The sequence below is a fragment of the Dromaius novaehollandiae genome, chromosome 1 (genome assembly GCF_036370855.1).
Source record: "Dromaius novaehollandiae isolate bDroNov1 chromosome 1, bDroNov1.hap1, whole genome shotgun sequence".
Taxonomy (NCBI): Eukaryota; Metazoa; Chordata; class Aves; order Casuariiformes; family Dromaiidae; genus Dromaius; species Dromaius novaehollandiae.
The window spans coordinates 45,685,648-45,807,543 of NC_088098.1; the positions used below are offsets into that span (position 1 = coordinate 45,685,648).

Below are 121,896 nucleotides of genomic sequence, written 5' to 3' on the forward strand. Positions count from 1 at the left end.
AGCATTTAAATTGAATCAAATTGTTTGAGTCAATGGCAAAATCCCTTGGAGTTCAGAGCTTGATCGGAGCCCTTGTATGTTAAGAACTACACAGATGAAGGCAAGCTGCTGTTTTTAAACAGTTTTCTTTATGCTTATGCTATACTATGTATTATAATATTTATGCCATGCAGGTCTACTTATAAAAGAAAGTTAAGCTGCCTTGGAACATGAACCTGTTCAGAAGATACCTAATGCAAAGAATGTAAGAGGACCTCAAGGTATTGTTGAATTTGTGGGAAAGCCATAGTTACCAGTGAAAGTTATAACAGCAGCTATGTATCTTAAATAGCAAAGATAATGGATAGGGAAAGAGAGATGGACAAGGTAAAGTGAGCTAGCTCACTGCCTATGGTTGGATAACCTAATGCTATAGACCCTCCTTGTAAATCATTGGCTGATGAACATCTTTCTCTAATCTAAGCATTAGCAATGTCTTTTCTTTCAGGTCACTACAGTTTAAGGCCAAAAGAATGTGGCGTCACCTACTCTGACGTGTGTATATGTCACAAACCATTAAACGTCATACTGTTACTGCCGTATTGAGTCCAGCAAAAAATCTTTGCCTCCAGAAGACACGCAGTTGTGATCTAAGACATTACAAGTTTGGGATTGTGCTTGCAAAGGTCTATCACTTGTAGAAAAGTCAGCACAGAAGTGGCAACCTTTGGTTCTTGTTACCCTTTTTCCTAATAGAGGAAAGGAGCCATTAGGGGTGCCTCCATTAAAACATACTTACGCTTTTCAGCTAAGTCACCTCTCAATCTTCCATTAGTTCATTAAGCAAAATTAAAATAAAATAAAACAGAAGAAAGAAGTCAGACTAAGCTCTCCAAATCCCCTGCTATCCAGCTCAGCTATCTGGTCCATGAAGATTTTTCCTTTTGCTATGGCTATATGCATCATTATTTTATACAAAATGAAAACACCTTCCATTCCTCATGGTTCTTTGCTATTCAGCCAAGATTCACACAAGTGTTTTTTGTGACAGGATTTTCTTAGGACCTCATTTCTGAGTCCCTTTCAATTAAGATTGCCTTACTTCCTTCGGAGTTATGGCTTTCAAATCTGTTTAGTAGGAGTAATCTGCATTCTTTTTTTTCCCCCAATATAAACTTTGCATTTAGCTCCATTAAAAATGTTTTTAATTTGAAAAGGTTACCAAAGAATCCACATATGTCTATTCTGTCTTCAGAATTATCTGCCCAGGGTGGTACAGGACCATCATTTGCAAGGCTGAGACCTGGGTTCTGGGAATTTTGCAGCTCCCACCCAGAAACCCCCTTTCTCTCCTTGCACAAATTTCTGAACTCTTTTCTTCCCCTCTTCCCCTGGAGGCACAAGCTGCTGAACTCCTCTTGCTTTTCATGCCCCAAGGAATCACGGTGCTGCTCTGTCTCACTCAAAGATCCATGCCACTGTCACAGGAGGTGGGAGAGGGGGGCTCCATGGCTGCTGCCACAGTGCTCTTCCTTTGCCTCCCTTCACCTCCCTCCCTCCCTTCCTCAGCAGCCATCCCACCTGCCATCCATGATGCCACCTTCACAGGGGCAGCAGCAATATCTCAAGCTGGTTTTACAGGCTGGCAGGTCATGACAGAGCACTCAGCATCTCCTTTGCAGGCAGTGGGTTGCATCATGTGGTAGCAGCTCGTTCAGTCAGGCTTACTTAGCACTGTTTTAATCTTCATGTCTTCTCATGCGTGCTTGCAGACAGCACCCAGAAGTAGAGGGATGGTTGTACATCTTGTGGGAAGGAAGGCCTGCTCACCTCACACAAACCCAGGGAACCCCCACTCAGTACACTAGTGTTATCCCCTTTCTCCTTGAAGCACAAACTCCAGGCATCTTTAGGCCTATCAACTCAATGGAGTTGCTACCTTGTACAGCTCCTGGTGAGTGCTGGGAGGTGCTGGGGAACTATTGGTTTCTCTTACTGCAAGTAGCTGGCCCATTGTGTCAGGCAGCAGCTCCAGGGACAGTTTGCTCTGCAAGACGTCAGCAGGAATGAGAACTGCTCACCCTCTGCAAAGCAGTTGGTAGTTTGTTGTATCATGCTTCTCCACGAGACACTGTCTCCCAGTGAGTTCCTACAATCTGCAACCGTTTGCCTAAAATAATATAGCAGTATGGTACTACACATAGAAAGTAGCTGTCTAGTGTGCTGCCACATGTCCCTCGCCTTTGAACATGGTTTCTAGATGACCAGCGCATAGCGTTTGACCTTTTGCCTGTTGACGAGCAGCTTAGCTGAAACGTGTCCACTTGGTGATATATTATCTTTGCCATTAAATTTTGATGGTTTGAAAGCCACTTAACATGCACGTTTAACAATATCACAGAGTATTATTTTTAAAATCTAACACCTTGCAAAAATCTACTTCTGTGACAATACACACCATTATCCACCAGGTCTACGATTTCATTAACGACTAAAGGTTTGCTGGATAATATCTCCTTTCTAAAAAGTTGACTACCCCTACCCTTAGTTAGTTGTCACTTAATTCATTACTAACTGAATTCTGTATCAGATTTTTATATTATTTCTCCTGGGATCGATGGCAGGTTAACAGGCTTGTAGATATAGCATCTAACTCTCTGTAGTGCTTGAATATTAACACTGTGCTGATGTTCTGGTATTCCCAGATTCATGAAAATGGACTGTAAATGAACCAAAGATGTCTTTGGTGGCTTCTTAAGGACATTCAAGTCCAAATTATTTTAACAGCCCATTTCAAGAGTATTTACCACTATAAATGTTATTTAATATTTTCACTTGTTAACAGAAAGAGCATCACCATCCTCATCTGATAAAAGTACATCAATCTACTGCTCTGCAAATGCAGAGAACAATAATGATCGATTTACTTAACTTTTTTAATTCTACCCATTGTGTTGTGTCTACTTAGCTGTGGTCCTATAGCATTACTAGGGTTTATTTTGCTCATAATAAACTTCGGCTTCCTCAGACTGTTTTCAGCTGCACTGTCTATGGATCTATGTCTGTGATATCTTCAGTGCAACCCAGTTTCATTTTGGCCTCATTGCTAATATGTATAGAGACACGATTTTATATGTTGCGTATTCCCCCATTCTCCATTTGTCTCATACGTTTCTATTTTCTTTCATTTCTAATTGCATTTCACTTTTCTACTGAAATGAATAAGGTTATGGCTAAAATTGGCCTTTTTTGGTAGCAAAATTGGAGGAGGAAAGATATTTGAGGGCAATCTCATAAATTCTTTTTAAGTATAGTTATTCTTATTTTTCTTCTATTTTTTTCCTCCCAGACAAATTTGCTCATCGTTTTCCTGTTTGGGGATATTCAGTTCTTCTGAAGTGCTGGCTGGAACTATGCTTTTGCCCATATTAAATGGTCAGCTTTGGCAACCACCAGATTCCAATCCAGTGATTAACTTGTCTTTACTCATCATAATGAGGTCCAGAATGGATTTACCTCATGCTGAGTGCAATACCTTTTGTGTTAGGAATTGTGCAGTGTTGAGAAACTCTACTAATGCTTTATTATGGGCAGCGTAGCACTGTTAGTAATGTTTCACAATATAAAATTTCCAATTAAAAGGTATTTTTTATGCTAAGTTACTCCATCTTGTCTCTGTTTAAGACTACCTTCACCTTCCTGTGAGATGCAGACCATCCTTTTTATAAATGGTGTCAAAGGCTGTATCTCATATTCTTGCTCCTGAGGGACAGCAAACACAGATGTCTATGTTTATGCTAGGAGTCCAAGCATTCCTTATGGTCAATGGAGATCTAGTATATAGAGTTATGGAGCCTATGGAGTGATTCGATCACTTTAACAGACACCAGGGTAGGATCTGGTTAATTTGGGACTTCAGCCAGTTGGTCATACAAGGGCATCTGCTGCTGTCTGAGGTGCCTTAGACTGTCCACATGGGGCACAGTCACATGGGGCTGGGCAGCAGGACACAGGACCATAAGAAGACCTGTTCTGTCCTGAAGTAGGGGTACGAAACATCTAAGCAGTCTAGAATGACACTCAATACCTACATTTAGACACCTGAACTGGTGTCTTGGATCTCCAATCTACAAGACAGCCAGTCTCTTAGACTGACTCTTGTGGGAAGTCAGACACCTAGCTCACACATAGGTACCTAAAAATCTGTGTCCTAATCTGGACTGTAATTCTACCTTATGTTTCTTTTTTTGTGTCCTTTCCTGAACTCTTTAGATCCTATTCTCAATCTGGAGTTACTGAGGATTATTAAATTACAAAACAAGCAAATAATACTGCTTCCCAAATTCCTTTAAGCTGCTAATATTTTCCCAGCAGGTGCAGGTAAGTATAATTCAAGATCTAAGTACTGAGAGATTAAAGTTATATAAAATCTATTTTTCTGAAGGACTTCTGAGGACCTGCCATTCATGATATTTAGACTTATTCCTACTCAGATTCTGTAGAGGACAAAGACTTCACATTTGAGAGATGATTAAATGATGACACTGAAGACTTGTTTAAGTTTCCTTACGGTTAGAGGTGCCCTAGTATGACCAGTATGTTTGGAGTGTATGTATATATCCCAGCATGGCCCCCAGCTATTTCTGTAGAAAAAAACAGATCTCTTTTAATCCTCTGTTATTTGTGCCGGCTCCCTGAGGAGGTCTCAGATACCCAAGCACCTCTCTAATGATGCTAAATGCCTATATGTGAGCAGCTGAATTGAACCCTAAGACACTAAAAATATGTAGCTTGTTTGCCCAGCACATGGGCTGCGTTGCATACTGATGCGAGATACTATCTGGAACTTGCGCTCCCTTTCTAGATTATTTCTTAACATTTCTTTGTTTGAGATAAAATATGTATTAGCTATATTTTGAAAGATTATTTGATTTGTTTTGTTATGGACACTTCAACAGAAATACCAATGGTCCATCATTATATAGTTATCAAACATCATTGTGTAGCTGTTGAACCTAGCAGTACTGAATCACCTCTTGCCCTGCTCCTGCTGTCATGCATGCATGATCCTCCAGTCATGTATGATAGGCATCATTTGTCCCAAGTTAATCTACTGAAATTGTATCTATTGGTATTTATTGATCAATCATTTATATCACATTAGCACATTGTGTAAAGTATATTATTTTAAAAAAAAAGCTTTCTTTTTTTTTTGTTTTTTCACTATTAGCCTGTGAAACATTGCATCCCTGACTAGCCTGGATTTCTAAAAATTTATATGAGAAATTTGAAAGCCAGTCCAGATGAGCTTAGACATGGCTCTCCATCAATATATTACCATTTAATTGAATTGGCCATGTCCTAGTCTACATTTGAATATATTATCTTACTAGTAATAGGAGCTAAAAGAGAATATCTATGATATGTCTTAAATTCTTTAAATGCAAATGCACAAAATGTCACCAAAATACCAGATTGTTATTTTAACACTCATGAGAAAAATTGGAGAAGAGAGAAAAGAATAAAGTATTATTTTCAAGAAGATTAGAAAATTACGATTAGATTAGAAAATACTATAATATCCTCACTCTGTGTAAACTGTCTGAACTGTATTTGCTCCAGAAAATCTCCACAGACTTATTTTAGCTAAGTATTCAGCCGTATGTCTGCAAAGAAATGTCACAGAGATAGTGCCAAGCAAAATGACAGGTACAAGCCTGGAGATAAATAGTCATGATCATTCCCACCAAAGTATTTTCCATTTACTTACTATGTCTGAAAAAATATAATAAAAAAGCCAAAACAGGCAATTAAAATTTAGAAGACAGTTTTATACTTCCATTTTTTCATCACCTGAGTCCTCGCTGGGTTGTTCCCTTTGGTTTTAGTCACACAAAGCTTTTAAATAGATTTCGTGTACACTAACATAGATATTAGAAAGGATAGAAACAACTTAAGAGAGAAACTCAAGGTTTGCATCACAGGCTTTCATGGACTTATTTTTTATTTATACAAGAGTGCTGGAGGTCTAGTTTGCTCTCCATCCGACCCAAGAAGACACAAGCTGCACCAACACTTCTCTCACCCTGTTGATGGAGGAGAATACACCACTTTCTAAGCATTCTTATTCATCTCCCATAGATTTTAGAGCTCTGCCTACTGAGTGGGACTCTTTTCTTTACCTCTGCATTTTTCAGACTTCAGGAAACACTTGGCAGATGTATCGTCATGGTAACCATGTGTATATATATTTGTATACATGTGTGTCTGTGTGCTAACTGATCCACTGATTTTGCCCTAAAACTGGAATCTCTAAAACAGCCCTAAAACAGCTATCTCTTTAACCACCCAATAATCTCTTTCAAGCCTTCTAATTTTTTAATGTTACTTTTGTATATATAGATATATTACAGAAAAAAAAAACAGAATAGCATTTTCAAAGACACTACCTCTTTTTGGAATAGCAGCATGCCTGCTGCAATTAACCTACAGAGAATTTCTTTCCTCCTCTCTTCAAAGGCTGGGTTGCAATTTCCCATGTAATCTATGTATGGAAAGTAATACATTACAACAAATATTGCAGCTCCCCCAAACTCTCCATCAGATCAGAACTCCATATTGTCAGCTGTTGTTCAAACTTAGAAAAAGACAGACTTTACCATGAAGGGCCGAATCTATAACAAGGCATTACAACTGTCCAAAGAAAAAAAAACAAGAAAGAATTCAGATTAGCAGGAAGGTAGCAACATTGTCAATATTTGGAAAGATCCATGCAAAATATTAACACTACCAAATTTAAAATTATTATATATAATCAAATGGATGGCATGTCTCCCTTTTGGCTCTACGTACACTAGTAAATCAGATAGTGCCCCAGGCACTGGGACTTGATTGCTGATACCTTTAATTTGCTAGAATGGGCTCTTGCATGATTCTAGCCTAAACTGAACAATTTCTAGTCACGGTTTGGGATTTATCATTTTCATAGACAGTTTAAATGAAGCCATTCTGTTGGGGGTGGGGGGCAGGATAGTTTTATAGTAGAGATGTGGCCAGGCCATGCTAGTTGGTTCAGTGCTAAAAGATGGCACTATTTCATTTAATAGTGCAGATGCAGCTTCGGACTCTGGAATACAACCATCCAAAAAACGGGCATTCAGCTCCTTAGGTCTCTTGACCTTGGATGATCCACAACTTGATTTTTACCAGATTACAATTTCATTATTTTCATCATTCTCTCAAAATCTCTGTGGTTTTTTTGTATGTGACATGTGTATGTCACTCTCACTTTAAATAAAAGTTTTGATGAAAATGCATAAATTATTGTTAATTTGCAGAACAGAAAAAAATTACGTTCCAGGAATAAGATATGATTCCAAGTTTTAGCACAGTAATAATTTTTAAATGGAAAAGCTGGTTTCTCATAGAAATGCTGACACAAATTTAGCTACAGCAGTACCAATGAGTAATACTGTAATTTAGGTCATGTTGATATACCATAGATAACCATAATAATATCACTAAACCAAAATGGATCACCAATTGCTGTATAGCAAAATTTGCTGCTCCTCTTCCTATCTCATGAAAGCAGACTGAGACCTTCTTGTGTTTTGAGCTGGCTCTCATACATTTATAATAGCTTTGCTGGTGAATGAAAGGGTTTTAAAGCACTTTTTAGCAGTTAAATCTTTGCATTTGCCATGGAACTTTCAACACAGGAGTAACTGAATGTTATGAGGGTTTTTCTGAGGTACACAAATGATGAAGAATGAGCAAAGCCAGTACCAAGCACATGTAAGCCTCAATCCTCATGTCCCTCACATCCAGATGCGTCAAAGAAGATATATGTTCCTCAGACTGCTGACTTCTCTAGATTCTTTACAGGGCACTGGGGAACAGGCTGGTGGTGGCCAGTGATGTTTTGACTAAGAGCATGGTGGAGGGAAGAAGGTGCTTGCTTTACCAATAGGTGCAATATCTTTCTCCTCCTGAAAGCCCTCGTTAATGTCTTGTCCCACATTCACATCCCAGAATGTTTTTAGAGAAGGTATATGTTTCCAGAGTCTTGGAAAACAGGATTTAGGCTCCTAATTCAGTCAGGTGATGCTGAAAATTTTACTGTGTGCCCCTTAGCCAAGTAAAGGTCACCTTGTCTATGTCTGAACTGCCTCTTAAGGTAGCAGCTGAGCTTGTCCTCAGGAAAGCACCCCTTACCTGAGGTCTCCACACATGCAGCCTCCCCCTTGTTGGCCCAGCAGCTGTATTTAAACTCAGCCCCCAGGCTGAGCTGTGCTGTGGGTGTGCTGAGCCTGGTTTTGTACCTTCCTAGTCCTGGCATTATCTTGTTGACTTGACTTCTGAGTCTGTGCTCAAACCCGTCTCCTCCATATGGACCTGTCACTGAACTAACTGTTGGCCAGCTCTGACTGCAATCATCAAAGCTGCCCTGCTCTTTGTGATCGGGTGTTGCAGGACTGTGCACCTTGCTGATGAGCTTGCTGGCCTGCCTTGCGTGACCGTTGGCTCCTGGCTCGACTGTGCTTGAACAGCAGCTCACGCTTGCTGCTCCCTGACAACCAGCTTGGGCAAAGGGCAAAGGGCAAAGGTCTGAGTTAAATGCAGCTCCTGAGTCAGCAGGTGGAAGATGTCTAGGTACATGGTACTTCTGGTGTACTCAGGGCCCTGATATGAGTATGTTTGTGTCCTACCACGTGTGTTCTCCTAGGAGACTCCCATACCAGCCCAGGAGCTGTCTGTGAGATAGCAGAGTGACTAGAGAGCAGGCAAGACGCAGTGTGCTATTGTTATGGCTACCAAAGGCACTCAGTGTGGTAGACAAAGCCCCTTTGTCACGCCTTCTTCCCACCTAATCTTTGCGTTTTATCTTCAGTAGAAAGCGGTGTAGCTCTTTTAGCTAATAACGTTCTGGTTGTTTTTCTTCTCTCTCACCTGAACTGGAAGGGAGAAGAAAGGGCTGAGCAGACATCTCAGCTTCCTCCACTGCACTGCAGGTCTTTGGTAAGATAGGACATGGCCTCTCTCTTTTCTATTCATACTCTCTTTTTCTTGTTTTAGCTCTGCAGAGTAATCTAAAGTCATTGTGCAATTGTATTTTTCCACAGTGCAAGCACAATCCCACTACTTAAAATGTGGGGAACACAACAGCCCTGTGAGTCAGAATTTCTGACAATGAAATTCAAAGGAAATGTTACCATTTAGCTGCAATTCTTTCCTTTGACAGCAGCAAGGAGCCCATCTACCTCCTTCTTCCATAACTTAATCCTATTGACTATCTCTGTTCAACAGGAATTCACAGAGTCTTGAGTAATTCCCTGTAACCTGTACATGCAGTTGTTCCTACTAGATATTAAAAATCATTGTCATTACTTTAAAGAGCTTGGTGCTGGAAATGAGCAGTAAGGAGGAGAAGATAAAAATATACCCCAAAAGTTAATATATTTTTTTTTAATTTTGGTGATGGCATTATGAAATATTAAGTTGTCTGAGGTTTGGAATCTTTAAGATGCTCTCCATTAGCCAAAACTTCAAAGGCGCTGCTTTGTTTCAAGACTTCATTGCGACATATTCACTTTCTCCTTACACATTAGGAGGATGTGCATGGACAAACCTCTGAAAGATTATTCTCAGAAGTGAATAATTCAGTTGTCTAGAGTTCTTAACACAGCCAAGCAATATATAGAATTATTCTGTCTTTCATGTCAAGATAGGCTTATTTTATGAATTTTTAAATTACATTTTCTGCACTCTGGATTTTGGCTTATAATCTCTTGATTACTGTAAAGATTAAATACCTTGAAATTAAAAGATTAAAGGATTCATCAACAGAATACTATTTGACTAGCTTAATTGGTTCTGAGCCATCTGGTTAAAAGGGCTCTTTCTAACATGTATTTAGTAGCAGACACATGGCCCCTATTTTTCATGCTTTTATTAATGGAGTTTGAACACTTTCAAATTGTTGGTGTGTGGAGAGGCACTAACTTATTTTGTCTCTATTATTCATTTGGAAGCAATAATCCAACTTGCCCTAACTTGAATTTTGCAAAAAAACAGTGGCAAAAACCTTAATTTCCCTCAAATATAATATATATTTGAATGTATTAGTTGAAAATGAATAAAAGATGTAAATATGATATACAATAAATGATATACCTTAATGCTGTTGAATCAATAACTCAAAAATATGGAAAAAGGTACTAAAGTTTTCCTTGATTTCATGTTACATATGAAAATAGAAAGTTTACTAAATTTTAAAAATTTATACAGAAAAGAGAAGTACATGCCTTCTACCGTCCATTCTGCCAAATGGTAGGAACAATGAAAAGTACCAATTCCAAAGTGTATTTGTGGAACTAGGCAAAATACCATACCTTTTATCACCAGAAATAATAATTTGCCTGTATGCAGTCTTCTCTTCTTCAGGACTTGAGCCAAAGACAGTAACTGAGACAATGCTTTGGATCAGACTGTTCTGGATGGCGGTTTCTCTGTTTGCTTGTTTAAAAGCTGCTTTTCATATTTAAACAATGGGCAGCATCCATTGTTTATTTTCCCTTCAACTTTGAATGCAAATCTGTAGCTTCCAGCTCATCTAACTCAAGTCATTGGAATTATTCATGTGCCTTAATGGGTGCTGACTCAAGTCCTACAATGTTATTTTGCTAAAATTTCACCGCCTGCAGTTCTGCGTTGCTTGCCGCAGCCCTGGGTGTCGAGTCAGAGGTCTGAATGTGTTTGCTTTTCCTTCACTCAGCAGATTCTCCCTGGGATTAGTTCATTTCTTAATTTTATTCTCTTATAGCATGTTAAAATCTGAAAAGATGCATACATAAACATAAAAAAGTGGTAAAAGAATGCCACTTTTCATAGTTTTGCCCCATTCCATTCTTTCTTCAGCACATGAACGTTAATTTAATCCCAGTTTAAGCAGCTGCTGACAGAGCATTAAAATTTGTCTTCTAGATATGTTGTATTAAGACATCAACATAGAGGTGATCTCCCAAGCCTTCAAGGAGCGTGATGTGCACAGTGAGGAAGAGGACAGCCTGACCAAAGAGAGTTTTGAAGAAACTCATGCCACATCTTCGCTGTGTCTCAGAGGAAAGCGTGGAGTTGAATAGGAAGGAAGCAGCCCTCTAGGGCACTTATGGTATGGGAAGAGGCCTGAACTACTGGAGCTGTGGCAGGACGGGAGACAACAGGCTGGTTTGTGTCACTTTAAATGTATCCACTGATGACTTGGTGTGTTTGTGTTGAGTTTAATTCAAACACTAAATCAGTTTTTGCCACTTTTCCGGGAATGCACAAATCTTCTTATTCTATTACAGTTGGAGCTGCTGGAGGATAGGGATTCACTGCTTCTGTGCTATCAGTGTGATGTTTTATGCTAAAATTTATCAGGTATTTTTGTTTCCACAATTTCATTTTGAAGCGTTCCTTAATATTGGCCACCTCACAGTCCAGGTTTGCTCTTGTACAAGCTCAGCATTAACATGTTCTGTAATTTGTCTCTCATTATTGAATTACTTCTAAGTAAATTAGAGCCAACAAAACCACTTTGTTCTCATTAAAAAAAATTGAGGAGAAAAAAAAATCCCACCTAGGAATAGCTTGGTGATGACTGTGGAAAATATGGCCACTTTTTAAACAAAATGACAGAGATTTCAGTCAATCCCTGCAGTAAAACTGACTTCAGTGCAGTGCGTACATTCACAGAGAATGGGCAAAAAACATCCATGTGCAATGCAAGAGTATTTGACTGTGGATACATAAAAACATGACTGAGTTCACTCTGATTTAAAAAATCACTCTGATTGATTAAAAAAAAACAAAGCACAGCAGAATAACTGTGAATTCATGTAGCCTCTTTTCATAAAGCGTCATGAACTTCTTTTTTCTTTCTGGTTTCACAGTTAATGAACAGTAACTTTGTTACTATGCCTCAGTGACACTAGATGGCACTTCAGTGTAGTGGTGGGATCAGAAAGTCTTTTGTAATCTTTTCCAGTTTTGTGTGTGATATTATAGATGCATGAAATTAATGCTATTCGCAAACAGAAACTTAGTTCTTCAGCTTTCTGCTAATTAGTGTGTCCTAATCTGAATTAGATAATACTACACATTTTTAAAAAAGTAACAAACAGAGATGGAAAGAGATTATAACATCATGGTTCACCAGTAGGTCAGAAAAGTCGGATTATGGCCCAGAGAGCTCTTGCCAGATGCCATTTGGAAGAACTGAGCAGCAGTCTAAGGAGGGAACTGAGGAGGATTTATAGGCCTGGAAATCAGAGTAAAATAGTCTGTGTAGTATCTGGATTAGACTCTAGTGAACTAAGAGGTGATCGTTTCCTGAGAATCAAACCAGCAATGATGTTGTTTATGCAACAGCAATCAAGTTTATGATCTCTGTACATGACCTGGTGCACTTTAAGCGAAACCAGCCACCTCCCTTCTGGCCTTGAAAGCCAAGAATATATGAAGAGTCTAATGTATTTGGAGCTTTTGTAGACAAGCTTTGAAAAACAGCGTTCTTCAGGAATATTTGTTTTTTCTAACAAAAATTCTGTACATACTTTTTGAGAAGCCTAAATCTGAGAGGTGTCATTAATGAAAAAAAAAATGAGATGGACCCTAGAAAAGAAAAAGGATAAGTTTACAGTATTGCATTCAAACTAAACTAGGCATTATAAAGGTTAAAAAGCATTATTAATTCAAAACATCATTTTCATTTCCAACTTTAATCAATTCAGTGATAAAATTGAAAGGGACTATTTTCTTTAGTTAAAAACCTCTTACAGGGACTTTAATTAACACTGTAATAAAATTTATGAATGGAGGAAAAATGACACATTTAGATATCACAAAATAACATAAAATGTTGACCTTAATTCTGAAAAGCTCTTTAAATGGGAGAAAGTGAAGTCCAAACTTTCTCTTGGACATATTCCTAAGGAGGGTGACAAATCACAGGCATCGTTAACTAAAGGTGGCAGAAAAGACATTTTTGCCTCTAATTTTATTACTCTGACTTCTTTATCACAAAAAGGATGGAATTAAAATAATTGTTATGAGCAAACCTGTCTTCATAAGCAAAGGCAAGCAATGGCTATTATTTTAGAGTGGATTTTTTATAGTAACTTTGTATTCAGTGGAAGAAATAAGAAGCTTCTGTAAGTCAGTTAAATTCTTCTGATGTTCTAGCAGCTGAGGATATGTCTCTATGCCTTTTTCTTCTCATATCTCTTGTTTCAACCAGCTTAAATTTGCAAATTATATGGATAAGCCTCATCATAGGATCCCTATGGATGCCCATTCCCACGTCCATAGTTTTGTAGCGTTCCCAAGAGATGGTCGCACTCTTTGCCCGTAGTGACTCCTCAGTGGCCCAGGGCTGCAGGAAGGGCAGAGATGCCTTAGGCTGCATCAGGGAGACAAGGGTTTTATTCTTTTATGGGTTTGATTCAAATCCTACAGGTCATTTTACGGTTGTTTATGCTTTTCATACTTTATGGAGGAATTGGGGATGCACTGTTGGGCCTAAAGGCTTCCTACTCAGCCCTCTTTCTTATTGCTTTCTGCCCAACTGTTTACAGGTTTTTTGCATTTGTTCTTTTTTTTTCTTTTTTTTCTTTTTTTTTTTAGTGGAAGCACCATCTGTTCTGTATTTATATGAAAACCAGTTTTAAAAGTATTGGGCTTCCCACTGCTTTGAAGTCTCTGCAGATGCTGTGTCTGAAATACTCTATGTGCGGGCTGGACTCACTTAGGAGAGGGTCCAGTCAGTTAGACATTGCAGGTATGGCTTCACAATTTATAGAAAACCAAGAGTGTTTTTACACTTTTGTCATGAGGTTGTTCTGGTCTCATGTTATAGGATTTCTTTATACAATTTTATTGTACAGGCCTGGGAATCAGGAAAGTCCCATTATGTTTGCAGCCCTTACTTATTAACAGGGAATGTATTTTGTGAGGAGCAGGTTGTGTTGAAACACAAAGGGCAGGCATGTTTTGTATGTGACATACCATGGGTATTACATGGACAGAGGAGGACCAGGCTAGGACATTTTCTTCTGGACTTGATGTTGATTCTGGTTTGAAAGAAAAGCCTTATTCTGCAGAGATTCTAAAGCCATGGAGGGCATGTACATATGATCATACAGATTTTTTTGTGATAAGCAATTTGTATTATTTGTTATAAAAAGCTCTTCTTATAAAAGTTGTACCTGTAAGTTTGAGTTATGTACATATAAACTATGTGGAGTTTCTCTGGCAAAGAAAATTCCTCTCCTCTCTATTGGGTGCAGTGCATAGCTTTCTGCATGACCTCTCCCTGTGAATACTATCAGATATCCAACCAAGAATGAAAGGAAAAAAAAGTTCTAACTGCTGATTTTGGTTTTGTTTTTTTTTTCCCTCCAATGACAAATGGATGTCATGTACTGTTATTTTTATTTAAAAATAATACCCCCAACATGAGAAAAACAGAAGAAAAATCAGATGTAAACAGGGGGAACTCATTGATGACATATATAAAAAACATATCAAACAAGGGTGCAATGACACTCTTTCAGTATTTTATGGCTATAGTGATTTGCTATCATTTCCAACTATTTAGTGCCTAAAAAAATGACAACTATAAAGAAAATATATTTCTTTTATTAAAAACAAAAACTATGACTGTTAAGCATGGCGATGTTATTTTTCTGTTTTGCAAGGGAAGAGAACTTTCACACAACTTGTTCTTATTTTAACCATTGCTACGTAAAGATATTCATTTTTCTGGACTTAATCATAATTAAAGTTCTGACACACTATATTATGCTATCAAAACAGAAAATAAAGACAAACACTTTGGAGTTTGCCTGTATTACAGTATTCTTTAATATAAATGACATACAAGTTTTACAAATTAGAGAGATTGACTTTGGAGAATTAAGAGGCTGCAGAAGACTATTTTAGTGTGACATTTGAACTGAGCATATGTTTGACTTTGTAGGTTGACAGTAGAAATGTGCAGCCTACCTTTGATGTACTTACTACCCACTGGTATGGGTTGAAGAATCCCAATTTGCAGAGGGCTTTCAAATCATTCGGAGAAGATACTTCTATGAATGATGTCCCAGCAACTTTCAGCTAGGCTTTGGAGTCATTTCACCTCATATTTCACTATAGCTATGATTTTGCTTATAACCTAAATCCCACAAATTCTTCAGATGGGGAACCTGCATATCTCTACTTGGCAATTAGAAACATAGTTTAAATACTGAGAGCAGTAAGGAATGCAGACCAATGTACATTGCACAACAAGTGAACAGTGAACTGCTGTTATTTTTGGTTTAGGTATATACATGGATTGGTACTGATGGCTAAACCCTAATACCTTACTCTGCAATGCAGTCTCACCGAAATCAGTGAAACTGTTCTTGTGACTAAGGTGAGAGGGATTTGTCCTAGAGAGATTTAGTTAGTGAGATCCAGACATAGGTTAAATGTTTTGTACTGCAAACTATTCTTTATTTTGTTCAATAGGATTATGCTAACCTAACCCTGAATAGCATTGCTTAAGAAGAATGGCAAACTTAAAAGAAGTATGTGTACAATATGACTTTATTTTAATTTTTCCCAAAATAATGACATTAGCAACAACTTTATTTGCCTCTGCTAAATAGATACATTCAGAATTAGCTTAGTGTTATAGTGGATATTTTAAACCTCCAGGGCTTGAAGTAAGTTTAAAGGGGCTAACTCTCCCCAAGAATAAAAAATAGGTTGAGAGTCATCTTTTTTCCTCTACCATTTTTCTTGTGTGGCTATAAAAATACCCTCAATTGTTATATTTTTTTTTTAATATATATTGTAGCTTGACAAATATTTACCCCGAATCTCATATACAGTGGAATCTGAGAACCTGTAGCATTTAGCAAACTGATAAATACCACAGAAAGCATGCTGGAAAAGAAGGCTGAAATAAGTCAGATTAAAGCACAATCAGCAATTCTTTTTGGTGGTATGCTTGATCTTGTACATCTGTAATGATTCATTTCTTTTACATCAGTGGATCATCTCCACTTTACAGTGAAGTTTCTGGGATTTGGCTTTAATTGTTAGCAACAATTTTTAAACAGGCCTATTACAACAGGTACTTTAGCTGAAATACAACTGAACCCCATCTTTAGAAATCTATTTGTAATTTCCAATCTGTATCGCAGAGCGTTCATGGATACATCGGAAAGCAGAAGGCTGGATTTCCCAGTATTGCACAGGGTTGCTAAAAAGACTCACACCGGAGTAGGTAGCCTTTTTGGTGTTGTAGCCAAGAGGGCAAAAGTCGTTGATACCAACTGAAGCAATTTTGTTGTTATGAAGATAGACTACCTGAAATGTATAGAAGTATGTAAGTGAGTAATAAACAGGTTAAAGGACATAATCATTTGACATCAAATAGTTGGTAAGTATTGTACAATATGTAGAGTAACAACATGTCAGTTTTCTCAAACCTATGCTTCATTCTGCTTATTTTTTGAACTATGAAGATTATACTCAATTTGAAATAATTTATAGAGAAAAATTTATAGAGAAAAGGAGAAATTGTGCAAGAGAATTCAGTAATATTATTAACCATACTATTTGATCATATTGTAACTGAAACAAGAGTCATAGAGGTGAAAATATTAATATAGTGCGTGATTCAGAAGCATGTGCAATATATAAAGGATCTATTTGTTGCTAATTGGTTTCTCTCAAACACTAATGCTTTCATTCTCATAAATGCAACTGTATAGGACTCAGAGCCAAAACAACCACTAATGAGAATTTAAATTAGCTGATGGATATTACTTTGCTACAAAGTCACCATTTCTGATGAATTTTCCCAAGCTACATGCAAGTGGTGATTTATATTTGGAGTCTTCATTCTTTGGGAGCTTTCTTTCCAATAAAATCTTACTCCCAGTGAAGTCAGATTGTAATTGATTCCAAGACGACTATATTTCCAGCTATTCAGTCATACCGACTTTAAAAACATTGCTGGTGTGAAACACATATTGCTTCTCTTTGCCCCCCTCAAGGCATAATTTTGTGGGATACCAAGGGGAAGGTTCTTGGGAAAGGTTGAAAAATGACACTGAGTAGACCTAAAACAATTGCAAGTGTAGAAGCATTCTTAGAAAGAAGGATCCTGAGCGAAGAGGGTATAAAAACGCACAAATAATTTCACATTTGTTGTACACAGAGATATAAATGCACACCTACAGATCTATATACCTCCATGCCTTCCCACATAAATCAGCATGGAATAGGAGTCCTCCTGTTATTTTCAACTTTTCAGTGCATATTCAGTGGTTTATAAAACTGGCATCAGGTTGCCTTTTGCACAATTACTGTGTATTTTGTTCAAAATCAAATAGCCATAGAAATATCATTCAGAATCTTTCAAATGTTGCCCTATGAGGCAGTCTGACAAACCTTACCTGGATATATTTGTGCTCACCCAGCCCACCAGGTACTCTGGGAAGTTCATTGTTATTCAAATGAAGCTCTCTCAGATGAGGTACATTGTTAAGAGAGCCATTTTCAACTGAAGAAATACTGTTGAAACTAAGACCCAGTCTGAAAAAAAAACAAAAAAACAAAAATGATGTTAAAGCAGATAATCATCTTTCATAGGCTAATTGCTTCTATACACTACTGCTGTACTATAGACTTGGCTAATTTGCAGAATTATTCATGAGATTTAGAGTTACTACGGAGAACTAGTTTAGATAAGTATATTTAGATAAGTTTGACATCTGATGTGAACTATCATAATTACCATGACGTCATTCAATTTGTGCTCATAGCACTTCACTTCATACTTTTATATTTCAGTGACTAATGTCACTGTAAGATGTAATATGTACCTCAGTAGGTACCAGTCTTTCTTTAAAAGCTGAATAAAAGTTTCTTGCGTGACAGGAGGAATGCTGGCTGTAACTTTCTTTGTCAAACTACACAACCCAGGGTCACCAGAACCGTTATTTTTAAATCTTCACCACAGGTTTCTAAGATATCGATACAGTTATAGCCATTTTACAGACTGGAAGCTAGAACTGAGTCATACATGACGATCTGCTCCGCAGCACACAGGAGTGGGACATGCACACATTTCTCCCAGGTTCCAGAGCTTTAACCAGACAATCATTCTTCCTGCTTTATGCATGCACATTCTGGGCTTATTGGAACAATTTATGTCCAACTTGTAAAATTTGGTCCTACTTGTGTATTTCTGTGCTGATACTATTTAGATTTGCAGTCACCAAACTATTGAATCTTTTCAAGACTAACTCATAACATGTTACAATATTCTGTGTTGTAGTGAGGAACTCAGTAGTTATACTGCAGGAGGTGTCAGCAGAAGTGTTGTCCTTGGAGAAACTATTTCTACAAAGGCTAAACCTACTTCATCTAGTTTGCTTTATCTTTTTTCTTTAAGCAATCATTTTTAATTTCCAGGAAAAAAAATGCTCTGAGATTTATTAATTAATGAATCAAATAAAGAATTTGATAAAGGTAATCAGAATCTTGATGATAACAAAACTTGCTATGGATTAATACTTTTAGAGAAAGCCTGATTCACAATAATCTACTACCTGCAAATCTTTGTGGCATGTGCCAGTATCAGAAGCCATAATCTGGACCTAGTATAAAATCACAGAGCTAAAAACTCCTGTTTGGTCTTTATGGCATAGATGTTTCCAGAAATAATGTCATTCAAGAATGGAAACACGTTTTATTTATTTCTTTTAAAAAAATAAACAGTCAAAGAAATATCTTTGATAACTAGTACTATATAACACAAAGTCATAATCATACTTAGTTAAACATTGAAATGTTGTTAAACTATTGAGAGCTAAATGAGAGCTTAATAAGATCTCCCACTGACATCAGTAGGGATTTACTTCACTCAGAAATGCAGTTTGCATTATCTCATATCCTTACTAAAAATTTGGTCATGGAACATTTTTCATGACTCTCATTTAAAAGTTATTAGAAGAAAATCCTTCTGAGTACAGTCCATCAAGATTTAGTAAAGTTTGGGGGATTTGATCCTACATGCACAATTTGGTCTGGAGACCTACAGAATTTCTACAGAGGACTTGTGTGCTCATAGTGGATGTTTTCAGAAGGATCAGGAATAAACATTTTGGCAGACAGTTGTATAAATTCTTGGTGGACATATATGAGAATATATTTTCACTAGATATTCAGGTCTATAAGCAGATGCGTCACACCTAAGGAGAAGAGCATGAGAAAAGCAGGTTTGGCTTTGCTATTGGTCTGTTGAGACAAAAGTAACCACCTTGCACATCATAAGGATGGACAAGATCTAACTCTGGAATAGCTCATGCAAGAAAAAAGTCTTATAGGGAAAGAGTAAGAACTGGAAGAGCCTGAATAAAAATGGATTTAACTCTCACAAGCAGTGAAATTATGTATAATTATGTCTCATCTAAATGTGTTACAAGAGAACCCAAAAGAACTCTCAATTACTTGGGGCTATGTTTACAAATGAAATAAGAAAAGATTAGTGTGTAAAATACAGTCTGATTAAGAGTGCTAGGAAAGAATATGGTCTCCAGCTACCTTCTTTTCCTCATGAGAGTAGAAAGGGAGGAAGCTGGAAAATGACTCTTGTATATTATATATATATTTATTATGTATATACAAAAACATGTATGTATATTATATATACATGCACTTTATCATATGCACTTTAACAAACTTCATGCAGCTGAACATCATCATTATACAGCACTTGATGCAACTTCTGCTGTATGTAGCTGGATCTTTCAAGTAAACTTTAATAAACTTTAGCAGACTCTAGACTTTAGTAACATCAGTTGTGTAATGTGTATACCCTCCCGGGGAGCTCCTTCTTGCATTAAACCAGTAGAGTCTTTGTTCAGTTTACATTCATGGGATTTTTCTTTTTTTCCACTGCAGCACTATGTGAAGACTTTTGAAGGACTTAGGGGTAATTTTACGAGGAAAACAAACAAACAAAAAAAGGACAAATATTGCTGGTCTACTAGAAGGCAAGAACTCGAAAGCCAATAAATAAACTGCAGATATACACTGAGTTATCGTGTGGAGCAGTTTACAGTTCCAAAGACACGGACAGTCAATAAACTGACCTGTTCCTCAAAGGCTGACTGTGCTTTAGCTGCTACACTGTTGGGCAGTGATGGCACACTCCAGAAGGGTGCTCTGATCCCATACTGGTGTTCCTGAAGTCTTAGGTGAATAAATAAAAACTATTTTTTGGATAGTTTGTTTCTGTGGGACTGGTGAAGCAGTAAGGTAAAGCATACTGACCCGTAAATTTATCCCATATGCTGTTCTGGAGAATGACTCCTGTTGCTCCTTACTTTCTTCATCTATCTGTTCTGTTACTTCTAACACACTCTTTTTCCAACAAATCTTCACTCTGCCTTATTTTTCAGCTTTGCAAAAGAGGATTTCCAAGTATATTTAGGTTGCCTGATTGAGCATGGGCCATTTAAAAGTTGGTGCCCTCTCTGAGCAGCTCCACACATCCACACCACGATCAACACTATCTTGTTCCTCAGTTCAGTACAGCCACAATGGGAGCAGCCCAAGTTTAAGTATTTTTAATAACCTATCAGCACTTGGTACATGCAACTTTATGTTTTAAGAAGGAATTCCAACAATGTCATCCATGTGGTGGTGTCTGTATTTTTTTCCAAGGATTAATGTGAAACAACAGCAAAATTCGCTTATCACCAGGACAACTGACCTACACACAGTCCAGGAAATGGTATTCTCTATCTAAGTAACTAGAATCTCATTTTAGTTTTGGAAGGTTTCTTTATCATTTCTGTGGAGAATGTTACATTTTATACTAAGCTGCTATTGTTAACAATTCCTGCTTCATAGTCCCCTAGTCTGTAATTACAGGATGAAAATCCATGAAAATCCAGGAGCAGACCCTTTTTTTGAGCAAGGATGAATCTGCGATCAAATCCGAACATCAGGCATTTATTGAAATGCTTTACTTTACAAGCTCTAGAAAGCTTTTCTAAGGCTGATCACTTGGAACTGCCACGTTCAAAATGTGCAAATTTATATAAATTATACGTATATCATACTGAATGAATAAATGTATTTCATTGCCCTAAATTTTAGCCCAACCTACTATAAACAGTAGTAAATTTAACTCCTGTTGGCCGATAATATTTCACTGATTTCTCTTCTCTGCCTTCATTATGACAATCAGAATGATTAAGATGAAGATCCAGGGATCTGAATAAGACAATCTTTCAGATCAATTAAGATTCCATTTTCATAGAAATATTGTAAAGTATCGTAGTACTAAAATGCCATTTATTACAGTCTCATATGATTGTTTTAGCATGTTATTTAATGTGAACTAATTCATGAATAATGCTGTATGTCTATGACTGTTTTTCAGTAATTCTTACATTTCCCTACAGTTAGAGAAGCTTATTCAACAAAATATTTACAGATTACTAAGGTACAATCACCCTCAAGGTGCAATCACACCTTTTCACATATATCGTATGATTCTTCTTTGTCACATTATTGGACTCATTGTACGCTTGCCTTTTCTGAGAAACAGAGGAAATACTGTTAAGAGCAGTTCTGGTCCGTTAGTGGTTTTTTTTCCCCCATAAGCAATGCAATGTCCCATAAAAACTGCATAAACAATCCATGGAAATACAATGAAAAAATATAACGTATTTGATCAAATTATAATTTCTTTATAAAATATTCTTAAAAAACAAAGACATCTTTGTTGCAGACATACATCACTCATAATTGAAGATAGTTGTAAAGTGTGGTTAGATAAAAAGATGTGCTTCACTTTGCTAAGTCAGCAAGCAAGTCGTCAGAAACTTTTCCTGCTAACTTCTACTGCTTTAAAGGTGATCATGATCATGAAGCCTAGAATATTTTCTAATTGTATGGGTAGTAGTTATGGTTTCAGCTAATATTTGTATGAGATAAAAAAACCCAAATCCTTACTTGGCCAAGTTGCTGAGTCCAGACAGACTGTCAGCATCAATTTTGTTGATTTTGTTGCCATCAAGGTGAAGTTCAGTAAGGGATGGGGGAAGCCCTGAAAGAGAACATCATCAAATTACTTTTGGTAAAACTGGATTTTTATTATTTTTTTAGTGATCTTGACTGGTGTTATACTGAGACTCTTTTACAGTAACAGAAAGATTTTTACCAGGCACAGCCAAGACCATTTCCATGAATTACTAAACACTGAAAGAGATAGCAATTGTTTAATTTGTATGTTGAAAATTATTTCATTTAAACAAAGAACTTTCACAATCAGGGAAACCTGAAAACAACGATTTTTCAAGTAACGATTTATTTGAAATGAAATACAATATGGTTTCTAAGGTCATCATGCAACAAAATTCTTAAAAAATAGATAAATGAAATTCTTCACAGATATTAATTTCAGTCTTCATGATTATATAAATGGGACATATATAATAGTGTAAGAGAAAGAGCCTTCATTTTATCCAGGTTATCCACATGCTTAAATCTACAAACATTTGGTTCCTATATATGTAAAAAATAACACTAGCAGCACTTGAGGTTATAAAGCTGAGGGGAAATAATTTTAACCTTATCTTAGGTAGAGCACCCACTAGTCTGAGAATTTATCAGGAAAAAAAATGGAGCAAAATATTTTCATTGTCTGAGGTCCCCCAAAAGAACAGCCAAAACAGGAAATGTGGGAAGAAAGAAATAACAACTAATATAAACTTTCAAAAAGGTACTGCTATTTTAAAACAATCTGCTGGCTGAAGCATGAATAAATTAACTATAATTTCCTCTAGGTCGGAAACATTTTGTATTTCTTTCCTTTTGAATAGGTTATATTGAAGATGTTTTTATTTTGTAGTAATTTAAAATGAAGTACTTTTTTAAAAAGCAAATGTTTTTGCTTTGTGCGGGAATGGTCTTTTGGCTCAAGCCCACTACATGGGTTTATATCTGTAAAATGCTGTTCAGGTTAGCGAAGCAGGGCTGGAGGGCAAAAAGATTCTTTCACTTTATATTTCAGCAGTGAGACAAAAAAAGCAAAATGACATAAAAAGGCTTACCTTTGAAAATGCACCTCTTGTGGAGCTTCTAATAATGGAAAAATGACATCTGCCAAGCCAATAAAAGCCAACAGAAAAAAACCCCTCCCTTTTACTAGCAGTCCAATTATGAATACTTTAGGGACTGATGCAAAAGGCTTCAATTACTTCTTTATTTTTAAGTTACTCCGGCTGACTAGAAGTTACTATATTTTACACGCACAAATCTCTCAAATATTAATTGAAATTCTTACCTTTGGGGATGCTAGTAATGTTGGTATCTGCAATACGGATATAGGAGAGCTTCTTCATCCCCTGAAAAGCTCCATTTTCAATGCCTGAACTCTTGAGAGGATTGGTGCCTAGTTCTGCCAACAAAACATGTTTGTGAGCTGGGCTGCAGCATATACATCTATATCTGTTAAACTTCAGGTGCCTACCAAGTTAAAGCTAATTTGGAGGTATAACTTATTGGAGCATTTCTTGGCTTTTCACATAAAATCACTCTATGTGAACTAAGAACAACATCTGGAAAACTCTGCAGTACATTAGGTTGATTTAGTTATAATTTCTCATGTGCATACCTAGAACAATCACTTGATTCAATCCATTAAAGACAACTTTCCTCAGTTTGGAGATCTCGTTCTCATGAGCACGTATCTCCTGAAGAGACTTTGGCATGTTTTCTGGAAGTTCCTTCAGGTTGTTCTTTGACAGGTAAAGTCTTTCCAGCTTCTTCAGAGGAGCAAAAGCTGCTGGGTTTATTTTGCTGATTTTGTTGTTAACGAGGATCAATGCCTGTGGAGTAATAACGAAGGAGATCTATAAGATGACCACTAGGAAAATTATTTTAAGAATGAAGCATTTAAAAAAAATAGTGTATCTAGTGTATAAAATCTTTTTGATGACCAACCAAGTGAGATGAAGAAAATGCAACGCAGTACTAAAATAAATACATTGAGGGCTTCTCAAACAGCAAAAGATAAACAAGACCTGCAAAACAACTATGGGTGGTATCTCGTTGCTGAGGTACATGCAGCTTCTGTTAACACCCTGAGAATCATAATCTGTATCCAAGATGAAGTACAATCCTTTCACTTGAAAGCTGTGAAGAACAAGTCATTCACATAAAATTAGTAACATTATCACTTTTATTTGCATGTTTGCTTTTTTTTTTTTCTGGGGGGGAGAAGAAGGGAAGTAATTGTTTCTTTTACTCTGAGGATATTTTTATACTTTATCCACTATCAAACAAACATACTATTTAGTTTTTCCTGAGCAGAGAATTCTGTAACTGAATACAGCGAAGGTACCGCCTATCTTTATATATATATATATATATAAGCACCACTATCCTGTTAGTCTTATAGATTGCACTTGTTAGATTTCTGTCTGCTTGTTGATATCTGCTTTTGCAGAGATACAACCTTTTTTTTTCTTAAAGTAATTTAGTAAGAAAGAGTTGCTTACTGTAGTAGCAATTTGAAAATTGAAGCCTCATACTGTAAGTCCTGCAGTTAGAGATCATGGACCATATTCATTCTGCTTAATATGCAGGAGCCTAATTTAGTTCTGTCAACTATTATGATATCTAGACTCAAGGTAGCCCTCTACACAGGCAGGGAGGAGAGGCTTCCATGGCAGCTCCCTTAGGTACCTGAAATAGGTGGTCTGCATATGCCTCTAATAGTACTCTAATTTTGTGGTACTGCTAACTCTCTTATTGTTTAACCAGCTATGACATAAAAAGAGAGAAGAAAGTCCCATTAATGTCAAAAAAAGAAATGTGTCTAGTGGAAGAGATTTCATATATGGCAATGATTCTTTTCATTCCAGCTGCTTTCTGTCTACTTATCTATCAGATTTACAGCGTTAGATGTTTGTGCAATGAATGACATAGAAGGGATGTATAGATATAGATAGCATTACTTATTTTTTTTTACTAGAGATATTAATAAATAGTAATAAATAGCTTTGGTCACTAAATTCGTCATGTTGCTTACAGAAACACGGGAAAGCATTTGCTGCTATATCACAAGTATATATTACATGTATTACAGTTAATATTCTGTGTATTTTAATATACTCTTAATATTTTTGTAGTTAAACTTTTGTCTGTTTCCTGGTGGATAAAATGAGCATTTCACACTTTCAGCAATCAGTTAAGCATTAAAAAAGTGCCAAGAAGTTTGTCAGTGTCTGTGACAGCACCTCTCTGTCACAAAAATTGAAAGAGAAGTGAGAAGATAGTTTAAAATTGCATTTGATGCTTTTTCCCCCCAGTGGACTCCTTTTGCAGCGCATCCTGAGCAAAGCAAACAGCATTTTGGCTGTAGGTCATTTCACAAGAGTACACGTAAAGCTGTGCATATCTGGTTTTAATTTTGCATGCTAGCTAGCAACACTGCGTTTGTGAGAGGAGGTAGAAAAGGTCACTCACAGTTCAGCAGAATATTTCACTCACAGTAAGCCTCTCCCAAAATAAGTATATTGGCCAGTGGAAGCTATGGCTACAGTTCTCTTTTATTTGAATCAGAATTATAACACGTGCCATGAGGACACATCAACTGTGGTTTCCTAAGAGTGACTGCTGCCAGAATTTGGAAGTAGATCTATCTTCCAGCCTTAGTATAATATAGCTACCTGCACAACACTGGGACAGTTATGATGAAGGATACAGCTTAAATCTTGAAAATTAGTGCCCTTCATTATTTTTTCATAAATATGATAACTACATGTGTTACTGCTAATTATTTATTTTTTGTTGATATTTTCATGGATTTTTTTCATAGATATCCAAGTCAACATTCCTTTGGGACCTATAATGTAAATATTCCATGACTAGTTGATGTTAACAGAATTGCTAAGGCTCCTTCAGAGCAGAACTGCTAGTCCTGACCAGAACCAGAAATTATCTAGGATTAATCTGTTCTGCTTTGCTATGTTTTTTCTTGAATATGTCTGTGTTATCTCGGGGAAATACATAAAACTTCTGCTTTATTCAGACATTCAGAAAATTGTTCTCACTTACAAATGATGGTATCTACCAAAGGTATGTTTAAAAGTAGTGATTTCAGGGTGGCAATGTATGTATGGTGGTGTAAGGTGGGAATGTATTACAAGCCTGTAGTTTTCAACATTTTTTGTACCCAGACATCATTTCTCACTTTAACCCCTGCTGTGTAAGTCCCTCCTCTTGCTGTTTTAAGCCTGCATTATTTTTCACCCTGTTGGGTAGCTGTAAAGAAAAAAAAAATACTACACAAGAGAAATTTTACTGTCTCCCAGAGCAACAGCAAATGATGAGGATAACACAGCAGCATAGCACCTGGCAAGCCATACCCACGTGTTCCTCTTCCACTTCACAATAACTCCATTATATACAAGACTTAGAGAAAGAAATTATTAGCCTTGGAGTGCTCTTGTTTACTTTTCTCTGAATGTGTCCCTTATGGTTTGCTTGTAACAAAAGTTAAAATCAAAATAAAATAGAATAAAATAAAAAACTCAGGGGAATTTAGAGGTCAGTGAAAACAGAAACTAGAGGAGAAAAACCTAGGGAAAACATCTGCAGGCAGTGCTATTGAGGAAGGGATGTTAGGCAAAAACATGCCATATGGACTAAGCAGCCTGAATAAAGCACAAATGGCATGAGAGGGCATTATATTTATCTTGTTAAAGGATAACTGTGTACGCAAACTTTGTGCAGAGCAAGAAATTCTAGGAGCGAAAATTTAGGGTCAATATCAAAGTGCTGAAAGTGCTTGAGCCTTGGGCCACAGCTGCCACTTATAGTGCTGCTAGTATAGAGCTATTTCGCAGATGAAAGAAATATGACGGCTTAGGGCAATACTTGAATGGAGTCACAGGAATTGATGCTTCTTTCAAAAATCCACCGTCTTCCATGTTTCCATTCATTTTTGGAGTGGAAAAAACATACTTCTTTTAAAATAAATTTTCAAAAACAAGAAAAAAAGGTTGAGGTATATCACCAATTCTCAGTAAAAAACACTGAGCATACCAATACACAGCTTTCAGGATGACTTGATATGGGTGCTGACATATTTAACAAGAGGCAAGAAAAAAGGCAAGAAAGAAGGAGAAAATAAAGAGGATCAAATAAATATGATATCAAAGACACCATTTAATCAGGACCAGAGGGTTCATAGCAAGTTTCCATGGATAAGAGAAAAAATAGCTTCCATCCCCATTTTCCTGGGATAAAGCCTTTTCCCTTGTCCCCGTGACTTCATATGTGTTATGAAGTTTTCTCTGTAAACATTGACCCTGTTATGTTTATTATTATATATTGCACTGTGGTAATACCCACAGACCATGCTGTCATGAATACTAATTTAAGTGGTGCTGAGAGAGGAAAGAAAAAGGCCAAACTTTGCTCCAAAGCTGGCTTAGTTCTTTCTGAAACACCTCTGATATTAGTGTAGTAAGAAAAACAAAAATCACTGTATGACAGGAATAGATGCTGGCTCAGTTGAAGTCAGTGGGAATTTGGCCGTTTACCTCCCTCTGGCCTGGTTTCTGCCTCAAATATTTATTCCCGGAAACAAAAAGGAGGATTCACAATTCAGAAAGGTCTTGGAACACTTGTTGGCATGCTCTTGTCAAAATACACACTGACAAATTGCACAGGGAGTGTATGGCAATCAGGTAGGAACTAGTGTTCTTCTCGACGGTCCCAAAGCTTATGACTTTTGCCACGGCTGGGGGGAATAAAGCCCAGTCTTCTGAAGTAGCATGATTGTGTAAGGACCTCAGGCGATTGTGCTGTGGGGTTGCTACCCTTAAGTCTGTCCTTCTTAGTTTAGGAGAATGGTTTGAAGACAGAGTCTTGCCAAAATTAGAAGCAAACTGTAAAATGATCAGCAAATTGTTACCTGCCATAATATATCTGGTTTGCCAGCTGGAGATGGTATTCTTACTTAACATCAAATCTCTAATGATGCGTGCGACCTTTCAGGTTTACACTGAAAAGTCAATCTACTGACCTAGTGAAATTTCTTTAATTTCCTAGGTTATTTATTACATTATTACCTGTTATTTTCTCATAGGGCTGTCAGGAACAATAATGCCTTAAGAATTGTAAGCTCAAGAGTCAGACATCCAAATAAAAGTAATAGGAATAAATTTTTTTCTTTTTGTTTGCCTTATGGTTTTGGTGATTAAATCATACTCATATTCCGGACATACAGTCAAGCTTTTCTTCAAACTGTTAGGACTGGATACATACTTGGGAGGAAAAAAAACCCAAAACATAAAACAGAACTTGACTTTCTTGTCTAATTGTATTATAGAAGGAGATAGGGCTTTACAAACCAAGCACTCATTTGAAATGTCATTTAGAAAACCACAAACATTGGCAAACCTGAAGGAGCCAACAGCCTCTGAATACAAGGAGGTCTCTGAACAGAATTCCAGATGTTAGGTGTCCTAAAGGGCTCATGATCTACAGAGTTAAAGCAGGAAAAGGAAAAAGGTAGAAAAGGCCATGAAAAACATGAAGGTAATGTGGTTCTTTTTCTTTGCTCCTTAAATTCTTTGGTGGAGTTTAATGAAGTGGATGCAGCTAAGATGGAGAAAAAGGGATGACATAAAAAGAAAAAGGGAAAAATGACAAAACTGTGTGGATGGAGATGGAAAGGCATTGAAACAACAGCCTGTCAATATAGAGGAAAGGAGACTGTGGAAAGCAGTTTGATCACATCCTCAGTGCCTTCTTGGATAATCTCTCTAAGCCAAAGAACCTGCTGTGGATCTAGTTTTTACAAAGTTGGAGCTCTCACTGATAAGTATTGTGTAACATGAGTTGCACAGATGACCAGGGAACAGCTGAATCTTGTGAGAATCCCCAGTCTTCTACATTTTCTTACTCTAATAAAAAATAATCCTAATGCTCTGGCATTCCAAAGAACCTTTCAACCCTGTTCCTGTCTACCGAGGCAAGCATTTTTCTCATCTATTTTATCATAATTTACTTGTGTACTTTGTTTTACTGTTGCATTCTATAGAATCTCCCTTTTTCTTCATCTTTAATTTAGTATTCTGACTCCAAAATTTTGGGGGCCTCTTGATGTTTTATTTTACCATTTTCCTCACAGTAAAAGATCTTGTGCCCTCCACACATTAAAAATGTTTTGCATGCATGTTCCATGTTACATATTACTTGCTTCGGTTGTTAAGTACAATGCAAAGGAGAGTCTGAGGAAATGGTGTCTCTCTAGGGGAGTGCTGTATGTCAAAAAGATTAACCCCATTTTTGCTCAGAACATCTGTCAGAAACCTACAGATGCACCAGTTAGAAAAAAAAAAAAAGTATCTCACACCTGTTAAGACTATATGCTATTGATGATAACGGGAATAGGACTCAGAGGTAGAAACAGGACAAAAATTTCTGCCTTTGGCTTTTTACATAAGGCGAGTAGCTGCTGAGCCTTCATTCTGTGATTTGCAGAGCAGCATGTTTATTCAACTTCTCTGTTGATTCTGCCTGGGAAAAGGGAACTGAAGCTGTAATGAGTCATCAGAAGACTGTGTACTTTCACTCATATTTTTTTGATCTGTTAGGAGGTTTTCTGTCTCCCTGGAAGATGTTCTTAAACTTCTCCTCAGTTATTGTGGGCTCTTGTCCTTCCACAGGGAGCCTTCTTTTGCTAAAAAAGTGAGGGCATGCAATATCTTTAACCAAATACATTATTTTTCCCCCTGATATTACTACAACTTGTGTTTTCACTTATTTACTCATACATTTAGTCATACATACATTCCCTTAGAGGCAATATGGTCATAACATTAAGTCCCAAGTTCAAATTTTCTCTCTTTTGTGCAAGTCTTTTCTTTCAGCATAACTATAACTGGGGTTTGCACTGATGTATGCAGAACCATGGCTTTGCATACCTCTGCCAGCTTAAATTAATCAATGTTCCACTTGATTTTGGGCCAATAACGCATTCATCTTCTTTTGCGGTACTAACACTGTGCCGTTGAAAAATTCCTGTTAGAAAAGGGTTCTGTTACTATTCTGTTGTTTGTGCTGTTCTTACAGTGATCTAATACACAGTAGTTTCTTTTACCTCTTTTTCCAAGTGCCAGGCATTATGCTGGTTTGTTTTGGCTTTGCCACAGAGCATGCAACTCTGTGTGCTGTTTCTGTAAACTCCCACTTCAGTCTGCATGAGGGCTTACTCCTGTAACATTTTGGATTCTTTATAATGTCCACGGGGTCAAAGCACTGTACTCTCTCCAGAAGTTTCAGTTTGCCTGGAAAATTCTGACAGCTTTATAAAGGATTTTTTTCTGTCTTTTCCAGTTGCATCTTTTTAACTGTTTTGACACAGATCTAAATCATGACTATGTCTTCTACATAGCATCAGATAATTTTCCGAAACTGCAAAACTCAGTCTGCAGCCCTAAAAAAAGACTTTCTCCAATTTTTTCCCTGTCCTTCTGAGTGCTCTGATAAAAGGTATAGCTGATGTTTCATTTTTAAATGCTGTGAAGTCTCACCGGGTTTTACAGTAAAACTTTCATAGGTTAGCTACTTTTTCCTGGATTAATTGAAAACTATTAAAATATCAAGTGCACCAGAACCATTGACTCTGGAATATACAGCTTTCTGGGTGCCATCCTTCTGCAGGCATCTGCTATTTGCAGATACATATTCTCTTAGTTGCTTTTTTTTTTCTGATTGTTTGTCACATTTCCACAGCTGCAAATTTTAACTGGTCTTTTTTCTCCTCAGTAAAATTTTCTGCTTTACACAGGGTATCTTTGTAGATATTAATTCCTCTTTCTCGTCTATTTCCATGTCTTGTACACTCAGAGCTTAAGCAGCTATATTTGTACAGAAAGAAAAGCCATTGACAAAGGTATAGGTAGACCCTTTCTTTTCTCCTTGCTTTACCTAGACTTCAGCATAAGTTGAAGTTACGTTCAACCCAACTTGTTCATGAAAGTCTCCTCTAAAACTAGTACACCTATGGTAGGTGATGCTTATAGGAGTGAGGATTAGATTCAGAAGGAATAAACTGAATTTAATCTCCATTTTTTTCAAGACCTGTGGAAACTGGGATTTAGGGAATTTTTCCCTTCAGTATTTAGTGGTCACTTCACGCAAGAGGTGAACTGCATGTGTTAAAGGTCTTAGATCTCGGAACAATAATAGCTACAATTTGTGTAGATCTTTCTGTTTTAGTAAAGTCTAAGAAGCCTAGACACTTTTGAACATCATGCTGCCGAGCTAACCCAAGCCATATTTATCAGGGAATATGATTAAAAGATGTATCTGTTTTATATATATATATATATATATATATAAACATATTATATATAATTTTTTATAACAGAAGTGACAATAGAGCTCTATCAGCAAGAAAGCTTTTGAGATATACTTATCTAGAAGCACTATTCCCTTTTCACTATAACTCTGAATAATATTTAATTTCAAGGGGGAATAGGAATCATTCCCAGATATTACACAAGGAGAAGAATGATGCCTGCTGGGAGTAAAGGTGCATAGTTACATAAGTGCACTATGTAAGTAAATTATTATTTTGGGGAGGAGATAACAAGCTTCTTCCTCTCTCTTGAGTAAATCCAGGAAAACTGCATTGTTTTAAAGGTCATTTGTTAATACTTACATTACAGCTGTCACTCTTCTGTATGATTTCCACTGGTCCTTAAACGTGTACTGAGTACTTTGGGGATTAAAAGGAAGAAAGAATCTTCTCCCTGAAGAGTCACCTGTTTAATGTACTATTAAATTATGTCTGCTGTAATAGGAGAAATAAAAAGTTCCATGGAATTAACCTCCATGGTACGACATAGTTTACAACTGCTTCAGGCACAGGATGAGGTACAGCAGAAACCTGCATGGCATGCCAAGCAGGCAGAAGTCACTGGGGCCAGCGCTTTCCATCTGCAGTACCATGCTCTGACTCATTTCATGAGGTGTCATGAAGGACTGCTAAAGACTAACTTCACTGACAAGGACTTGCTCTTTTTTGCACCCAGAATGTGATCTTCACTGAAAACACAGGACTTCCCTGAAGGTGGAAGAAAGCAAAAATAAGCAGGCAGGAATTAGGGTGTCAAATCTGGGTTTATTAGCTAAGCAGAGGAATTGAAAAACCAACTCTGGGACATAAGTCACCTCATTCTAGTACAAATTGCTGATTGCAAATGTTATCCACATAACTAGTTCAGGTGTAGACACCTACTTCAGCTAAAATAAGATGACACAAATCCCATCATGTTTTACTCATGCAGCTCCCTCCACTGTGGATATATTGGCATTGTGAACCCTAGAAATGGTTTTAAATTTTTTTTCTTGATGTTGTATTAGGACAGAGATTTAAGAAGAAACTTGAAAGATATTGAAGAGAGAAATGTTTACAGGATATTTCTTGCAAGTACGAGTGACAGCATGGGAGCTATCATGTAGTTTGCTGTTTGAAAATGTGCTTGTTTGGGTGACGGCATCGGCATCATGTACTGATCAAGAGTGGGAGTTGGCTTCTTGGTAGTGAACGGAAACAACAGAATTGAAATAGGCTGTGAAGTGCCAGGAAAGTGAAGGCAAATAGTTCATATTTGTTATAATCAAAAAGGATTGGATGGAATAATACACAGAATAAATTGAGTTGATGAAAGGCTAGAAAAATAATCTTTACGGCAGCATTCTGAAATACATCGCAGTTGGGGTATTACTTTCAAAGGCAGAGAAGTAATACCCTTTTTTTGATCTGGAAAGAAAGACATTTCTACAAAAAGGAGGCAAGTCTATGAGGTAAGAATTTTAAGATGTTGATTAAAGCATAAAAACAAGGGAGGAGGACCTCAGACAGAGAAATAAAAATTTGGAAGCAGAGGAAGGCAGTTCTTTGATGGAAACTTGAAAAATAAGGGAAGAGCCAGGAAACAACAAAAAAAACCCAGTCATACAAACCAGGGATGGAAAATACTTAGCAAAGAGGAAAACAGACAGTAGAGTTGGGAGATACTAGCAGGTAAAGGAGGATGAGGATGGAGTTTTGCTGGGAGGGAGTTGGCAAAAATAGTTTCATTGTAGTGCCAAGGACAGACAGTGGTTTGAAAAGATGCTTAAGATAAAATTAGTAAAGAAGATCTGCTGACAAATGTGGTAAATACAGTGCTCAATAAGGAAGTGAAATGGGAAGGGATATGGTAGTGAGTGAGTGACGTGGCAGGGTTGAGAAGGATTTGCTTTTTAAATAGAAATGACCAAGTCACTGTGCCAAAGGAAGTGAGAACATAAGTAGGCAAATAGGTGAAAGAAATTGCAATGGAGATCAGGAGACAGGGTGGAACCACTGGCACAAGGGGATGAAAACAGATGAGAAACTTCTGTGATGCAAGAAAAGGAAAAGAGAGTTTTGCTGGAGAGGAATGGGAAAGGAAATAAACAGGCTGGGCTGGTAGAGAGTAATCACAGAGTATTCTGTCAAAAACAATGAGTATCAGACCAAACCCACTTTTTGTCCCCAATTTTGTAACAAATGCCAGTTTACTTTTACACTTACATGAAGATTCTTCAAGTTCTTGAAATCCCCTTCCTTAATTTCAGTGATTTTGTTGTTCTGTAAGTCCAGCAGAGTTGTGTCGGGGGGAAGGTCCCTTGGCACCTTATCCAGACCTAGAGACGGTGAAAAGTATAAACAATTGGCTTTGAAAGAAACTTTGAATAGGGGCTCAGTACTTCTCTTAGTAGCATTTTACTTTCCAGTAAACCACCATTTCTAGAACTCATTTCCTAAGAAGCTTATGAAGACTTATCTGAAAGTATTTCCGTCTCTAGACAGTCAAAGGGAGTTTAATTTTGCTATGTCAAAACAAAATTAATTTATTCACATTTCCATTCCACCCTTTTCTGGGAATATATCTGAGTTATAGCTTGAAGCAAAGGATCCAATTTGGCAAAATTATTTCTAATGCATTTAAACCCATTAAACTAAAAATTGCTTTCAGAAAGAGGTATGGTATTTATTCATTTCATTGTGCATTAGCTTTTGTGAACAGAAAGCAATTCCTACTCTTTAAAAGATAATAGGCTTTTTTTGAAAGAAGGATGATGCTTAATTATAATCATTTCCAGAAAAGATACTATTTGCTTGACAGTAACTGAATAACTTGCAGTAAAGTCCACCTTAAAAAAAAACAAACCCCCCACTTTTCTTTCAGCTGAAACGATGTCCAAGTTTTCTGGAGAACAAATCTCTTGGTTTCACTGCAACTGCCAAAAGAACATCAGACAGTTTAAATTAAAGACTCTCTTTGGGACTATTTTCTGAATAGCTGATATGTAAGTCCGATGAAGTCATGGAAATGAAATTATTTAGTGTTAAATAACACTCATTTTACCCAGCTTTCCTTTCATACTGTGACTTGGAATAGAGCAAATCTTTTTTAGTCATTGTGATTTACCACAAAATTAAAATGACCCATTTCTTTCCTAACCAGCCTGTCTTTTTTTTTTTTTTCTTTTTTTTTTAACAAAATGTGAAACACTAGATGAATGGCTGGTAGAAAGAATTAATAGATATTAATAAAGTCTCTATATATGCATCTAATAGAAGTGGAGCTATCTCAATATAATAGCCTTTTTACCAATAAAGCTTTTAACAAATATTTCTGAAGATATAATTAAGCTCTCTTCAGAAAGATCTTTCTGAAAGATTGGTTTCTCAGTGTATCCCCAATATGATGATAGACTGCATGATGTTGTTCTCAAATGGATAATTCTCTTTTTCTTTTTAAATCTGCATATTTTAAATTAAAGGTCAGCATTGCAAACACACTAAAATATGTTTAAGATTCATCACAAATCTAAGTGCAATCTGGAATGTGAATTTCTCTGAAAAAAAATCAATATTAAGCAAAGAAAAGTATTTTAAAATCTTTTTTAGAATACATATACATAAATATCTGCAGAGAAAAAATGGTTGGTTCTTATCTGGGTGAATCATGGCAAATCATTAAAGGAATTATCTGTTTGGTACCATATTGAATTCAATTTTGTAATAGTCATTGATGGATCAAGACATTTTGGTTTACTAATTGCTTACATTTCAAGTACTGCATGTCAAACATTGATTCATTTGGGACCGTACCGGAACGAAAAAGCTGAGAAACTCATGTATCCATCAAGGTGATGTCATTCAGATAGAGTGTACCTGAGGCCTCCTGCTCTCTAACTGCTTCCTCTAATCTCTGAATGAAGGATGCATAGAGCAGCCACTTGCATCCTAACTCAGGACTGACGCATTCTTGATTCAGTGTTCATGAGATGTGAGCTAAAACCTCATGGAGGAGAAGGGTCACCACTACAAAAACAAGAGGTATCATGCAATGCTACCTGTGTTCTTTCCCCATACAGGCTTGAAAAATAACTGCAGCTATACCACTGCCTGATGCCTTGAGTCAATACTGAATTTTTAAATGGTGATCATTACAGCTCTCTTACTCCATTCCCCCCAAATCTGAAAACAATATACCTCAAAGTTAATGATTTTTGGGGCCAACTTTTCCTTCTAACCTGCATAAAGGACACTATTCTATAGCTACTCTTACAAAATTCTGCCATAAATCCTGGCGAGGCCCCAGAGCTGTACACTGGAGGTTTTTACTACAATTAGTGACTCACTGAGAATTCATTATAGATTCAGCCAGGATTTATCTGCATGCAGAAGAGGAGTCCAATCTATATTTAGGAACCTGGTCTGAATCCTCCAAAGTGTTCAGCATCTGGCAGATCCCACTGGTTTCCACGACTCCTGTTGGGTGCTTAGCAAATCCTGCTGGTCTGTTGATATGTTGAATTAGCGTGTTGGTATGGGTGTCTCCGTGAGCACATGCTCACCCTCATTACTGGTTGGACCTTGGGAAGTGCAGCAGCCTCACCCCCTCAGGCTACTTCCTCACCTAACAAACTGATTTTTAGTTGTCTAAATGAGGGTGCAAGAGGCCTAAAATCTTGGAAAGCACTTGCTTCTTTTAATCTTAATTGCTAACTGATACTATTACTCTCTATAGAACAGATTTTGCTGTCCTAGCATTACCAAAGTTTGGTTGCCAAATTTTAAAGCATTGAAGACACTCTTTCAAATTTGTTTTCTTGCCTGTAAGTTCTCTAATGTTAGTAAAACAAGTTTTAAAATATATGGATCTGACAATTAGCAAAACTAAGTATAATGAAGATGAACTTGGCTGATTTTTAATCACATCAACATCCAGAAGTTTTAAACAGAATCGCCCTGTCTGGCATGAGTTAGTAACAGCATATACTATATATAAAATGACAAGAGTCAAAGCTTACATCTAATCTTATTCTTCTTACTGATATTCTGTGTGTGAATGCACCGATTAAAGTTCTTAATATTACTAAAATAATTACTCCACATTTAGATGGAGATTTCATTTTTACTGAATGCAGTGGGAAAACTCTCATTACTTTCAAAAGTATAGGACCAAAGCATTAGTGCACCAAATATAAAAAAATGTGATACCATATAATTTCCATGTTGGTTGTCTTTGGACAGTGTCTGTTCTCAGCAGACAGCAATGATATCACCAATGAGTAATTCTTTCCTCAAAAGTCCTATGTGTTTAAAATCATAATTTTGCTATAGGAGGTTTTTAAGCAACTTTTATAGCATATTTCACATATATTTCACATATTTCACATATAATACAAAATTGGTTTAATTATCTGCATTCAGAGTAATATTATCATGTTCTAGTTGGCAGTACATTTTATAATAAAAATACTGGTATCTGTAATTTAAGTGCTTATGGCAAAAATGGGGTACATTAAAGCTATACAGCTGTAATATTATTGAATGCTCTTGGAACATGCTTTGTAAGAATACTTGGGTTGTCACTGAAGGGATGATTTGATAGACACTGAACTTCAAATCAAATTTCAAACTGTATGTTTCGAGCTTCGCATGTCAGTGCGTAAAAGCTCAAGCTTTATCTGAAAATGAGGTAGAACTGAGAACTCAGAGCAACTAAATTAAACTTTCCTAAGTGTTTCATGTTCTAAAGATATAACACATAGATACAATAAACAGATATCCATTTGTGAAAAATGATTTATAAAAGCCTAATGAATCCCAGAAAAACAGAAGGATGTATAATTACATCTTCCTGTTAAAAAAGGCTATAGAAATGATATTTGACTTTTTCCTTGACTTGTCTGAGTTTTGAATATGTGAAGAACAAACCACCATGCATAGCTTAGAGGAAAAGATGCACTTCTGGTGCTGAAGAGAGTGCAATTTTCATTAAGCAGTTTAATAACTGTCATACATCCACCAGCTGAAAGCTAAATCAACTAGGGCCTCTCCACTGGAGGAAAACTTTGCAGATGGGCGGATCCAGACACTGCCTTGTAAAATCAGCAGCTAAACAATTCAGGACTAGATTGTGTTTGAGGTGTGGACTGGATCCAAGTGTTTCACCACTTGTCACAACTCAGTTGCCTCCAGGAGCTGTGCTTGAGATTGCAGGTCCTGGTCTCTAGAGCCAGTTGCATCTAGACCGCATGCAGCAGCAGTGCGTGGTGCAAACCTGGCCCTGTGCTTGAGTTTCCCTGCCTGGAGGGCAAACCTTTGAATCTTTCTGATCAATGTAGGGCAGTACACAGGCAGTGTAGATGAATGGGGGATTTTGTACTATCTTGACAGCATAACTGAATTTGAACTTAGCCTAGCAAATTGTAATCCTACTAGCAACTGAAATGGCTGTTGACTCCAGGACTAGAATTATCAGTACCCATGAGGATTTTTTGACTCCTCTGGCTTCAATACTGAGGTTTTTAGAGGGGAACTGCGGGCTGTCCTGACTACCTCTTTCATAGAAACTTAAGTGATGACCATAGACTTCCGAAGCCATGTGTACACACTGTATGTCCACCTGCAAATGCCTTCCAGTTAAATTTATGTAATAACAACTGAAAGGGAAACCAGTGTGGGAGAATACCAATTGAGTCACTGCTTAATAGTTTTAAGAACAGTTTTCACAAGTATTCCCGCTGTTGGCAGTGACTTTATATATTAAAGTTTGCTTCCCAAAAAGCCATACAACAATCTCTCACGGCAGTTTAATTTTTCATGTGAACTACCAGTGCTATATAGTTTGGTATTCAGTTCCCTGGAAATGTTTCAAGCCTCTGGTTCTGAAGACTAACTTAGAACTGACTGAAGATTTAGATTCTTCTGTCTTTCCCACTGTACATTACATTAAAAATACATATGGTTTTATTTATGTTGATTGAATAAGAGCAGATCAGTTATTATTTAAGCTCGTAAATATATATTTTCTTAAATCTACTTGTAAACATAATAAGCAGAAATGGTATGGCCCCATCCTTCCAAAATGCTTGCTTATACTGAAATTAAGAACCTAAAGATTCTGGAAATGTAAGAGATTTAACAAGTCTGCGATTCCATAGCCATAAAGGCTACTGCCATTTATGCTAAGGCATTTCTTCAGGAAAAATCATGACTTTCTGCTATAAACTAAACTGCCATTAATTCCTGCAGCACGGGTTGGATTAGTATTATTCTGTGTAGATTGCTACAAGTAGGAATTGTCTTAAGTTCTATATTACCAACCTGTAGCACTGTGTTCCCACCAGCATACATGTATGTGCGCAAATATGCAAGCATATGAGAATACATAAAGAACAGACAATACCACGGAACTACAAGAAAAAAAAAGTGTGCAGGTAACCTTGAAATACTTCCTCTTATTAGGATCAATTGTACTTGTATTATCCACAACAGAAGTTTTCCCAGCTTATTTTTATACTATTCATTTCACCACCAATTTTGGAAATAACAAAGATAATCAAATGTATAAGAGAGGTGTCCGGCAGAGCTGTATCATCAATGGATTTCTTCCACACAGAGAACTAGGATCCATGCTCACTTTTGGAGGCACTGTGAAGGGCATTGGGCCTTTTGTGGTCTCAGGTCATCTTGAACACCTTCCCTGAGGGGGGAGGCTAACAGGACTAGGAATCCTTCCTTTGTAGGAGGATGGAAAAGAAGCTAGGCTCGCAGAAATCCAGCTCATCTTTGTGGGATCGTACCTATGTGGGACATAGGTTCATCTCATGGTTTCCTAAGTGATTTAGACTTCTGCAATTACATTGTCTGGCTGTTTATCTTTGATTGCCTCTTCACCTGGAGAGGACAGAAGCCTGGTGGGTCTGTAGGTTTTATGAGATCAGAAATTAGGCAGAAAAGAGCCAAACTAATAGTGCTTTGAGGAAAAGGCTGGTATAATTCAGCTCTTACCCATTTCATGAGAAAAGAGCAGTCAGCAACCAGCCAGTTCCTTTGTAGTGCTGCACCAGCCCGAATAGCACATACGGCCATTTACCCAGCCAAACAGGTGTAGGAGATGTAGCAAGGATTTGGGAATATTGTGAGGACTAAAGGAGATTAGGGGTTTTGGCATACAAGCCAGGACTCATTACTTTTGTAGCTCAGGGAATAACCTGTTCAGCTACAGAAGCCGTAATCAAGCGGTTATGGACTAGTTTAACCCACAAACTGAGAAGCGTGGCTTTTGAGCCCTCCTCAGTATGAAGGGGCTTCAGTTCATGGTTCCCATTTCTCAGAAGTGAGAGCCTCAAATTAGTCTGCAACTTGGCGTGGGGCCACTTCTCTGTTGAAGCCATACGACTGTGCAGAGAAGGAATGTGAGATTTATGGGGCCAGGGAGAGAGACTAAGCAAATGGGAGTCTGAGTCTGTAGCCCAGAGATGAGGACACTTGCCTGGGAACTGTGTTCTTGCAACACTGAGGCCCTACAGTCAAAATAACAAATATATGAACAGTGCCAATTATAAACAACTTTAACAATGCAGAAGGGCTTGTGGTTTGTTTGCTTGTTTTTCTCCACCTACCCATTTTACAACAAGTGGAAATGGGTATTCAGGGGAATAAACCTTCCCTCCTCTAGCTTGAGAGAAGGGGCCAAAAAGCAGAAAGAGATCTGAACATTGTAGCTCAGATACATGTGTCATTACACAGCAATGCTCACGATTATTATCGCAGGGGCCGTAAAATGGGGCTCTTTTCAAGTCTCCTTCAGTTTCCACAAACAGCCGCTGCCAGCTGAGGAATTTGGGCTGAGCTACATACAATTCCCAACTGCGGTCCGCAGCGCCTGCTCTACTGATGGAGGCGGCCTCTCCGGCAGCTGCCGGCGTTTCCTGTGCACATCGCGGTGCGCTCGTCCCCTGTGTGACGCCAAGCCACGTCCCGGCAGCAGTGGGGAGGTGCAGGAAGCCTCGTCCAGCAAGCCAGGCTGCAGCCCTCCCATAGCAGGGCCGTAAGGGGAATCTGGGACCAGGAGGGTGGACAGCAAGATTATGGGGTCGTGAGACTGAGTCGTGGAAAATAACAGGACACAAGGGCTGCTTCGACTTGGAAGGGTCCGCCGAAGGCTTTCCGGGCTATATACTTCAGTATTTACTGGAAATTTTTCTCTATCATGTGGAATTTGCAGATAGCAGTAATTTCATTATTTGCATCCTACCATGGATAAAATAAGAAACAACTGTCCTTCTTTACTGGGAAGTATCCACAGCCTCCTTCTCTCTCCCATTTTCAAAGTAAAAGTCTGTTCTCTACTTTCCCCTTGCTTGCTATGAAATCATTGGTATTAATGGACTTAAAAAAAAAAAAAAAAGCCTGAGAAACTTGAGAATTATTTGTCTCAGGTGATTTTTTCTGAGAGATAAAAAGCTGAAGTGTCTATGGGAATTCCAGAGAGCCTTAGCATATACCTTCTTAGAGGTGACTCTCAACCATTTTTCAGACTTTTTTTCAAATGTATAAGACTCGTGGTCTATTAAGATCCATTTTTGAGGGTTTTTTTATTCACAGTTTTTTATTTTTATATATCTCTGACCCTTCCCATAGGAAAGAAGGAGAAAATCAACTCCAGCCCCTGCTGAAATGGCCTCTTACAAAGTTAGACCTACTGATATGTTACTACGTTGTGTTTGTTCAAACATTGACAACATTGCTTCCCTGAACAGAGCAGGAAGCAGGAAAATGGAAACAAAACCACACATCATACTCAAACACACAATTCTCCGTTATGATAGCACTAACAGTTACAAAGGCTCTAGCAAAAGTTTTAAAATGAATGCTTTGCTCTAAGTGCTCTCTTCCATATCCACCCACTCTGGGTAGTGAACACATATTTCGAAGTGTAATGGATATTGCAAACTACATATGTTATGAATTACTTTTCAGCGTTAGTCACGTTGCTGGTACAGATAAGTTCAACCTCACAGCTCCAAAACCTAATACAAAAGAGTAATGATATGTTCTTTAAATTAAAAATCAAGCAGTGTCTATTTCTGTTTTCCTTCTAACTGAGTCATAATTTCAAAGGTCTGGAAGATTTATGCCTTATCAAGAAGCACGGAGGTATTTCAGAAGAGGAGAAAAATATTCTGAAAGCATTATGAGTCTTCAGGGTTTAAGGCATTAAGTAAAAATTCAAATATCGTGAGATTTCTGCTATAACTGCTAGAGTTGCCAACATATTCCCACTGTCATGGTTGCTGGCATATAAAACATCCCATCAGAGAACAACAACAGTCCTGGGTGATTCATGCAGTCTGCCAGCACCATGTGCATTGTGGCTTTAATCACTGTTCATGCAATGCAGATGTCACATCTACAACTACTCATGCATTAAAGTGAAATATTTATTTCTTACAAGTATTTACAGTAGTCAGAAGAGAGCATTTCAACGTCTGGGGGAAAGTGAGCATTATCTAACAAATTAAATTTTGAATGATCCTTTTGGGTAATACAATCTGATGTCTGCCTAGCTTTTAAGCAGCAGGTAATGGATAACAATCTAAGGATATCACTCTAAATCTTTACTTTGGGATTTAGAAGAATTAGCACTAGCACAGCAGAGTAGCCATAAAGAATAGTTGAAGGGATCTTCCCTGCTTTCCAATAAATTTCCGATTCTGATACCATGGTCATTGCACAGCCCTAGTTTTATGACCTGGGGGGCGGTGGCATGTTCCTAGTTATTTTGGGTGTTTCTAAGCATAGCTTGACCATTTTTCATACAGGATGTTTTAGGATTGCTCTCAGCCTACAATCATGCAAGTAAACAGTGGAAGAGAGCCACTGTGATTGTGTCTGGATATAGTTAATAACATTTAAATACATGCTGAGAGAGAACTTCCTAACTGAATCAGGGAGTTTGTGGAGCTGCTAGTTTCCTTTTTCTACTAGCTGATACTATATATAACCCTGGGTCTCCTAGATATTATTATGGCTGTGTTACTTATTTACTTTTAGTAGCCATTTAGTGATGGACCTTCTGCAGGTCACCTATCACTGTAACAGCCTTCTCCTCAAGTCCACAGGATGTATAAGCTCTCTTCTCTGGGGTATGAGAATAAAGAAGAGAAAATAAATAATATCGTCAAATAAAATTATTTTTAGCTAACCCTGAAAACAGTAAGATTTTCTTGCATTTCTCATCTTAAATTCTTTCTTCCTTTTTCCCTTCTATCTTCTTTTTTGTTTTTTTAACCATTTGTGTTACTGTTTCCCTTGAAAAAGCAAGATTTTCCCGTTCATGTTCACCCCATTCTTTCGTTTCTCTGAAATTTTCCTGTCATATCTGTATTCCTGCGCATCTTTCTTTGACTTTTTCCTCTCTCATTGTTATTTTCTTATCTACCTTGCTGCCTTTTGCTGTTTTTATGGACTCTACAAACAGTAATATCACCCTTCCTTTCCTATCCTTACTTCCCAGTAGTAAAAAGTATGATCCTCCTGTTTTGAAGGTGTAGAAATGAAAGCTGAAAGCATAGTTGAACTTCTTTAAAGAACTGGCATCTCAGTTGAATGGCAATATCTTTTTCTTCCCATCCTGTTTGGCTCTCTCACTTTTATCTTTGCTCCTACACCTCTCGGGCAGAGATATTCAGCAAAGAATCTGTTCTTTCAGAGAGCAGTAATGACACCAATACAAACACCGTTCTTCCATGTCACCCTAAAATATGAATTCATTGAGAGACTGTCTAATATCTGAGGCCTGAACTGGAGCAATAGAGGGAAAAAAACACTTGCAGGAAAATGAATATCTGGACGTAGTGATTAGCTTAAATGTTTGTGGCTATGTCCCTAATGAAAAGGATCATGCACTTCGACATAGAAATGGAGGTCATGCTGGACTTTCACATTTTAGGACAGGTGGTGCAGCTGAAGCTCTTTCTGGGATGACCTAGCGCATTTCTATCCTGACTGATACAGAAGCAGGCTGTAACCCCAGTCTTACTTGCACATCTTAAATGCTGTGGCGTTTCCATAAATAATCTATACATTTGCTGTTTTTGTCATGAAATCCCTAAATTTGTCACGTAGTTAGGTGTGCAGAAGAGGTTTCTGGTTTTGATTGCTTGTAGAATATTTTATGTTTATTCCATTATTTTTCAGACTGAAATGAAAACTGAAAGCATCCTCTATGGCAACTCAAAGCAATCCAGATAGATCCCAGGTAGCAAACACAAGGTTGGTATGGGTATGCTTTTACCTAAGAGCATGCACACAGAATGCACACTGAGTCCTTAAATGCTGTTTTTCTCCTTTTTCATTCCTAAATACCCTCTAAGAAGATTGCAGTAGAGTTGCCTGTACAGTGAATGTAACCCTGCTGACAATAAATAGTCTCAATTTGTACAGTCCTGTTAGAAGCAGTCAATCGCATGGGTTAAAAACTACAACTCAAAAAAAGGAGGTGCAGGCATGGTCCTTTGTGTTAATGTCCCTTTGTGTTCAAGTTCAGTTTCCATCTCTTTCCTCACTGAGAAGCTAATGAGTAAGGTCTGCTCCATCTATTTTGCTTTCATAGTGTAAAGAACAATAATGCTCTGACGGAATGAACCCTTAAATACAATAAGAGTTCTAGCATTTGATAATACCGTTTGTGAGGCCAGGCATGTAAAGCAGAAGAAATAACTTTCAAAAAAAAAAAAAAAGTGCAATGCACTGTAAAGAATATATTCTTAAACTTGAACTTTAAAAACAAAAGATAAAAATATATTGAGAAAAATACTCTTTTTTTTCCCATATAACCTGATTATCCTTTCTTCCCACTTCCTTTTAATCACATGATGGATTAAGCAGAAAACAGACCAGTGAGTCCAAAGTTGATAGGAAGATGCAAGATGGGTCAGAAAGGACACTCTCTATTCTGGGTTAAAGAAAGGTGTTTTGAAGACCTGCTTAAATCTAGGATCTTTCTTAAATACCACAGTAACTAGGGTCTATATGAGCAGTATATCCTCGAGTGACTGAAGGCTGGCATTGGCAGTTCCTTGCTGCAATCGTCAATGGCTTCAAGCAAGACTTAAATTCTCATCCCAGTTTGCAGTGGGCTCTCAGAGTACACTGGGAAGGAATCTTTGGACTCCTTAGCTCTTCCTAAGACTTGGCCTGGAGTCATTAGCAGATGAGCACCACAGACTTCATGTTGAGAAAACATAAATAGTTTCTAAATAGTTTATAGGTGTTACTAAGTATTACACCCTAAAAAGATGTTAAGAGCATAATAGACGTATTACAAATGGTTATGACATTAGTAGAAGATGTCAGCAGTGATTATTTAATTTGTTTTAAACACTTTAATCACCTGTTATGTACTATAATGACCTATAATAGTTGATTCACCTTTTACTAGCTATCTATTCATCATTTATTTATGTAGTGGGAAATTTTAGAAATGAACCCTTGTTATAGTATGAACCAGAAAACAGTCACTTCTTGTGCCACTTAGCAGTCAGGATTTCCATTCTGTCAGTAGACTTTCTTAAATGCCATTTCTTAGTCTGAAACAAACAAAAAAATCTAAAAAAACAGGAAACACACAGAGGTGGTAACCTTACCACAGTGTAAGCACCTAATAAGGTATTTAGAGCAGACTAATATTCGCCCAGAATCATGTCTGTGAGTTGGAACTGGAATATCAACAATTCAGGCTGTAAAACTGATGCCAATACAACAAGGCCTGTCTTTTACTGTTACACCGGAGAAAGCTAATGAGAATTTGTAAATATAAAACAGTCTACTCCCAGGCCAGTATTTTTTTTCTTGACAACTTATCAAGAGGGTTTTTTTTTATGATTTAAGGAATTCTTGAATAATTTGGGGGATATACTGAGTGTAGAGCTTTAATTCATGCTTTGTTTAACTTCCAGGTCATTGCAAAAATTTTGTCTAAGCAGAATACGTACTAAAATTTTAACAATCCATGGTAAATTTACTGTAAAATGATGCTGGTAATTTGAGTTGCCTTTTTCATGCTATAACTGTATCCCACATACCTTCATTCATCTAAAAGTTAGTTGTGTAGTTTCCAGTGGTCATAAAGACCTGTCTAGTCAGTGGAAATCCCCAAAGTGTGGTTGATCCTATCTGTCACTGATAGCCGCCTTCAACAGGATGAACTGACCCAGGAGGTGGCTTCCTAACCCTCCCCATGACTGTGGAAGGAGCTGAGATGACTTTCAGACAGATAACTTTACCTGAGATCCATTCTGTCTCCGATACAAATTCCTCATAATTCACCTCCTGTTTCTCATAAAGCACACAGAAATGCCTGGATGGAAACAGGCCATCCAACACGGATGGACCTGTCTGGCAGCTCTCTTAAAAACAGTCATACACTCACATAGATATTCCAGTCTGATTTCCAAGATATCAGAGAGTATTACAGTTCACACAGTCATCATGTAGTAAGCCTAACAACTTGTGTTTGACCAGAGCATAAGTTATGTTTGGTTAAAGACTGTTGTCCAGAAAGGCACTTAGTCTCAATGTGAATAAAAATGTGAATAATAATAATAATAATAATATCTCATGATATTATGATGCTAAGGCTTATCTCAGTCTAAGTGGTAACATACTTTCCCAGATTTTATGGTTCCACTTTTATTGATAATATTTTATTAAATGTCCCAATTCCTGGAGTCAGGGGATTGCATGACATTCTCAGCTTTTATTAAACAAAATAAGAAAAAATCTCTAGTCCTTGTTAAAAGGAAAAATGCACAAAACATGCAATAACTTATCCTCCAGGCATGGCAAGTAGAATGTAAATTAACAAAACTTTTTTAATTTTAAGATTGTATTCGATAATGGCAGGTCATATGAGTATCCATGCTTTCTCTTATTACCTGTTTAGAAACCCATCAGATTTTGATCAATACATTTAACTTGAAACACTGTTTTTGAAAGAAAGGTAAATATTCAGACAGAGTGACAGAGATTTTTAAAGCTAAGTACACAATAGTAAGTAATGCTATCTGTTTTCTTGAACTCATAAATGACTGACATTGACCAGCAATGAGGTACATATTATTTTTCTTTAAAAAGATCTTTTGTTGACAAGCGAAGTTCAAATCAAGGTATGTCCCAAAGGAATTTAATTTCCTGTATACAAAGAGATGAGGTTCCTAAACTGAGTCATGATCAGAAAATGTTTTTTCAGATGTTTCTGGGAGATTTTATGCAAGGAGATAAATTATGTTTCATGAAGAGAGATAAATTAGCTGTTGTCACATTACCATGGTTCAAGTGTTGAAGGGCCTTCAGTTAATACAGTTTAGACACTGTATGTTTTCAGATAAAGTGCCTCATGTTACTCGATCCCTGGAATAATGCTTTATACATCTGTGAGCTTTTCACCCACTGATCTCAAAGTGCTTTTCAAACACACACTCCAGCACCCATGCTGAGCTTTCATACACCCTTCTTTATTTTACAGCTGGAGAAACTCTGCATTTCTGAGCTGTCAGTAAAATTCCAACTTGAGCTGTAATATGGCTTGAACCTTAATTACTGACATGCATCTCTTGTGCACCTTTTGGAGACCACAAAATCCCCATGGTGTTGATGGTGAGAGGCCTGGAGGGACCCCCATCATGTCCTCTGCAGTCTCTAAGCACAGGCTTTTTCCTGCAGTCTGCAGAATACTAACGCTGCTCTCTTCGTAGGGGGCTGACAGATTCATCGAAGAAAAGTGAGGTAATATAAAGCGCTAGCCAACACCTCTGAATACACTTATGGAGTATTCTGAACCTGCTGAAAGGCTATATAATCGCACACATGTCCTCCTGCCTACCAGAGACCTCTGGGAGGAACCTCTTCTTGCAACTCCCTTTGGGAGGCTGAGACTTCAAGTGGAACAATTAATCCTTCCTCATTCTTTTATGAGGCACATTTGGCTGGCCAGCTGACTGGATGTCTTCTCTGTATTTATTATTTTGATACAGGAAGAGCTGCCTCTGACCAGCTATATTAGCTACCTCCTGTATCTGTAGTGCATGTTAATTAGGAAGATGTTTGTGATCTCTGCGGGAAGGCTGATTATATCATAGTAATGCCACATACCAAGGCATGATTAAAAAATGAACCAATGGCTCCCATTTGGCAACATGAGGCAGATTCAGAAAATGCAGCACTTCTATAAAGATACTACACTGGCCTTCTTTGATGAGATCTTTGGGCCTGTTACACAAAGGTAATAAATCTTATATGAGGTAGGCAGATTGGACCCTGCTCTTGATCTGTCAGTAACCACAACTCTAAGAGAATTCTTCTTCAGAGTGTGAGAAGACAGCCCTCTCCTTCCTGCTAATTCAGCTTTTGGCTTGGAGGCAAAATAAATTAATTCAAAGGCATGTGCTGAGGAAGATGTGACTGAAGCTTAAAAATACAGGAATGCAGAAATTCAGCTGACATGAGTGTAACTGGACCACCAGGCACTTCTCCCTGTTTTTATTGAATTTGGACTTTAAAAAAAATATTTCCATTCAGTGCTCATGGGATGTGGCAGCTGGACAAAAGAAGGGTAACAATAAAAAAGACAAAGCTGATCTCTGGACCCCTGGATTTGCTAGTTCTGTTCACATAACTTTGAGTCCAACAGTGGGCTCGTTCCTTACACAGCAATAGCTAACAAATAGTAAATGCCTCTTTGGGCACAAAATGAAGCATGCAATAAAGGGGAGACCTCACCACAATTAATCAGGGTTAGGGGTCACCTCAGCCAAGTTCCAGAAGTTCAGATGGTGAGAGAGGACCTATATAATGCCAGAGGTCAATGGCAAGCTTGGTTTAGCAGCTTTCTGAAGCTCTGCCAGCTCAGGGTCTCCAGATGAATGGAGGCTGTGGCTGCCCCATGCCTCCCACAGCCTACGCTACCCACAGCCAGCGTGCTCTGACCTGCTGCAGTCCGCTGGGGCACATGACTGCAAAGGGCCCTCCTTCCATGACAGATACGGTGTGGAACAGAGGATCCAGACTTCAACCTTCCTTGTGGGCAGGGATTTAACACAGTAAGTTCCTGATATATCCCTGGGAGGGTTCTGTTATTGCTTGCAAGCGTTTCTTCAATGAGTGCCCACAGGACTAGATGATTAAATCAGATAATTTGGGGGGAGGGAGGTGGCTAATCTGGTTGGGTAGAAAATGCCTAGAGCTTAAGGGAAACCCAGGCCAAAAGTGATGATTTGCATGGAGGTGGAATTCTCACTGTGGGGTTTCATGGCTTCTGTGTGCATATTGCATTTCTGATCTCCGCGCCTTGAGCGTCCCTTCATCTGACAGCCAAAGAACGTGCTGTGTTGTCCTGGCGGGACCTTCACGGTTTCAAACACAGTTTGGAGCTCTTAGATCCGACTCGAGCTTTCCTCAAGTCAGAGGGTTAATTTGATACTGAATGAGTTTGAGTCACAAAGAATGAATTAGAGGCCGGAGAAACGGAGAGCTGAGGGCAGATTCCCCTGTGAGCATGCAGATATCTGCCCTGGCACACACAGCTATCCTGCCTCTGCTCTCTGGGGGTGGCCATCTGCCCTGGGTCCTGAAGAGCCTCGCATTTGGGTGACAGCCCATAAGGGGCTGTAATAGGCACATGTGACAAGGATGAATTAAATTAATGCTAAGATTGGAGAAATATAAATAATTATTACTTCCTTGAGGTCTGCCAAGGAAATATTACTGATTTTTCAGGGCTATCTATTTTAACCCTAGGAAGATCTCTCTTCCTTGGTGCCCAGAGGCTGGATGTTATCAGGCCAGCCACTTCAAAAGCACAGGCTTCTCATTCCCATATCTGCACTGTGTGGGCTTAAGCCAAGCTGAAAATGTATTTCTTTCTTATCACCCCTCTTGAAATTATCTGGGAAACACAGAACTGGGGCTTTAATCACTTTATATCTGAGTCTCCTTGACAGTATGGAAATTTATTAACCCAGGAGCAATTGTATGTAGTGGATTGTGGCGCAACCCTTTGGAAACCATGTGTGTGTGAAGAAGAACCCAATGAACATGGGAGCAAATACAGCAACAAAGGGCCCTTGTGTGAATATCTCTACTTTTTTACTGAGTGAAAGCTCCTTACATTCTGCAGAATTAAAGCAAACTGGGGGCAGATGCCCAAAATAATTTAAATTCCATGAAGGTTAGCCAGCGTTACAAAAATAAAAGCCCAAGTTCTTCATGGCATGTGTGGCGACTTCCTGGCCAGCCTGTAATTGCTACTATCTGGTATCTAAATGGTAAAAAAAAAATTATCTTTGAACTGGGCTGGTACTGTGAAAGCTTTGTGAATTCATGGCTAGGTTAGTCTGTGCTCATTTGTGCAACTTGGCTTGCATTGTTCACTGGGTCTTTGCCAAACATATCTGTTGTGTAATTATATTGCTTACTTTAATAAGTTCACAGAAGTTTCTAGGGATGAAACTAATGTTTCCCCCTCCTTTCCGTAATTATAAAATACCCACCACAATGAGACCCAAATCCTAATAGGCGTACTTGAGCCATGATTTACAGTAATTACCAAAAGAAATGCTATAACATAGGAACACAGAAACACCCAGTACTATATTGAAACAGCTAAGAGAAGACTTTTTTAAAAAATATACTCTATAAAATTGTAAGAGCAGTTCTTTGTCTGTCCTGTGAATAAACTGACTAATTTTCTTGTGAGTAAAGAACATCTTTAATTGATTTTCTGCACTACACTACAGACTTAGGAAGACTGAACTGACCGGCTTAAACCAAAAAGCAGTCTCACTGAAGTCAGCTTCATTACTTGAGATTCCTGCATAAGAAAGTCAGAACACAATAACGTGGGCATGGCTTCATGTCCTCAGTCTGACTGTATAGAGATGACTGAGGAAGGGGAGTTTGGGAGAAAGATTCTCATGGTTTAAGCTTGAACAGTGTCTAAGAAAGATTTTTTATAAAGAGTTCCAAAAATGTTTTCATTGCTTTGGAATGTTTCCAGACTGTTTCCTCCAAAGAACTAGTCCCAGCGTATGTGATTCAGGGTTGGTTATTCCATGCTCATGCAATCCTATGGAAATAGGACAGTTTCTATGTTGAGGTACTAGTCAGTATGATTGAGGGTGTTGGAATCTGGACCATACAATTTAGAACTTTTTAAAATGTTTCCAACCCCACATCTAACCTCGTTGAATTTATTTAATATGCATTTGAGGGAACAGCCTTGAAAAGTGATCTTCCCTGCAAGAGAAGTTTGTGGTCTTTCAAAGAATGAATAAAATATATCTATATAAAATATACATGAAAGATCAAACATTCCGTGGTCACAACAAATATCCAGCTTGTCAGGGCTTTATGGCCTACTTCATATAGTTCATTCTAGCTAGCTGTAGCCTTAACATATTTCTTTGAGAAGAACCTAGTTACAGTGTGGCAGTGCTTAGCAGCCCAGCCATCCTAGCTGCAAACCCTCAGCTAGAAAGTAAATATATATACTATGAAGGTACTTTGCGGCTTACCTAGGTCAGAGCACTGCACCACGCGAAGGTGACACTGGCAGCGGAAGGGGCATATTGGTCCAAATCCACTTATGGAAGGATCCTCTGTTGGAGGCATATCAGCAGACCCTTCATCCTCCAGCATAAAGTCAAACAAGCCCTTTTGGTGGAACGGCTTGGCCAAGCATGCTGGCAGCAGTAGGACGAAGAGGAGAGCCAGCCTCATGGCTTAGTTCATTGACTCCGAGCAGGACCTAGGAATCAAAGCAGGAGATTTAAACCAAAAGTAGCAGTTTTCCATAGCTGCACAGTTCCTGCTGAAGGAGGTCCAGCATATCCACCAATTGCATAACTGTTCCTTTCAGTAAATGAAAACTGAATTTTGAAAATAGGACAGTTATGTGATAGGAGTCTGGTAACTGCTTGTCAATAAGCTTTTTTTTACAGAGCAGTTTAAAGGCAATTGTAAACACATCTGTTTGCATATTTAGAGTAATATTTATTAGGAACAGGCAGCACTGTCAACTTTGTTATGCAAAACAGTCAACACAATAAGCCACATTTTCCATTCGTCTGTTTTCTGCCAATGTAACAGTCTATTTGATTTCATTAGCATTTGTTTCACAGCAATGAGTTTGTTCCCTGGGGATGAACCTGAGGTTCCCAAATTCACTGTAATGCATTATTCCATGTCTTAAGAAATCTTTTTTTAAAATGCCAGCTTGCTGTGTGTTTTAAATTATAGCCTAGTAAAACTGGTTGGGAAATAGAGTAAGATCTCGTGGTGGGGTGGAGAGAGAGAGTTAGCTTTAGCTTTAGAGTTGGCTCTTTAGCTGTTTAAATGAGCTATATTTCTTTCTCAGTTTAAATAGCATAATAAAATTGAATACAGTGTTGTGTTATATTGATGTTCTTGGCTTTCTTTCCAGATTTTTGGCTAGGGTATCTGATGTTATAACAAGGTACCTTGAAAATCCTCTGCTTTGCACTGCATAAGCATTTGAATTCATGCTTGTAGTATTGTCAGCATACTTTATACTGGTACTTCAGGGCCTCATCCTGCAAGCTTTCATGCTCAGAGGCAACTTTACACAAGCGTGTATTGCCACTGATTTTAACAAGGAAATCTGTTTGAATATGTGTTTTCAGGACTGAGGCCTAAATGCATTTCAATACCTTGTACATTGTACTACCTATGTTGTTGCATGCTGCAGAGAAACTACACAATAGCTGTTTTCAGGTTTTGTATCAAGGCTGTATAGATCAGCTAATTTTCTGAAAATTATTTTCTTTTGCTATTTGCATTATATGAGGAAGCTTTTTTTTTTGCAGCACTTCATGGGACTAAAAAATAGTACCCCCACCACTATCCAAAAAACCTGCCTTCAAGTCACCTACTGACAGAAAGACAGACTTGTCCTTTGGTTAGGAGCCTTTTCTTAAAATGGATAGCATAGTGTTAAATACAGGTGTTGCTCTTTGTAAAGAAAGCAAAAATGTTCACTTGCCTCTTCAGGTCAATAACTGGGTCACTGAAATTCACTTCTGAAATGAATCATCAGGGTACTAAAGCTGGCATTTTTCTTACCTAACAGAAGTTACCTAAAGGTTAGGGTTGTGGTATAACATTTCTCAGCTCCATTTTGACTAATGGAGAGATAAAACAACCTGTGTGAGAGGAAGAGGAGGATGAGTGTCTCCCTCTCTCCACTGACAGAAGGAAGCTACTAGGTGGGACTAGATGCCATAGACAACTGATGTTCAGTGAGCGTGGTATACTGGGGCCTCTCTTTCTAGAATACCATATCCAGGTATTATAAAGAGATGGGTTAGTAGAAAAAAGCTAAATAAATACAAATCACAGGCCTGGAATTAGATGCAGTCTATATTGTGCCTGGGTTCAATTTCCTTTATAAATTTGTACTTACAGATTCCAATAATGCAACCCTGCTAAACATCTGAGTCTCACTCTTGAGTGGATGATAAGGTTACTGTCTAAAATATGCTCGTGTTTTAAAATCATCGCTAACATTTCTGTCTTCCACCTAATAGGAAAACAGGTATTTAACATCTTTAGATGTCCTAGTGACTTCAAAGTGAGTTCACATGAAGTCAGATATTATTAAATTGCCTCCATGAGAAACATAGCCTATTTCTCAGTTAGACCTGAAGGCATTTTCTGCTGTGGGAACGTGCTGTGATATTACCCACGATGTGCACTGAGGGGATTTGCAGGCCCCAAAGGCAATGAGACGGTCACAGTGTTTTAGCACATTCGCTACTGTTGGCAGAGCTCGTGTCGTGTAGCGGGGAGAGGGTAGAGTGTCACTGTGTGGGCCACCCTCCCGCACTGCCTCCCGCCCCCGGCCCCCAGCCAGCATCAGGGTTGTGTTCTTCCCCAGCAACACCCCCACTCCACGTCCAGCGTGCACGCGGAAAAGTGAGGACGGTACAGCAAAGTGGTGTTAGTACACAGTGGTGAGTTCTCATTCCCATTTAATCTAATTCAAAAGCTTAGCACAATCATTGCTTTGTGTGCATGATTGTAAAATAACAATGCAGTTTATTAATACTTTGGAACAGGAAGACAAGCTTGTTAAATCATCACCATTCATTGTAATAAATTGCTTTGTGAGAAAGATCAATATAATACTAACAGAATACAAATCATATTTCAGTGCCCATTAACATCAATAAGCACTGGGAATGCTGCACCCTAAAGCTGGCATGGTACTGGCAGGCAGTACTCTTTAAAGAGCTGCTCCAGCTCTTTTTTACATATGGTTATATTTTTTAAAACCTGCTTATATTTCTGTTAACGTCACTGCTGAAGCACCATCCACTCCAAGAATGTACATTCAGGATCTTTTCCTGCAGCTGAATTACTACCCCAAAAAACTATTTAAAGGCACTTTGGAAGTGTCTTCACACTTTACTTCTTGTTCATATTAATACTAATGACTTCACTTATCTCAGTTAAACACTGCAGTAGGCCTTTTCCTTCATTTGTCACTTTGCCAAAACTGTAATAAATTCATATGAGAGAGAACTACAGGACAACAAAGGATTCCAAAGATCTAATGTGAGGACATAGGGAAGAATATAACAGATAAAAACTACGTATCAATCAGGGAATAGGAATAGATATGTGTGTGCTTATCTTTATTAATATACGTATTCCTACTTCATGCACACACATGTCTTCCTATTGTTTGTATTTGTAAATGAATGTAAACAGTGAGATAAAAAATATATACAGAACAGTACTAGTAAGAAATGTTTGCATTTCACTCAGAAAAAAATAGGGAGGGAAAAAATTATCTGAATTCTTAAATGCCTGCGACACAATATTTATGTCTGCAGGACATAACTGTTTAAATTTGCTTTAATTATATGTTTACAATGAGGAGGACTTTTCCACAAACAGAGGAAACTATACCATTGACTTGGCCACATTTCAATTCAAAATAGCATTGCAAATATGCTTCATCAGTTCACGTCACCACTATATTGGTGGTCTTCTTGTCAGTTTGCCTTAATATTAAGTTTTAAATATTAGTTCGTGCACTGTCAGAAATCTCTCATAATGCCACAAAAGGCAAATTGAACGATATGTACAGTTTCCAAAAATCCCCCACATTATATGTTTTACCCATTTTGTGTAATAAAGTCTAGCTGCAGAAATGTAGGATCTGAGAGTTTAAAGAGATTAAAACTCTATTGACAGAAGTTTCAGCTCCAGAAATTTCCTTTTCTACCATTTAGTTCGCAGGCACCTTCTTTAAATGTAAGTCCCTTGTTTGTATACTGTAGCATAGCACTTTCTAACATTACAAAGGCATACATTCAGTCTGCTTAACTATCGACTGCTCATTTTTCTCTCTGAAATTGTAATTATACTCATAAACATTTGGAATATATATGAAGAAGTCTGAATGAAAATTTTCACAGAGTGTACTTTACAACCAGAAATGTAAGAATTCACATGTTTTTTACACTCACTACATCACACACTCTAAACGCTGGATTGCACACAGAGAATATACTGCTGCAAAAGTTTACAGTAAGGAAAAAGAAAGGACTATAGCAGTGCTTATACAAATCAAAACAAAAGACAGAACAGTCAAACAAACAGTAGGAAACGTGCACAGCCCTTGAGAACGCATTCTCATGTTCTCAAGAAACAAAAATGCTGGATAACAACATTTAACATTGCTAAACATTTAGTAGGATTTTTCTTGCATCTCTCAAAATTCAACTAGTTCTTGCCGTAGACTTGCCTGAAGTTTTATTAGTCTGCAGCACAGTTCAGGAGAATTACTGAAAACCATACCTTTTAATCCAGGGATTTGCAACAGGAGCTCTCAAAGCTGAGATGTAATTAAACTAAATATTCAACCCAGGCAAAAGGCTTTGCAGGTGTGGAAAGGAGGAGGGGGTAGGTTCAGCTCAGTGACTGTCACTTGGTGGAAAACCCTCCTGCTTCTATTCCATAGCACAGTTAAAAAATAAGGTTTCTCTCAATGAACACAATCCAGGCTGACACCCACATTAGATCATATGGTAATGATATGTCTCCTGTATTGTAGCCAGAAACTTTATCAGCTCTTTTGCTTTCTTTTCCTCTTTTCTTTTTTTCATTTGCTTTATTTCTTTTTCATCTGTTTAGGATCCCAAACTACTTGTACACCATATGACAGATGCTCAGATGTAATTCATCTCACTTATTTTATTTATGTCCTTAAAATATATATTTAGTAAAGTTTTCTTGGTCTTAACTATGTTTTTTTTTCTGACTCATTACCAAGAAAAAAAAAGTCTGGCTGTTTCTCTTGTTTATAATATTTGTAATTCAAGAACATGATATAAAATTAATCTTAGAGTTAGTCAAAGTGGAGATTAACATCAGAAAAAAGGGGTAGCTTTAGGTAAAACTATTTTTACAGATATCAACCTGCCTTTGCTTATGCTATAATCATTGTCTAAGCCAAGTAGTATAACCTATAATATACTACTATTATCCTGTATAATAATAAACTTTTTTATGTATTTCTTCAAACTACGGCATGTTTTCGATATATATATATAAATCATGTTTTTATTAGTAGAATTACTCTAACATTTGTGGTTAGGACTGCTTTATATAAACTTTTCCTTTTTTTACTGCATTCTCACCAGGGCAGCAACACAGAGGGGAAATTAGTTTTAACTCATTTTTTTCTAGATACAGTGGGGCTTTTATAAAGCATACATGGAATAACTTATCTGGCTCATTGTTTATATTTATATTTTATTTTAGTAATCTCTGTTTTGAGGCAAATAACAATAGAAGCTAAAATGCAGTTTCTCTATTCCTGCACAATTTTAAAAGCCCAGCAAGCTCAAAGGAGATGAAATACAATAATTACTATTTATTTAGTAACCCAAACACAGTGTGAACATGTGTAGCTTCCCTGTGCTGTTAGATGTCCTGTCTAAATACTGGAGGCTTGTGTCTCTGTGTTTTGACTTGTACCCTTTTATTTCTGCCCCTAGGCTAGGACCAGGTGCAAATCTGAAATTAAAGCCTGTAAAATATGAAAGGTTGTTGAAAAGAAGTCTGAATTTTTAGAAACACAATAAACTCTGGAAATTTTAGCTATTCTCTTCATTTGATTTTAAGAAGAGCCATTATAATTTCTTTTCTTTGGTGGAAGCAAACATGGCGGAATAATTGACTGGTAGTTCTGGTCAGTGTAGCACAAATGTAATCAGAGATTTTCTATTACAGCTTTTTTATATATTTCACCGTAAAAGTAAGGATCATTTATTCCTCCCTAGTCCTTCAGCTAACTTCTTTCCTTTTCCTCTCCACTAGACTCAAGACTGCTAATGATTTTTGTTATGACATTTTTCTACATATGATTAGTTGTGTTCCAGGCTTTCATGCTTACAACAAAGCCTTATCTTTGTCCAGAAGTGTCGCCATGAGGCTTGCTGAAATCTTGGCTGCATCTTAGTAATGTCAGTTATTTGAACCTTGGTCACCAGCTGCATCTGCTGTTTAAAAAACATTTCAAAGAAAGATTTTGATGAGGAACAGGTCAGGGTAAACTTGTTGTCAGTTTGGTTCACAAAATATATTCCTATCCTTTCCCAGCAAAATCCTAGCGCATTTGTTCTGATACCTGTTAAGGAGTTAAGAGGTGTTATAATTTAATAGTTGAATCATCTCTTTATTTGGAAACAAGGAAGGGAATGGACAGCTATATCTCCTTCTTTTCTGTCTTTGGGATTATGGAGACTCAAAATACCTGCAAAAAATAAATATCAAGGTGGGATCAGGTGGATGATGAACTGAGGGGCTACAGGCCTTCCTGAAGAGGAACTGGTGCAGGTAGAGGGAGACTTTTCCTCCTTTTTTCTTAAAAATAGCCATCCCAAGAAGGTCAGAGGGGAAAAGATGTTGCTCCTTTTAAGAAAACACTAATGCTGGACTCCTCTCTCTATCAAAATGGATGGATGGGGGTATATTAGATGTCCATGCAAAGTGGAATATGTGGAGGACTAAGGAACAGGGGAGAGGGGACTTGGGAGAATGAATAGCAGTGTAATACCCTAAGTGTGTGTGCACACTATTTTTTGGGTCATTCGTACACTCAAATGGGAATGTGGGATCCTTTCTGGTACAAGTAATCCCTTACCTCCATTCTTTTGTAACTTAGAAGATGAACACTTTTACAAAAAGAAAAGTCACTATGTCATTTTAATGTCAATGACTATGATTGATATCCTTCCCAATCTGATCTACTTTAACTACAGCTTAGTCAATACAAAACATCATGATTAGATTAATTGCTTTCTGTAAGATTTCATTAGTCCATCCTGACAAACCTGTAGGGCTACATGCTGCTCCAATTACTGCTTCCCAAAAAGTTACAGGCAACTGCGCATTAATGTTATTTATATAATGGTATTTTTATTATATTTTGATGGATAGCATCTGCTTTCTTTGCTAATAGCTTACTTTGTGGACCTTCCAAAGGGCAGTGGCAGGAGAGAAGAGGGGAAGCCTGCGTGCTCGTCTCATGTTGGCTGCGGTGTCCAGGTCCGGTGGCAGTTTTTGCAGGAAGGAGAAAAGCAGCTGCCTCATGAGGAACAGGATGTGCTTGGGGGAACAGCTTCTAACGTGCGGGGATGGCAGTCAGGGGAGAGGCACAGCCAGCAGGTGCCTGGTGCTGCAGGCACGGGTTGCAAGGTTCCTCAGAAAAACAAGGAGCAGATAGATAATCCGCTCTCAAGAATGAAAGACTGGTTTGGGGCAGCCTGGGAAAGAAGTGCCGTGTTCATTGCAATCTGGAAAGTTACTGGAATAACACCAAGGCAGGAGGAAAAGATCTGTCCTGCAAGGACAATGTGGCCCAGAAATTCATGTTCTTTCTCGCTCAAAGTTTCCTCTCCTGAAAAAATCTGTTGTCTTGGGCTGTGTTCTCAAATACCCCAACTTTGACAAGCAAAGCCCCTAGAGTGTTTTTGTGGTGCTTGTGGTAAGGAAGAGGGCAGGCAGATCTGCCTCAAAGTCCTCATTAGTCCTCATTAGCTAGGTAAGTGCCCCTCTCCAGCAGGAAGGAATGAAAGAAGATCCCATGATTAGCTGCCTCTCAGGGGTCCTCTCCACCGCTACTGTTGCTATATCTGATGCCTGGGCTTCACCAGCTCCTGAGGACAACAGTGTTCCCCATGCTTTCTAATATAACACTGGCTGTCTCTCCTGCTCTTTCTACACTATATGTAATGATTTCTTCCAAGCACCTGCAGGAAACTGTTCCTTACCATAGCAATGGAGTTCCTATACTAGAAATGTGGGTAAATATTGACCCAAGCTTGGTAAATATTGACCCAGACAAATACTGACCCAGGCATAGTCTGACAAGGTAGCTAAAGAGACAGAAATCTAGTTACAGGATATTTTCAGTATTAAAGTTTCCTTCAGTGCTCTGTGACCTTAAAAATGATAGTCCTGAACTTCTTGACCTTTCTACAGATCAAAAGGAGCAATATATCAGATTTTGGATGTGTGCTGTCAAAAGCATTATTTTTCCACAAGTGTGGAAGCATGTCTTCCATAACGATTTAAACAAAACAGAACCAAACTTCCCTCAAATTAGGTGAGAGAGCTCTCTCTTTGGGGGAATAGTCTCTCCCATCATTGTCTGTATTCTCTTCCCTGTTTTCCCCATGCCACAAGGCCATGTACTTTGTAGGTCACCCCTCACAGCGTCATCTCCCTGCCGACTTCTGAAGAGAGCCTGTGGGATGTGCAGGTCACTGTAGGAAACAAATTCAACCTGTCCGCAGGCCCTTAGCTGAAATTTCCCTCATATGATGACGTCCTTCACCTTAGGCTCTTTGGAAGGGGCAGTCTGTTCCTGTACTCAGTGCCGGCATTCATTTCCACTGCCCTTAGCACTTTCTCCTGAATCAAATTGTTTTGTCCAGCTGCATCAAGCAGCTGAAGGAGATAACCACATGTTGATGTAATCTTACTATTCGCTATGATTTCAAATGCTCTGAATTTAACTTCCATGCCTGAGGAGGAAGTCTGTCCTAACTACTCCTCAGACTTTCATAGTGTAGACTATAGAGGCACATACCAAGATCACTATCATCTGCCTCAAAAATACAGTGAATAGGTAAAGCTAGATCTTTTATGAGTCTTCGCAGTTACCAGCCATCCTAGAAGGACAGAGTGACAGATAAATAGCAGTAATCATGGAACCAAAGACCCCAGAACCTCATCTTGACTAAATAATGGTGAAGAAAACATATGCAAAAGCATTCACTTCTATGTGCACTGATATGCCTTTGTATCGGTACTCAGGTACTCCATGTGCTGTGTTTCAGCTGGCACTACATATTGTTCCTGCCTAACAGCTGTCTGACTGTGAGCAGTCTGCTGCCCTTAGGAAAATTTCTATACATGAAAAAAATAGCATGCTGGCAGATTCCCCTCACCGAAGGGCCTGTGGGAACCCAAGGCTACAACTCCCTATGGAAGAGAGAATCTTGAGAACACCTTCCCGGAGAAGAGAGCCACTCTGGCAGTGGGGGCCAAGAGGAAAAAAGAAAAAAAGGAGGGGTGACTGGAGAATAGAGAGGATTAAGATAAGAGGAGATGAAATTTCAAGTAAGCAGCTGTTTTCATGAAATTTTGACCTTTCTTTTTCTTTTCCAATATCTTGTGTTGGAGTCCAACCGTTTTCAAGGTTCAGATGAAAAATCCAAACCTTAGTTCTCATTTTGATGGCCCTTAGATCATTCTCTGGACAACTCTCACCATCCCAGCTGGATTACGCAATGCCCTAGAAAAGGATCACAGTAGTTCATGCAGTTGTTGGAACTATATGCCTTGCATGTCCTCTGTTAGTCAGGGGTTATGAACCCGCATGCGAAATGAGACACATCCTGTACAGCCTTGTGCCATTTAGGAACCTATTCCCAGATTATGAAAAACATGTGAATGGCCAGGTCATATCCTTCATTTCCAATTTAGTCATCACAGAGAGCTCTTTCAGAGGGAAAAAATGACTGCATTACTGAGGAAAGTCCTCAGAAATAAAGAGTGCAAGACCAAAAAGAGGACATTTATGGTAGGATTTGTGTCTGTGTGTCTATATTAAAATGCTCATTTTTGTATGTCGGCAATCTGCTGAGGAAATAAAAAAATTCTCACTTCAGCTCTGCTAAGAAGCATATGATACAGTGACTTTAAAGATATAAGCAGTGGCATCATAAAACTTACTGCTTTTGTTTGGATTGTTTGACCTCATTTTAGTGCAGAACTGTTAAGAATCTTAAAGCAGATACTGATGAGTACATGAGCTCCAAGTCTGTTCAAACAGTGTGTGTCCTGTAGGGGTTCAAATGAAAACGATTATCTCTTAATAATTCTTGAACCTTTCAAGTACGTAGCTGTATCTGAGACAATTTAAAGACATACTAAAGAAAAAGACAATGTGGGAACAGAATCCTGACAACACCAAGGTTATCTAGCATTCAAGGGAGAGAGGTGATCATGACAACTTCATACAAATTATTCTAATTCTACCTTGTTTTAAGACACGGGAAACTAGAACACAAATCTCTTCAAGAAAGGTGAAATAAAAGCTGGTAAAACAGGAAAGCGTAGGAGGGCTTTCGATACATTTTCACACTGGTATGTCTCAGAATTGAAAAAGACTTTTTAAATCTCTTCCTCTCAGTGTAGAATCATATTTCTTCCATTTCCAAGATCACTTGGAATTAGGGTCACCAAACATAAAATAATTCCAGGTAAACTCAGAGAATTACAAAGATATAGTCCAGGTACCAGGTTTCAAAATGTCCCTTGCATTTCTTTAAGCGCACAGAGAGATATCGACTTTACCTCACCATTAACTTATGACTTGAACACAAGAATGGATAGACCAGACACTTTTTTGGGACTGTTTTTCTATTTTAAGTAGCTTCTACTTTTACTCATATAAATAAGCCCTTCAAAGGATTGTCCTGACCTAGTAATTGCACTGATGTTCCTCAACAGCAATTTTCCATAGTTAACCTGAACAAAGACCATACTGATGTAATGGAGAAAGGATTTTTCTAAACAAAATAGAGTTTAATTCTACCTATAATAACTTTTAATGTGATTGCACTTCCTCGGGTTATTGAATTACAGTGGAAGATTTACCTTACTAGTAATCATAAAAGTAGAAGACTACTCTTTTTCTACATTATTCTTTGTTTTATTTCCTTCTCTACAACATGTTTTTCAGTTACTTCTCTTTTCCGTGCTGTGTTCCTGGAGCAACCTACTCTCCCAAGATTGGCTACATTTTAATTCACATATAGCTTCTGTATCATTTGAAGAAAAATAAAACTTTACTTTTACTACAAGTATGCTTGATTTGTATTTATTTCACCGGTTATTTTTTGTAGATCTGTGTATGTGATAGATTTATGAACATGTTGGGACACACCCTCATGGCTATAAATCACATCATTGTATTGAAATTGCAGCATTTGGGGATTTCATTTCATTTCAAAATCTGGCCACTGAATCTCTTGACTCATCTTAATCTATCGTAATATAACAGGAACAAACATTCCTTAGAGATCCAAGTCAACATTTGGAAAAGTGACAAACACTTATCCACAATCTCTCTAATATATGTGATTTTTAAGGAGACTTTCAAAGCACACTTCTTGAAAGTTGGGTATTCCATAAGGTACTGGAAAATGGATACCCCCAAAAAACAGACACCTAATGCCTGATAACTTTTGATAGTCTCAGTGTACTGAATTTTTTGAATTTACCCACTAAATTTAAGGATGGAGTCATTTTCCCTCACATGTAAAAATGAAATAGGATGTTTTAAAATGAATTTATCAGCTTCTTAGTTTTTCTTTTCTTTTCTTTCTTTTTTTTTTTTTTTTTTGTGAGATGGAAAGCTTGCATCTGAAGAAGCCACATATATGCTTGCAAGCAAAAATCTGTTCAAGAACTGTTCCTCATTTATAAAACCAAAACCACTTCAAATTGGATCTTGTGACTTGGAGAATTTGGAGCAGTCATTTGACATATTGTTGAAGTTCTTCCACTGTGTTCCTGAACTCTGTGTCTCCTCCAAATTGTTTGAATTGGCTATTTAGGAGGAAGTACCTTTCCTTTAGTCACAATTAGGAAATTCAGCTCTCCGAGAAGCAGTTAACACAGTATGTAACCCGTTCACAGTCTGCAAAACAGTTACAGCCATTTTCATGTCAATTTAAAATGAGAAACATTTGGCAAAAGAGGAGATGGAATCGAGTCATGAAAACGAACAATTATTTTTAAAATGATAGGAGAGAAGGGGAAAAAAACAGTCCTTAAAAGTATGTCCAAGAAAATTCTAATAATTTAGGGGGTTCTGTAGAATCTTTCAAATCTCACAAAAGCTCCACGTTGGTGACTTTATTATTTTTTCATGTATTCAAGTATGGCTATGGTTTAGGTTATATTTTATCCTAAAGGACAATTTAGTCTGAAGTGTCTACCTAATATTCATAATCTATTTGTCAAATGCACGTCCAGGATAAAAATCTATACGGTTTACAAAGGGTCCACTTTTCCCAAACATACTGCATTCTCTCAGCTCCAACAGAATAAACCTCTGGATACTGGATCACAGCAGGCATGCAGGGGGTAAATTCTCAATTAGGATTAAGATTACTTTAATAAATATTTATTTTCTTCCATGGTCTTGAAGTGCTAAACATTAGAGGCCTGAAGTCACTGGGACTGCTTTATACCCTTAAACTCATGGACATGCCTAAGTGGAGGCTGAATGGGGGCTGCGCTCCATGCATTTTGCCGCTGATGGCCCTGCAGAAAGTCCCATGGACGTTGCCAGGCTCTGGGCCATCTCTGCACGCATGGAGGTGGTGTTGCCCCTAAGAGGGTGACTGGCCGCCTTTCTTACTGTGATTAGTTCCCCAGTCCATCACCAGGACACTCAGGGTAGTGCACTACTGGAGTGAGAGGCTGAGTGGCCAGATCAGTCTGATGAGTTCAAGTACCCAACTATGAAAAGTGTAGCTCTGGTAGGGTATCTCTGTTTCCTCCCTTGCCATCACTTTACTTAGGGCCATTCCTCCTTTTTTTCTGAAGACTCATCTTCACAAACTTTATGTGCCAGCCATTTTATGTGAAATTTAATGCAGAGTTATGGAGTTCCCACCATCTATTGAAATCCTCCCCTCTCAGTCTCTCCGTGACCTTTGAGTCCTCTCAGATTTTCTGTACGTTGAGTCAGGTTGGTGGTATTTTCCAAAGCAAGCAGCTTCTTCATATAATTCCATTTTTTAATAGCAAATGGAAAATTTCTTATGGTATGTTTTGGATTAAAAGAGAACAAAATTAGTGGCACTAAAGTGCTACAAAATGTATGAAATGCTATTGCCAAATATGCTGGAGACAGCAAAATGTTTTTGTACTTGTTAAAAATATTCTTTTAAACCTCAAAGGAAGGTTCAGCCTGTCTGAGAATATTATTTTTTTACGGCTTCTCTTATGAGATTATATCTCAGGATATTTTATTTTTAAAAAACAAAACCACAATATGACCTTCTGTTAATAATTAAAGATCAGGGTCTGTAAAAGATGAAAATTCACATTCTTGTATTTCATGTCTGAACCATTTAAAAATAATCTTACATATCTTTCATCAAGGAAAAACAGTGTCAAATTACTGCTTTATAATGGAAGTTTGTACAATATTTATTGTAGCTTGAATTTATTTTCTACACCAATCTGAGAACTGCTTGGCCTCTTCTGAAAAAGCTGTGAATTTTGTCTTTCACTGAAACAAATATGTAAGTATATATTTTTATCTTACCCAGTTAAACAGTGATGTACACAAATGGATTTGCCATTTGATATTTTAAAAGAAGTAGGAATCACTATCTGATACTGAGGAGATAAGCCATGCAGTGGCTGCTAAGTAGGAGTCTATGAAATATTGTGTTAACCTTATGACTCCTATGACTATAAACTCTTGAGTCAGGGCAGTCAGCAATTATACAGCAAATTAATGTGGAATGTGACTTAATTAAATATGACATTTCTAGACATCTTGGATACTTTACCCCTGCTTTTTCCCGTTTCACTCTGTTTGCGTAAAGCCTGTGAACACAAGTGGCTGATGTGACATATGCAAGAGCTCTACCTATTGCTGACCTAGTGTGCCCTTTGCCTAGACCTCCCAGGCCTTTTATCTTGAGGGTAAAAGCTTGATTTTGGTGCAGATGTACTACTTACCAATTTTTTTGATTTCTATACTAGTTTTTCCAAAATCCAAGAGGTAGTCCAAGACCAATCAACTCATGACTACATAAGGCACAGAAAACTCTGCATGAATTTCTTGATTCTTTCAGTCTCTCCACTTTTGGAGAATGGTGTACCTAACATAGGATTTTACTGGACACATTGGCTATGAGGAATGGCTTTATATCCACATGCAATTTTCATTTAGAAGCTTTTGTGTTAAATTATTTTATCAGAATATCCTTTTGCTTGTCTTTATATTCATTCAGATCTTTGAAAAGAAAAAGACCAAAAATCATCAGACAGGAAATTTATTTGTCTGAATTGAGCATATATCTTTATGGAAGAGTTTAAAAACATTTAGCAGGCAAGAAATTTTTTTTGTATGCTATTTGTAAAACAGTCAACAAAATCAAACAGAAAATAAATGAAAAGTTACATTGGTGCTCTAGAGTTCTATTTATACAAAAATTCTGCTGAAAGAATCTCATTAATTATTTTATTCTTTCTATAAAGCCATATTTATTTTATTCCTATTTAACTCAATAAGATTTTTCAGTAAGAGTGATTGTAAGCTGGTATCCCACATCTCCTTTGTTTAAATGTACATTTAAACTAGCTACATATTACAATAAATATGACATAGTGTTTATGGCGCTGCCAAGCATAATGGAGTGGTCTCCTTCAGTGTTCATTAATTTCCAGAAAAAAAGAATATGTTATCTAAGGAAAGCTAGCAATTAATTTGACACACCAGTGTCATGGGTTGGTCGTTCGTAAAAGTTGTAGACACAAGTCTGACAAACACTGTTTTGACACTGATTTGCTTTTGAGTTGATGACTCAATGGCGCTTTATAGCATATAAACTGCATGTTATATCTATGAAGTAAAGCTCCAGCACCCATTTTAACAGCATTAGATTGCCACTACAGGCTCACGATGAAGTGCAGCATGCAAGTCACATGAGTAATAGCAATGTGGGAGAGGGACCATAGGAGATCATCTAGTCCTCCTGCATGCTGTGGGACCCAGGGTCCAGCAAAGCACCTCTGGGAGATGTTTGCTCTCTCCCTGTGGCTGTTGCTCTTCTCCGAGCCAAGGCCACCCCAGGAGTGCCCTGCTCCCCAGCCCTGGCTCCTGTTACTTAACTCTCCTTGGGGTTGTTAAAGCTTTCCCAGTATCTGATCTGAGTCTTTGACTCAAATTAAGCCAAACACTTTTTCTTCTGCTTCTAGTGGGACAGTTGATCACTGCCTTCTTCATATCAATCTTTTGCATTTTAATATTGTTATCATGTCTTTCCTCAGGCTTCTCTTCTCTAAAAAAATACAGGTCCTCTAAACAATTTCTCATACCATGCTTTTTGTCTAATCTTCCTATGATTCATTTATTCTCCCCTAGATTCTCTTGAGTTAATCTTAAAATGGGATACCCAGAACTTAATGTGAGTTTCAGTGGAGGGCAGAACAGTGGAAAAAGTATCTTCTATTCCTCATCTGCTACGTTATAAAGTTTTATACTTCAATAACATGCTTTTAATTATGTAGAGGTATTTATTGACAGTAAGGGATTTTCAGAGGATTCACTCTTGGTCTAATTATCTTTCTTGCCAAAATGATTAAATTTCATCTTGTTTTTAGCCTAATAAAATGAAAGGGAAATATATGATTTTGGAGATAAAGGATGAGCCCTTTTTTGAATGAGCTTTTCTCAGTGTGTTATGTTCTCTCACATATCTTCAAGATATATGAAAAATAGCAAACCTCCATTTGAGTATCCAATATAAAGGCACCAAACTAGCTGCCATATAAAAATTACAAATTATCTCAGGTGACTTAATCATATCCTGTTCTCTGGTTTCCTTTTTTGATGATATTGACTTTCTATGAAAAGTATTCTTGAGATTCACTGAGGATCTATACATCTTGTTGGCTTTATCACCACATTTTAAAGAGTTGTGATGTGGGTTATTTTTGACCCCGGCCTTCTCTCATGGTCTTTAACTAGCCAACTTACAGTACTGAAACAAGATCTAGGCCCAATGAATAATTCTCCTACTTCAGAATCCAGCAAAATAGTTCACAAAACAAAAAGAAACCTTTCCAAAAAGCCTTTCTGAAAACAAGCAAAGGTAACTACGCTTTCTGAAGTAAGAAGGGAGAGTGGACAGATCATCTTTTGGTTAAGAGAGTGTAAAAAGTGACTGAGTTGAATTTCTGGCTTTTCTATAGACTTCAGGATTGCCTTAATCATTAGATATGAATTCAGCTTCACAAAGGCTAATGTCTAAATACCTTCTTCAGATTTGACAGAGAATATCTGTGCCAAAGCCCTGAAAACTCTGAAAACTAGGGATAGTAATATATTATTTCAGTTTCTTTTATCTAGTTTGTGTTGCGAGAGCGTGGGCACACCAGTTTATGCAAATAGCACCCAGCAAAAGCAGCACCGATCAGATGGGAGCCAAACTCCATTGAGCTTTGGGGGCAGAGAAAGAGATCAGCAGCAAAAATATGTGTACAATCCAGATATTTATTTCTCGACACTATTCTACATTTAAGAGAGAATGAATGAAAATGAACATGTACCTCAAATGCCTGGAATAACAGATCTTTCTGAGTTTCTGCAAAAGGGAAAAATTCTGTACTCAGTAAAAACACTGTATCCCTTGAGGAATTGCAGACTGGGAATGCTTTGGTTTCTCTGGTGTAAATATTAGGGATTAAAATTTAATATGAGCCTATATTCAATCTAATATAACTGGGTTTACAACAATCATCTAAATTTACTTGATTTATTTTTTTGCAGCCTTGCAGAGATCATTTGTAAATATTTGATAATTTAAAGTGCATATTATTTCAGAGAAATCCCTTGGCTTGTCTTGTTTGATCCAAATTATTCTTTTCACATGCATCTGAAATATGAAATTATGTTGTAAATTTTCTATGCAATTGAGCCTGGGCTTTTCTCTTTATTGGTACAATAAAAATGTGGATGCAAATTTTATAGCCACCCATTTCATGTGAACCAGTTACTGAAGGAACATATTAATACTGGGATGCACAGTGATATGATTTGTTGGCACAAAAGAATAGCCAGGCAACTTTAAAATTGCAGTTCAGCAGGACTGTAGAGTTGTACAGACACACTAGGCTTTTTTTCTGGCACTGAAGAGAGCATTTGCAGTCCAGATATTTACTTTCGAAAGCCATTCTTGGAGGGTGGATATGGAAAAGGCAAAGTAGTTAAATTCATTGTTTTCTCTATTAAAGGCTACTAAATGGAAGACATTCCAGTATGCAAAAATGTGTATTCCTTGGATATCTAAGAAGTTTATTCTCTACTACATAATTCTATAAATAATGGATGATAGCTGTGAGTGAGCATCTTCCGTGAAAAAATATGCCACTCATATATGATTGAATGTGAATAATTAGAACCATTGAATAAATTAAAGGGGAAAAATAAAGAAAGACAGAACGTAAGACAGAAAAGGAGGGCATGAAAATGCTAGGTGGAGAAAGATTAAAATTCAAGTTACACCTATTGCTTGCTAGACTGAATCACTTAAAGATTTCTTCTCCTAGCACATATATTTTTCTGACATCTTTTCCCATTATTCACCAACCAGATTTAAGAAATATGTACACTTGAACACTCCCACAGGGCTATAATTCTTTTTGTTTTTCTCTCATGCTGAGAAATTTCTTCAGTCTCTTCTAGAGAAAGGAAGCTATACCGTTGCAAGGCAAATCTTATGTTCAAAGCTTCTTAATTTAAAAAAGTGGGCTCTTTTATTTCCAAGTTATAGGTGGATTGAACACTGAAATGACATAATTCTGAGCTAAACTCCTTTTAGGCTTATATACTGCATAAAGGCCATTGAAAGCATTTCAGTTCTGGCACAAGAAATCAGGGTGCTAAGCTGCCACTGCAGGACTGGGCTTAATCTACATATTTCAGCTGGGCTGCCCTGGTGTAGTTTTAAGATCATGTGGAGTAGGATAAGGGCAGAAGAGTAAGGATTTTCACAAGGAAGTCAGAAAGCTTGGTTAGTTCACCTAGGATGCATCCAGAGGGAAGCACAAGGCAAAGGGGTACTTATAAATTAGCTGCCAAAGGCAGCTATGAGTGGGCAAATACATGTACTAGGTTTTGTTTTGATTCTGTTTTTTTAATAAGCTTTGTTGCTCAAATATTATTGCATTATTTAACCAATTGCTTTACTTAACAAGTAGCGCTGCTCTGTGGGGCAAGTTATTCAATAAGTGGGTTTTTCTCCTAGAAATTCAGCCAGCTTTGCATATAATTTAAGAGAAAACTCCTTCTTTTTTCACAAAAAGCAGCAAGTTCTAAATGCTTGCTTAAAAGAGGGCAATGATCACTTCCCAGTATGATATAAAAGTAAAATAAATATCATTCACAGCCCAGGCAGTCACAGTGTAAATAGATTATATAAGGAGGCTGTGAGAAAACTGCCTGATTTAAAAGGCTGAGATATGAAAGTAGTTTGAATAACAATATTGTACAATCATAGTGCATTTATTAAAAGGCATTTTCATTATCCTCCAGCTATTCCTCTTTTGCCTCATGATAAAACATTGCAAAATAACAAATGCTTCTCCCAGATAGTTTGGAAGGAAAATTCTATGTACTATTCTGAATAAGAAATATTTTTTATATTTTTTTGCCACTGTCCTTTATCAACTACTATTAAGATAGAATAGACTTAGAAACATATTTTCCAGAATAAATGTCAATGTTCAGAAATAAACATTTTCCTTCAAAACCAAACTTTTTTGCCAAATTCCCTTTGGACATTTGAAAGGTTCTTTGGACAAAATTTTATTTTAGTGGGTGCCTAAAGCTAAAGGATGAAGCAAAGTCCTTCATCTTACTTCACACAAGGGACTTTTTTTCCTTAACTTCAGTGGATGTTGGATTTGACCATAAGTAAATAGGTCAGTTTTGTGTATCAGCTCAATTATGTTTGCTTAGTGGGAGATAGATACGGGAATTCAGCGCCTCTGAAATGAGACCACGTATCTGGACACAAGTATGTAAGTTGGGACATGAGTTAGAAAATTTAAACTACTGTGAAATCACGTATGAATAAAACGTTACGGGAAAAGTAACCAGACAGTTCTCAGGTTTCATTCCTGTATTTAATACTTTATCCTTCCTTGGCATAGAATAGGCCTTACATTCTTCATGTAGGGATACTTGAGAAATATCATGTAATATATTGCTTTGCAGTCGTTACTGCCAAGTTTTATTTTATTGCTACACACATGCAGGATATCAGAGTAGGAAGAGTATCAGGCACTGCTGGTGAATTAATGTTCAGCGCCAAATAGAACACACCAGTGTCTTGGCAACTTTCCTCTTTGCTAATAATGCCATTTACAGGTTTCTAATGTACTTGGAGTATTTCTAAATATCAAGAAGGATAGGTTTGTATGCCAGAAAACATATTTCTGTTATCTGAAACGTCAAAAGAATAGGATGTTTGAGATTATAAAACCTCTGACTCTTTGACTTGAAGTCTGTATTAAAAGGTATTTGTCTACTAACAAGAAAATATGACTTCTTGTTCAGTTCAGGTCTCTAGGTGCTCTAATACAAATATTAATATTAAAATGACATGTATTTAAGCAACATTTAGAAGACTGATTTTTATGTTCCATCCAAGCAATCTTTCTGAAATATGTCATTAATTTGCAATTAGCAGCACTCAAGAAAGTATAGGGATATAGATAAAACCAGCAACTACAAAACTGCAGAAATCCTGAACTTGAGTGACTTATTCTTAGCAAGCAACCTGTCTTTCAAAAATGGACCATTTCTGCCTTTGAATTGTTCATAAACAGTGATTTTAAAATGTACTGATATTTGTTGTAATTTCCTCTGAGCAAAGAGCTGAGAAATTATTAGAGGAAACATTCAAACATTCATGTGAAAGAGCTTTCACATGTACATATATTCATTGAAAGTAAACACAGAAATCAAAAGGAACATGATTTACACCTTGCTTGAACACTTGAAAATATTTCACCCTCATATGTATATGAATGTAGTGATAACTCAGACCTCCTTCCAGTTTAAACTTTTTACATACAGCAGGTGTGTGAAATTTCCAGCTCACTCATGTTTTCATAAATAGATTTCCATGGACAAGTGCTGTCTTTTTTCTTAGAAACGACCTTGCATTTACCAAATTTTCTTACAGCTGTTTGGGATTTTGGATATGATTCATAAAGATAAGCAGTCTCCCAGATCCACAGATAAATTATTGCTTGCATTATTCTGGGTTAAAATTATACACTATAAGATAGCCATAAATATTAGCCAACACACAAATCATAAATATTAGCTAACCTGCTGGTCAGGACATGTACAGTCATATTTCTTGATACACCTTGTAGACACATCCAAGAAGTATGGAATTGAAATTGGAAACAGGAAATGATTTTCTTTTCTAGTAGAAGAAATATCTAAAACATAAAAAAATTGTCAGATATATTGTCTGAACTCTAATTGTGAACATTTTTTTTTCTCATTAATAAACAATCCCACAGGACCAAACTCCTGAAATGTTTTTTTCTTAAGCTCAATAGCTAACAGAGAAGAGGCCAAGAAGTTACGGCACCTGCAGCAAACTCAGAAAAACCTTTCTGTTCCAGGCAGCAAAACATAACCCCAAGCTCCCAATCATACAAAATTTTTCTTTATACCTTATTCTTTGAAGTTATTTCTTAAATAAAAAAAAAAATTCACTTAGTAATCATCCATGTCTTCTGTACAATGATTCCTGGATTAAGGCTAACAACACAGAGGCATAGAAACATACAGTTGGGAGGGATTGCAAAAGAAGTCCATTTCAGCCCAAAAGTGCTGGGTGGAGTGAGTTGTGCCCTTGTCGCTCCCTACGCGTTTGCCCAGCCAGCTCCTAGAGACGGTCCGTGATGGAGGTTCTGCAGCTCTTCCTGTAGCCACGAGGTGATGTTTCCTCACGCAGGAAAGCAATTTTTCCTACTACCTACCCTGAAACTTTCTTGCTGCCATTAAGGCGTTCACCCTTGTTCTAGGCACGACAGTAAAGGAGATGAGATGGTTCATTTTGTAATCTCAATAGTTTGTACACCTTTACCTGTGCAGTTCTTTCTTTTCTAGCCCCCGGTTCTGCCAGTGTTCCCCCGCAGACCATGATTTCTTGTTCTCTGATCTTCCTCAGTGTTGTCTTCTGACCTCTTTTCTACTTGTCCATATTTATTAAAATGCGGTGCCCAAAACCAGGCTCCAGCTGATGCTGTTCCAATGATCACTAAATCTGTAGATTATAAGAATTATTTCATATATCTCACAGGCAGTACTCCTGTATACATATCCCAGAATATATATTTTTTTCCTTTTCTGCTATAGCATGACAGGGAGGACTCATTCTTTTCTGCAGAATTGCTGCCTAGACATATGCTCCCTATCCTATGTTTCTGTGGTTGGTTAATTAGTCTGGACTACTTCACATGTGACTTAGAGTTTGAATAACAATGCAAACCTGTTTGAATCTGATATTCAGGGCATATTTCTGGTGCTTCCTGATGATTTTCTAACAGCTGAGTACACCATTCAATGGATTATTTCCCTTTATTTTACCTGAGAAATGAAAAATTGTTCTTCAGAATACTGTGGCCGCATCATTGTAATTTTGATAAAATTTGGCCAGTCACAATTTTTTTTTCTAGTTTATTCCAAAGCCTTTATGAAATGGTGAAAGTTGAAGTGGCAATGTTTCCAAAAGGAAAACACTGAGTTTTTTGAGGGGCGGCCTGATGTCTCCTAAAAACTGTATTTCCTGGCTGGACAAACAGTGAACATAGAAGTCCAGCCCTAGGCTCAGCTGGTGGCTGCTCCCAAAAGCAATGCCAACGTCGTACGCCTGGGCTCTCCCAGCAACTTTGCTACCCGCTTGGCAGGACACGACAGGAGCACATACATATCCTCGAGGCAGGCTGCCTGAGGTCTGCCTGGGAGACCGCTGTGGCTGCAGAAGGAGGATGGACTGCAGCACCTGTGGGGTTCACAACTCCTGTCATGGCCACTTGCAAAAGAGGCCACAATGCTGGGATTGATCTGGGTTACGATCCCACGTTCTCTGGAGTCTATTCACCTGTGCAAGGTGCACCTGAACAATTAGAGACTAATTCCCATTTTCCAGGCAATTATGAAGTTTCTTTACAACTACTTTAGAGTGATAGCCTATTTCCATAGGCCATCCAATGAATAAAAATCCGAACAGTAAGGAAAGCCAAATGATAGGCTACAAAGCATTCAGATGGATTTCATCACATACATTATGTGTCTAGAAAAGTTCTGCTGATAAGTCTTACAGATAGCTAGATGTCTGGGCTAACACCTTTATAACAGCACTGGTGTCTCTGAAAACTTCCTCTGGAAATGTTTTGCTGTTAAACCTACTGAACCTGCATAAGCATCATTTGAAAACAGCCACAAAAGGGAAGTGTTTGGGTTTACTAGACAGCCATAAATTGTGTTCGAATTTCTGTATGCTACTTTAAAACTATATAGGGAACAGATAGCTGACAATCTAAGAGTAAAGCTAAAAATTGGGAACTATTCACAGAAGGTAACTGAAAGACAGTTTTACTCCTTTTTAGTACTGAGAGTCATAAAGTATGACTAGTACTACGACAGTTGCTTAAGTATTTTGCAGAATAAAACAATTTTTGTGAGAGAGAGTATAATATAAAGATAACTGCAGGCAGGAACTTATAGTTCAATTTCTACAACAAAAAGAAACATGAAGTTTAAATTAAAGACAGAAGTATAGAGATGTGCCCTTGTCCTCTTTTCACATGAGGAGTCATTGCTACACACATGCATATGTCAGCAGTGGACCTTGGGCTCTCCATGGATGTAGAGGTCTGCCCCATTTTGCCATTTTTAAGATTGATGCCATAGGAAGTGACCTATTTCATAATTTATGCCAACCACCTTTGATACTGATTAGTGAATCAGAGCTCTGTATCACTAAGCTCAAAATGTTATAATTTCACCTTTTCCAGTGCATATGCAGGCAACTTTTCATTGATCTATACTGCTATGAGAAATGGAATAATTTTATTTTTCAAATATAGGAAATGAGAAACAAAAAATTAAAAATCGAAAAGCTACAAAAACTGTTAGAGGACTGACACTTACTTTGACTTCTTGAAGGCTGAACAGATTTCAAATGAATATTGTCTCTTTAAGGCCAACATTTGATACTTATGTTATGCAACTGAGGAGCATTAATAGCAGTTAATGTAGTGAAGCCATTCTTGGGTTCATGTTATGCTCCAAGTGAGTGTAATGGCCAGAGGTTCAATTTCTTCCCTACCAAAAAAGAAGCCAAGATAACAGCGCTACTCCCCAAACCTGACAGACTGAATTTGCTGCTTAAATGGAGACCAAAGTTGTATTCCTGTGGAAACAAATTTATTAAACATCTTTCTGACAGCAAAAGTGCTTCTTTCGGCATAAGGCTGAGGGCATTTTCTGAGACTGCAAGAGGAGGGGAAAGCCAGCAGCAGTGACAACAGCTCCATTAACCCCCCTACTCTCTTCCAGGAGAACGATCTTCAGTTTCCTTTGCATCTGATCTCAGGCCTCATGTTTTTTTTTCTTCTTCTTCTTTTCAGAAAAACAGCATACTATTTTGTTTAAAAAATATGTGAACTGAGGACAAATTGGCAACCCTAATTGTGAATGTTCTGCCTGCCTGTTTATTGGTTTAAAATATTTCCTGATGAAGTATGAAGACATTTTGTGCCTCAATAGCATGAGTACAATATTCATTGTTTTGAATGACTTAGATCTAGGAGGATTGTCTGAGCAGCTGTAATTTGAAGAGCATCTGGGAAAACACTCTCTAAGGAGTAACATGATATCTTTGGACACAAAGGTTGTTTCAAATGAAAATTTCAGCTGATTCCTGCATATTCGTAGTCAGATCTCAAGCTGGTCAGTAGACTTGTGAAGGGAGAAAGTCCATGAAAGAGAGCAGCAGTGGCACAAGCTTTTTGTAACACCTGTATTGCCCAATGCCAAGTGAAAAACAGACCGTTCTCACTGCTTATACATCATTTTGACTCTTAAAAAGTTAAATAGCACCGTCGTTCAGATGCTGTACTAACATCAAAGCCAGCTGGGTTTGCAGGCTTTTTTATACTGAAGACAAAGAGGGAGGTGTCTGTTACTGTTTTTAGGAACTCCCTCTCTTTTACTGTTTGTTTATATGCTGTTACTGGACTGCAAGTTCTAAAAGGAAAGGAGGTTTCTGATGGAGAACCATTGAGAAATAATGGTAAGGCTAAAGTATCAAAAGAGAGTAAGAAAAGCCCTTGGGGGGTTGGGGGGAAGCAGAAACTGAGGAATTCCCACTTGCTTGGTCTCAAAATAGCAAAGTTTATTTTTCTCAGGGCTCTTGGAAGATGTGAAGAAATGCTGTGAGCTCCTAGCAGTGAAGTGTGTCCTCTAAAGAGGATGAAAGTACTCCAGTGAGCTACACTAAGCCTCGGACCCTCGTATTCAAGTACTTTACTGAATGCAGGTAGTTGTTAGATATTTAAAGACAAGAATTTCCAAGGTGCTAATCATTTATGACTACCAGCTGCCTTCACAGGACTTGAGGATGCTCGACTTTGTTGAGCGAGAAGGATTAACAAATTAAGCAAAAACATCCAACATTAGTAAACCCTCTGAAAATGCAGTCCTGTTTACGTCCCTTGCCTCATTCCTCCAGGCGCATAGCAGGAATCATATATACTGCCCTCTTTCACACGTAGGATTGTCAAAATGACTAGGAGACATGTGCTTCAGAACATTTGTTACAAGAAGAATGTTACATTTCAGTGTCAGAGATCTCTATTCCGTATTAAAAATCCATTTATAATGTTTCCAAACAATGATGCCAGGGAGTGTGCAGGAACTCGGAAAAATGGAGGAGGGAAAATAAGGAAAAAATTTATAAGCAGGCAGACAATCACACAGTCATTACTGATTTTCTCCTTGCATTTTAATTAATTTAGATCTTATTATATCACCAAGTACAATTTTTCTTCCTGTCAGCTAGAAATTCCACCCTTGCTAAATTGTTTGAAGGAGCAGGTTGTTGGTTTGCTCAGCAATATTCAGTCTTCTTGCATTTACTAGCATCTTTAGTTCCTTTGTTAACATAGTGTACCATTTCTCTCTCTCTCTCTAAATATTCATCTATAGTCAGGTAAGGCACCAGCCATGGCAGGAAAACCAGCTGAAAAATGTGAAAGTATCCTGCATTTACTCCTCGGCACTCCAAAGACTACTGGTGCAGTCAGGATGAGGAACAAAAGCACTTTCTCGTTTATGAAAAGTTGTTTGTGATAATTTCAGTGAGCCATTTGACAGTTTAACACTATGACCAGTTATAACTCTACAGCTGAGGACACAGTAAACTGTGTCACTGGACAGGAATTAAAGACCAGTGGTAGTACAAAAGGAGTGGGAACTTCCCATGCCGGTTTTGCAGCTGTGGCCAGCATCTCATGAATCTATACTCGTGTTCCCTCAGTAAACTTTGCCCTTAATGCTATCCATTTCTGTTGAAACTTCTCAAAGTGTAGACCCTGAGCACCCTATGAAGATTTTTGGCACTGAACAAATCTCTTTAATGCTCTCTACATCCTGTCACTGTTAATTAAAAATGAGTAGGACGAAACTTAACCCTATTTTCCTAAAGAAAAACAAGATTGCTTCTGATATTCCAGTTTAATCAAAAAAGCATACATGCCACTCAATTTAGCCCATGTTCTTTGCATTAATTCACAACCTGGCTGTCATTCAAACCTGGAATTTTGTTTTCATGAATCTCTGGAATTCCCATCTGCCATGTCCACGTGTACAAAAATCAACTTTCTCAGCCATAGCTGCAGGATAATTTTCAGTAGTTGCCTCATTAGTTTTAAACGTTAGGAATCATTCACAGCCTAAAAGTGGATGTGTTTCTACATGGAAAATTTGATTATATCGATTACATTATCTTAGGTTTAAGCATGCTAGAAAAAGAATTTAGCCACAAACACTATACATGGATAAATCATTCACAGTCTGGCTTTTGGAAGAGAGTAACATGTTAGAGATGTTGCATTTGGGCATTTTCAGGAGCTGATGTGAGTCCTAGCAGACTCTAAAAAGAACAGATGTGGAAAAACTAAGGAACTCAGGTTTCATCATTTAAGATGATAGCAACCCTTTAATATAAAGGAATAGTGATTAATGAAACTGATTATAAAGGCATAGGCCAGAGCTGCAGATGCAGATAAAGAATTGAGACAGTACAGCTCTTGTGCTTTCCTTTCTTCCTTCCCTCTTTTCCTCCCTCCCTCCTTTCTTCCTTCCTTTTCTCCATCTTCCCTCTCAAATCTGTGACTTACTTTCCTAGGTTGTCTCTACTCTTACACTTCTAAATTTTTTGGAGTAGGAATCATCTTTTGGTGGTGAATTTGCACAGGAACTACATTAATGTGTCATAACCTGTGATCAAGGCTCCTAAGTACTACCATAACACAAATAATAAAAATAATAATATTACTTAGTAGTAACATATGATAATTTCATATTGGTGAGTAATACCAAGGATAAGAATAAAAAGACAAAGAGTCATACAAGAGACACTCACAGACCAAAACAATGGAAACAAGGAAGTACTTCTGAAGAACAGCAACTGGGCCATCAGCTAAAGAGAAATGAAAACACTATGCAAATGAGGAGAAGCAATAAAAGAAGGGGATTAAGAAAGCAGGAATGACAAACATGACATGATTAAGCAGAGGTTCACTAAGAGAAAGTTGTCAGAGATTTTGGTGAGCAAAGTTTCAATGGAGCAGAAAAAGGTGGAAAGGAACCCTGAGTGAAACCAAAATGCACACCATCTCCAGTTCTCTTGCTGCAGGGCACTAGTGCTTTTGATTGACATTGGCTAATTTTGTTTTCATATCAAACACCTTTGAATAATTGTTATTTTGTGTCCTGGTTCCTAACAGCTGCAAGTTAATTAAAGTCTTGCCATAATTAGACACAATTTTAATGCCTCCACTGCACATGCTGTATTCTTAGAAACTTTTGTGAAGTAAAGAGCCCATACAAAAGTATGCAATGCATGGTACTTACAGGTACTGTATTGCAGAATCTATATTGCAGGAGCACTGAACTAGAAATAAATATCTCATATTCATTCCAGAAATGAAAGACTTATACCATACTCTGCATCTTTGCATGGCTCTGGATAGACAGTCTAAAGTGCCAGAGGTCCATGGAAAATGCCTGTGGAAAACCACAGTTTGAACCATGGGTAGGAATGACTGAAGGCACCCACAACAGAGCAGGATTGAGCTCTCATTCCCAAGATGCGTAAAACCACCTGTCTTCCAAGTGTTCTTCAGCTATGCTGAGTTAAGGCTTGGCTTTTTTTTTGGACAATAAAAATGTGTTATTTGTTGGGGTCTGGTAGAATGACCCAAACTGTCCATTTTGCCAGTTCAGGTCTAGTTCTAATCTTAAATATACTACTGTATTGAATTGACGTGATAGTATCAAATATACCAGGCACTATAATAGTGCAGCACTATATTGCTTTCCACATGTAGTTTGGCAACAGAAGTGTTCTGTGAGAGAGGTTTCAGCTAGTGAGTGCTATAAATCCCAATAGCGTTGCCTGGATCTTTTGCTTAGCATATCCCTCCCGTGAAAACAGGGAATATTGCTAGACTGTCCTGTAGGAGTGAAGTCATCACCAAAACAAGGTTTCCACTGTTAAAATATATGTACAGATCATTTGATTATATTCAAATATACCACTTCTACCAGTCCAGTAGGAGTTTCTGAATTAGATGGTATCTTCTAGGACTAATTTTCCAAAACTGCAGCAACATCAATGAATTGTACTAAGAGAAGGGAAACAGTGGAAAGTGAATTTCTACATTAAGAAATACGATTGGAAAATGACCCTTTCTATTATGTCATCTCCTCCAATTCACTGGCCATGCAATAAGACACCCAATGGAATTCTGGGACTGGAAAAAAGATTGACTTTGTGTTTACTTATGTGTTAGCAATCATAAGGAGAATGACTATGCCTCAGCACCAAATTAGGAGGCAGCCGTGGAAGAATTACTGCTGCAGCTTGCTGCAAAAAAATTCTACTTAGATAGGCATGATAGACTCAAGGATGAGTCTAACATGCAGCAAGCATGAACAGTGGAACGGCAGCAGACCTCATGCCAATGTTATGATCAGGGAGATGGGGGGTACTTTGGTGGGAATATTAAGTAGAGGGAAAAGTAAGGAGTGGGAACATTGAAAGGAACAGGGGATGATGAAACAGGGTAAGGGGAGAAGGCAGTAGGGGAGACAGCTGGGGATTAGATTAAGGTGAAGAGAGTATCAGGAATAGAGTCCAGGAAGAAGGGACTGGAATCAGTGCATGGTAATGAAAGGTCCAAACCTGCCCTAGGTAGGAAGTTTTCCAAATGCCCAAAGGACTCTCCCTGGTCTGGCTACATCTGGAATTGCCCCTGCAGCTGGAGCCTCTGACTGCATCCTCCATCTAAGCTTCATCCTGGAAGGTGAGTGGGAAGGGAGGAAGCAGCACCTGGATTTTATTTTTCCCAAAATAATCTCCTGTATGGTTGATGCTTGGAAAAGTAGCAGTTACAGCTGGGCTCCATCATAGCCCTTCCCATCCAGGACAGCTGCCCATCCATCTGGTATAAATGTGGTTTCTACATCACACAAAGTTTCTCTCTCACTACACAGTTACTATCAGGCCTGTTTATTCCGGTGCTGTAGTTTATTCCCTACATTGCATTTTGCTGTTCCCACCCATCATTTATTCATAACAGATGACATCTTTGCTGGACTAGTATGGTGAAGGTGTATTCGGCCTGTGTAAAAGCTCTGAGACATGCGGAAAGTCCATTGAAAGACTCTTCATATTTATTAGCCTAGGTTTATAAAAAAGCCCACCCCCTCTGTCTTTTTATTGTTTCCTTTTGCTTTCCTTCCAAGTAATAAAGTCTACCTAGTCCTAATCCAAATATTTAGTACCTCAAGGTCTCAAATGCAATCCATCCCTGTTCATTTTCTTTATGGCAAGCAGGGCTGTGATCAGACATAAAATAATCATAGCTAATAAATCTGTTCCCGAGGACTAAATAATCTTATTACAAGTGGGAAATGACAGTTTATTCATCAACATGTGGAGTTCTTTAGAAGAGCTGGTATAGCCAAACTGATGTGGGGAGGCAGAGAAAGTCATCTTGAAGAAAGGAAGGAACCTCCCGTGATGTTTTGCATATGTGGTGACTTATGTGGGAAAGAAGAATACTGTGCCTCATCTACCCCAGGAAGTAATTCAGGCTAATTTTAAAAGTAAAGATCTTGGTGGTTCAGAGCCTGCATAAATGTGTCCCATGAATATAATAGGTTTGTCTGAATGTTCCTAACAGAGATGAGAACACACACTACGTGTGGTGGGATGGGGGTATATGTGTCAGCTGGAAGTGTATTTTCTTTCTGCTTGGAAAGGTCAACAGACCTCTTTTCTGGCATTTTGGACCTCATGGTGAGGTGTCACTGTGGTGCTATGTGAAATTACTTCCAAAAAAATGGGATCTTTTTCAAACTAATGGTGTTTTGCTGATTTAATTATATTTGGGAGAAAAGGAAAGCTCAGCAGTTTTCCAAACAGTGAGAGACTCAATCTTTCTTCAGAGTTTGTTTATTCCTTTCATGATCCATAGTAACAATACAATGCCTATAATGACAGCTGTTTCCGCCCAGATACAAGACGAGAATATCAGCCCAGGAGATTTTCTTATTGTTGGCACTCAGCATGGCTTCAAGAACCCTGATGTCCAAACTAGGATGTTTAATTATCACTTTTTTTTTCTTTTCATCTGTGAAATGTGTGTGCCGTTTTCTAATTCACACAATGACATCTCCTGAACAAGTATAGCTATTTTTTGTGTGTTTTTTTACATGACTGGTTGTTGGTGGTGTTTGCTTTAGGCGGGGTCAGAGGTGATATTCATTCATCAGCTGTGCATGAATTGAAAATGTTTAACTTTTTCCATTTGAAAGTAAAGCGCTATGAACATCTCTCTTGGAGCTAAATTTATATCAGCTTTATATCTGTCAGCCTAATCTACATCTTTCTTACAATAATCACAAAGATGTCAGGGGAGCTGCCGGCGAATGTGTTTGTAAGCCATAAATATGAGAATTGTTCCTCATTCTGGCCAGATGGAAGAAGCTGTTGAGCGCCTATTGAGAATAAGACAGCTGGCACCCTCCGAGCCAGAGCTCCACATGTGGGCAATGTCTCAGCAGAGGCTGAGTAACATGGGTGGAGTTGCCTCTACAAACTGATGAGAGTACAGGGGGATTCTTTGGTTGAAACTGGCTCCCTTGTCAGAAGCAAAACGAAATTAGAGACTGGAAGCAGTAAGAGAAACAAGCGTGGCCCTGAGAAGGTGCTAAAAGAGAGAGATGAAAACTCAGAAATTGTTAGCAGGGAAATAGTCTCCTTCTACCTCTTCTTTTCCAACCAACAGTTCTTGGTATTCGTATGTTGTAAGTAAACTAGACTGTGTTAACAAAAATTCTGTCTCATGTTCACCTTATTGTGGGGAAAAAAAAAACCCCAAAACTATGCAAAGCCACGAATATTGGTTAACTGGTCAGACTTCATGGAATAAAAAAATGTTTTTAGAGAAAACAGCAAAGTAATAAAACAGTGGCATCTAAATTTGCGCATAACATTTGTTATGCAGCTAGAATGAGGAAATAAATAGAATAGCAAAGGCCAAGCTAAATATAGAGGATAACCACCAGAGAAGTTCCACTGAGCATCCCAAATTCTAGGCAGAGAAAAGAACAGAAAGCTTTGTCAGGAGGGGAAGAAAATCACTGAGCATGTTTTCACAGAACCACAGAATGGTTGAGATTGGCAGGGACCTTGGGAGATCATTTAGCTCATCCCCCTTGCTCAAAGCAGGGTCAGCTACAACAGATTGCTCATGGCTATGTCCAGCTGGGTTCAAATATCTCCAACAATGAAGAATCCAGAACCATTCTATATTCAGGGATAGCTTCAGAGTTAAACCATGGTAGCTATGGGTTTAAAAGCAAAGAGAGTCACTAATGCCATTCCAGAAGGAAGTTCTAACCAGAAATGATTGAGCTTCTGAGACAACTGAATACCTGGCAGAAAGCTGCCTACCTTTTATGAGGCCATTTCTTTTATGACAACTGAGAAGTTGAGTCTCATAATACTCCTGAAGGGTCCAATTGTGCTGGCAGCTGAGCAGGGGGTGAAAGGGAACAAGTAGCATATTCCAGGTGTCACTCCACTGTCCTTCAAAGGTTCATGCTGCTATTCTTATCCCTCACACATTTGAGAACTGTTGTCAAACCTATTTCACTACCAACAAGTCCTCCTTTCCTCTCTTTTGCACATAGTGGCAGAGAAGAGAGCATTAACTGGAGTGATTGGTCTATTCAATGCCTTGGGAACACAGACAGTAACTATATAAATACAGGAGGCAGTGATAAAAGCTGGGTGGAGCCAAGAATCCAGACTAATTCAGAGGCCTTGATAAAAAATGCAAAGCTGCTTAGACTCCAAACCTGTTTCTAAACAGAGGCAAACAAGAAATTAATAGACGAACCCGTGAATCAATAGATATTAAGGGTGAGAGGAAATCCAACACTGTCAATTTTGAAAGTTTAAAATGTGTCACAATTTTATATGTGAGCACCTAACTAGCAACCATATTGCCTATGAGTACCATAGATGGTTAGATGTCCAAGCCTTAAATGAAAGACTGACATTTTGTTCATAATATATGTCAAAATTAATTTAGAAAGAATACCCAAAAAGCAAATGCATCTATAAATGTCTTGTAGAAACTACATATTTCATTGTGGTGTGCTACTGATAACATTTGAATTTCTTCTTGTTAAATTTTAAAGGAAAAAGTATCATTGCCCTTCTCAAGAATATGACCGTAAGATGGCTGATACCACACAAGAGCAAAGAAAGGGAAATGCAGACTCAAGTTTCAAAGACATCATTTTGAAAAACAAACAGGAGCTCAAACTCTCTTTTGCATTCTTCTTATCCTGCCACTCTCCCTCCCTACCTGGCAATGCAGTGAATGCAAAGCTCAGCCATAAGGTATGCTGGGCCAAATTCAACACAGGAGAGTATTTTATCTAAATTACTTTTGTTTTGGGGCACATCAGTAATCCTAGACACTCTTGGCAAAGTAAAGAAACTAAGAAATCTCTTACTCCTCCCTAAATCTGAAGCACTGGGTCCTTTTTTACCACTAGAGAAGTTTCACAAGTCTAAATTTAGCCAAAAGTACTTTGGGACAACAGTGCAACAATAAGTCCCAGATTCAATTCTCCTGAACACAGGAGCAATGCAAACTAAGAAAGCATAAACTAAATAGTATATGAACAATTTTCACTGATGAAAAAATCTCCAAAAGGAGGACAGGGCCTCTCCAAAAAAAAAAAAAAAAGAAAAAAAAAAAAAAGAAAAAAGAAAGAAACAACTTTTCATTCACAACAGAGTAGGAGACAAAACTAGCTCAGAAATTTTGGGAGATGATTTATTTAGTCATTTCTCAAGAGAACCAGCACACACTGCAGAAGGATATACTGGCAAGCACAATTATAAACTTTCTTGTTTATGAAATAGAAGAAATACTATAAATAAATGTCTGGGAAGTCCTGGTGCTTACCGCTTAAAAGCTTAAGCCAGTCTAGGCAATAAATAAATAAATAAATATTGCTACTCTTTGCCAAGCTGATGGGTAAAATGCTCTCACAATATTTCCAGTACTTTATGTCTATGGCTTGGTCATAGACCACAAGCAAAACCTTTCCATGAGGATTTTGGAATTTCCATTTCTGTGCAAGATTGAGAAATGCAGAGCCACCATCAGCATGGGGAAAAAGGAGTTTCCAGAAACTTATACCAGGACTTCCGCACCACAAAAATGTTTGGGTTGAGTCACTCTGTCTTTATCCAGTGCATGTCACCCATACCACCCTGTCACCCATACCACCCTGTAACTCATTATCGTGACAGCATGGCCACAGCACTGGTTGTCCTCAGGAGCATCCTGAGGAAACCACCACAGGAGGATCCTATGGACTTCTACCCTGACTAGATGTAGAGCCTTTAAGAAAAGAAAATACTTAGGGCTTTTCCACAGAGGCCTTGCAGGATTTCAGAACATGAAGAAATGGTCAAATGATCAAAATGGGGCCTGCTTGGAGCAGCAGGTGGCATGTAAGAAGAAAAGTGCTAACCCAAAACACCTTCATATGCTATGGAAAACTGGGGTGCTGCTACCGTCCTGCTGACAACCTCTTAACAACTTAACCCTGCCTGCTTTGGATATCATGGTCCCCAATCCCTTCACCCCTTCAGCTCTCAATCTCATATTAATATCAAGTCTCCATGGCTGAAAGATGCCAGCACAAGTAGAAAGACAGTTTTAGAGACACCCATCTTGCAACATTGGCAGGTTTCAGCAACTGTCCTGGTAACCCAGTTTCATAAGCTACATTTGTCTGGGGGGCAGGTTTTTAAATGATTCCCTCTTGCTCACTCACTTCCTCTTCTCCCACTACCTTTCCTTTCTCCGCTGGGTTATCAAGGCAGATAGCTTTCTACAGAACCCAGAAAAACTTTTCTTGTAAGCTCTACAAATAAAACAGAATGTTAAATAAAGGCAGTTATTTCTTTTCTTAGGGCAGAGACATCACAGAAGAGTGTGGCTGGAAGGAGCCCCAAGAGGTCAGGTATTCAGCCCAGCCCCTTGTTCCATAACTAGATCATGACATACAGACATCTGTGCATTTGAAAGAATAGATGTTGGATGATGAAAGGAATTCCACAGTTTCTCTAAGCAACTGCACCAGTGCTCAGGTAATGTGTGATCTAAATCTATCCCTCTTGCTGCAAAATAAGCCAGTTTCTGCATGTCCTATTCCCAGTAATCCTGGAATCCAATCAGTCACTGTCTTCTGTATAACTCTCTTTGCATACCTGAAAACTGTTATCATTTGCCTTTTCAAATCCTCAGTTCCAGACTAAACAAACCCAGCGCTCTCAGCTTTTCCACACTGGTCTTATTTTCCAAATGTCTTTTTAGTAGGAAACCACAGACCAGCTTACAGGCTTAACGTTGAAATCCAGCACTGAGCTTCTATTATCTGTATACTACGAATAACAAGGCAATACAAAATACTGCAAGGTAACTGACAGAAGATTTCAGGGAGGTGTTTTGTACCGTGATATGACCGAAAAAGCTTTCACATGTCAAGGGTGTAAGTGCTGTAGCTAGTCTCTGACTGGTAGACGGTGAACATACACAGGGAACTCTGGAAATACCATGTTCAGTACACTGAAAAATAATCTCTCTTCCCAGATTCTTCTCTCTCTCTCCACAGCTCTCCATAAAATTTCAGTTGCACAAAGTAATGGAAACTTATCTCTGAGAGCGGGAAAATGACATGGTGGAGCATCTCCTAGATTCCTCTCCAATCTGCCCTGATTCTTCACAGGCTACAGAAAGTTACTTATTCAGTATTTGCAAGGGGTCACTCCACACGGGAGCAGCCCAGCTGCTCATTTTGCTTCGCAGAGGGTGGTGTGTTACTGATGTTGTGACTGATGTTATGGATTAGCTGCACTGAAAACACAGAGCCTTTGCTTTCTCAGAATCCTAATCAAAATGTGTGATTTTTCCCATCTGAGTTCTCCTTTCTCTGTTTTTTCTTCCTGCACTTGTCCAGAAATCATGTGCAGCAAATGGCATGTGTGTCCATCTCGGCAAGAACAGGCAGAAGCCCTTATATGGAGCCCCTCGCATCTCACTACAGTTGGTTGCTCGCAAATGCAACGCTCTTCCCAGCCAAGCCTGCTGTGCGATTTTTGAAGATGGCAGCTTACAATAAAACTGTCTCTGTCAATCCACAACACAGCGTGCAGCATCTCCAAAATATCGCAGTGGGCAGTCTTAATTTTTCAGAGCAAAGTGGGGCCTCGTAGCGGATGGGCATTGCAGCGTGGAGCCGCACAGCTCTCCCGTCGTGCCCCATGCTGCATCTTGCCGTTGTCAATGGCTATCGTTGGGGCAGCAGTGACAGCAACAGTGCTGGCCTCTTGGCCCCAGATCAGCCTGGGGTGAGAGGGAAAAGAGCTCCCCCAACTCTGAAGAGAAGTGTGTTTCCAAATCCATCGCAAGCTGTGAACACCAGGATGGCAAGGAGGTCTTATTGCCATTTTTTAGCTACATATGGTTATGTTAAGTGCTAGAAGGAAGTGCCTAGGATAATGTACTAGTAATATCAAGGGTTTTCCAAGGGAAGGAGGCACGTGATCCAGAAAACTTCATGAATGTTCTTAATAAAGCTTCCGTCTCATTGCCTCATGAAAAAGAAAGTACAGAGGTTAACGGCACCAGTGGGATGAGCACTCTTCCACCCCAGAGCATTCAGTGAACTAGAGGAAAAATCCTTATTCTCACTGAAAGAGAATAACCTGTTTTGCCCAGTGTGTAAGTGCCTTCCTTCAGGCTTAATTTCCTGTTTCTTCAGAGGTCAGGCTGCTAATCTAATGTTTCTCCTTCTAAGCCACATGGTTGCTGTTGGGAGTCCTAACAGCTCCTACATCTTCCAGTACATTTTTTACTGGGGCATGAGTGTAAGATCACAGGGACATGCCTAGGTTTTGTAGTTTCTGAGAAAAATTACAGATATAACCTATTTTTTCAGAAATACTTATATAAAGTAGTAGCTATAGCAAATTCAAACACTTGAAAGAAACCTGCCGTGTGAGGCTACCAAACTCCTCTCCAGGATTTCCTGTACTGAAATATAGGCATTTGTGTTCTGTGGTGCACCCAGGAATCATTGGACCTACTTACTACACACACTTAATACTATTGTTCTGTGCATAGCAAATTTAACAATTTCAGGACAAACATATTGAGCATACTCAGTTGACCTTTGCAACACACACATTGGATCCAGAGCTTCTCAGATCCATGTAGGTATGGTGAATCATGCAGTTGCTTAGGGACATGCCTGAGACTTTGGGATGTACAGCAATCTGATTGGAGCTTTGGACCAAGAGCAATAACATCTCATCTGTTAGTGCTATCAGACAGCTGCTAGTGTGGGACAAATCTAGAAAATCTTCAAGATCTGTCTAGATGTTTCCAGACTGAAAAAAAATACATGGTAGGGAAAACACAGGCATATGGTCTCTCTCCTTCTTTCCCTTTCCTTCCCTCCCCACAAGTTACCTGCAATTTACCTATTTTTTTCAATTCATTCTCTCCATCCCTCTTCTTTAAGCAATTAGCTTTGTGGAAGGCAGCTAGCACATAAACAAGGGCTTGTTCTTTTTAATGCCCTCGGTTGTGGGGTATCACCAACAGCAGTTTCAAAGTTCTCCCTTGTTAGGGAGTTGTCATTCAAGCATCTCTAGGATCATCTCTAGGATATCGCTGAAATGAATTCCTGACTCTTTTTCAGTCAGTTTCCTCTGTGCTTGGTCTATCTAGTCCATGCACCTCTAACATATCCCCCCTTCCTCATAGGCTAGCCAGGCCACCAGCACGCTTGAGGTATAAGGTATAGACCTTTTAAATAACTTGCTTTTATGAGGATTAAATCCATATGATCTTTGTCTCTTTGCTTTTCCCTAGCTGAAGTTTCTGACTAAACTGGAGACAGGAGGAGGGCCTCATCGACCCATGACCCGGGCTCGGTGACCGAGAACACATCTGTGAAGAAAGAGCAAAGTGATCTTTGGCCCCAGCCATTTCTTACATCCCCCCATCTCCCCAGCCAGCTTCCTGCCTTCTTCTGCTCTCTTGCATTCCCAGTTCTTTCTCTGCCCTAAGCTCCATAACTTCTCATTCCTTTTATTCCCCTCTACCTCTCTGCACAGTCTCTCCCTCTTCCCCAAAGCCGCTACCTCACTTTCCCCCATCATTTCCCAGGCAGCATGCACATGTTGCACTTTCTTTTCCCTTCACAGCTGGCTTCTGGTTAGCTAGTATATTCTGATTATATTTCTTCCATATATATACACTCCTTTGGCAGAGATGGATTTTAGTAAAATGCCTGCAGACCTTTCTCAAATATCAGCCAAGAGCAAGGTTCAGATTCACATTGCTTTGGGTGTGACATGGAATCAGCAACAAGAATGTTTCCTCGAGCAATTAAATTCACATAACCCCTGTCTCATGGATAGATACTAGCTGGGATATTCTGATACTAGCTGGGATATTCTGCCTGCCGATGCTCACTCTACTGCATCTGGTGCCTAACAGTTAGGCATACCTCTATGCGGAGACTAATCTCTTTCACTCTCTCTCTCTCTCTCTCTCTCTCTTTCAAAACATGTCTTTGGATTTTTGTTCCCCATAAAAATGGCAGATTTGCACTGAATGACTGAGAGGCAGGAGTGAAGGCAGGCTTTGCGACTCGTCCATGGAGATCCACACAGCTGTACACACATGCACACAGCAGTGGATTTCGTCTAAGAAATGATGTTTTTTTCAGAAAGCTGTATCTCAAGATATTCTTGCTCTTTGGGCTGGAGGTTTGGGCCATAAACCCAATCCTGCACTATCAGGAGGCAGATACAATTTGAGGCAATATAAGCAAGGACTTGAGTTTACAGGATAAAAAGCTGGTGAACAATAAGTAATTCTCTACCTTAGCTACAGAAAAACTCATAGTCTACTATAATAAAGCACTTGAGGGCTCTGGCAGTCACAGGACAGCAATGTAAATGCAGTCCTGCATTTCTAACATAAGCACTTTAAAAACAGTTATAATGTAATGGGTAAAAGAGCTGTTAGAAGACAGTGTCTTTGATTAAGAAATCTTAGACCACATCAGAAGAGACAATGCTATTGTTTCATAACAACTACCTTCAGCAGACTCACAATATGACATGTTTATGCCAAATACCACACTGCCTTCCTTTGCGATCTGAGGCTGGGAAGACCGGCCTCAATAGAGGCCTCTCTCTTCTTAATGACTCACAGATGACTTTGCTGGCATTTCTTGCAGCTCCTCCCAGAAGAAGTTTATGAAGTGTTTAGGGTTCAATTATTGCTGAATCAGTGCATCTTCATACATCAGGAAAAGAGAAATTCTCTTCCACATCGTCTTGCACTGAGCTTAATCAAAAGCAGTTCTGCAGCTGGTTATGGCCTGTTTGCCTCTGCAGTTTGACAGATGTTCCCAGTGATGTCTGAGAGCAGAGGTTCTGTTCGCTTATCAGGGGACACAACTCTATCTGGTAAAGGTAGTTCTGCACGGGCAGTTTTTAAAATAAATAGTATACATTCTGAAGCCTCATTCCCTCACTCCCTCATGCGCTGTAATTCAGCCAATCATTCATGTCATGGACAATGTATCCTGGCTTCTCTCCCCTGTGGATGTGATCTCATTTTTGGGAGAGATAATGAAAACCTTGCTGCAAAAGAGCAGGACCTGATATTATGATTTCACAAGTGTGGCACCTCAGGCTCCTTCAGAAAGCCACCTCCAGTATCGTGGAGACAAACTGGTCTGTCAGAAGCTTTGCTGTTTGAAGACAGATTTGTGTTGTAAGTGTCACTGCTCTACAAGCTCCTTTCTATCTAAATCTTTTACTTTTAATTCTCTTATAACAATGAAGTCTCTGCTTACTGTGAAATGGCAAACTGAAAAAATAAATAACAAAAGGTGTTCCCTGCCCATCTTTTGCAGGGCTACACTCAGAAGTTTCAACAGTAACATGGAGCTGCCACAGTGCTATGGTAGCTTTTTTTTTTTTTTTCAGATTTCCTGCATGGGAACAAGAGCCCTGCCTGTGTATTTCTGCCCCTGCCTTCTATCTGGTTTTACTTTTTTCCTTGATTACAATTGGGTATTTGAAAATTTCTGCTGAAACTCTAATTACAACTTAACTGCAGTAAACATAAAATACTTTTGCAGTTAAATCGTTCACATAACATTGATTTTGGTTTTGTTTTTGTTTGTAATATGAAAGCAATAAACATTCCACAGCCCAGTATAAATACCTTGAGGAAAGTTCAGAGAGTAGAGAAATATCCTGATCACCAATCTCTCTTTGAGTAGTCAATCCACAGAACTCCAGCTGCAGATAAAGAAAGGCTACAGATATTCCACAGCAATGTTTAAAACAAATGGTTGGTCAGCCCAGTGGTCTGGCTTCAGTAATCCACGTTGTAGAGTTAAAGGCTCTTTAGGGCCCTTTAAAGGTTAAAGTTTGTTGTTTCTCCAGAGTGCTGGCTTTCTAAAGGCAAGAATGGTGAAGGTTACTGAACATGTACACCCTCCCTTCAAAGACATTGATACTGTATTTGGCCCCAAGAGGGACTGGTCAGTCACTATTTGAAAGTGGGGAACATCTATCACCAGCGAGGCTCATATGATGGAAAGTACACAGAGCATACCTTTCAAGAATGAGATGGAAAAAGATCAAAAGGATCCCATTTGGACTTGTCCTTAGTTGAGGCTTGACTTGGAGATTCTTAACAAAGAACTTCTTTGATCTAGAATCTTTTATTACTGTAGAATATAAATGCAAGAAACAAAATATTCACCTTAATTATTTTTCCTCTCCCCTGCCCCAGGAAAGCAAACAATTCGCAGCCTCATGTAGATTTTGGAAACATAACTGTGTACTGCGTTTAAAAGTTCCTTTTTATCCGCATTTAACAACCAGCCACAAATCCTAAAGACTCTAAAAAAACTGGACTTGGGTTTATGCTAAAATGAAAGACTGGTTTTCTAGTAAGCTCTGAGGCAAAAGAAAATGTGCCAAGTATAATTTTACATCCTTGCTGATTGTCCTTTTTCTCCAGTGCAGTCATTCATTTGCTCTGTCACATGTCCCGTATTATAAGAACATTATAAACAGAATTTATCAGAAAGTTCCTGGCCCAAGACTGTTAATGGCTATGTGGGTTTCTCTGGAAGTTTCCAGGCTTTTTTCCTTTCTGTTCCCAAAGATACTTCTTTTATTTCTATTTTCAAAGAGAAACTGAAGTGTTACTCCTGTAATAGCAGAGATTATCACTTTGCTATTCCCCCTTCCTTCTTCATCAGAGTAATTGGAATACGGGAGAAAGCTGGTTTAGTCAGATAAAGCTAACACGGTCATTTAACAAAAACACAGCTCATGCAGAACTACGGTGGACCTCACTTTTTTCTACTTGGCAAAACATTTAAATATGGGTGGCTAAAACTGGCTACTGAATCTAAATAGGAGCCACTTGATTTTCCAGGGCATTAAGCAACACAAGCTTGCATTTGAGGCTTTGACTGGAACATGGCTGAAGCAGATGCTCTACTCCACCCTCTTTACAGGATAGTGTGTTTAATTAGTCATGTTTTCCAGTATCGCTTCAACTGCCGATCAGAATTTATCTTACTCTGATTTTAGAAGTTCCAAGAAGTTGTGTCTGGATCCTTTAGACTACATGAAACTGAAGAGAGCTTGCCCTAAAAACAGAATAACAACAGACACATGATGCTTCCATCAGGACCATTTAAATCATTATGTTTTACACTGCACAAGGGGAAATACAGTTTTAAAGAAAGATTTTTTTCCAGTATTTGGACCTTGCTGAATTCAAAATCCAGGTAGGAAATAAGGATTTTTCAGTTTGAAAATTTTAAAAAAGCACCACTTCCTCTTCAAAATCATGACCTTTTGCAATCCTGTGTCCAAACTTTACTCCTTATTTCCTCCTCTGCTGATTTTTTGTTTGATGGGATGAAAACTGCTGGCCACAAACTCTCATATACTGGGTCTTTTTTTCAGACGTTCCTTGGTCATCACGTCATCTTATATTCAAATATAAATGAACTAGCAAATAGGCAAGGCAGCTAAGGCATTTTAGTTTCTAGATGTAACAGTAGAACGTATGACCTGTAGTTTTTCTGTGCCTACTTTAGTGTTTGAATCAGCTACTGCCATTGCAGGAGCAGCTCACCAAGGGAGATAACAGGATCATGAGGGACACTGAGGAGCAGCCAGCCAGGACTAAAGCTCCCTTCCTCAGCAATCCCTGAAATGGGGAAATCTTGACAAGAGTTTGGTTCAGGCTTGTTCCATTTTGGTCCAGGCATTGGCCAATTGTAGTACTCCAATGAAATCCAGAAGTGTAATTTTGTTCTTGTTTGGGTCTGACAGCCACAGACTGCCTGTATAAATGCCAAACAATAATGGTGATACAACTAATAAAGTCTGAGTCTTCATTCTTTCTGTGCTGTTTATATAGTGGACATTTGAATAAATCCAATTTAAAAGAAAACCCCATGGATTGATCTTGGCAGTTAATCACAGGCTGCGACAGGAAGAGAGCTCCTACTTCTCATTCCTTTAGATTAGTTGCTGAATCCTGTTTCCTAACAACCGTTCAGTTACTGTTGTCAGTGTTATGAAGCAGATTTCTCTGAAGAAAAATTGCTCTGTGCAGATTTTGGGGAAAAATGTGCTTCTTTGCTTTACCATGATTTTGAGAGGCTCACTGTACGTAAGAGAAAAACTAAAGTCTCTCCAGAGTTGCTGTAAAGAATATATATTTTTCCTCCACAAGCAATATAGTATAAAATACTAACACCTGGGATTCTTTCTACAGGTATTTTCCATGCAGGACTCTGAATAAAGAGAAAGGAAACATAAGGAATTTGGAGGAAGCTTTACTCAGTAGGATTTGAGTTTAGGCTTGCAGAAATCTCTGCTCCTCCAAATTCAATTTGATGGCATCACTAACGTAGCATAACGGGAGACAGATACCAGCTGTGCTTTGAGAGTTAATCTCATAAAGTGCTTGCAGAGAAGGTCACATTCAGAACCCTGAGGGCTTCCAATCTGTTTAGACTTGAAAGGCATGCAAAGGAGGAATTGATTTTAAACCATCCAATTTTAGCCTGCAGTTGGGACCCAGCCCTGTGAATCCCCCATGCTCACAGCAAGACACCAGTACACGGAACATGTTGAGAGTCAGGCTTTCGGTCTGGAGTTCTGCATCTCCAGAAGAAAATGTATAATAACAGGAGAGCCACAAAACTTAGTGATTTATTTGACACAGCACCTCCTATGACCTTTAAGATAAAAAGGTGCATTTCCTCTCACAAAACGGCCATTGCTTGCAGTGTGAGTACTGGCTACAGCATGTAAGACTCTGCTCTGATTCTTTAATTCCCATTCTCCACTACAGTTTCCAAGCAAAAAGCCCCTAAATCTGCCAGGAAAAAATTCACTTATGCTCCAAATACTTGCCAAAACAAGGGGGAAAGGCAAATGATGTGTCTGAACGTAGTGGGTCAGACAGAAGGAAGGATTATGGCAGCAGAGAGAAACAGCATCATTTTCCCTTGCCACCATTCTTCAAAAACACAAACAAGCCCAATTCTCTAAGTCAAGTAAACAAGCCATAGAAGGAACACTTGAGTTATTCTAATTTCACAGACTTACCTGCTAATGCCCTGTAATAGGCTTGTTTTTGACTCAATGCTCTAAAAAACAGTATTCATACCATGTCATTCTGGCCCCAACGTCAAGTAAGTGCCTACGTGGGGGGAGGCGGTTTCTGTTACTGAGCTAGTGGAGCTCCTCTAATCAGCCGTTCAGAGCCCCTACATTAAAATCCCACTCAAACTTACGCTAAGCCAGTTCTTTCTCTGGTATATATTTAGTTTCCTATAAAAGGAACTAGGCAATCTAGTCTTCTAACTTAAAGATTTAACTTAGCTAACTGAAGCTAGATGATGTGAATACACTCTCCTCCTCTGGCCCATTTCTTCTTTCCTCTTATCCTCTTAGTCCTGAAGTCTTCTCTGCAACTCAGCAGAAGTTTTGCATGCCCAAGGAGACCCAAATTGGAACCAGTGATATATTCACAATAATTGCTACGGCACCTTGTTTTAAAAATTGCTAAATAAGTTTTCAGGATCTGTGTTAAATGCAGATGATATGAACAATCATAAAATGGCATCAGTAAATAAAATGACGGAGGAAGATTATGTTAGCTTACAGATAAAAGGGAATTAAAGCAGCTGTGAAAATAAAAGTTTATTAGAACTTGAACTCTATGATATAAAAGACTAGCTTTCAATCTGACATTTAGATTTGCTTTATTCAATACATAGATATGTAGAAATCCAGGAATATGACACCCAGCCCCCTTTTATTTGCTCACTTTTAAATCCTTTAGAATATTAATAATGGTTGCTTAGTAATAGGAAAAAGCTATCCAGAGAGATTCAGTAAAGGCTATTCCTTTTAAGACTGTGAGGTACTTTTTATTAAGAGTCAGTCCATTTCATATGAGCCAGAGGAAAACTAGTAGTGACAAGATTTTTCAGTATCAGTCAAGAGGAGACACTCTTTTACAAGGACTGAGCAAAGTCAGAGCACCATCATAGACCATGGAACATGATCACCGAACTGCCCCAGTGGAAAAGTCCACTGGCTACAATGCGATATCATATCTTGTATTCATAGGAATAAATCTGTATTTCAAATTCAGGCCTTGTGGTGTTGGGCAGATTTCAAAAATACAAGTAAATACTTGCACCACAACTTTTCAAGAAGAAAGTAGATGGCTATTTTTCAAACTGAGATTGCTAAAAATGCATATGAGAGTAGTTAGTTCTCATGCAAGGGATATTCACAGCATATTCAGCCTAGGTATTGCATCAATTGAAAAAGAGAGCAACATAATTTTCTTCCACTTTTGAATATTATTGAAGAAACTTGAGACTGAATAATGGCTACATGCTACACACGGATGTTCTGGGTCTGGGTTACTATAAATTAAAGATGATAACACTGCTCTGCCTAAAATTAATTGACTCTGCAGATAATCTCTGGGGATTTGATTTGTTTGAGGCTAATAGTGTGTATATATATCAGTGAGTACAAAATTCATACTGTACAAACAAGAACTTAAAAAAATATTAGACTGTTAGGCTGTTTGGTTTAAGTTAAACTTTTATTGTAGGTTGATTCTTAAATTACAGTTTCCAGCTGGCATCACTCAGGGTTTATAGCCACAAGGATCTTAATGTTTCCACAACATTTCCGGTAGTCTTCACTTCCACCCATTTGCAGAACTTGTTTCTCTCCATATGTCAAAGCTGTATTAGAAAGATGAAATGGCAGATTCCTTTGTCTATAAGGGGTAAAATTAAAAAAAAAAATAGGAGTCATAATAAACCTGGAAGACTGATTCCACAGTTCCCATCTGTGACCTCCTCAGAACAGAACTTGAAATTGTGTATGGGAGATTTTGAAACTTTTGACTTGTATATCACTGCTTTGTACAGACACCAAGATATCTCACTCACAAGTATTACAACAGGAATTAGATGGCTATTTATAGCAGTAAAGTAAGAGGATTTTCACTTCATCCAGCTACAGTCATCTACAGGTGAAGCAACCAGTCTAAATCAGTTATGTGTGCCACCTCTTTAGTGGGAAGAAAGAGGCAGTCATAGAAGTGATTCATCCTGCTAATCATACAGACCTATATTAAGACAAATCCACCACTATGTGCATAAGCAATTTCTCTCCACAGACCATAGAAGGAGCCTAGATGACTAGCTGAGATTGGATACCTCAGCTAGATAAATCACACCCTAAAGTACTGGAAGCTCTTTGAAAGCCATCCTTTGTGCAAACTGCTGTTCAAACTAACACTACAGTGTTAAGCTATGAGGAATCTTTCTAATTTAAAACACTATTCTGTGCTACTGCATTACCCTTACATAAGCATGTCTGAGACCAGGAACAGAAATGAGCTGATATCTTTCAGCCAGGTTCCCCTCCCACCCAGATGTGCCATGCTGTCTATGCTCAGGGGTAAGAGTCATGCCTTCAGTGATTTATAAAAGGAAGGCAGTAAGCATACAACTCACCTTTTCAGGATCTTCATCCCTTACAGGATAGCTAGGGTAAGAACAATATTAGGGTTTTTTGTTTGGTTGGTTGGGTTTTTTTAGTGTAGGGCTAGTATAAAATGCTGCTACTCTAGAAATATTTTCCTGTGAGGTCAGTTTACACGTGACTGTTGCATGGAAGTGAAAATGCATGGCACGCCTCTTCCTGGCTCATTTTTCCAAAACATGAATATACTGTACTTAAGCCTCATTTCAAAGCTGTGCTTTATGGGAGCCTCCATAATAAAGACAAGAAGCCTCTCCTGGAAGCCAGAGACCTACTAAAGTAATGGGCTTGCTTAATGATGCCCTACTTCATCATCGGAAGTTCCAAAAACATCCCAAAGTATCTTAAACATTGTAGATGTTATCATCTTTGTTGTTTATGGTCCCTAATGACAAAATATTGGCTTTTGACTTTTCCTCTGTTTCCATGAAAATGGCAGGTTGAAGAATGTTGCCAGTCCAGTGGATCAGTTTACTTTTTGTATTTTGAAATTTGCAAGCTCAGAAATAGAAATGAGTGGAACTGAATTTGGTGAGATTTTATAATGGTCTTGAGACTTCATAAATTTTCTCCTTATGCCAAAGAACAATAAGAGAAATCATCATGTCCTAAAATAGTCACTTTTCAGAAAGCTGAGGCAGTCACCTCTTATTTGAGAAACTCAAGCTGAAGTATCAGTTAATTCTGATCTGGGATTAGCACAAAGCTCTTCCATTATACTATGTGTCCTAACCACTGGGCAACTGGGGGTGTGTGGTCTCCCTCTCCTCTCTCTCTGTCATACTTGATCAGCAATTTTATCATGAATCCAAAAAAAGCTGTCTTAATAGATGTGCTTAAATGGCACATTCCTGTGGAAAGACTCAGTGTCAACGAACAGATATTTTCTGATGAAAAAATATCAAAACAACTGGTTCGTCAGAACACTTTTCTGACAGCTCTGTTAGGGCAAAGCAATGTAATGCCACTTTCCAATTTCTCTGACGATGCTATTAGGAGTTTTCTCATCAGCTCACACCCCAACAGCTCCGCTGCTGCCTTCCTTACAAATTTCCTTTTGGGATCCCTAAAAGCAGGGCTTGAAGTGAACATAACAGATTTCAAGAATTGCCAGCTTTCATGATATTAATCTAAACATACAATACTTTGTGGTCTCTATGAAGCCTGAGTTCTCTGAGGTGAACATCTAAGTTCTTTGAAGTTGCATCTAAGAATGCCATCCTTTTTCTTAAGTCAATTTTTTTCTCAGACACTGCTTCTGAGGAAAAAAGACTTAAATTATGACTTAGGATCACTCTGAAGGCACAGAAATCAGAAGATCAGCATGAACCTAACACTTACAGCTTTAAAATTTTTCTTCTTATTGTGGTCTGTCATGAATTTTGACCACAAAAGCTGGGAATTTCTAACAAAGGCCTTTGGGTACATTTTGTTTGTAACAGAGACCACAGAGCATTTCACAATGTTTATGAAATCTAAAGACAAATTTGAGGCAGAGCCTGTTCAGTTCTCTGGGTTACTTTTCTTTTTCAGTCAAACGTCTTTTCATCCTGCCACTTTTTCTATCATAGTTCCTTTGTGTGTTTAATCCTATTTGTATCTAACCTGACAGTGATTGGGAAGCCAGCCCCAATGAGGAGCAGCTATACGTATATATTTCTATATCTAGCCAGATGCAGTGATGACTGACAGTGCACTGTGACCTTTCCCATTCCAGCTCCTATCAGCTCGTCTGAGACACCCTAGAGAGTTTCTGCTGGGGTGGATGTGGAATACATCCCCAATAGTTCTGCACTGAATTTTGCTAGGAAATTTCTATACTGAGTCTGCCTTTATAATGCTAGTTTGGCTTTCCTGTGAGAAGGACTAGATTTCTAAATTCCAAACCCAACAAGTTATTTTTCCCCTTTTTATCTTCATTCTTGCCCCTAGTATACCTCTGCTATTTTCTCTCCCTGGGCACGTCTGACATTGTGATAAGCACACAGCAGTGCTGAAGTAATGAAGGAATTAAATAATGAATCCTTTCCCATAGTCTTGGTGTGAGAAACTTCACAATAAGTGTGAGAAGGCTGGACTGGGCAGATGAAAGAGAGTCTAAACCCTCTAGTGGAACAGCATACATTGTAATTTGCTGTTGCTTACTCAGGACCAGAAAATCATTACAAAGTATGTGACCACTGAGCTCAGGACAGGCACATGTGATGTCTAACCAATATTTCAGGAACAGCTGAGTCCTTTTTTTCCTCCAGTCTACAGAGCTGCTGTAAGAAACCAGAGCTATAGTGTGTACTTGGAGGGTTCATAATGCACCGCTTGGTTTCTTATGATCAAAAGGTAGAGAAAAGTACTGGGAGAAAATAGGAAGATTACTGACTTCAAATAAGCAGTTAGGGAAAACAAACAGAGGCAAATAACACTTCATTGTCACTGCATTAAGCAGTCCATTGTTTGTCCAGATGCTTTGTGTTGGCTGGTCCTTATCTACTGCTGTCAAACCCCTCTCAAAGCTGCTGTGATTTTCTTTTCTTTTAAACTAAAATAGGGATGTCTGATGTCCCTTCTCTGTTGAGCTGGACTGAGATCAAATTTCATGGAGGGAGACCAACTTCTAGGTACCAAAAGCAGTAGCAGTGAAGTAGCTGGGAGAAAGGTGCTATTCACTTTTAGCCCTGAAATCATGTATTTGGAGCTAATTTTCTTGGCACTGGGTATTCTAGTGTGAGTCTAGTAGCAAGCTCCCACACTCCAGCATGGTTAAATACCATGCAGAAGCTGAAGCATGTTACAGAGCAGTGGATTAAAAACTGTTCTGTGAATATGTGTCAGGTTGTGTTGTTCTCTTTCATCAGATTTTCAAAGTGGAGGAACAGAAAAAAGTAAAACAATTTTGCTCCTTTTCTTTTTATTATTTATAAAGTTCTCCCAAGATTATATTTTTTCTTTACTAAAATGTGTTTTCATGTTTGTTTTCCCACTTCATCCTGTATGTCAGGAATCCTTGACAACTCCTTTACATATTCCACAGGAAGACTGAAGGGAAGAAGCAGCTGTGGGCATGGGGCCCCTTTTCGTCTGTTTTGGGGCTTTCCTTATCTCCTGCCAAGATCCTGACTGTCTCATTTCATTAGTGAAAATGTAAAGTATCATGCTAGGGAGCAAATTGTGACATTCCTGCTCTCCCAATGACTCAGTGAAGTCAATGAGAATACGAACCTTAGGAGCCCCGACAAACAAATCCGGCTTCTTCCACCATCTGTGGGGCATCTGATAGAAATATGATATTCCAGCATTAGCTAGAGGATCCCCTGAACATGTTGTCATGGGCACTCTGCAGCTGCGGGGAGACAGCTCTACATACACCCCATTTTCAATGCAGCTGGGATAGTCTGAGCAGTGGATTGTGAAAAAAGCTCGACTTCCCTATGCTTGAGTGGTGAGGCAATGGCACACTGGAGCACACAGCACAGCTTTGGGGCTCACAATATACCACAGCTAGTCACTATCACAGAATATGCTGCACAAGCAGGAGTTTGCCAGTGCTTCTCCTCTTCATAGTACATGCAGCTCGAATCTGAAATCCATGCGGATAAACAGACAGGGCAGAGCAGCTCAGTAACCCTATCACTTCTGAACTTGTGAGCAGGGTTTATATAATGATGAGCCATCAGCTCTTTCATTTCAAGTACTGCCTCAATTTATGTGGCATATAGCAATCTGGCTTTGATGGAGAAAAATGTGAAGGAATGTGTTCCCCGGGGAATAAATGCAATAGACAGGCAGTGTGAGTAAGAAGGCTGTGCTGGTAAATGATACACGTTTCCATCCAGAACATTTTTATTAGTCTTGGAACTAAATTAAAGCTTGTTTCCACTCTCATTTGCTAAAGGTTAATCCAGATTTCTTAGAGATGTGCCCAGATAAAGATATGATCTCTTTAATGAACTGCTCTGCCCATTCCTCTAGCTTTTCTGTTTTCTCTTGTATTGATGTTACTACAGATATATGTAAAAGAAGAAAAAGAAAAAATAGGCAGAACAGAAAAAAAAAGCTTAAGACGAGTGCAAAAAAATTCTTAGGAATGTCAGCTACAAATTCAGCATAAGACTAGCTAATGTTTATACACTGTGTGAGAAATGCAAATGGCAATAAAAATATGGCTGTATTACAGAAATATTTTAAATGGTTATTTTTCAGTCAGTTTTCCTAGTACTCAGTTAAGAATATTTTTGTTGTCTTTCTAAATATTATTCTTTAGGACCTAAAAAGAATCCTAAATAAAATGGTTGCTACAATTCAGTTTCCTAAAGTAGCAGTTGATATTTAGGTTGTACTGTTATTGCTTTGTCTGAAGCTCAGTCAATCCATAGTTCAGTCTTGTCAAAACTTTCAAGAGTATTTCACTTTTTTTCTCCTGAATTTATTAATTTCTTCCATCATTCTTCCTTTGCACCTCACCAATCTCGTGTTTAATCCCTCAAAATAGCATGTCTCAGGCAATGTCTCAGCAAGATTCTCATGGGTAAAAACAGAGGTTAAAAAGCCACCTATCATCTTCATAAAATTGTTCCCCTCTTTAAATGCTTACTCAGATACCCAAGGCTTCAAAACACAGAACAATTTGCTCTCAGACTTCCTGATTTTGAGACTGAAATATTTTGGTTTGGAATCTTCGATAACTTTCTTAAACCCTCTGTATTTTCATCTGACATTTTATGTCTCATGACATATGTTCCATTTCACTGACTTCATCTGATGGGATTTCCAGTTTCAGGAATATTCTTTGACTCACCGAATGTTTTCTATGTTCCTATTATCTGTTATGGATTTGTTGTGATCATTATTATGAATTCTTTTTTGTTATAATACTGAGCAGGCCAGCAGCATTTCTTTTCCCCGCACCAGAGAGTGCTGAGAACAGATCCACCAGGGTCACTCCAGACCAGACACTCTGTTGGTAAGCAAACACCAACAAGAGAAAAAGAAAGTGGGAAAACATTTTAAGAAAAGTCTGATCTAACTCTAAAAGAAATTGGATGCTGGACCTTTGATGAATCACCCATCTGCATGTTATTTGCATGAACTACCACAAATAATCTGACAAAAACATGACTAGTCCATTTTCAGTTTATGGCCTCAAACCCAGAAAATAAGTATCATATGAAAAATACTAGGAATGTTATAGTTGCCGGAAGAATATTAGATTTCTGCTTCTGGCTAGCTTTTGCAAGACACCAAATCCTGTTAAATCTAGCATTATTAAAGATGCCACTGAGACTTTGGTTTACCTAGGTGCAGGACTTGTCACAGAACCAGACCACTGAGCATCCGTGGCTGAATATTTCCCACTGAAGTCAGTGGTATCTTTGCCATTAACTTTAGGAGACAGAGAATCAAGTCCTGATAGCAGAGAAAGAGAATCTGCCTATCTGTAATTTATGCTGCACCTTTGAGGTGCCTTATATTTTCACAAGGTCTTGTATTTTCATTAAGGACATGGTGGGTATGGCATTCAAATGCAGCTGTATAAAAATTAGACTTCTAGTCTAACTTAGTCATCTAGGTCTTTCCTACAACCAGTAGAGAGAGAAAGATAGAGATTCATCCCACCTGTCTTAGATGTTTATTCTAGAATAAGAAAAATCTGGCTCTGGATGTGCCTGTGACTCTCCACTGACCTTGAAGAGAGCCCAGGTGCCAAGATGCCTATCTTTTAGGTAGCTGAGATTAACCAAAATGATCCCACCTATCGAGAGTGTCTAACTTGGGCACTGCTGTTGCTAGAAATCTAAGTGTAAAGAAGCAGTTCAGACTCGGCTACCTGTAAACCCTATGGAGAAAGAGTCCTACTGCCTTGGCAGAGCCTCAGAATTTCAGCTGGTGCAAACGAGAATAGTTGTCCTGGCTACTCTAATTTCTGCCGGCTAAAAACTGGGTCTGAGGGAAGAGCGGAGCTGTGCCTCCCTCTGATCGTGTGAGCTCTATTCCTCACTCAACTCTCAGGCTCATTTCTGCTGATGATCACCTGGGCCTGGTGTTGCTATTAAAAGGTTCTTTTGTTATTTCCAGCGTAAGTTTTTCAGACGTTTTCCTTTTGCTCTCCACGCCTGCGTTGCTAGCTTCCACAAGAGGTAATACAAGACTGTTAATGAACTACAGTGCCATTTTTCTGCATCACTACCATCCCAAAAGCATCCCTAGTGATGTGACAGATTTTGGTTTCCTTTCCTTCCCTTTACATTGCATCACCTAGGTCCAGGTCCTACAGAGAATCCTCCAGGGCAGCACTGGCTTTAGAGGCTGCATCTGCTAAAATGGGCCATGACCTGTTTGGTGGACCTATAGTCAACTGGCATAACGGCTGTAAAATACGTCGTGGTCATTTGTACTGCTAAGGCCATGCAGCCAAACTCTCGCCAGCGCCACTGTCCGAGCACTGTAGTTTCACTTACTGCAAACAGTTTTTGGTCCGTGCTATGCTGCAGGCTGCGCTCAGGCATCGCTGGAGAAGTGCTATGTAGTTCAGGTTAAACCATGCTCAAGAAAATGCTAAATGAATATTATGAATGAGCACCTGCCAGTGGTTTAACCAGGAGCCTGGCCCGCTAGTATAGGTAGTAGTATAGGTATCGCAAGAGTGTCTAGTATGGCCAATAAGGCTTGCTAAGCCAAGCTCTGCTGTCAAATATACACATGCATTTACTGCCTAAATCAATGACAGTCTTGTCAGTGTAAACAAGAATAGACTTTGGCTTTGACATTCTAAACCCAATGGTTAACACTGGTACCAAAGAGGAATATGCTTATCTTTTAAATCCAAATTTCCATTAAGATGTAGTCTAACAAGCTCCTTGCCTTGATGCTTTTTTTTTTTTTTTCAGTGTGCCATTTTACATAGAGGGAGGACCAAAACTATTCGTCCAGAATTTTACCTATAAAGGTATTCAGTATCTAGGTGGAATTTTTAAAAAAATATAGAAAAGCAGAGAGAAGGACCCTTTCCTCAAGAGAAAGACAAAACAGCCCTAGCATTCTTGCACTCTGGATAAAATATGTTTACTGTGAAACTTTCCACCTATTTGAAAAAAATGCAAGATTGTATTACGACCAACAGTTTCTGTTCCTATTACATCACATTTTCCCTCTTCTAATTTGACAGACCAAATTAAAAAAGCCAACCTATTTGCCAATATTACTGTTTTTGTCTCATCCATTCTCTTTTTCCCATTTGGATTTCTTCTCTTTCTGGAGTCTGATCAACCTCTGACTCAGAAGTTTCCTCAGGTTTGCAAATAATTGACCTTAGGGTTTAATCAGGAGTGAAAGCAGGAGCAGGTGGGAAGAATTCTTGTAATTTTGTCTACAAGAACATACTTCCAGAAACCTTGCCTGAACTCAGTGGAACATAGATTTAATTTTCCTCCTATAAAGGATGGATGAAGTGAGGTTGCCAGAAGATGATCTATTTCAAATATTTGACTGTATGCTCTTGTAACCTGTTTAAAGTCTTTTACGGTTATGTCAGCAATGTGGCTTTGTATTACAGTCCTTGCATTTGAATTTACATCATGAACATATGGAGCTGGTGTCAAAGCTGGGTCATCATCAGACCGGGCTCCACACCCTGTAGTGGCACCAGTGCCTGGAGAAGGAGGCCGTGTTTGCCATCAGAGTGGTCATTATCAAAAAAGAAGCGTAGCTCACATGGAAACAATAGTAATTCAAATAATAGTGCCCTTCAAAACACAGCCCGTGAAGAGCTTTTTCATGAACTTCAATAAATTTTGGTATAAATACAAGAAAGAAAGCAATGAATGAGTTTGTATCACTTTAAAAGGAAAACTACTGAAGTGCTAGCTAAGTGTTTTCTGTCTTCACTTTTTCCACCATACACACATGCTGAAGAATATGTCCCATTGACTTCAACAGGGCCAGCAATCACCGCAGAAGTTTTTGGAGTTTACAGTGATGGATCATTAGTGGAAAGCAGACTGGATGAATCAGAACAAGAAAGTGGATTTCTCTTGAAAAATATAGAGGGCCTAACAGATACGTCAGGCTTTGGAGAGCCAGTAGACTTTTAGATGCTTACCTAAAGATTGGGCTTTTGAAGTTATCCAGTTATTATTCATGCCTCTACTTGAAACACCAAAATCCACAAGATCTAAGAAAATAAAGATAATGTTAATTCACTGCAATATCCTCATAAATAAGTATTTAGAATAGTTAAAAATATTTTCTTGTTTTGTTATATTTTACTATGTTAACCACTACACTATGGCTTCTCTACAAAGCCATTCACCTAGAGCTATTTACAGAATATCAGATTAAAATATCATAAAAATAACTGAAACATCTTCCAAACAGTGGTAGGGATGCCAAAGCAGTATAAAGTTCTTCCAGCACTCTTATACTGTGACTACTTGAATACCACTGGCTAGTAGCTAGTGTTGTGAGTCATTCCTGTGTAGGTCAGTGGGATTATTTGTTGAACAGCGCATCATTCAGTGAAAAGCGCATCATAAAGTAGCCAAAGGGTGTTTTGAGCTAACAACAAATATGAGCTGAGAACATAACTAGTCTCAAATTAAAGCTATTCAGAAAGCGAAAAAAAAAAACCTTTAGTAGTGTTGTACATATCTTTTATTCCTAGCTATAATAAGAGCCTTTACACTTACAGAACAAAACATTTGGCTTTATAGGTGTTTTCCATTTGCCAAAAGAACTGCCAGAGGAATAAGTAGCGAAGATCTATTTATCACCTCTTTAGAGCAACTGGATTCAAAGATTCTCTTTGTGGTTTTCTGAGACATTAAAAAGAAGTAACTATGAAAACTAACTCTCAGCTATTCATTATTTGTACAGTTGCTTTTTTCTTGCTTTCATTTTGCAAACAGCTATGCAGGTGATGCAAAAAAAAGTAAGTCTGGTTCTTTCATATTTGGAAAAAAAATAGCATTTTCCTGTTCTCAAAGTAACTGCAAAGATAGAGGAATGCAGTGAATATGGGTCTTTCATTATACTTTTACTATTATTACTATTGCCATTATTGATTATTGTTAGCCAATCAGTGAGATGAGTCTATGCCTTTTTCTTGAAATGACACCTCAAGACTTATCAGAAGGACTTTTCAACTCAGAAGATAGGTTTCACTAGAACAGAAATTTGAACTGTTTGAAACAGAGAAAATTCAGAAGAGAAAGAACAGGAATAAAAGAACTTAACCCCTCCTTTTCCTCCATCCACTCTGTCTTTGTAGGCCAAGTCCTTTCCTCCAGACCTCAGCGCAGCAACCTCAGGGACCTGGACAAACGCTGCAACATCCCTCTGAGTCCTCAGGAAAAGCTTGACTTTCTGATCCTTCTGAGCGTGCCTGCTTCCCCATCTCCCGAGCCGTTCCCAGCTCTCTGCCTGCCCTGCCATGCACTCCCAATGCTCTGCACACCGGGCATGGCCTGTTACACCCCGTAAGCAATTGCTCCCGTCTTTCAGACATTTCTGCCTGGTCCAGAAAAGAAGCCCTGAGAAAACAGAGGCAGATGAACCTCCTTCTTGCCTCCCAGTCACACCCTTTATAAAGGATCAGAGCTTACAATTATATGCAACAAACAACAAACAAGCCAAAGAATATTTAAGGTTGGAAGGAAGCTCTGGAGTTTGCCTTCTCCAATCCCCTGCTTGAAGCTGGGCTAACTTCAAAGTTAGATGAGGCTGATCAGGGCCTTGTCGAGGTGACTTCTGGATATCTCCAAGGATGGGGATTCCACAGCCTCTCCAGGCAACCTGTTCTAATGTAATCATTCCCAATGTGGCGTTTTTTTGTCCTTATGTCTAGTTCCTTACTAATTTTGTTTTATCCTCATTCTGTTCTCTCCTGTAAGTCTAATGAAAATCGTTAAATACCTGAGAAACAAACATTGAAATAGCTGCGCAATGGCTAATAGTGCAGCCCCCCGTGCATGGGAATTCTGTGCTGAGATGACTCTCCAGGCCTAGCCCATGTGGTAGGAGAAAGCAGACGGAAGGACAAAGGAGATAAAAGAGAAATGAGAATCATGCTCCCCAGTTCACAAATGCTACTACATTTAGGCAAAGTAAGCATAGAGAAGCCTAAATCTCCTGTAACAAATGCTGAAAGCTGGGAATGTGGCATTTGTTGCAGAAGAACTGAGATTTAGCTTTCTCCTTCATTTCTCTGTTCTTCCACTGCACTGGGCAGAAGAGCACACAGCCCAGGGCAGAAGCAGGGGCAGGGTGTGCATCAATGTCTCTGTACCTCTGTAGTAAAGAGGATCACAGCTGTTCAGGTAACTTTGGCTGAAAGGCTTCTCCTCTTCTTTCACTGGCTGCCTAATTGCTTCCTCTCTCATGAAGCACTGAAGAATGAGAATGAATGGAAGACATTCGTGAATCTACTAGCTTATCTTGGAATAGGATAAAGCAAGATAATCGGTTTGGAAAATACAAATTGCAAGTTTGTAAGACTCCTGTGTATGTAAGTGTTGACAACCCAACTGTGATAGGGAAAGGTTCATGGAATAATGCATGCTCTGTTTGAGTGCAGGACTCACCAGGGTCCTGTCTAACTAAGGCTCGTGGGAATGCTGAAATGCTCCCTTTTGAAAATTACATTAAAAACTGTTTTTAAAACGAAATAAAAAGAATGCAGTGCAGCTTGAGCAGTGGAAGCACTACTATTGTCTCCTTAATTCATCAGAAAGGGCTCACCAAAGTATATATAGCTTTACATAAATGCTCTGTTATTTTATCTTGTCTATGTTTAGACCTGTTTTAGACACAGTCAGCAAAATTCCTTCTCTTCACATTACCCTCCTGGGATCAATAGTGATATTCAAGGTATAAATTATTTTAAGGATTCTTATTATTTGCTTTTTACTTTTTACCTCACATCATCCACCTTACTGCTAATGCATGCACCATCTTTTGCTTTTTATAAAATGAGAGTCTTTTTCATAGGTATGGGTACAAACTCAGAGAAGACAAGGAGTGCTTCTCCAGCTCCGCTGTTGGATATATTCACTGTTCACGCACATTTTGGCTCAGAGAGTTGAATTTTTATTTAGTCTTTAGATATGGTGTCAGACTTTTGTTTTTCTTTTCATAGTAGTTTGTCTTTCTAGAGTAGTTTTACCTTATATCAGCAACTAAACATTAACTGGATGAGACAATTAGAGCCAGGTCTGGATGGTGTAACTGGGTGTATAAAGCCATAGTTCAAGACTTTACTCCGCCTGATTGTGCAAGCCTGTTTTACTACATACCTACAGAATACTATAACCCCCTCCACCCCACCACCACAGGCAATTTTAGGATAAGTCTCTCTCTCTCTCTCTCTTTCATTCATCTTTTTTTTCCCAGAAATTCCATCCAGTTGAAGTATATGGCTCTATATTTCATTTTGAGACATAAATCCATCTCCCAGGAGACTTTGTTAGCAGCTTTACCAATGAAGTAAAAATAATAATAATAATTAAAACATGCAATGCTTGTAAAAATAATAATGGTAATTAAAATGTAAAGTGAAAAAAACCCAGAGACTTTAGGAGTTTTTCAGTTTCCTTTAATGGTACGAAAGTGAAGGTTTATTTTTAACTGACGCTTCTACGGAAGTAGCAATTCTTCTTTTTTTCTTTTTATTTTCAACCAGATGGGAGTGTCTGGAATGTTATTTTTTATTTTAAAAATAAGTCATCATTTTCACCATCAGCACTCAGATAGGAGTCACACTAATCACAATACTAGTGGTTGAAAGGTCTGAGAATTTTTGTGGTTTCTTGAATAAATATAAGTAATTCAATTTTGGTGTTCTCAAATGTATGGAATGTGATATTTGGAAGGGTATAAGAACTGAAAGTCATTCCACTCCAAGAAACAAATGCTTTCAATCTTATAATACTGGATGGAAGAAGGCCTTTCTTTTTGCTTTGCTTTTTCCCATGGGGGGACAAGAACAGATAAAGCCTCTATTCTACTTAACAGCAATTGATGAAAATGAACTCATTGGTCAAAAGATTTTGTTTCTTTTAGATATGCTGATCACACTTGGCTCATCAATACTCTGTATCCCAGTCCAAGGGAAGCATTCAGTGATGGTAAAATAAAATATTTTCTCCCAATGATTTGAATGAATCAACCTTACAGGGCTCCTTTTTTTTTTTTTTTTTTTTTTTTCCAGGAAGGGGACATGGAGATTTCTAGTCTCACAGTCTTGATTACCTGTTTCCGTCTGGTGTCTCCAGCTCCTACTGCAAAACTCCAGCTAAGAACTAAGCCAATACTACAGTATTTACTTTCTGTGTAAAGTCTCCAAAGAAATACGAAGAAAAGGTCTGGAACATAATTATTTCAGATGTTGTAAAAAAAACAAAAATAGAAAAAAAAAAAAGCTGGCCAGAACTCTTCTTACAGTTTATGTTACAAACCATCCTGTACTTGCTGTTACAATGACTTGACTGGAGTAACAGGAGCTCACCTCCGCTGCTATACCTACTGCCAAGTGGGACACATTCACAGGGAAGCCACATCTGAAGAAAACAACATCTGGGAATGGTAGATACAATAACGGTACCAGTCTGAGGCAGAGTTTCTTCTACTGGATGATAACTGCCGTGTAAGAGCCAGGAATGCCTCTCAGTCAGAAAACTGACACATTGCCACAAAATAGGGGGACTAACGTTCTCTTTGGTACTGTTTAAAGGATCTAGTGCCCTTGAGACCCTGCAAATGTTTGAAACCTACTATTTTTGGAATACTGCCCATAGCATTTGATTATTTAATTACATGTCACTACTAGAACTGTAGCTTATGAGCTCTTCCTTTGGCCTAAGCTACTTAAAACTGACTGTCCAAGGGCAAACAAAGGAAAACTGGGAGGATCTGCTACAGTTATTGAGTTCAGTCCCTTGCTACTACTGGTTACTCACCATGCAATTGCCTCCTGAAATGTCTCTAGCTACATTTAAAGAATGACTAGGCTTTTGCAGACACTTCTGGACTTCCACAACACACATCCATAATTTACATCCTTGTAAGTATTCGCATGGCATTTCTTCATGCTTTGTTTTTGCCAACCTTTTTCTTGTGACAAACAACAACACACTGAAGCCATGGAGGAAGCAGAGAAGACGTAACCGAGGAGACCGATGTGTCTGTGTGCACAAACAAACAAGGAATAGCATGAAACAGGGCATGAACAGAGAGACAAAACAAATTGCAGTGAGCTAATAAGGAAACTGCACTTTCCCACTGGAGCTGCAGCAAAGAACATAATAAATAGTAACAGTTAGACATCCAGGGAGGTTTACACAACTGAGATCTACTCCTCAGCTTCTGTGCAATGTCCTGCTCCCTTTGGTGCGTCTAAATGCTCTGAGAGAGACCCCTTTCTCCACCAATCCTCACAGAAAGAGAGAGAGATAATCTGGATTAGAGGGTTGATCAGGACACAGGAGGGGTCAGCGCAGGACTACAGAAAGCCAAGCAATCATCTGCTCAGCCGCAAAGCAAACAAGCAATCTCCCTCCCTTCCCTGTCCCCACAGGAAGACCAAGGGTGGTATAACTGGTAAGAGAAGATTAGAGAGCTTTTTAATTGCATCTAACATTACTTCTTTCATCTCTGGCTGCAATATCATTCTGTGAAGATTTAAACTGACAAAGATATTGACCTGAGCCTTTCCTTCTACTTTTTGCGAAAGATGTGAATTCTCTGCAAAAGGAGGGGTCCTCTGTACAGTAACCCAAGTAGATGTTTTCTTCTTTTTCAGTACAAGAGCTGACAATAAAATAAGTAGCTTTCTATATCCGTTCCTGCTAGGGGCTCCTGGCGAAGGAGCAAGTTAAAGGAAAACAAGTTCAGAAAGTGGCAAGGGCAGTTATTAAAAAAATCTGAACATTCAGCTGGTAGGTTGATTTTTATATAGAAATAATTCAAAACAAAATGAAACAAAAGCCTCCCTTTGTGTGCAGTAGAGCTCAAGGATTTGTGGCAGGACTTCTCTGCAAGAAACGAAGATAAGAAATAACCCGCCTAACTGCATGGATTGCTGTAATTATAATCTTGAATAAAACTTATATGCAAAAATTCCCTCCCAGAAGCTTTGGAGGGGAAAAATATTAACCTGGCAGAAGGTAAATCTGGCATTTAGTCAATCAGTAATAGTGAGATGTGTGAGGAGAGACAATTATGGGTGGAGAAAGATTAGTTAGGAGAAGCCAAGGGGTGGGAAGGCATCTAACATTTTTGACTGTTAAACAAAACTGGATTCCAGAAATAGGGGGATTACTGTATGAATGGATGCTATCTAAACTAATTTATTAACTACTAGTTCCAATAGTGAAGGAAAAAAAAGGAAAATTTTTATAAATTCATCTCAGGATCATTTTTGGAACTGGCATATGCTTGCTCTGAATTACTGTCTTCCTTCTCCGATTCACAATTGGTTCTCTTTCCCCATTTTTCATAATAGATGAAAACCAGGATAAACAAGTGAAACTGAAGTAAAAGCTTGATCTAAGAGTGGACCTGGTATTTATCTGTGCACACTTATGGAATTACCAAAATAATTCTGAGGAACAGATTAGATTACAGGGGAGTATGTGTGTGCGGAGTGACATTCATTCCTACATTGACTGAAACTGTGCTTGAGATGATACTGCTGTTTTCAGATACAAACGTTAAACTTAGCACACACATTCAAAATGTAATTGTTAGCACACCCATTCATAAACTTAACTGATTTCAAAACCTCCTAACTCCTTCAAGCCCCCAACAAACAAAAAAAAATTGCAGAACTTCAAACATAGGCTAAACAGGTTCAAGGCCCTCCCAACCCTCTAAAGCCCCCAGACAAACAAACTAAATCTGCAGAATTTCACACCCAGGTTACACAAAATCTGCTTACTTACAAGTCTCTCTTCCCTCCAAAGGCAGCTTTATTTGCATAAGGCAGCTCTACTGGACGTGGAGTCTCTAATTTGTGAATTTGTGAACAAATATAAAGCTGGATTTTCCGTTGCTTTGCACCACTTTCATTCCTTCACTGAAAACAATGCAAGAGAGAACAACAGGTCATACATACACAGCTCCTTGAAGGAAGCTTGCATCTCCCTGCGCAGCTGGTTTTACAGTGGCACTCTGGCAGAAAATAATGTGCCGGAGGTAGCTATTACTGTTATTATTGCAGTAATAACAGTAAGCATGGTGTGGTTTATTTTTCTTTTGTTTAAATTTCAAGATTCAGAAATATATAGCTTTGATGAACAGGGTATGCATGGCTATCTTTAGCCATTACACAAGGGTTTCTTTTATACTTTTATTTTAACAATCAACTTGTGAAAGTGCTAGCACTTTAGTAGCCCAGATATGCATGTGTGTCTGTGTGCAAATGTGCATGGAGCAAAAGAAGAGCGAGCTTGGGGCTGTAGTGAGCACTTGGACCCTATCTGTTTTTTACTTACTTTCCTGCTGCTTCCAAGAACAGTTCAGTAAATCAGGTCTCTTCCAGTGCAATTGCATATATACCACTTTACATTTTCAGCGGGGTTCCAGATGTGAGCAATTAGGCCACACTGTGCTATTATGCTGCCTCTCATATGTGAGACATGGCTAAATAAGAATAAACCAGCTCTCTCTTAAAAATGTGCACAGTCCTTCCCAGACAGGCAGTGGTTAGCCCTCATTGGCAGATCCAACAAGCACTTTCCAAACTCATGGGCTAAATGCACGCCTAGATGATGTCCTGACTACGCACTGGGACAAGGCAGTATCAGCCCCAAGCCTCTGCTTCCCTCTTGCTTTGCTGACATGTGAGAGCTGGGACCCACGAGACAGCGGCAGCCACATTGCGTAGCAGGAAACAAGAGCATGCTGAAGCATAACGTACATCACAGGACAGACACAGCTATTTGGACAAAACCCAACAAGGAATTCTTCCAGGGTTGCACTCAGTCCCTCTTGGACTTGAAGTTTACCAGGCACCTTAGAGGAAGCCTTCATTTCCTCTTGCTGTCAATTCAGTAATGAAATTTGAGCTAAAAAGTACAGATACAGAAAGCTCGTCTGCTGCAGAGAAATGTTTAGGCCTTTGGTAATGTCTAAATAAATAGCAACAAGACACTTGGGTTGAGTTTTGTTTCCTCGAGAGTTTCCAGACTACTCTGAATCCAGTAAACAAAAATTGCCACTGGGGAAGTCAGACATTTTTCTTTTCTCTTGAGAAACTATGGATGTTATTCTGTGTTCTGTGGTAGAGAAAAATTTCCTTGAAGCGATTGGAAATTTCACATTAGTCAGAAGCTGAGAGAAAGGCTTTAAGAAAGCAGTCTGCTCTTTGAAAAGACATTGAAGACAGATAGGCATTATGGATAGACATTACAGATAGACTTTAAGACATTAAAGGCATCTTTCCAGCCCACTTTCAGTACTGTAACATCAGATTAGCAATCAGTTGCTCACTGCAGTATCTAAACTGTGGTTCTAGTATTGAAGGGACGTATCTGACATGTTCATTGGACCAGGCTGAACTGACTCTTGCAGGTGGCCTATGGTGAGGGTAATCAAGGCCATTGGACAGTTTCTGTCACTTGGAAAGCAATACTGGACTTATTTTTGCAGGGTGCAGACATGTATCCAACTGTGAAAGGGGCAAAACTGGCTGTGATAAAAGAAGGCAAAGAGCAAAAGAAAGAGAGAGAACAATTTATAAGAAAGTGTGATATTCTTCAGCTCTCTTGAAGGTATGAAAAAAAACCTCAGAAACCACTGAGAAGAAAGGACTGGCCACAGGGTGGGAGGCCTCTGACTGAGGAAATAGGAGTCCACCAAAAAGCATGACACCATCAGTGACAAACACTAGAGGCAGAAGAATGGCTGCTGCCTAAATATGCCAGTGCAACTGAGCTAGTGGAGCTGCTACGAATGGTTCCTAGTGCCCTGGTTGAAGCACTGTGGGCAGGCACGAGGTACGCATTCGGGCTGCATGGGGACACAGAACAGCAGACTGCATGTCATCATGTGACATACACTGTGAGCCACCCCAGCACCAAAGTTCGCTATCCGAGACAGTTGAATGAAGCTTCTGATCTTACACAACCAGAAGGAAGGTCCCCAAGCTTTACCAGGCACCAGGGCAGCCACCTCCTGGCCTGGTGAACATCGAAGTCACTGGTGGGAAGCCACTTCACGTCAATGCTTCAGCCATCTTAGTCTCTACATCCCAGCAAATGGTTCTGACTTGACTTCAGACCTTTCACTTTCTTCCTTGAACTCCCGACTTGGATCTGGCTCCTTCTCCTGCTTCCAGTCTCTGAACTCTGTCCTAAGAACCTGGCTCTCAGCCAGATGCTGGGTTTGGCTCCACATCTCCTGCCTGTACGCCTGGTTACCTTTGCTTGGTTGGCCTGCGATCTCCAGCATCACTAGCAACAGCTCTCCTATGCCTTTCGCTGCAGTAAGTCCACACCTGAACCACAAGCCCTTACCCAGAAGAGCCTACAATTTAGGTAACAAAAAGAGGAACACAGCTAACTAAGTAGTGATCGCTACACACTTGTGACTGCTGAGTGTTCTATGGGGGAAGCAGGGTGGATGGCAGTGGGAAAATCAACTAAGTGGGTATTTTTTGCAGTAATCATTGAAATGGGTTTAATGGCCACAAAACTTTGGCAAAGGTATATTTGTGAATGCCCTAAATAATATCCTATTTTGCCTATTCAAAAAAAAAAAAAACACTTTACTTCCCAATATCCTTATGCACTTGCATCACTTCTGACATACACTGATATACTACATTTCTGAACATTTCTGGAATTCAGACATTTTATAGTATAATCCTTCCATTTTGCTTGATCTTCAAAGAACTGGCTGAAGGAATGCATTTTCTTGTCCTGCCTCATCGAGGTTTTGAGTGCCCTTGACAGCTAAAGAACAGAGGTTTGGCCATGCCTGCTTGGCTAATCCACCACGTGTCAGAAAGTCCTTTCCCTTTGGTTCAGCTTTCTGGTCAGTTCAGTCGAGTGGCAATGTTCAGTGTCACCCAGAGAACTCCGTGTATTTAAATTCCTCTGTAGGAATGTCTGGGGCTGTTCTGCAGGCAACATCCTGTTCCCATCCTGCAGGCAGCCGCGGAAGCAGGGAGCACGTTCCTGATGGCCAGCATGCCCTCAAGTCATTTTCGTCTGCAGATCCTGGTATTTTTGTTTATTATTTTGGTCAGTCTATAACAACAGCAGAGCCCTCTAAATAACTGTGGATTTCATTTACAGCCTCCCTTCTCTCTCTAGATTCATCTCAGCCTGTCTCGGCATGCCACTTCGCCAGACCACTTAGCATCCCCAACAACACCGTTTCTTCTTGTGTCTCCCAGGTAAAGATGCAGATTGTTATCCAGGTGAGGCATAGGCAAATATTTTTGTTGTCTATTTTGTTTCTGTTTCATGCGAAAGAGAATGCTGCTGAGGCTGGGCTGAGAAGGAAAGAAATGTTGGCAACCTCTCACTTTGGTCACTAAGAATAGTTTCTGCATATCTGAGGACTGCAGTAAGAGGTGACTGCTGAAAACTCCCTGAGCTAAGATCATGGTGAAGGGCAATGTGAAGATGTATTTTCTCCATCTATTTCTGTGGACTTTGAATCAGACACATGGCCCACTGCAGTGCTTAGAGAGCAAGACAGCAATGTATAGCCCTACGCCTTCTGAACTTTGAATACTCCTAACATCCAGTGGGTGACAGGTAGAGAAATCTCATCTTCCTGAGTGTATGCACAACCACAACTTTCCAAAAATCCTGTTATTCAGCAGCTGCCTTCTGGGCTGACTCTTATGTCGTTGGGTTTGTAATAGTTGTTAACTTTCCAGTTACCTGCAGTTTTACCTTGCAGTGGTCACTGAGATGAGTTCACTTGTTTTTCATCACTGCTCACTTCCATGCGGCCCCCCTTTCCCACAACTGGATATTCTTTTTGAGACAAAGAAATATTTGAACCCAAGCTTTAGGAGTGAATGCTGCCAAAAATTATTCTTAAGATAAACATGACCACCCCTTGGCTTTAACTAACAGCTGTTCTAAAAGAGCAGAACTCCTTGTGCAGGGTGAGAGGAAAATTCTGTGTTTTTACTCTTCTGGCAGCATGATGAAAATAGGGGGGTTGTTGTGGAGGATTTGTCAGACTGAATGTTTAATCATAGAGTCTTTTTTTTTTTTTCACTTTTATTTCAACTGCAAACTAATGAATAAAGTAGTAGCTTACAAGCCCTCCAAAGCTGAATGCATGCAACATTTCAAAGTAAGAGTATATGAAACAGCATCATATTTATCTGATAAAGTTATAACAGGGGCAGTAGCTTATCAGAAACTTTCCACTGTTATTTCATGTAGGACTCTTCCCAGCCTCTGCTGCTTGGTATATTAGCAGTCCTTCTCTGTCCAAAGCAGTGGTAAGACATACTTCAAAGCAGTGCACTTCTTGTTGTGTGACCTTTCTATTCTGTAGGTCTTCCCAGAACAGGAGGATGAATTCAGTGCAGTTTGTTTGAATGTTATAAGTGGTTGCTGATGTTTCTGTTGCATATGCTGACTATAAAGCCTGCTATAAAATGCATTGATAGTTGTTTATTTGAGGAGTTATAGTGCTGGTAAAATTGGACAGCCATAGAGCCCCAAAGAAGACTTCTGCAAAACCACGGAAAGAAAAAAAAACAAAACACCCATCAAATTTCAGCAAAAAGCACTCTCAGACTGGCTTGAGAGCCCTGCCTCCAAGAGTAAATGTATAGTTCAGATTCCAGTACTTTTAATTTCTCCTATTTCTCCTGGACTGCCAACCTGGGCACCAGGCAGTTCGCAAGGATGCGGGGGACGTGGCTGGGGGAGGACCAGCGCCCGGAGGCCACAGCTCCCTGCACAACGCCCCGCAGAGCTGACACGTGGTGACCGCTGCCAGGGGTGCACTGCACGGCACGGCGGCCTCTGAGCCCACAGCTGAACTGCTCCCCGGCTACCGGCCCCTGAGCTGTCTCAGCTCCTGCCTGGCCATCGGCTGATTAAAATAGATGTTGCAAGAGGCTGCAAAAACCAGGGCACTCTGGAGGGAGCTACCAGAGCCTCCAGAGTCCTGCAGCCCTGGGTTTTAAGCAAGTACTTTCTCCTCTTTTGATCAACATCCATGTGTTCTCTTCCCCCTCTGTATTTAATTTTGAGACCTGGTTTTGTTTAACCCTGAAATGCAAAGGGAATAATCTCTGTAAAATAACCCCAAACAACCCCCCTCCCTGCTCCACCTTCAGACACTTTCCCAGAAGCAAACCTGAGTGTGGTTTTTCATGTCAAAGCCACAAACTGGCTTGAGTTTGCTAAAACCTGCGCTAGCTAGCACACACGAAACCTTCAGTAAGCCCGCGAACCGATTTGGAGCCCAAGAAATTCAGAACTGGCTTGCACATAAAACAAGGTTTGGTTTTGTTTTGCTTTTCTTTGGGGCGGGGAACTCTTTTCACCCAGGAGTCCCCCCAAATTTGCTCCCAGCACAGATGGGCCTTTCCAAGCCCCAACACCGCCCCTTGGTGGTCGGTGCTCGCTTGCACGGCCGCAGCTGCGCTTGGCCAGGCCAACGCCGGCAGCGAGCGGCCCTGGAGCTGCTGCCTTGCAAAGCCCAGCAGAAAAGTGTGCGAGGGTCTATGGAAAGGTATGAGCCCCGGTGTCCTCCCTCACTAAACTCATGCCTGATCAGGCGATCAGACTAAATGAGCTACATCACCCTCAAAACAGGCTTTACCTCCTCCACTTCCCACCGTGCCCAAGTGGGTTTTATTAGCTTGTATTTCTGGTCTCTGAAAACCAAGGGCCTTCTCATGCACGTGACTGCTTCCTCTTCAGGGCAAGATGGTGCAGCAGCCTCAGTGCAAGGATACGTGTGCGTGTGTACAACAGGGGAAGAGGAAGAGAGAGAGCAGGGCAAAAGTGCCCTGAACACACCTTTGCACCTCCTCACGTTCTTGGCGTGACCTTGCTATCAATGTGAGAAGTTTCACCGTTGTCCTATTCTGCTTTTTGCAGCAGCCAGGAGTATCTGGAGCACAGCCTCCTCCTAGCCTGACCGTGACGGTGACCCAGTCCCTACCCAAAGGCTGCTGGGGGCATGGAGGAGAGCCATTTTCCCCATGTAGCCCTGCCTAGGATCTCGCTCTTCCCTTGGCCATCCAAGTGTGAATCACCACGGGCTGCTACCCCCGGCTGCGCAATCCCTTCACACCGCCAGGGTGGTATAAACACAGAGCGCTCCATCGCTTGTTTGGTATTTCACTTCTCCATTGAAACTTGAAACAGCTTGGCATGAACAGTGCAACCAGATGTGGCCAGACTCTGAGATCCTCACACATCCCAGCACAGCCCTTTTTAATGTAAGAGCGACATGACTAATACCTGAGCAAACATTTAAGGAACTGGTCTTGTTTCTCTAGAAGTGCAGAAGTGAGGATGTCACTGCTCCTCTCTGCAGCAAGCTTTTTATTGTCATATTTATTATTCTCCAAGCATTATACCTTTTCTCCTGTTGAGAAGATGATGGCTCCTTTATCAGAACCAGTCAGTGCAAACTGTGAGATGATACAAAACAGACATCATGCATCTGCTGAAGACTGGGACCAAAGATGGAAGCAAAAGATTATAACAGAGCACAGCTGGCTGATAAGCATGTTTAAATTTTGCAGAGATAAGCTGTGAGAACAGGAAGGAGTTCTTTCTCTCCCTTCTGTTTGTTTAGCTTTCTTTAATTGTTTATTTCTAGGATGAAAAACATGCCCATTCAGACTTATCAAGTAAATTAAAGCAAGGCACAGGGAGAAATTTGTCTCGTTAGAAATATGAAACCCCTATCATGGCCTGAAGTAAACAGGACTTTCCATTTTCCAGAGCCACGTATGATTGTGAAGGGTCGGGCAAGTACGAGCTCTCCTTGCTGACGTTTGCGGCTGAGCCCTGGCCTGTGTAAAGCAGCGAAGTCGGACTGTGGGTCCGCCTGGCTCCCCTGGCTCCAAGACAGGGAGGGAGGGAGAGAGACTACACGAGCGCCACCTCACTTACAGATGTGAGACGGCAGCGCGGGGAAGTTTCATAACTCCTCTCGCAGGGCGAAACACTCTTATGATTTATTTGGATCATTGCAGCGTGCATGCTAAGTACAGGTTATTCTGCAGGCATCCTCAGCGAGTGAGCATCTGCTCCTGCTCTCCACAGATGTAAAAATCAGGCTCTCGAAAAGTGTTTTTATAAGGAGAACAAAGCACGCAAACAAAAAAAAAGCACTCCAAGGAAGTGTTACAGTCTGAGGGACTGATTCTGCTGCCATAGGAAGAAATGGACATTTTCCCAGTGTGCTTCAAAGAGCCAGAATGCCACAGGCAGCTAAACTGCCATTGCAAAAAGGGGGTGTTGCATTACCCTTCTTCCTCTGCTTGCCTTGTCCTGAAGGCAAGTCTCTGAGTCTGAGTCCTCCTCCGATCCCTTCCTGGAGCTGCAACCCTGCAGCTGCTCCCGTGGATCCCCACTGGTGCTAAAGAAGCTGCGGCATCAGATCAGTGATCTATAACATCTCACTTCTTCCTCTCTGACCCAGAGCACGTGTAGGAGGCCCCGTTTCGTCATGCAGCACAACACGCTTTCAAAATGATTAAAGAAACTCTACCCTAGCTCACTGTTCGCGTTCGGGTAACAGCAATAACGCAGAAGCAAGCAGCACGTTCAGCTGTGCTCTCCGGGTGCTTTATGCCCCTCTGGAGATGCAAAGCTGCCAGCGAGCCGGGTGTCTGCCAGCTTTGCCTCCCTGGAGCCATGCCAAGCAGCCAGAGGAGTGCCAGCGAATAACCCGCCTAACCTCTCATTTGCACCACTGTAGCTCAGGCACTCTAACACTTTGTATCGTAAGACTTTGGTTCAGGCCTTCAAGACCTGTCATGAAGGGCTGAGACCATATCAGACCAAGAAGGGTAATTTTATGATGCTCCCCTCCTACATTTTAAACAGCACCAGCATGAAATGGAAAACAAAATGGAGCTATTGAAGTCAGATATGCTCTCACCAGTCATCTTTGGTGGGGAGGGATGGGAGAAATGTTTTGTTTTCTTCTTTAGAATATATTAGGAGACTAGTGTGTTAGTGCAATAGGCAAAGAAAGTACAGCTGATATAAACAATGTGTTCCTTGTGCTTTAAACAATGTGGATTGCTCACATGGCCCAAACGTTTGGATAACTACCTAAAACTTGTTTGCAAAGATCGCAGTGCAAACGTACAGAAACCAGCTGTCCTCATAAAGCTTGTTAGTTATGTTGAAGCCTGGTGATCCACCTGACTCAGCTCAACACCAGCTTACTGCTTCCTCTGTTGTCCCTGCTGTTGTTACTGCTGCAAGAATTTTTGTTTCACATACATTTGTGAAAAAATCCATCTTTTTAGTGGAAAAAGACCCCTAGGCGTTGCACAGTATCTCTGAAAAACCTGTCCTTGGCTCTAGAAGCGCCTTCAGTGCGATGATGTGAATTAATCACTAATTCACTAATCCTCGCAGTGACACAGTCCCCAAAGGGCTCAGTCGCCCCGGCTCCGCCGCCAACGTTACGGGCCAGGAATGCGCGGGGTCGCCGCGCGGGGCCACGCAGCACGGCCAGCCGCACGCAAGCACGCCCCACAGCCGCCTGCAATGGCCCAGACTTTGGTAGGGCTTCAGAAATGTAACAAGCTACTGCTCTGACTTAGATTGCAGGAGCATGCTCTGGATGACGAGAAGGATGATTTACTTAAGTAGACATAGCAGCTGAGGGCACCCATTAAAACTGAAGCATCCATGTCCTAGGTAATTATAATCGGTGGTGAAAAACAGGCTTTACCCTTGTAAAAGTTTCTATCTAATTATACGTTTTGCTCCAAAATTATTACAAAGTATTTTATTGCACACTGGTTTCATTCATATAAATGACAAATATTTTAATAAGTACCTTAAATTCACGTGAAAGATTCAAAAAGACACAAGGAATTGCATGTGCCTTGTAGTTATCTAGTTCCTGTAAGATCATGTTTTTATGATAGATTGTGTAAGATGGAAGTATAAATACACAGTGTAAAAATTACCTGAAGGCTTGCATATTCCCAATATGTGTTTTCCTGTTTCTACATTTTAAAAAAGTAGAACAAGCTGGATCAAATTCACAGTAGAAAAAATAAAATTCAAATGACAAAGAAGATCTCAGACTGTGGGCTCAAAGCTTTAACACTACTTTTTCTTCACCATGTTGGTGGCAAATTGTACAGCAGTTCTTATCATCTTCTAGAGTGCTCCTGGATGAAAAGGGTAACATGTCCAGCATAGGCACTGTAAAATCCCCATGAAAAACAGTAAACTAGTGTTTGTGGTGTCTTTCACTGTAGTTACTGTATCAGTACCCAGAATATATCAGTTCATTTGTATGAAGTGATATTTTTTTGGAGCAGGGGAAGGAAGGGAAGGAGAAGACCTGAGGTGCCAAAAGGTGAGGGATACGCACTCATGCAGGAGAACAAAGCTCAAACCAAGAAAAGAAACAGCAGGCTGGATTTCATGTGGCTGCTGTGAGACCTGGTTTGTATGTGTTTTGCATGATGTGCTTCCATGTAGGAGAAACAGCAATAGGAGCAGAGATACAGCTCAGTATGTTGTAAAAAAATAATTGGATTGGCAAGATAATCACATACAAGATACCTAATAACTGCATTTTCTTTTCATTGTTTTAAATAGGTCACATCACTCTGAATCAAATTTTCCTCTCTGGTGCAGGCCAAGCATGTGACTCTTTGTAGCTTTAAAAAAGGGAGCAGCAGCAGACCCTTGGGGTATAGCAATATTATAGCAGCCACGCAACAGATTTCTGCATTCAGAAAAGCTTTTTAGTGTTGGGTCAGGCAACAGCTAAGCAGAGACATATGATTTTTTTTCCCTGTTGTCAGAAGAAAATGTGGAACTGATAAGAAACACCTGTGGAAATGGAAAGCCATTTCAGACACCAGGGTTTGTTTAGATGATGAAGAGATAAAACTAACAGCATGTGTTGTAAGGTCAGATAATCTTGAACAGAATGTCTGTTTGAAAAAAGAAAAAGGAAGAAGCAATAGTACGTTTCAGGTAATCAGCTCTCTGTGCAAAGAAAGGTCCTAGAGGATCATAAGGCAACATCGGTGCAGTATGTAAAAAAGCATGAGCTACATGGATGTTATTCATTCATTTCTCTTCATAGAAACATGATTCCATTTACATTTTATTTGCATCTTGTAAATATTTTCTCAGAACCCTAGCAGGACACTGGAAATTATAAAAGCACACATTACCAGCTGAACATATGTAACCAAGGTTTTCTCTTTGCTTGCAGCTCAGCCTATTCCACGTGCTCTGATTTAAAGCTCTATAATACAATTACCACATAGGAATTCTGTTTAGTTACATTTAACTTTTGTGAGGGAAGCAAAAGACTTGTCAGATCATTTGTCTTATTTAATGCAAACATATTTCCATGCTTTTGTCCTGCAAAAAAAGGAACTTTTAAAGGAAGTCTATCTCAATATTTCTTTGCATAGTCTGGAATGCGTGAAGTAATTAAAAGATAAGAACTGGGAAATGTGCAGTATGGTGTGGATTCAATGGAAATATGTCATGATTCTATGCCTCAATGTCATGGTATTAAATCAGTCAGAAGACACTGGCAGACTGCCTTGCATGTAATGCCCAGAGGAGGCAGTTCCAGTAATAATTTTACAGATTGTGAAGTGGTTCTAAAATGGAAATTTCACCAGCAATTCTAGGAGAGCCCAGCTGACCAGAAAACATAAGCACATGCAGCAGTCTTGAAATCAATGAGACCACCCACTGGCTTACAATCCCTTGAAGAATTGAGCCTTTAATTGCCCAGTAACTG

General features: G+C 39.0%; 1 protein-coding gene and 3 long non-coding RNA genes across 6 annotated transcripts; 2 read left to right on the plus strand and 2 right to left on the minus strand.

The window, feature by feature from the left end:
• Positions 1-14,859: 14,859 nt before the first annotated feature.
• Positions 14,860-55,563, minus strand: DCN (decorin). The gene is made up of 8 exons (XM_026104131.2): positions 55,343-55,563; positions 51,031-51,263; positions 33,683-33,795; positions 23,711-23,924; positions 23,381-23,494; positions 22,048-22,141; positions 17,472-17,610; positions 14,860-16,377 (listed from the first exon to the last, which is right to left on the minus strand). Exons 2-8 carry the CDS (start codon positions 51,233-51,235, stop codon positions 16,183-16,185), a joined length of 1,074 nt encoding a protein of 357 aa, XP_025959916.1. The 5' UTR covers positions 51,236-51,263; positions 55,343-55,563; the 3' UTR covers positions 14,860-16,182.
• LOC112985488 (uncharacterized) lies at positions 53,168-92,265 on the plus strand. Of its 3 annotated transcripts, XR_010388709.1 has the most exons (5): positions 53,168-53,487; positions 64,295-64,380; positions 82,902-83,106; positions 84,700-84,876; positions 85,746-92,265. It is a non-coding gene; the product is annotated as an uncharacterized LOC112985488 (long non-coding RNA). The 3 variants fall into 3 exon arrangements; XR_010388708.1 differs by lacking the exon at positions 82,902-83,106; XR_010388711.1 differs by lacking the exons at positions 53,168-53,487; positions 64,295-64,380 and adding an exon at positions 79,388-79,492.
• A 2,713-nt stretch (positions 92,266-94,978) lies between these two features.
• LOC112985487 (uncharacterized) lies at positions 94,979-111,546 on the minus strand. Its single transcript, XR_003259755.2, has 5 exons — positions 111,420-111,546; positions 110,868-111,001; positions 108,885-109,109; positions 104,033-104,104; positions 94,979-95,167 (listed from the first exon to the last, which is right to left on the minus strand). It is a non-coding gene; the product is annotated as an uncharacterized LOC112985487 (long non-coding RNA).
• Positions 111,547-113,444: 1,898 nt separating this feature from the next.
• On the plus strand, positions 113,445-121,599 carry LOC135327996 (uncharacterized). Its single transcript, XR_010388712.1, has 3 exons — positions 113,445-114,149; positions 114,243-114,349; positions 117,015-121,599. It is a non-coding gene; the product is annotated as an uncharacterized LOC135327996 (long non-coding RNA).
• Positions 121,600-121,896: the final 297 nt, after the last annotated feature.

Bases quoted from the DNA above. Each gene is read 5' to 3' on its own strand.
- DCN (XM_026104131.2), bottom strand. From the start codon at position 51,235: ATGAGGCTGGCTCTCCTCTTCGTCCTACTGCTGCCAGCATGCTTGGCC. The intron at 23,495-23,710 runs GTATGCACATGA...TTTTGTTGGCAG, and splicing joins GAATCAAGTGATTGTTCTAG to AACTAGGCACCAATCCTCTC. The intron at 17,611-22,047 runs GTAAGGATTTGG...TTTTTTTTTCAG, and splicing joins GGACTCAGCAACTTGGCCAA to ACTGGGTCTTAGTTTCAACA.